Raw genomic sequence first — 131,599 nt, forward strand, 5'->3', positions numbered from 1 at the left:
CCTCGGACCTCAGGAGTCCGATATATTACAGTTTCTCTCAGGCTCATGGCCGAGGAACTTACTACCTCAAACCTCAAGAGTCTGATACATTACAATTTCTCTCAGGCTCATGGCCGAGGAACTTACTACCTCGGACCTCAGGATCCGATACGTTACAGTTTCTCTCAGGCTCATGGCTGAGGAACTTACTACCTCGAACCTCAAGAGTCTGATACATTACAATTTCTCTCAGGCTCATGGCCGAGGAACTTACTACCTCGAACCTCAAGAGTCTGATACATTACAGTTCCTCTCAGGCTCATGGCTGAGGAACTTATTACCTCGGACCTCGAGAGTCCGGTACATTACAGTTCCTCTCGGGCTCATGGCCGAGGAACTACGTGCCTCAGACCTCCAGAGTCCGGTACATTACAGTTCCTCTTAGACTTATGGCCGAGGAACAACATGCCTCGGACCTCAAACGTCCGGTACAATACAGTTTTTCTCAGGCTCATGGGAGAGGAATAAACATTTGCCTTCAGACCTCAAGAGTCCAAATACGTCAAAGTTTCTTTAAGGCACAAAAGTGCCACGGAACAAAATGACATGAAAATTACCTCGAACTCAAAGAAATCGACGGTTAAAATTTTCATATCAAATCCTCTGAAGCACAAAGCAGTGCTGAGGGTAAAAATAAATTACCTCAAAATGCTAATCAGGAAAGTTGAAGCTAATTGCTCAAGAAAAACACTATATTGATCTCCAGGATGATCATTAAAAATGATCACCATCATTATTCATTAAGGTTAGTCACCCAAGCTAATCGCCAAGAGTGATCGCCGTCAATCTGAAAAAATGAAAGCACCAATAGCTTGAACAAAAGAAGGCTCAACATAAGACATCACCTTTGAGCATGGGGGCACCTCAACTACAACCTCCTCAGAAGCCTTGATTTTGGGTCTTCATACTTTCCAAGAAGACAAATATAAGTCACTGCCTTCAAGGCATACTTCTCAATTTTTCAATTCCCTCTAGTTATGACTGCCACGTCAAATTAAAGGGAATTGGGGGCAAACTGTGGAGGGAAAAAATCCCCTCCAATAAGCATTGAACACGTCATCACTATATAAATCTACATTTGGTAGATTTCAGAAGCCCATCCGGATCAAACCCAAATTGAGTTTGATATTAGTCCAAGTTCACTGTTCACAAGCCCAATACTATTGTTATTTGACCTTCAGCCTTGTTGAAGCCCGGATCAAGAGATTATCAGCCCAACATGTTAATATTAAACATCCGGCCCGTTATTCAAGCCCAACTGATTCAAGGTATATTCAGCCCAGTTTTCCAAGATTGAACAAGTCCTATCGGTAGAAGGATTTGTCATAAAAGGAGAATTCTTTGATAGGAAGTTCTATACAAGGCAAGTTCTGCGTAGGAAATATTATATAATAGAAAGAACTCTATTTGTAAAGAAAGTCATGTATAGGAAGGATTGGAGGACAAGTAACGCGAGTCCCACCTTAATTCTACCAATTTTTGTGTATAAATAGAGGCCCAGACCTCCAATAAAAGGATCCAAGCAATTCTACGCTTCTCTATACACTGTTCTTATTTCTTATTTATTTTTATTACTTTCTGAGTGAGTTGTTTTATTTTTCTCAATTATTATTGGTTGAGCGAAATTTTGCAGACTACTTCGTCAATACTCAACTAAAAATTTTGCAGATTCATTGCACCTAATTTCTAAATCTGAGGTTTAAAAAAAGAATAATGATACTTACACCGATTTGTTATCGTGAATTACCTAATCGTATATAAGTGGAGGGCTCACTCCTTTATTTATCTCATTTGTTGTAATGAATTGTCAGACCTATTTCTTTTAATTAGTCCATTTATGCCTAAGTAAAGAAGTGGGCCCCTCCACTTATGCATAAATAACAAATATTCGGTTATGAAATTCATTAAAACAAATCGGTGTAACTATCATTACTTTTAGAAAAATTGTATAATAACCTGGGCTATATTCATAAGCAAGATGAAAGGTAAAACAAGTAAGTGCACTTGGTGCGGGCGTCTTGATGTGCCTAACACCTTTTCCAATCGTAACCAAACTCCTGAACATTTTGACTCGGTTTCCAAACCCTTTGATTCGATTCAGGACAACTAGTAGGGAGTCACACTAGAGTGAACTCATTATAGACTTTTAGTACCCTTGGCGTGGCCAAGGGGACTTACAGGACCTAAGGGTACTTACATGTGGTACGTGTAAGGACCTCGCTCATAGAACGATTTCTTTTCATTTCGCTCAGCAAAAGGGTGCTTACACGACCTAAGGGTACTTAAGTACCTTGCCCAATGCATTGTGAATTTGTGATAAAAACTCTTAATTTAATTGCTATATGATGAAAGAAATGGATAGATTTTAATAAAAAAACAAGGCTGATTCGGAATTAGTAGTTTTTGTGATCCCTCTTCCATTTTCATTCTAATAACAAAGCAATATTATATAGAAAGATCATCAAAAATCACTAATCAACACAATAGTAACTCATGTGCATCCACAAGATAAAACATCATTAATCTTTGATAATAAAAGCAAAATACACGAAAATATTATAACCCCACTGTTGGTGCAAAATTTCGCTCAACCAATAATGATTGAGAAAAATAAAACAACTCACTCAAAAAGTAATAAAAATAAATAAGAAATAAGAACAGTGTATAGAGAAGTGTAGAATTGCTTAGATCCTTTTATTGGAGGTCTGGGCCTCTATTTATACACAAAAATTGGTAGAATTAAGGTGGGACTCGCGTTGTTTGTCCTCCAATCCTTCCCATACATTGACTTTCTTTACAAATAGAGTTCTTTCTATTATATAATATTTCCTACGCAGAACTTGCCTTGTATAGAACTTCCTATCAAAGAATTCTCCTTTTATGACAAATCCTTCTACCGATAGGACTTGTTCAATCTTGAAAAACTGGGCTGAATATACCTTGAATCAGTTGGGCTTGAATAACGGGCCGGATGTTTAATATTAACATGTTGGGCTGATAATCTCTTGATCCGGGCTTCAACAAGGCTGAAGGTCAAATAACAATAGTATTCGGCTTGTGAACAGTGAACTTGGACTAGTATCAAACTCAATTTGGGTTTAATCCGGATGGGCTTCTGAAATCTACCAAATGTAGATTTATATACTGATAACGTGTTCAATGCTCATTGGAGGGGATTTTTTCCCTCCACAATCGTGATAATAATAAATTCGATCATTCACAAATTACAACAGAATGAAATCAACATTTATATATATTGTCTGTGTGTGTAGAATCGAATATAAGTTTCTTGATATATTAGATTATCGACAATTATTGTACCAGTATGTACAACCTGGTTGGTTGTTGGTTTTATTCAACATTTAGATATGATTAATATATAAAGGGTTGGTTGGTTTATTGGTTGGGTACAAAACAAGTATGAACCTAGCTTCTCTTTTTGTTGGCCACACACAGACAATATATGAATTATTTTCTTAAATTAATTTTCTTTTTTATTATATTGTTTAACGATATATAAGACATTTATTAGAGACAGGAAAATGAACACATCGTGATAATGGTGAATTCTATATTGTCTGTGTGTGTAGAATCAAATATAAAAAATATAAGGTGTTGGTTTCTTGGTATACTAGATTATCGACAATTATTGCACCAGTTTGGACAACCTGGCTGGTTTTATTCAACGTTTAGATATGATTAATATATTAATGATTGGTTTATTGGTTCTAATGGGTTCAAAAGGTGTATGAAGTATGAACCTAGCTTCTCTTTTTGCTGGCACCTTAACGAAATGAATACACGTTGCTAAAACATTTTATATATGCATGTCAATGTACGAATATTCGAATACCAAAGACAAATGAATCCGCGTATATTTGTTTTGGATAAAGTTTATTTATGTGCAGTCTATTATTTGATATTCATAAATAATCCATACATAGAATAAGCCAATGTTTAGGTTGGATTATGTGCTTGGTTTTTCTAAATATAGGGGATATGAGAGATATATGTAAGTTTTGTCTTTCATTAAAACAAATTGTTATATATATATATATATATTTGTTTTGGATAAAGTTTATTTATATGCAGTTTATTATTTGATATTTATAATCCATACATAGAATAGGCCAATGTTTAGGTTGGATTATGTGCTTGGTTTTTCTACAGATTGGGGGATATGAGAGGCAGTTTACATTCGTATTGAACACACGGACTTACACGTCGCATGGATTTTCTTTATTTACACTCACACCGTTTGTCATATTCACATTCATATATAAGTTGGACATTTGGCGGGACAATAACATACCCTGTAAAAAAATAATCCAAATGGCCCCTAAAAAAATGTGAAAATTTGAGATTACCCTTTAATATTATATTAATTGTAATGGTAAAGTATCAAAACTTTTAAAAAAACATTTTGGCAAAAAAACATAAAATTCCCCTCAAGTATCAAAAATTAACATTTTACTCCCCTGAACTACAAAATCGAGCAAGTCCGTCCTTCAATTATCAGAAATGATCAGTTTTACCCTTGGCAGTCCTTTCTGGCTCATTTCCAGTCACCGTCATTGTACATTTACAAAAATGCCCATTATAATTAACATTTTAAAAAAACAAATAAAATTAAAATTAAAAAATACCATCAATACCCTCATGCTAATACATCTCCTCACTCTTCACAGTTCACTTGAAAAATTTAGAGAGAGAGAGAGTGCAGAGAGAAAATGGGTAAGGGATCCGAGGGATGTCTCATGGTGGTGGTGGTGGTGGTGAACAAGAGAACTTGGCAGCTTGGCTTGTTAGTATCAATACCCTCAAAATTCAGCCTTTCAAGCTCTCTCTGGGTATTAATCTTCTCCTCTTTGTATCATTCTTTCTTTTCATGTTTATTATAATTAATTTATATTGTTTTGTTCTTTTCTTAACTCATTGATTATTGCACTTTTTAGTTTAATTTGTTGCTTTATATGTTTCAAAGTTCATCTATTTCTGTTAATTCTACCTATTTTATAGCCCCCTGGGTTACCTGCATTCTTGAATTTCTTCAATTCCTGTAGCGTCTTTAAATAGATTTTCCTCTTCCCATCCGACCCTTGTCTCTTTTCTTTCTTGAATTGCTGTAAAGCGGCTCCAATCATCAAAGTCTGAAAACTGTTGAATTGGCTGTCTCGGGCACGTTTGAGGCACTTCTCGAGAGCTTTACAAAACTTCAAAGTCTGAAAACTGTTGTCGAAGTAGTCCTTTGCAACATCACACAGGTCATCATTCTTCATTGTGTCAATTTTGCATTGGAGAATGTGTTCCCCGCTTGTTGATTCATTTTGAAGAAGCTGTCTGAGAACTTTCAATGAGTCCAGAGAGAGTGGCTGGCCCTTGACGCATATATATATATATATATATATATATATACACGTATAGATTATATATGATAAGGTATATATATATAAAGTACAAAAATACATATATACTTATATATATGTATAGATTATATATGATAATATATATATATATAAACACACACACACACATATATACACAGCCATCTGACCTTAACTTCTTCAACTTTTATAGTCTCTTTTTTTCTGCACTTGAAGAGGGGAGCAGTTGCAGATGGAGGAAGAAGAAAGGAATTTTGGACTCAATTTATAGACAGGGCTACAACGGTCATATTACAAGGGTAGTTATGGAATTATATCAAAAAGTAACTTCACGCACTCCATTTGTGCCTGAAATGAGCCGGAAAGGACTGCTAGGAGGTGAAACTAATCAATTCTAATAGTTGAGGGACTGACTTGCTTGATTTTGTAATTCAAAAAGGTAAAATGCTGATTTTTAATACTTGAGGGGAGTTTTATACTTTTTTTGCTGAACATTTTTGCCCTTTGGGTGAGAACCAATACCTCGTCTCCTCCACTACCCCTTCTCATTCCCGCACTAGTACAGTGGTACTCTCTCTCTCTCTCTCTCTCTCTGTAGATATACACAAAAAATATTATTCTCTCCTGAATACCTCATTTTTATTTTTATTTAATTCTCATCTTATTGGGTTATAAATCGTTAATTTATTACTGAATTTTTAAGGTTTTGGTTTGAAGTTTTACTGGGTTCTGTTATTTGAGATTACCCACACAAAACTTATAAATAGTTAACAGATTTTTGGGTAAAGTCCACGTCCTTGGAAGTTTGGCAAAATGACACTTACCTATTTTTTCGACAAAGATACCCCCTAAAGGTTCAAAAATGGACAAAGACATCTCTTTACATGAGAAATTGACCAAGTTACCATTTGACCATTTAGGAGGTTTTTTTAACTTTATAATTTAATAAATTGGATCAATAGACCCTCATAAACAATTTATGCATAAAAAAAAGTTAAAAAAAAAAAAACTTTATATTCCTCACTTTTTTTTTCTTTTTTTTTTTATTATTTACTTTATAAATGTCACAATTTCTTAAAAATATAGATGTTTAAAATGATTTTTTGATTCAATACATATATTTCAAATAAATTATATTTTGTTTTTACTTTTTTTTTTTTTTTTTTTTCATTTTTAAATTTAGATACTTAATTCTTTCATCTAAAAAAATTAAACCAATCTCTTTTCCTTAACAATAAAAAATATGGCACCTGTATAATTTTATGCATCTTAAATTATATATCAAATATTATATATTTTCTAACATAAAAGGGGAAAAAATAATAATAATAAACAAAGGAAAAAATAATAATAAAAAAACAAAGGAAAAAAAAAAACAAAAAAACAAAGGCATGCATAAAGTTAAGATGCATAAAGTTATATTGGTACCTATTTTCTTTTATGTTGGAAAATGCATAATATTTGACATATAATTTAAGATGCATAAAGTTATACTGGTACCATATTTTTTATTTTCAAGGAAAAAAGATTGGTTTAATTTTTTTAGATGAAAGAATTAAGCATCTTAATTTAAAAATAAAAAAGAAAAAGAAAAGAAGTAATAACAAAATATAATTTATTTAAAATATATGTATTGGATCAAAAAATCATTTTAAACGTTCACATTTTTAAGAAGTTGAGAAATTTATAAAGCAATGACAAATATATATATATATATATATATATATATATATGAAGTTTTTTTTTTACTTTTTTTTTTTTAATGCATAAATTGTTCATGAGGGTAGATTGGTCTAATTTATTAAATTATAAAGCTAAAAAAGTCTCATAAATGGTCAAAGGGTAATTTGGTCAATTTTTCATGTAAAGGGATGTCTTTGTCCATTTTTGAACCTTCAGGCGGTGTCTTTGTCTAAAAAAACAAGTAAGTTTCCTTTGAGTATTATTTTGCCAAACCTTGAGGGGTGTGACTGTACTTTACCCTAAATTTTTTTTTGCCATGAAGTGGTGGTGGTGGGTGTGGTGAGGCTGTGAAGTGGCGGCCGGCAAGGCTGTGAAGTGGTGGTGGTGGGTGCGGCAAGTCTGTGATGTGGTATGGTGCTTGGTTTATTAATCTGAGTGTATAGAGTGAAAGTGGTGCCATATATTAGAGGAATTGATGGATACTCTGTTTGCTGGATTCCAGGTCAAAAAGGTAATTTCCTTGTTTAATATGGTCAAGTCACAAGTCAAAGGACAATATTATCAATTCATCATGTGTCAGGTAATTATTAGGATATCTTTGTCTTGTTCAAAAACATACTGAACTTGTATGTGGATTACCCCGAGTGTACTTTACCTTAAAGAAAATTTGGAAGGGATTAAATCAAATTAATTTCTAAGGAAGATTAGTCTCCATATTTTTGCTTTATATTATCCGAATGGAATTATTTCAAGAAGACTCGCTGTTCCAAAGCCAAGAATATTGTTGTTCTACAGTATTTGTAGTTTAAAACTTGTTTTTAACAATTTCAATTTTCTCAAATTTCAAAGAACTATTATTCAATATAGTGATCGATCAGCCTGTGGCAGTGGCATGCCAGTTATAGACGGGTGATCTCATGAAACCTAATATCCCAAGTCTCAAAATATCAAAGAAGTACTCATGAAATTTAAAATCTGTTGGTAACATAAATGTCTCAAAATATCAATGAAGTATTTTATTCAAGTAGGGCTGCTCCAACAATGAGAGGCCGTATCCGGCCTTGGGCAGGACAGTATTAAACTTGCACCATATTATATATATATATATATATATCGACAGAGAGCAAACTGATCAAACTGGCCAAGCAAGTATTCTTGAAGCTCACACCTCATACATACATCTGCAATAATATTTCAATCCCAAAAACTTGACATACCATGTAAAACTTGTGATTTTACAACACTGTTTTAAGTAATAAACAAAGAACTAAAGGAACAAAACCTGCAAAGAGCACACTTATTTTGAGAATCACAAATAAAAACTTTGATTTCCAACAGTAGAATGACTGAAAGGTGTCTCAAAAATGGTTCATCCAGATAATATTGCAAATTAAAGGGTTCATTCAGATCACCATGCAGATTGAAGAATTTAGACCCCGTATTATCTTGCACCCTACCCCTTTTGTTCCTTCAATATGAGATAGATATACAAAAAACAAAGCCCAATTTCACCTACCATTTTGTATAATTCAATGATCATATCTTCAAATCTAGCATTATAAAAACTTATGGAAGCATTACAAATGTTATAGTAGCCATAACATCTAGACATCTCTAAAATTACGCAGCAGCAGCTTACAAGAAAAAACCAATAAATCGCATAAATCTACGAAGTCAATACAAACAAATGCACAATTGATCCTCCATCACCATCTAACTTTTCTCCCAAAATAAACATGTGAACATTTTGAGGAACTTCTGTATAAATCCACAGAATCTATAAAATTATGGGAACCTATAAACTCTCCTCATTTCATCACAACACAATTCCAACATTTTCCCATGTATCTTTCAAACCCTTTTGACAAATTTCAGAAAAAAGGGCAAAAATATGCAAAGCACGGTATAATAGAGAGGACCTCATAAATAGACTCTCTCATGCTACCTCTGGGAGAAACTTCTTTTGACCATCCAAATTTCTCTCCTCTCCCACTTTTCAAGTCTTGCGTGTTTTCTCTCTATCTCAAGCCCCCTCCTTCCTACTAACCAATCCCAACTTTTCAAACTCCTACCCTTGCTGATACAGAAAAAGAATCAGGTAGTTACCTGTTCACTTTGTCTGCAGCAATTAAAACTGTGAGTCATTGGCAACCAATAATCAAATAGAGAAAGAATTTCTATGGCAGGATTCTTTCTCTTATTAGTGTTTATCTTTGTTAAAAACCAACCAAGTAGTATTCAAAGATATTTTCCTCGCCAATTAAGATACCAAGCGTCGGACCTTGTCCAAATGGTTGAAGTACAATAGACTACAAACCCAATAGGCTTGCAAGGAATGGTAGTATTAAAAAATGTGTGTGAAATTCAACGAAAATTGGCTTCAAGGTTCACTACTCAGCAACTAGGTTATTGGATACCATTGCAACATGCCCAACAATGATAGAAAAGAGGATCAGATTAATCTTAAAACATACTTAAAATTTTACCTTTTAATTCTTCATATAAATGGGTTGTTAGATACCTCGTAATATGTCCTTAAATAATAAATAGAGGATCATGGTCAACATACTAGTCCTATTCAAAATTATTAAATTGGTGATTTTAGCATTTAATTTTAATCTACTAATTTACAGTTGCAAAATAAAAAATAATAATAATATAATCTGAAACATTTGGAAAAATATACCCAACTAAAATGGTCAAAGCTCATAGAATTGATGTGCTTTTTCATAACCATATATGAATATGTAATGTAACTAGAGTGAAAAGTGCCCAAGAGTTAAACTGAGTTTGAGCATGAGGGTCTTCCATCTTCTTTGCCCTGATCACCTATGTGACCGGGTGTTCCATACAGAAACATTTCCTCTCTAAAAATTATTAGGTATGACAAATCACTGAGGGTAAGTGCATAAACATGCGTGCTTTGTAAATTTATTACCTAAACATGTCCTATAGAGAACTGTAACGCTCATCGATTCAAAAAAACAGCAGCAAAACCAAAAGTCCAACAGCAGAACTTTGTTAACAATTGATACTATTGATGCTGAAAATTACAGTAACAATGAAGTACCAAAAACCATTTAAGTGTATCAGTAACAAAATGAAGTACTACTTCAAAATCTCACCCGATTTAGAACTTTGTTTAAAAAATTGATACTATTGATGCTGAAAATTACAGTAACAATGAAGCGCCAAAAACCATTTAAGTATATCAGTAATAAAATGAAGTACTACTTCAAAATCTCACCCGATTGCGCATATTGAAATTATAATTCCAGAATATCCACCTTCCCTTGATAGACAGACAATAGCTCAGGTAATTCCTCCTCATATTTTGTCACAAACCTATCCAAGAAACTCTTCTCCACTGGCAACAACACAGTACTCAAGCTCAAATCTTTCTTCATCAAGCCCTTAGATGACAAGACTTGGATAACCGAACACCTAGGGATAATCCTCTTCTCCAAGCTGAAAAAAAGAACTACTGGACATCTTGCAATCATAGTGGACTGCCACCCCATATTGTTCACAAAGAAGTCCATTGCTGCCGTTATCTTCTTCTCCGACAAAATCATACAATGCGGGTGCTTTCTAAACGCTGAGAGAATATCATCCTTAGACCAACCCCACTTCTTATAGGCTTCATAACATCGATTCCATCTCAACTCACTACCCTTCCCTGAAATGGCATGTAATGCTAGCACAAATGTCGACTTCAATGGGTCAAATCCCATTTTCTTGACCTCAGTAACAATTTCACTGAACTGTTCATGTTTTTGCAGTATAGCCTCAGGGTAATGAGCTAGTAACAGTATAATACACGACTCTGGTACTCCAAGTTCCCTCAGAACTGCAATATTTGGAACAAGATTCTTGGTATGATCCTGCAAAAATAACCAAGATGTGCGCCTCATAGCAGCAACAACCTTCTGATTGGATTGAAGCACACTCTTGAGGAAATTATAGTTGGGTACAATCTGATTCTCTAAGCTTCTTGTCAAGAGGGTTGGGTCCAAAGAAAGGGTTCTTGCGAGGTCAGTTCTTGAAACCCCAATAGACTGAAAAAACTCAAGTTTGGGCAGAATGGTTTTCTCAGGATGGGCTAAAAGCAGCACTGGACGTTTTCTGACAAGAATCGCTATCTGGGTTTTGGAGAATCCATGGTTTCTGAGTAGCCTAATGACCGAGTCTGGTTTTTCTGGGGTTTCGAAGTGTAGTTTCTCAGAAGCAGAAATAGCAGTTTCTGGAGACAACCCACATGAATTTATGAGGTAGGAGACTGTGTATGAGTCTTGATTTGACGAACTCTTTGACGAAATGGGTGTGATAACTGATGCAGAGGTAGCAGTTTCTGTGTACAACCCAGATGAGTTTATGAGACAAGAGACCGTGAGAGAGTGTTGACTTGTAGGAGAGCTTTTTGAAGAAATGCATCTAAGAAACAATGGATTCTTGCGAAGAAAAACTAGCGGTGGCGTTGAATCTATTGCAATCTTCCGAATTGGAAACAATCTGTCACAAAGAAACACAGAATGCATTTTTACAAAAGATTGAAGTGTAATAGAGTACTCACTCTGAATGACATAGGAGGTTAAGAGGCATCTCAAATCTGCAACCCTAGAGATCTTGAATATTGAAGCAGTGTGGAAAATGGCTCAAGAACACCATCATTGGATCAGTGTTGACATAGGGTTAACAAGGTATGGATAATTGGATTGATCTTTCTTGTACCAGTTACTTTTCTTGCCTAAATTTGGAAAAGTTGTCTGGCCCAGAAATATCGGAAACAATAGTGGCCCAATCCAAAAGAAGGATACCTTATTTAGTGGACCAACCAACTGTCAGCCCATCGAGATAACTCGGCCAGATTTATCAATTTTATTTGGGAATTATTAGGAGTAATATAATAGGGTTTAACTGTGTTAAGAGTAATATAATAGGGTTTAACTGTGTTTTGGATACATGGAATTGATGTTTGAAATTGAAAAAAAAATAGTTACCATGTAGTTTGGGAGATTAAATAATATACTCGTATATTGAAAGCAACGGCATCTCCAAAGTGTTTTTATTTGAATATAGATAATTTATCCATCTGATATATTACCATATTAATTGATAATATATTATTCATTATAGAAATAATAATATATTATTCATTATAGAAATAATAATTGATTATATATTATGTAACTAAGTAGAGAAACAAAAAGATTTTAATAAAATTTGCAAAAAAATCACAAAAAGCAGCTGTGACTCCAAACAAGCGCAAGCTTATCACCAAATGTCTACGAAGACCGCCCGATCGCGAAGCTTATCCAGAAGATGTTTTTTATTTGCATTCACGCCTATTGGAAAGAGCCGCTAACCCTCCTTTTACATATATTAATTTTACCGATCAGTAATAATAATAAGGCTAGTCATTTTAATCTGATACACACATAATCTAAATTTCTTTATGGACTCCAATTTTATCAAGTAAAATGAATCAATAATTTTGAAAGTCTGCGTAATTTTTCCTGGGGCTGTTTACATGATTTGTTTTTGGTTAAAATACGAAGGTATTAAAGCACCAAGGCGTAATCTCTATCGTTCACTCTTCACTTTCAGGACCAACTCTTCGTCTACAAAGCCTTGGAAGCATGAAATTTTGGTGTTTGAAATTGAACAAAATTTAGTTTATATTTAATTCCAATTACAAAGGTGCTAATTTCATGCTTCCAAACCAAATATTTGATTATTAGATAAGGACCAGCAAATACATATATTGCCTCAAAAACCAGAAACACAATACTGCAGTACCGGTGTACCACCAGCCAATAGCACATACTGCCTCTCCCAGAAAGTTCCTGCAAAACTTTCAAACCAGAAGACAGAAAGACACCAGAAACAGCCAGTAACATGAACCACAGTATGCTTCAAAAATTGACTCAGGTAACCCCACCCCCTGCCGTGCCGTGCCGACCTGACCCGACCCATCCGTTGGTCATAGTATCCTTCACCTTCTCTAGGGAAAAGACTTTCGTAGATTCTTCCCTATATTCCTCAGCATACAATCTTTTATACAGTATATTCTTGGTTTGTACTTCTTCCTACCGGCTTCACTTTTCGGCTGCATTAGTTTCAGAAGTGAGAAAAGGCGGAATCAATCTGCAGGGTGTAAGCAAGAAACTATCCAAAACCAACCCCGTGGCAAAGGCATACCAGTTAGCTACATAGCATCTTCAGTCATAAACACTTCTTCAATATCTTTCTCACCTCCAACTACTGTGAACCCATTCACTGTAGCCCAATGATATCTAAAGAAGAAGAGAAAAAAAAAAAAAAAAAAGTAATAAGACCACTGTATTTCACAGCCATCGAAGTATTCCAGATAAATCATAAACAATATCAAACCACATCACCATAAAATAAAAGAGAGTAATTTGATCAGGGCCGGCCCTGAGATTCCAAATATTTTGAGAGGCCTTAGGCAAACTTTCAAATGTGAGGCCCTTTAGTTTCACACGTGCAAAAAAAATTATAGGAGTCCGGAATTTTCACACGATGTTTTCAAATTGTATAGCTAATATAATTGTATGCATATGCATTGTGCATAAGACAACTAACTAATAACTATAATCTACATTCATTAAATCTTTATGTTCATTGACTAACTTCCTATGATCTTCATTCATTAAATCTTCATGTTTATTGAGGTTTTCTTCATTTGCTTTCGCATTCATATGTTCTTCATTCACCAAATCTTCAACTACACTCTCCATTTGTGTATTGCTCCTAAAAAACTTAAGAATATCTCCTTTTTGAGATTGAATCCCCCCCCCCCCCCCCCCCCCTCTTTTTTCATGCCCAGATTCAAATTTTCTTGTATGCATAATGATATCTCTTGAAATCTAAATAATAGGAACCATAATCAACATAAAACTAGACTTCAAAATAATAATAATAATAATTTGCTTTGTTTAAAGAAAATATATATTACCTCAATATGCAATTATTTAATTCTAAGAAGGGTGTCCTGCTAGCATGTGAAAGAAGATCACAATTAACATAAAACGGATGGAGAATCAAACAGAAACAATAACAACTAAGCATTGCCGATCATACAATAAATATAATTAAAAAAAAAAAAATCTAAAATCAAGCAGTTTGGTTGAATGATCTCCTGGCTGGAGTTTTCACTGGAATCTGGAGGAGAGGAGGAGAGGAGAGAAGACAAAACAGAGTATCCAAAATACAGTCCAAAAGTGGAAATGAGGAACAGAAAATTGCAGCTTCTTTTTTACATTCATTGTTTGTATAGCTGCTAAAATTTGATGATTACAGATGACAAAAATATGTGGAGTTGATTGAAAATTGAATCACAATTATGCTCTTGTTTAGATAAATCAGAGTACCTTTTTATGGTGTTGGAGTTGATTAACAATTGATTTAGAATGTTGGAGAAGTATCGGAAAGTTTAGAAACCTTTTCGGACTTGAAAATGCGCATTTTATCAACTTTGAACCTCCTATATTATTGGGTGGCACCTACTTGGTTTTTCTTGATTGATTGCTTTTTCGATTGAGATATTCTGGAGTAACTTCAGTCGATCGACATCAGGTTCAATTGATCAATCTTTTCTATTGGACTTGACTGCATATAACCTGACTTCGGGGGCTTTGTTGAGGGTAATATTAGGCATATAATATATCGTTGAAAAGCTTATCCAGTCTAGTTGTGCTTTTTTTTTTTTTTTTTGGTAAAGCTTATAACAAAATTTAAATTATTGGAACAAAGGTAAAGGCCCGAATCAAACAAACCAAAGTTAGAACAAATCAAATGACGAGATGAAAGAAAGAAAGAAACATATATAAAAGATCGATTCATGCAAAAGGAGAGAGAAGAGAGAAAGAGGATGTCGAGGATGAATATACCTTGTCACCTGAGGCGATAGCGGAGGCTGCGCCCTGCGGAGTGTCGAAGCAGATTGTGTCGTCTGAAACTTGCCCTAACTTTATTTTTTTATTTTATTTTTTTTCCATCCCCTATAGGCCTCACAATTTGAGGCCCAAGGCGACCAATTTTTTTCCATCCTCTATGGGCCTCATGAGGCCCTCTAAAATATGAGGCCAGGCCCAAGGCGACCGCCGGCCCTGGAACTAACATCACTTGGAGAAAGTATGCAATATTAGTGTGACATATTGAATTTTCTCCATCTATCTTGAATTTTTTTTATTTTTTTTTGGGGATGATTCAGTATCCGAGATTTCACCCAATTAATTTTCGAAGACTCAGAAAGGGCGATCTCCCACCCCAAACCGCATGTATCTAGATTTTTCTCTAGGATCAAATGTGGTTTTAAGTTCGATCGGTCAACTATATAGACACACACACAGAAGAGGTAATCAAGAATGCGAATATGAAAGACTATATAAAAAATAATAATAAAAAGGGTTGGATTTGACATACGCACCATCTCCGTTATCATTTGCCCGTAAGACGATGAAGACATACTTGAGAAGAGGAATGACAGTGAGGGTTTAGAAGATCAAAGAGAGAACACCCAATATGTCATCGTTGTGTTTTATATCTCCGTCGCTGAAAGTGCTGGCATACACGTAAAGAGGAGAGGTTCCGATGTCCCCATAAACTACCCCGAGGCTCTGGAATGGTAGATGCAATATCACCGACCACTCCACAGTACCCTTATTAATTCCATATATATAACCCACAATCAATCAGAATCATCCTTCATTTAATTAATTTATATGGAATTTTAAGAACATCCTTTGCAATAAGGCCACTGTGGGGTGGTCGGTGATATTGCATCTAGCATTCCAGAGCCTCAGGGTAGTTTATGGGGACATCGGAACCTCTCCTCTTTACATGTATGCCAGCACTTTCAGCGACGGAGATATTAAACACAACGATGACATATTGGGTGTTCTCTCTTTGATCTTCTACACCCTCACTCTCATTCCTCTTCTCAAGTATGTCTTCATCGTCTTACGGGTAAATGATAACGGAGATGGTACATACTCAAATCCAACCCTTTTTTATTTTTTATTTTTTATTTATATAAAAATAACCACAAATTAATTTAGATGAAATTCATCAAATAGCCACAAATTAATCTGTACTTATTTGATCTCAACTACATCCTTTGCAACTTGTTACATATATCTATTGTATAAATATATGCGCACGCACATAGGTACACACACATATGTAAATATGTACACATGGGTACCTGCTGAAGGAGACCGGAAAGGAGCCTAAGGAGCTGAACATCGGGTGCTGCTGAGTTTCCTTCTTTGGCCATCAGATTCTTTGTTTCTTCGGGTGTTGTTGGGAATGGGTTCTCTCTCCCCTTTTTTACCTGTCTGTTTTCTGTTTGGTTTGCGGGTTAACTGAGGTTAGAGAGAGAGGGGAAAGGAATTGTTCATGAGGAGAGAGAGGAAGTGGTATATTATTTTATTTGTAAAAAGTAAAAATATTAGATTGGAGGTAGAATTTTGAGCAATATGAATGTGTTTGTGGGTGAAAATTGTAGAAATTAGTTTCTTTGGTTAGGTGGAAACAGTTAGAAAAGAGAGAAACATATATAAAAGATCGATTCATGCAAAAGGAGAGAGAAGAGAGAAAGAGGATGTCGAGGATGAACATACCTTGTCACCTGAGGCGATAGCGGAGGCTGCGCCCTGCGGAGTGTCGAAGCAGATTGTGTCGTCTGAAACTTGCCCTAACTTTATTTATTTATTTATTTTTCCATCCCCTATAGGCCTCAAAATTTAGGCCTCAAAATTTGAGGCCCAAGGCGACCAAATTTTTTCCATCCTCTATGGGCCTCATGAGGCCCTCTAAAATATGAGGCGGCCAGGGCCGGCCCTGAATTTGATATTCAATATGGTAGTAAAGCCACCTCAGAGTACATGAATTCAACACAATTTCAGATAAATGAAGCATGACTAATCCAATTAAGACTGTCTAAATTCAGTCTGGTGCTCCAAAAAGCCCCTCATAATTTAATCCTACAACTTTTGCAAAAGGTAAAAGACAGAAGTAGAGAATTTTATGCATACCATAATTTTAGGACAACATTTGAGCTTGGATCATGATGACTTGCACATAAAAACCCAAACTCTGTGTGTAACAAAAATGTCCCAAAAAATCTACATAAATATGGAATTTAAAGACATTATTTTTTATCCAAGTAGGGCTACTCCAACAGTGAAATCCCTTGTAAGCGCTACATCCAGTGCGCATGATAATATGATACTTGCACCATATCTCGACAGAGTAAACTGAAATACTGGACAAGTATTCTTGAAGCTGACACCCCAGATATCTACAATACTTCAATGCCAAAAGAAGCAATTTACAAAGGAAATCTAACACTGTTAAAGTAATAAACAAAGAACTAAAGTAACTAAAACTGCAAAGAACCGACATATTTTGTGGAGCACAAATAAAAACTTTGACATGCTTTGTATAACATGGATTCCAAACACTGGTAGTGTGAAAGAAAGGTGGCTCAAAAATGGTTCATCCAGATAATACTGCAAATTAAATGGTTCATTCAGATAACCATGCAGATCGAAGTATTTAGCCCCCAAAATCATGCAGTTTCCATGTTTTAAACGATTAAAAAAGGGATGCACCATTTTGTTCCTTCAATATTAGAAATACAAAAACAAAGTCCAGTTTCAACCTCTGTTACATGGACTCTTCAAAACTATTGAAGTACTCGTGTCGGACACATATCCCTCGGATATGGGTATGAGATATGTGTCCGACACTTTTAATTGGACATGTACTTAAAAAACATATGCAATCATTCAATTACATTATATTATTACTTTAAAATGAGTTAAATACCTATATTGAACATTATATTAGATAAAAATATTATTTTACTCTAGAAAATAAAATAAAATAATTAATAAAATGAATATTTAGCAGTGTTCGTGTGTCCTTCTATTTGGAGATTTGACACGTCCGACGAATGGATACATACCCATATCTGACACCAGTATCCGAGTCCATGTAACATAGGTTTCAACTACCATTTAATATAATATAACGAACATAAAGCTATAGCCCCTTTTCGTCTCATCACAACACAATTTAAAACACCTTAATGAAAAATTTAGAAAAGGCTAAATTACGCAAAACACAAAGTTGAAAGGATGAATTTAATATAGAAGCCCTCCCATTTACTCTTCCATGCTACCTTTGCGAGAAACTTCGCCATCCCAATTTCTCTCCTCTCCCACTATTCAACTCATGCATGTTCCCTCTCTCTCTCAAGCCCCTTCTTCCAACTTAGCAATCCCACCTCTACAAACTACTATCCTTACTGCCACAGATAAAAAATCAGGTACTTTAGTTACATGTTCACTTTGTCTGCAGCAATTACAACTCTGGTTCGTTGCCAACCAATAATCAATAGAGTAAGAATTTCCATGCCAGGATTCTTTCTCTTAGTGTGAAATTCAAGAAAATTGATTGTGAAACCAAACAATCAAAAATATTTGATTAAAAAACCAAACAAGTAGCATTCAAAAATATTTGATTGTGAAATTCAATAAATTGGCTTCAAGGTTCACTACGGGACTTGTCTTTAGCAAGTAGGTTATTGGCTACCATCGCAACATAACCAACAATCATAGAAAAGAGGATCAGGGTCAAATATAAGAGTCAAATTAAATTAATCTATCATCCTTAAAACATATTTGCTCATTTTAGCATTTAATTCATATAAATGGGTTATTAGATACCCTTTGTAATATGTCCTAGTATAATAAATAGAGGATCAAGGTCAAACATACTAGTTGTCACAGGGGTAAATTCTTAACACGAATCTAGTGGCCTGTGATGGCACTAAGCTAGAAATATGAACAACTTTTCTCTGAATTTCTAACTTAGCTCAACCAACTCACACTTGCTGCCTAGAACACACAACAAGTAAAACACTCTTACACACAAGTATAGTTGCAAGAATGTAAAGACAATAACACACACGATTTTACAGAAGCACAAGGCTTCCAACCTTTTACTATTATTCACAAAACAGTACAAGGAAAAGCCTCAACCTGCAGAAGCATACAAGAGTCTCTCACAACACAACTCTGTGTCTCACTCTCAATCTGCTGTCACAACAGAACCCACATTAGCAATATATAGGCAAACTCTCAAAACCGCCCACAACTGTCCACTAAAGTGGTGGATGACACCCCCATCCATCCACAACTACCCACTAAAGTGATGGATGACACCCCCATCCACCTAGGGTCATGTTGGCACCCACTAAGTGTGCCAACACTACATATGTAGTTGACAAGCCTAACTACTAGCTTGTTGGCATACTCTGTTCATGCCACGTGTCCACAGGAAGTTGCACTCAGCATAGTGGAAGAAACCACCTCCAACCGCCTGTGTGTTGTCCTCTCAAATCTGTGCCACATGGATGGGAAGTTATTCAGCACACCCCCACTCCCCACATGAGTGGGAAGTGCTAGTAACTTCCCCCCAACTAACTAAGCCCACTTAGTGGGAAGTGTAACTTCCCCCAACCACCTCAGCCCACTTAGCCATCTTCTGTAACCATAAGCCATGTCTGAGTCCCCTGAGGCAACCTTGCACGCTGAGCCTTGCCTACGCCCACTGCCTTGTGCCCATGTCCCTGACTTGACTATGCTACACGTCCATGACTTGTGTGGTCCATGCTTTAAGCAACATCTAAGCCAACCATGTGAACTTATCCCGTGCCAAGCCCACTAATCTGCACCCACATATAAATGTCTCAGAGTGCACGACATCCAAATCGAGTGCTGTCTGCGCCAACCATCTTCTATGGACTCAAGGTACCTCCCATAAAGATCCCGAGCCAAAACTCCAAGCTTCACTTTTCGCCATATTTACGAAAATGCCACTGGGCACCCCCAGTGCACGCTGACAGCATCCCATGGCTGTCAGGGGGCTTGTCAAGGTCCAAATCCCGTAACAAACCTCCCCCACTTAAGAATTTCAACGTCCTCGTTGAAGCAATCACAAAGTGTCATAAGTCTCTGCCTGCAACTTAGCATGTTGGCCCCGACCAACCCGAATGCTGAAAATTAACACTATAACAACTCCATTGTTGCACTTGAATAATGCCATAAACCCCAACCTCCGCATCGATTCATGACATGAATTCTAAACACCTTTGGATTCTGTCCTCATAACCAGCAACCCAAATCAGAAAAACAAATAAAGAGAAAATTCACCATTACCAACCTTAGCAATAACTCCGTGAGCATCTCTACATAGCCTTCCCCCAAAGCCACGCGCCCACCTGCACCTATCATGACTGCATGACAAGAGGATTGACCCGAACATTACCCTTATCCGAGTCTGAATCTCTTCCATTGGCTTCTTCAGCAACCATAGCATTCACCTTCTCCTTTTTAGGACAGTCCCTCGCCCTGTGTGGACCTTTGCAAATGAAGCAACCACTGTCCAGCTTTGGCCTCTGCTGGATGAACGTCGCCTCTGGCTTCCTTTTGTCTTTCTCTTCCTCAGCAACACTATACCTCTTGGGCTTGTCACCGAACTTGCCCTTCTTCTTCAGTTTGCTGGCGATAGTAGAGTCAGACTTTTCAATCTGCAAGTCCACCAGGTTGTCTACTGCAACTATAGCAGAAGAGAGGTCGATCACACTACTCCTCCTTAACTCGATTTGTGCCCATGATTGCAAGCCTGCCATGAAATTAAACAATTTGTCCCCCTTGGACATATCTTTGATATCCAGCATCAAAGATGTGAACTCTTTCACATATTCACGTACTGTACCCATATGCTTGAGTCTCCTCAATGACTCCCAAGCCACCCAGCCAGAATTTGCTGGAAGAAACTGCTCCTTAGGTTCTTTCCTCAGCTCTGCAAATGCAGTAATTTTTGGGCGTAACTCATCCTCCACTCGAGTTCGCCACCACAATTTAGCATCACCAGACAAATACATACTGGTAATAATTACCTTGTCATTATCTGGAATATGGGCTGCTCGAAAATATTGCTCCATATTCCACAAGAAATTCTCCAGATCTTTGGCACTCCTCTTGCCCCCGAATGACTTTGGTTCTGGAATTTTGATTTTGGAAGATGATGGCTTCTCTCCCATAACAGTCCGATTGTGTATGGCCCTCTTCAACAGAGCCACCTCGCCCTCCAAATCCTACACATGATCTTTGAAGAGGTCTGTCATGAATATCACATCATCCGTCATAATCTGCATCTTTGAGTTTGTCTCCCCCACAAACTCTTCGAGCATTTATCGTATTGTCTGCAACTCAACTACAAACAATTCCATCTGCTCCGTCAAGGCAGCAACATCGTCAGATTGTGGAGCACCCACCAAGGCCTCCAAACAAGTCACACGATCTTTAAGAGCTTCTGCAGCATTACCACCAGCCATGATGAACCCAACTCTAGGCTCTGATACCAATTGTCACAGGGGTAAATTCTTAACACGAATCTAGTGGCCTGTGATGGCACTAAGCTAAAAATATGAACAACTTTTCTCTGAATTTTTAACTTAGCTCAGCCAACTCACACTTGCTGCCTAGAACACACAGCAAGTAAAACACTCTCACACACAAGTATAATTGCAAGAATGTAAAGACAATAACACTCACGATTTTACAGAAGCACAAGGCTTCCAACCTTTTACTATTATTCACAAAACAGTACAAGGAAAGGCCTCAACCTGCAGAAGCATACAAGAGTCTCTCACAACACAACTCTGTGTCTCACTCTCAATCTGCTGTCACAACGGAACCCACATGAGCAATATATAAGCAAACTCTCAAAACTGCCCACTAAAGTGGTAGATGACACCCCCATCCACCCACAACTACCCACTAAAGTGATGGATGACACCCCCATCCACCTAGGGTCATGTTGGCACCCACTCAGTGTGCCAACACTACATATGTAGTTGACAAGCCCAACTACTAGCTTGTTGGCATGCTCTGCTCATGCCACGTGTCCACAGGAAGTTGCACTCAGCATAGTGGAAGAAACCACCTCTAACTGCCTGTGTGTTGTCCTCTCAAATCTGTGCCACATGGATGGGAAGTTATTCAGCACACCCCCACTCCCCACATAAGTGGGAAGTGCTAGTAACTTCCCCCAACCAACTGAGCCCACTTAGTGGGAAGTGTAACTTCCCCCAACCAACTGAGCCCACTTAGTGGGAAGTATTAGTAACTTCCCCCCAACCAACTGAGCCCACTTAGTGGGAAGTGTAACTTCCCCCAACCACCTGAGCCCACTTAACCATCTTCTGTAACCATAAGCCATGTCTGAGTCCCCTGAGCCAACCTTGCACGCTGAGCCTTGCCTACGCCCACTGCCTTGTGCCCATGTCCCTAACTTGACTATGCCACACGTCCATGACTCGTGTGGTCCATGCTCTAAGCAACATCTGAGCCAACCTTGTGAACTTAGCCCGTGCCAAGCCCACTAATCTGCACCCACATATAAATGTCTCAGAGTGCACGACATCCAAATCGAGTGCTGTCTGCGCCAACCATCTTCTATGAATTCAAGGAACCTCCCATAAAGATCCCGAGCCAAAACTCCAAGCTTCACTTTTTCGCCATATTTACGAAAATGCCACTGGGCACCCCCAGTGCACGCTGATAGCATCCCATGGCTGTCAGGGAGCTTGTCAAGGTTCAAATCCCGTAACACTAGTCCTCTTCAAATTATCGATCATATATATATACACACACACTGAAAGAATCTTTTGCTCACCGGTGAGCAAGAAATTCATCCGCACCATGCATGATGATCGTTGAATGTCATTGCTATCTTATTTTGGTAACTACTTTTTTAACATATAATGGTTAGTATGTATGGTGCGGAAAAATTTCTTGCTCACCGGTGAGTAAGAGATTATTACATATATATATATATATATATATATATATAAAGAATAATAGAATCTTGAATATTTGAAAAATAATAGCCAACTCAATGGTCAAGGATCATTGAATTGATGTGTTTTTTCATAATTATATATGAATGAATATGTAATATAACTTGAGTGAAAAGTGCCAAAGAGATCAACATAGTTTTAGCACGAGGGTCTACCATCTTCTTTACCTGCGTCACCTATGTGGGTCCCTTAGAGTGAGATATAGGTTCTCGATAAAATTAGTACCACACTACCAGTACATGGTTCCATACAGAAAGTCAGAAACATGTCCTCTCTATAAATTATCAGGTATGATAGATCATTGAGGTTGAGTATATAAAACAAGACTGCTTTGCAATCCCTTAAATTGTCCTATCACTGATCTTACTCATACTCTTCCTGAAATAATCATCTTCAAAACATGCATGTCCTATATGAGAACTGGAAAGCTCATCCTTAGTGGATTCAAAAAGAAGTAGCAAAACCGAAAGTCCAACAGCACAACTGTGTTAACAATTCGTACGATAGAATTTGTGATGATGAAAATTACAGTAATAGTTAAGTGTCAAAAACCAGCAGTTATATCAGTAATAAAATAAAGTACTACTTCGAAATCTCACCTGAATTCGCAATTATAATTCCAGAGCATCCACCTTCCCTTGATAGACAGACAATAGCTCAGGTAATTCCTCTTCATTTTTGGTCACAAACCTCTCCAAGAAACACTTCTCCCCTGGCATCAAAAAAGTACTCGCACTCAAATCTTTCTTTATCAAGCCCTTTGATGTCAAGACTCGGATAACCAAACACCTAGGGATAATCCTCTTCTCCAAGCTGAAAAAGAGAACTGATGGGTATCTTTCAATCGCTGTGGACTGCCACCCCATCTGTTTCACAAAGAAGTCCATTGTTTTCGTTATCTTCTTCTCTGACAAACACATACAAAGCGGGCGGTTTCTGAACGCTAAGAGAAAATCATCCTTGGACGAACCCCACTTCTTATATGCCTCATAACATCGATTCCATCTCAACTTAGTACTCGTCCCTGAAATGGCATGCAATGCTAGCACAAATGTCGACTTCAATGGGTCAAATCCCATTTCCTTGACTTCAGTAACAATTTCACTGAACTGTCCATGTCTTTGCATTATAGACACAGTGAAATTAGACAGTAACAGTACAATACAAGACACTGGTACCCCAAGTTCCCTCAGAAGCGCGATATTTGGAAGAAGATTCTTCGCATGATCCGCCAGAAATATTGAATCTGTGTGCTTAATTGCAGCAAAAACCTTTTGATTGGATTGAAGCACACTGTTGAGGAAATTATACTTGGGTACAATCTGATTCTCTAAGCTTATTGCCAAGAGGTTTGGGGTTGCACAAATAAGTTTTGCGAGGTCAGATCTTAAAACCCCAATAGACTGAAAAAACTCAAGTTTGGGCAAAAGGGTTTTAACAGGATTGGTTAAAAGCAGCAGTGGACGTTTCCTCACAAGAAGGGCTATCTGGGTATTGGAGAATCCATGGTTTCTGAGTAGCCTAATGACTGAGTCTGGTTTTTCTGGGGTTTCAAAGTGTATTTTCTCAGAAGCAGAAATAGCAGTTTCTGGAGACAACCCACATGAATTTATGAGGTAAGAGACCGTATATGAATCTTGATTTGAGGAACTCTTTGACGAAATGGGTGTGAAAGTTGATGCAGAGGTAGCAGTTTCAGATGAGTTTATGAGACTAGTAGAGACCGTGAAAGAGTGTTGATTTGTAGAGCATTTTCACGCAATGCATCTAAGAAGTAATAGATTGAGCGGCGGTGATGAATCTATTGCACTCTTTCTAAGTTTCTAATTGGCAACAATCTAACACATCGAAACACACAAAACATTGTTACGAGTGGTTGAATTGTAATAAAAACTCACCCGTAAAGAATATAGGTCAGATGGCATCTCAAATCCGCCTAAACCCCAATTGGATTGATCGTTATATTAGGGGGTATTCAATGTGACTGATTCTTAGACAATCACCGATTGATCCAGCACATAATTTTTGGACACCTCAGCATCTGCAAAATGTTAATTTTTTTTTTTTTTGGTCAAAGTTATATTTTGACATGAATTACAATGCCAAAATCTTATATTTAATAATTTTGTTTTAATGATGTATTTTATCTAAAATGCTATTTAAAGTGTATTATTTTTATTCACCTATTATATTTTAATAAATATGAAAAAAAAATATACCGCTTAAATTTTTTTAAAAACTGTTATACATATAACAATACTTTTGACAATCTTAAAATATAAAAAATATTTTGAGAGCTCATTAAAATGTATTATTTTCATTCTAAATTTTAATTTTGAGAGGCTCTTTGAGAGGGAATGAATACTGGTTTTCTATATTATCTATACTTGATAAATATACTGGAGAGAAAAAATAAAACAACACAAAACAAAACTTAAAAACAAAAACAAAAAACAAAACTGTATTTAATATACAAATCATTAAAAGTATTCAGTTTCAATTTTTAGCCCCAAGTAGGTTTCTCATATAACCCCTAGTCTCTGATGTGATGCTAAGTAGTAGTGTGTAAGCCCGAAATGTTTCTTTGCCATAATAATTAAACAATCTAAGGCCTCAACACATCTCTGATTGTGAAACGGAGAAAAAAAAAAAAAAAAAAGTGAATGGAAGTGTCACATTTACGAACAACTTTACTGCCCATGACACTACTGTACAGTCTGTACTTCCATTGTTTGTTCAAGTAGAAAGCATCCATGGGCATTCCGCGTTCAACTGTCATTGTCCAAGACATTGTTACAAGATTGTGAATATCAGCCAACTGATGCGCCTACTGATTCAGAGAGTTCTTCCAGTAGTTCCTTCTGCTCCATAGCAACACAAGACTGAAAGAGGAAAAAAGCATTTAGGTGGTAGGAATGTTTATATTCCAAAAAAAATCTGGTCATATCATGTACCTGTACCGCTGTCTCAATATCACCATCAAGAAATGATGTAAGCTCAAAATTCATCTTCAATCGGTGGTCAGTAACTCTATTGTCCTGGTGCGAACCAAAAAAAAAAGTGTTATGACTTCCCATATTAACTACCAAATTTCAGTTTGAAACAGAATTCAAATCAACATTATCCTTAACAACAAATGTCACCGTCTTGATATTATAGTGAGAAGCCAACCTGACAAACATTCAAATACGTATTAAGGTAATAGTTTCTGATTAGCAGTAAAATGGGGACATGAGTACGGTGAAATTTATACCTATCATGCTATAAACAAGGGGGGAAAAATACAGAGACAAACAAAATAGAAACATGCTATATTAAGCTCAAGTCGATAAAATATAATTTAAGACCTTGTAATTGTATGTCCGGATCTTTTCTGCACGAGCTCCTGTACCAACCTGCCATTTTAGAAATAAATTAGACGAGCACTCTAACTTAGGGCCTAAAAACACGACATGAGAATGCTTAAGGCTCTATCCCTGCGGCAACTTTTTGATACCCTCTCCAGGATTTGCTGTTCACCAAAAAAATAAAAAAAGAGTATGCAATAACAGACTGCATATTCCACACCGCCCACCCCCATCCATAAGGAATTACACCCAATGTGTGTGTGTGTGTGTGACGTAGGACAGATATTTTGATCGCATTTACAAAAAATAAAATAAATAAAATACGCAATTGATATGAGTAGTTCACACCGTAGTTAGAGACCAATAATATTCTGATGATTTTTTTTTTTTTTTTATTAGCACCATCCATTCAAATAGCCAGCCCCAAGTAGTTGGAAAAGGCTTTGTTAAGTTGAGTACCATCCATTTGCATACATGAAGAACGTGATTTATGAGCAAACTATGAAATATCACAGAATTTCCTAATAATTTGAAGTAATTTATTTTTTTCCATAAAAGTTCAGTACGTTAAAAAGTAAACAATTTATGCATGTAGATTATGAAGCAAGGGGAAAAAAGAAAAAAAAAAAAAATTCTTACCAAGGCTTTAGCTCAAGTGATATCTCCTTTATCTTCCCATATGGGAGGTTGGGGGCAAGTCTACATAGGGACGATAGTGGATGCGTGTGTGAGAGTCGTGAAGTAGCATGTTAAGTCAAGCCATGACATGTCAATAGAGCCTGATTGCTTCTCTGATATGCAACTTCATCATTCATATGCTATAAATTCTTTGAGCAAAGACATCAAACCTGTATTTTTCTTTGATTCCTTATCATCACTTGCTGCTCCCTTAATTTGATCTCGTACCTGGAACAATGTCATAATCATTAGACATTCTTGCATATAAAATGATCATTATTATATGAACAAACAAGTAATTTTGGATAAGAATTTGAAACTAAAGCATGTGGGTACATATACTAACCCCCAAAAAAAATACATTTATATGTAGCTAGGAAAAGACTGCATGGTTGGACAGTGCATCCATAAACTATAAGCAATTTTGTTAGAGAATATCATAGCCTTTGATAGAATATTGATTGGAGTGATTCATGGGATTGATTTAGGAATATTTTGATCAAACATGTTTTCCATATTTATCACTTGTTTGTATTCTTTCACCATAAATAGATGTGATCATTGTAAACAAAATTAAGAGGAAACATGATAATAATAATAATAATAATAATAACAACAACTAAAAAAAAAAGGACGTAGCCCTTTGGGCTTTGTGTGCCGTGGATGTAGGTTGACCCGTGTTATATTCTTGTGTTCTTCATGCTTAGTATCTCTCTCCAATTTTTTGTTTATTCAACATGGAATCAGAGCAGGTTTAATATACCCTACTCTGCACTTGTTCCGCTCTCCTCATCTCGGATATCATGGGTGACAAATCGAAACCAATGACTCTTGACAACTTTGTATTTATTTTTAAGTTGGTAAAATTAGTTACAATCTCTGTGTACCTTGAGGGAGGGAGAGTGTTACAGAATATAATTATAGGGGTGATTAAAGCCTTTGATAGAATATTGATTGTAGTGATTCATGGGATTGATTTTAGGAATCTTTCCATCACTATATTTTTCATATTTATCACATATTTGTATTCTTTTACCTATAAATAGAGGTGACCAATGTAAACAAAATTATAAGAGAATACAATAAAAAAGAGATGTAGCCCTTTGGGCTTTGTGTGCTGTGGATGTAGGCCGAAGTGACCGAACCACGTTATATTCTTGTGTTCTTCATGCTTAACTTCTCTCTTCAATTTTTTGTTTTTTCAACAAGTTTGAATTAGGAATAAGATCTGGTGTCTCTTGAAGCGAAAAGATCTCTCAAGTGAACGCAGGTTATAAGGCATTAGAAGATTAGTGCATTAATTATATTGATCAAAACTTGAGAAAATAATGGAATGGGTATTGAACATGGCAGAGTCCATAGGACCCCCACATAACCAACCATGAACCATAGAGCACTAAAATGAAAAGGATAAAAGGGAGGATGAATGGAAGAAAGGAAAATGAGACTGTCCTTCATTTTGGTAGGATGGAGAAGAGAAGGGAAAGGAAAAGAGGAGAAAGCCCCCTCCACTGGGGCACACTATTTTATTCTTATAAAAGGATGTGGGGAAAGAAGTTCCCTGCTATTTTACATTACTTCCCTTTAAGAAACCATTTCTAATATAAAAGAGTATAGTGGCAAAATCATACAGTAGCCCTATGCTTCATTCCTCTTATCTCTCTTCTCATGCTCAATCAAACAAATGAGGGAATTTCCCCTTCCTAACGCTACAGATGCCTCTTCTTTCCCTCCTACCTTCACTCCTCATTTTCCATCATTATACCAAATGGAGCATAACTGACAAGCTCCCTCACATGTGTGGAACCCTAACATGCATAGGTTACAAACATGTGTTGTGTGTGTAGGAAAAGATGCACAACAATAAGAAACGGTTACATACTCCAAAATTTTGGACTTACATAGCATATGTATTTTCGTCAAAATGTATTAAAATATTGTGTTGAATCTTGATATTAAATATAATTCATCAAAGTACTATCAAATTGTATTAGTTCACAAGTTGGTGGGTTTCAATGTTAGTCCTATGTAATCAAATTCATCAAAAATTCAAAAAAGTTAGTTAAGTTCTTACCTTGTAATATTTCTTTCTAAATCCCAAGTAAATCTAACCAGTTGAATGTATTGCATATTGGAGATGGATAGAACTAATTTTCAATTGGGATAAAAGATAGAACCTTAATTCCTATTATAGAATTTAAAGGTAGGCCTTAAAAATATATGAGCATTTCGGGCCCAAAAGGGAGTTTTATGCAATTTGCATGGATCGATATATGGTTTATCCTAGACATTTAACAATTTTTACGTAGAAATTCGAGCACCGATTTAATTAACTTCTATGAAACACAGCATAAAAGTGATAAGCTAATTTGAGATAATATTTCTCACAGTTTTGCTCTCAACAATTGAAGAGCACGAATCCTGTTTTGAAGCTGGGATCTTTCTTCTGTGCAGAATATTCGAATTCCCGTTGGTTTATGGAAAAGATCAACAGCTGTCTCCACCTTGTTGACATTCTGCCCTGCATGAGATATGACGCAAATAAATAAATTGCTTTTGTTTATGGGAAACATAAACATAGCGTACACAAGTATGGGGAAATAAAGAAGTTCTGAAGCCTCTCATTCCTTATAAAAGAAAATGATTCAATTGATACAGGGATTATGACAATGACTTATACTTACCTCCAGCACCACCAGACCTTGCTGTTGTAAGTTCTATCTCTTTTGGATCAATTACCACCTCAACTTCATCAGCCTGAAATTGGACGTGACATAAGGACAGAGAATTGAGGGGAAGCAAAGGAAATGATACCTCGACTTAGGACTTAGGAGAGCGAATAAAGAAGCAAACAAAACAAGAAATTTTGATCATTAAGTGAATGTGAGGTTCCAAACTACATCTCATCATTACATTGCATACCTGGTTTCCTAGGCACACTTTAATAAACATCAGTAATTGTAAATCTGGAATCAGAACCCCACGTATTGGAGCACCAAGGACTAATCAGGACAATCATTTGGTGGGGGGTTTCCAGTTTTAACATTAAGTCTAAAAGACATATTCCCAGGAAAATTCCCATCTCCAAGAGAATTTTTCGCACAGAAAGCAACCCTACTAGACAATGTCAAGGAAACTTAAATACCTGACATTGTTCCATAATATGACATTTACTAGGTAACACCATTAAGATGCACAGGTATTACAGAAAATTACAGTGAAAAATGTAGACTAAATTAGTCAATGTCACTTGGGTTAACCTAAGAACCAAACCGACAGATAATATATTTCAGAGCTTAATCATAATGCAGACATATACAACTCATGTGCGAGACAAACTCTACCTCTGGCATGATCGCTACAGTTGCTGTAGATGTGTGCACACGGCCCTGGGCTTCTGTCTGAGGAACACGTTGAACCCGATGGACGCCAGACTCATATTTTAATTTGCTATAGACACGACTTCCTTTGACTTCCATCACATATGTCTTGAATCCTCCTTTTTCAGTCTCAAAAAGAGAAGAAGATTTAGCCACCGGCAACAAAATTTTAATATGCGTATTCTTAATAAGTTTGAGTTACATGTCTACCTCGGAGCTGGAAAGTGGGGAATATTTCCATGAATTCCTCTCACTGTACTTCTGATACATACGGACCTAAAGCACTTAAAAATAATTTAGCTTGGACAGCAGATATTGAACACATGGAGTGCTTTAGGAAGCAAATTTAAAGAAGACTGATTAATATCCATTTCTAGAGATAAAATGAAGATCAAGATTTAGGGAAAGAATCTATTTCAATCTCGACAATAACTTTTTTCCTGAAACTCTGTTAACAATATTATTCCTTGAAACTCCGTTAACAAGGTTATCTGTGCAGATTTTAAGCCATAATTAACAGCCATTCAACCCTCCAACAAATAATCACTGTGCAAGGATTCAGTCTTTCATAAAAATTGGAAGGTGAAACACAAGAACCGTCCAGCTATGGCTACATACACTGTTGTTTTCTTAAGTAGGGGGATGGAAACTAATCACAAGAAGTTCAAATTTTGATAAGCTAAATACTATTGTTCCAGCCACTGTTATTTTGTATGATTGGTTCTCTGATGTCAAAGAATGAAACATCAATTTCAAGGCCAGCATGTGTGGATACTAAAATGCAACAGTGAATTTCTATAATAGAACCATGTACTATTAGATTTGGATATGAAGAAGCAACAAGATCATCTTTGCATGCCCCTATTATGGAAGTAATTGTACTTACAAGATCACCAGCCCAAAGCCCTGCCTCATCACCACCGGTACCAGCCCTCACTGAAAACAAGGATATCAATTATAAATCTATAGATTCGCAGTAAAATGGAAAAAGAAAATGAAGAAAAGAGCATGATCTCCCAAACACAAGAAAACAATTAACGAGGTGGCACTTAGTGAAACTCAAGCATCTCCTGCACATTTAGAATCTTAGATACTATTTGATAAACCAATTCAGCATCAATTCTTAATGGATCAAGTGTTTATCTAGTTAAGTGTGTTTGATAACACAATTTGATCATCACTAAGAAAGCTAAGCCCCACTTAAATTGGGATAAAATTATAAGCAACAGGGACTTCACTTATCTCTAAAAGATATCAAAAAAAATCTTTATTTTTAGTTTTCACTTAAAAACTTGAGCACTTAAAATTCAGCTCTTTTTTTTTTTTTTTTTTTTTTCAGTTTTATCAAACAGCACCTTAGTGCCAAATTAACATGACCAAGAAAAGTTATTGCATAAAATCCACATATATTGTTACAATATCATCTCCAATGCATTTTCAACTAATGCTTCGTTCGGCAAGAAGGACAAAAAATGGATGGAAGGAAGAGAAGAAGGGATGGATGAGACATCGCTACGAGAGAAATTGTGCATTTCCCTCTTTGTTCGGTTGGATGGAAGAGGAGAAGCAACTGAAAACTTACTATGTTCGTTAGGAGAGTAGGGAAGAGAGAATTTTAAATTGTTTTTTACATTATACCCATCACTATCTATACTTTTAATATTAATGAAGGATAGAATTGTAATTTAAAACTTTTATAATAGCTCCACTTGTCTTCCCTCCTCTCTTCCATCCATATTTGGAGGGATTAAAATTTGTAAAGGAGGAAAGATGACTCATCCATCCCATTATCATTTCCCTCCTTATCTCCTCTCTACCGAACGAATAAAGTTTGTTCCTTCCTTCCTATCTTTCCTCCAACCCTCTTCCTTCCTACCTACCAAACAAAGCATAAGTATATGCACACTGGGCAATAAAAGAATAAAACTTAAGTTACAATTTGGTTATTCCATAATGTATAGTAATACGAAATTTGACTGCTCTAAGTGCATAACTGACAAAAATAAATGAAAAGGTTAAACAGTCAAGATGGCTTTTGTTTATCAAAACCATTTGCAAAGCAAATTGTCTGTTGCCAACAAAAATTAATTGATAATTGGTATTAAGACATGTAAAGCGGTTAATAGAAATGATGAATTAGAAAATCCAGCTACTTGGTATTCAACATTCAAAAAGCAGTTCCTTATGTGGGAAGCAGACTATTCTGAAAATGACAGCCCCTACAGTAACTCATGAGTAGCACAACAACATGCGTAACAGAGGCTCATCAAGAAGTTCAACTGAATAGAACAATGTTGGGCACCTTAACTACCAACAAAAAGAGTTAGAGGTGATCAAATCTTGTTGATGCAATGCTATAAACATAGGGTAAAGAGCACTAAACCCCCCTGAACTATGACCCGATTGCAAGAAAACCCCCTAAAGTAAGTAAAACCCCTTGAACTATCATTTTGTTGCAAACTGTTAATTTGCCGCTAATAGAAAAAGTAAATTACCATTTAGCCCTAAAGTTGAACCACGTCGTTTTGAGTTTTATCCAAGTTCAGCTGCTGATGTGGCAAATACAATTTCAATGTCCAATAGAAAAGTGACAGCACACCAGCCTTGTCACGATTGTTTTGTTTTATGTTTTTTTCTATGCCAAACAGTCCCTTCCCTTCATCAATTTTAGTGATGTTTTACAAACCTAGATTGCCTCAATCACGCATACTGATCTTTCTTAGCACTAAGTTGCCTCCATCACACACCAAATCAATAAACCCAAAATCACTGTTCTATGCTGAGACTCAATACCCTTCAATTTTCTGCACATATACCACAAACATATATATATCCATTGCGACCAACAAACTATCTGCATTTTATGCACCGTCTTCTAATTCTCTTGCATTTTGTGTTTTTCATCAGTATATGTATGCATATTGTATATGTATTGCTTGTGCTTTTCATGTTTATGCATGTATATGGATCATTGATGATATATTTCCTCTTTAATTGGACCAACATGGTCTTCCATCCCTTCGCAAAACAAACTAGAACCATAAACCCATTTATTTGTCTCTCGCATCAAAAGCCTTCCTTTGTGAAGCCGCACACTTCCGTCGCCATTGGCAAATCTTGTTGTGGCGGTACCAAAACCATTTCCATGATTTTTTCGGTGAACTCAATTGCTAACAAGTTTTATAGTCTCCAGCTTAGCTTCGACGAATCTCCCATTTTTTTGATGCTCATTTTGGGTCTGATTCTCCCCGAATTTCAACAAAAATAGAAGAAAAAATCAACCTTTCAAATATTGAGTTCCAAGAAAATATGGAGATCCAAGAAACCAAGCAATTCATTTGCCTAGGCCATGAAGCATGAACCCTGGAAAGCCAACCTTTCAATGACAAGTTTAAATAAAAAATAAAAAAGACAAATCCATTACCCATTAGTGGTCCCGCCTATACAAGGTATTAATATGGGAAGATCGCAAAAATAACTCACTTTCAGAATCATTTTCACACAAAGTGACTGTTCTTAGACTCGAACACATGTTTTCACACTTGTAAGCACAAACTTTTACAATTGCAACACGCAACCGGCCCCTTCCTGTGACAAATAAAAAAGTAGAATATTTGTATCCGAAAAATTAAGCATAATATGTTGATTTGATATGTATGACTTTTGATAGCTGAAAGTCTTGAACATTCACATTCATGATTGAAATAAAATTGGTCCTGATTACTAAAACTCGAGCATCACTTTCATAAACCAACTTTAGACTATTTCAATCTAACAAGATATAAATTGCGTAGTGTGACATCCTACATTGCTTGGGGGGAGAGGTTGTTGGCACTTATGTGTGGACATCTCCCAACTGTGTAGCTGCATTTTGAAAACCATAAGCACGAAGAGTGTGCAAAGCGAACAATATCTATGCAGTGAGGTGGTCATGACCTTAGTCACACAACTCATTGAAACTACCAGCGCTCTATCTCTCTGTACGTGAATTTGCGTTTTGGACTTGAGACCAAATGAGAGAACATAAGGCTTCTATCCATCAAGAAATCAAACATTTTTTGTAGATTATTCATCATGTATTTATTTATTTATTCACTTATGGTAACCCAACATGATATTGTACGGTTGGTGCATGTGCATATCAGAATCATGCAAAAATGTAGCTGCTACTTGTTGAACTTGAGACCAAATTAGAGAACATAAGGCTTCTATCCATCAAGAAATCAAACATTTTTTGTAAATTATTCATCATTTATTTATTTATTCACTTATAGTAAGCCAACATGATATTGTATATATTTTGTATACATAATGTAAAAATAATTAGTCAATCAATTATACAATTACTAAAAAATCGTATATAATATGGCACTTTAAAGACGCTCCCGCTCTCAATGAAATTCAGATTTCGGAGCTCTCGCGCTCCCGCTCTGTGTGACTTAAAAAATGACAGACATAGAATTAGAGCCAATCCCTAGCTGAAAAATGGAAGTAGCGTGCACAAGCCCATGAGGGTTAAGCCAGCTAGGATACTAGGTCCCTAGAGGGGGTGATTGTGACGTCTCACATCACCTAGGGAAAGAGGTATATGTATGGACATTTTCTAACTGTGTAGAGGAGTTTTGAAAATCGTGAGCACGGAGAGCGTGCAAAGTGAACAATATCTACAGTTCTGACACATAGGATTTTCTGAATTATAATGATTCAACACCAGCTTTATGAAGCATTTGACAAATGTTTTGAGGTGAACACATTATGTGCTCGATGTTCCATATGGAATGTACATCTTTTAAAGCATGAAACAAACACCCAATCATATGTCTCGCACATTTTAATAATGACTCACCAAAGTGCCACTTGAAGTTTATGCCTCAAACACCTCCAAAGGTCAGGGCAAGTGTTGAACTCAAGTGTCCACCATTGTTTATTCAAATACAAAAATTTAGTAATTTGTTGACTGTAGAACACTAGATATATGAGGGATAATGTAAAGCAATGCTAAACAATGTTTAAAAGCTGATATTGCTTCTTTTTAAATGACATGGTGAAGTAACAAGTTATTAGTTGCAAACTTCCTTATCCTTTTTTACCCAGTATAAGCAACATTGGCGGGCAAAGAAGAAGAAAAAGGAAAGAAAGAGATCTGCAAAATTCTATATGGAGTGCTTTAGTTAAGTTATTTATAAAATTAAAAAAAATATATGTTAAGAGAGTGATCCACAATAATACATAACCATCTACTAACAGAAGAAAAAGGAAACTTACCTTCAAGCAGTATATTTCTCGAGTCAAGAGGATCACTAGGAAGCAACAATACCTAGTTATGTAGGATGAAATATCACAATTTGAGAAAGAAAAAAAAAAGGAGGGGGGGGGGGGGGGGGGGGGGGTGGGTGGGGGGAGGGGGGAAGCAAAATAACATTTAACTTTGAAAGAATAAAAATATAAAAATAAAATGTAGATAATACCTTAAGCTTTTCCTCAAGCTTTCCGAGTTGATTGGACAAGGTTTCAATTTCTGAAGTTATCATCTCTACCATATCTTCATCATTGCCTTCCTCTTTTGCTAAAGCTGGCATGAAGAAGATTGCTCTAAGAAAATATTTCTCTATTTTTCAAAAGTGGGAGAATAGAAGTAAAGATAACCTTTTGTTTCCTCTAATTGTTTCTCGCAATCCTTGAATATCTTGAACGTTGACACAACCTACTAGTTCAACAACACAGAACTGACAACAGAGAAAAAAGTGTCTCGTGAAAGCATGATGACAATCTAAAACTACAGTACCTGATCAAGCTCTGACACAGATTGTGCCAATTTTTGGTATTCACTGGGATTTGAGACTACGTCCGGATCAGCCAACTTGACCTACAATTGATATTATAATATTTCAAATCTTTAGTGTACAATTATACCTACTATCAAAGTAGCACCATCACAATAGATTGTAGTGGACATGGATTTTGTTTATGTAGATATATTTTTTTATTGTATAGAAGAATGTGTGTGTATCCTTTATTCACTTAAATATGGTTTTCATTAGTAAAATGTGCAAAAAGTCCATCTGAATTAGGTTTCTGCGTTGGCTAATGTCTGTATGCTGTAAAGGTACACAAACACCGAGACAAAAGCTTGATGTACAGGAACAAAATTGCTTAGAATGAAGCCTATCAAGAGAGTATGATTTCAGAAGTCAAGTTTGAATTGAACCACAATTTTATTTAAATTTTAAAGTGGATGTAATAACATTAATCTCTTCCATTTATTATCACTTCTTTCGAAAATGCTAGAAGTTGAGATCATACTTTACTGTACAATGCTAATCTACTCACCCTAAAATTTATTGTTTAAGATTACGTTTATCCACTTCATTTGTATCCACTTGGGACTGTGCACGGTCTGATATTTGCCTTTGTAAAAGACTATTTCACTCCAAACATAGTTTTAAAAGTTAGAGGAGTAGGAAGAAAAAAAGGGTAAAGGTCCAGTTTCTTGGCCAATCTTTTTATATCAAGTGCAAATTGCAATCATTATTGAATGGGTGTATAAGGGTTTTGACAAACAAAATGATAATGTAAACATTAATGCGGATGAGGACAAAGATTTGCATCAACGATCAATATTAAAATTTGGAAGCGTACCGACAATTCTTTCCACGTTTTCTCAGCGGATTCCAATTTTGATATTAGATAAGGCTCCTGCAATTGAATTTTTTACAAACCAACTTAAAAAACAGAATCACATAATGCTGAAAGACCATCAATCTGTTTAGTTTCAATTTTAAACCCTAAGAAACCCTTTTCCTTTCTTTTCCTTGGTAACCAAATGGAGGAGCACAACAACAGCAACAAAAACCCAAAAAAAAAATTCGACGATTCTGGGTTCCAAAACCCAACGAATGATACGGTAAACTGAAATTTCAATTTTAAACCCTAAGAAACCTCATTTCTTTTCTTTTTCATGGTAACCAAACGGGAAAGTATAAGTAAAGACTGCAAAAAAAACTACTATTCTGGGTTCCAAAAACAAAAGAATATTTTTGAAATTGTACAAACCGCCATGCAAACGATTCTTCTTGGAACATTGGGGCTTGGAGAGGGTCGAAAGATCACTGATCTTCTCGATAGATAGCAGGAACGGCGTCGTAACGGAAATGGCTTCGAACATGGACAGAGTCGAGCAGTGAAGCTCGTCGATAAGCTATTCATGTGTGGATTCTATCAGTAAAGCTTGTCGCTGTCGCCTCTCTAACGGAGTATGAGATAAGAGAATGCCAATGTTCTCTATTTATAGCTATCAGTATTGCTTCTTGAAAATAAGGAATTTTTTCCCTTTTTTTATTTTTTTGGTAATTTGCACCACCGTTTGCAATAAAGACGAGTAGAGAGTCCCACTCCATTCAATTGCCTCCCAAGTTTACAAATTTAAACAAAATACCCCAATTATGTAAGAATAATATAAAATTAAAGTTTTAGAATAATATAAAATCATTGTAAGAGATTGTTTTTTTTATACTTAAACAAAATTCTAATACAAAATTATGACTTTTCATCTCAAAAAGTAAATACAATGGAAAAACAAATAATGTAAAATTAAAATTTTAAAATAATATAAATTCGTTGTATGAAATTTTTCTCTACATGTTTAATGCCCTCCTAAAATAGGTAGATTAGTTATATTATCTAATATTTAAACAAAATTATAATACAAAACTCTAACTTTCCATCTAAAAAAGTAAAAAGTATGATTTCTAAATATATATATATTTATTATTCCATAATAATATATTAAATATTAAAAGACCATTTTTAATATTCATATACTAAATATCATCTTTAAGTAATCACACACAAACTAATTTTTTATTTTTTATTATGTATTGAAACATTACTTACACAACATGTCACATTTTTTTTTTCACAAAAATAAAGAAAAAAAAAATGTCACAAAAATAATGTTAGGTGTTACTTTTCATTATTTTACAAAAATAACCTTCTTAACAAAATAATATGTAAAATGTTCAATGTGGGAAATTTAGACATATAATGGTAGGTATTACTTATTTGCAACAAATTAATATTTGGGAGTATTTTGTGCACATGTCATGTTAGGTGAGATAAGAATGCCAACGTCGCATGGTATGCTTCTTGAAAATCCAAAAAAAATTATATATTTATTTTCTCTTGTTTAGGCATTGTCATTTTCAATAATTTATCTCTTTAAAATTTCAAAGCAATATTTAACGGTTATAACAACACCACATTAACATCTTATTGGAATGCTTCAAAGGTATAATGGTATTGGTAGGGATTCGAAAGGTAAGTTATTGAGGTATCGCTTTTGAACTGCACTCCTAACTTAAATGATACATGTGTTATGAAATTGATACACGTGTTCTAAGAAGAAAAAAAATTTAAAAAAAAAAAATTTAAAATAAAACTGATTATGAAGTCAAAACATAACATGCACTTATAAAAATGATTGGAGAGATCCAAATCCCTGCCCAGCTCAATTCCAAAACCAAACTTCAACCCAATCTAAATACTGCATACTTTGCTTTTCTTTTCTTTTTTTTTTCAAAATAAAAAAATAGTAAATACACATTGACCTTTAGATGAATTTTTTAATTTTTTTTCTGTGACTTTCAAAAGTATTTTAAAAAGTACTTTTAAACATAACTATTGAAGAGCTATTATGTTTTTTTTTTTTTTTTTTTTTTTCCCCAATAAAAAGAATCAAGGTGCGAATGTCATATTTATAATTAATATTAGAAAATAAATAGTTTATAAAATATTACGGAGTGTTCTTTTGTTTCAATGGTATAATTATAATGAAACAATTTCTGAGATGCCACCGTCTTCACCGCCTTCATTAGACGACACCGTCTGGGGGTTTATACACGAAAACGCACCGTTTTAGTTCTTCTCTTCCACTTCAAAGGTCATAAATAATCTGTACAAGCAAAATGGAACCTTGTCAAATCCTCTCTCTCTTCCTCTCTGTTTTGGGCAGAAATATTCAATTTCGTTCATCAACAAACCAATGTCTTTTGCGAGAATCGGCAACTCTTTACCGTTTTCCAGAGTCTTCAGGTACCTCTCTCTCTGTATGTATACACACACATATGTACATATAAGGATCTGTATATATTATTCCCTCATCGATATGGTCCGTATGAATATTAATCGTCTAAGCCTGAAACTTATTAATTATTGTACTCCTTCAGTTACATCCTCCCCTTTCAAACCAAATTATCAGCATTGTGATTATTTTGGGTTTTTCCGGGGAAACGCCAGTACGCCACCCAACTGTTTGTAACTTTGTGTATTGATGTTGAGAGAGGTTAAATCTGTATGTTTCTGTGACATTCTTTGTTTTAACACATATATATATATATATACATACATATCTGTATGTATTTATATTACTTCAAAATTTTTTATTGATTAAGCATTCATAATCTGTAATTTAGTCCACTTAGGAGCATTTACTTTCTACATTGCTATCTAATATAACTAGAAATTTTAATTGATAAAGATTGCATAATTTGTTGGAATGTCCTCTTGAATTGAATGGTCCCGTAACGTAGAAATTCATCAGCTTGAATGGATCTTTTGGGTGAAATTGGCAGCCTTCTCAAAACTGATATTCAAAATCATAGACCACATAGGAAGAAATACAGGGAAGTTGCCTATTCTAGATGGGTCCATTCAAGATGATAGCCCCATATAATATTATATTTTAGTTGAACAAAGGAAAAAGAAAAAAGAATCTACATAAATTAGTCTAAGAAAAGTTGCTTGATTGAAAAAAGAATCTACATAAATTAGTCTAAGAAAAGTTTCTTGATTAACTTTTTCATTTGTTTCACTACTTACTGTATCTTAAATACAATTGAGAAGAAAAAAAAAACATGCCACCACCCGAGATGTGTAAATATTGCAAGCAAGATCTCTATGAGCACTTGCTAGATCGTTTTATGATTAATTGCTATCCAACAGATTTCCTAATGTAAATAAGAATTTTTTTGCATCTTAAAGATAATGATGTACTGTTCTTCTGCATAGTTTCAGAAGTGAACCCCACACACATTCAGGCATATTCTATCAAATTTAAAATTTTGAGTAACCTAATCTGCAACTCCCTGTCATAATATGATTGAAACTAATTCATGCCATCCTCCCTTGTAATGAAGAATGACACACACTAGTATGTTCACAGATCAATATTGTTCTTGTATGAATGGTTAAAAACAACTTATCAGGAGTACTAAGTGCCGAGATCTTCCTACCCAAGTTGTTGATTATGTGCATTTGAATGTGGTTTCTATGTTCGTTGAATTTGGGCTGTTATTTTCTTTTCCCTTCTTTTGGATCTGTCGGTGTTTGCTTGTCTCTTTTCCTCTGTATAGTTTAGCATAAAAAGGGGAAAATAATTTCCTTGTCTTTTTATACGATGGACAAATTATACTTCGATAACACTTGTGGTTTTTATTGTTAACAACAAATTACCTGTTGTTTCTTCTTTTCCAGGCAGCTGGAGCAGGAGATGAAAACTGTGATCAATGTACTACAACCTGGCCCTTTGGGAATTATAGAACACAAGTTCTCTGCCGAAGAGACACGTGAGGCAAATGCTACTGTTAAAAGAGCATTAGAAAATTGGCAAAGGAATGCAAACATGGAGCAGAGTAGCCCCATCTTGAAAGATCAAATCGATAAATGAGAGAATACTGTGGCTTCAGTATTTTACGATTGAAGTGATCAAAGAAAAATGATTCTGTATGTAAGCTCTTCACAGTCTTCATTATGATGTTAGAGCATTGATTCCTAGCAAATCATTTATGAGAACCATAATGATTTTGTTTTAATATCTTTATCTTCTTGTGATGGAAGAAATGACTTTTGATTTAGTTTTAGTGTCTGCTAAAGACTCCCATAAGCATAAGTTTATGGTGATCTTAAACAGTTCGTGGTGCAAATCTCTATTCTATTACACACACACACACACACACATCTTATATGTGTATGTATTTTACATTATGACAGGCCATTCTACAAGATTGAACAACACAGTGAGCACAATATCTATTCTTCTATATGATTTGCATATTTGAGAACAGTTGTCAAGGGGGATAAGTTTGTGCATCATTAATGTGATACTTCTAGGCAAGTGCATTATGTTTCTTTGCTTAAAAGGTTTTTCTTGCCATGTTATAAGTCTTCCAGTTTCAACAATGTCATTTTTTTCCCCTTTGTCTATACTTCCAATCTTCAGATGAGCTTAGTACACAAATAATGAACCTTAGTAAACAAATAATGAACAAGTATGGTTACACGCTGCTTTTGTTCACTTTAGTGATCTGTTATTTTTTATTTTTTGACATTGAACTAAAAAGAGTCTCCTACATTAAACCAATAGAACTAATGACAACGCCTAGAAAATTATGAGAAAATTTAGTTGCACCCTGTTGCTGGTAGAGTATAAGTTTCTATATCTACCAGGCAATACCACAATGTGGTTTGAGAAATTTTGGACAGAGTTACTGGATGTCTGAAATTTTAGTTCTTGATCAAAGTTAGTGAATGATTTATTCTATGGATGTGTTTGCTTTTGAGTTCCTTGAGTGGTAGGAGGTAACTAGAGTAAAGGAAAATGGTAAGACCATAGCGCTTGAAAGACTGGGAATTGGAATAACTTGGAAGAAATGAGGGGATTGAAATTGAGCAACATGGAATAATGTACGAGATAGAAAAGAGCACTTGAAGCATGCTAGAGTAGTGGCAGGGCCTGACAAGATGTATATTACACCATGATTTATCGCGATCACTTCACACTTGGTTTAGTTGGCTTCTCTCAGATCGAACTTTGTAAAAAATACAAGAGAAGTGATATTGTGTATAGGATAAAATTCACTTTAAACTAGAAGGATAAAAGAATATAAGAAAAGTCACTTAAAAAATTAGAAGACAGATTGCGAAGAATTCTTAGCATTTATGCTCTCTGAAATTCATTGCAATGTGCAGAATGAGTTGAAAGAAACCCTCAATATACAACTTCACAGTCTCTTGATTGCACCCTTACTGAAGGTTATTTTCCGTTTGTAATGGATTTCATTCTTGTTTGGCCAAATTGCACTAAACCCCCTTTACTATCAAAAAGTTGCAAAATAACCCCTCTACTATTTTTTTTTGGCAACAAACACTCTCAATTTTCCAAAAGTTGCAAATTACCTCCGTTGAAGATGAAAGTTGGAATTTTGGTTTTAAAGTGGTCACGTGCAACACACCCTTACACATGGGCTGATTTTTTTTTGACGAAATGGGCATGCGTAAGGGTATTTTCGTCAAAACAATAGGCCATTGTGTAAGGATGCGATGCTTTAAATCCAGAATTGCAACTTTTGTGCTTCAGGGGTAATTTGTAACTTTTGGTAAAATTGAGGGTGTTTTCTGTAAAAAAAAAAAAAAAAAAAAAAAAAAAAAAAAAAAAAATCAATAGTAAAGGGGGGTATTTTGCAACTTTTTTATAGTGCAGTGGGGTTTAGTGCAATTTGGCCTTCTTGTTTGAGGGCATATAATTTCACTTTCTTTGAAAGAGACCAAATTGGTAGTGTTATTGATTTTCTTTAAATATATATATATATAACAGCCCTTGTAGGTTGGTTATAAATAAAGTATTTATGTAGAGGCATATTGAAATTTTAAATTGCAAAATTGATGCCAACTAGCATAATTCATATTAATAGAAGATATTAAGGATGGGTTGGGTGCAAACCTAACCGTTGGAAAGTGATTGTGTCACGCTAGGATATGCATTTTCATATATCACAATATGAACTTTTACCATTACACAATAAATCTAACCAATTTTAACCCCATAAAATTATAGTTATTAAGAAAAACTATTTTGCCTCAGTATGGTATAGTGTGAAGGATGTTGTTCCCACACCTACCTCACTTGTTATAATCAAGTGTAGCAACTTGTATGCCATGTTTCTTTTAAAATTATATAATGTTAAATTTTATTTAATTAAATAATAATTCTGTCCATAATAGCGTATAAATTTGCCAAAGGTGCAGTTCACTGTGCCATAACCATTGCCTGCAGATTGGTGTGTTTCTTAAAATTCTATATCTTCTACATTTTTTTGACATGCATGCATGTGCATATGTAAGAAACAACTACGAAATTAATGTTAAAAAACATAAAGTAATTAGCTAAGTATCACATTATTTAGTAGAACCGAAAGGAAAATACATATAGAAGTTAAACATAAGCTGTGATGGTGCTTTGTACAACAAAACGAAGCGTCCTGCTTATTTATATAGGGTGTCTTTTGTGTGCTCATTTATTACTAAAGCAAAGGCCGCTAGCTACTTACAGTCACAATAACATTGTACCAGAGTTTTGGTTTTGTTATTTATTCACGTTTCCAAAAAAATATAGCACCAGCCTTGATGAGCATTGGGCCTAGCTCGTTCTGGACATGGAGAGCCATCACCTCATTAGCACCACCGATCAACTTCTGTCCTACGAACACAGCTGGTACGCTCGGGTTACGCCCTAAAGCCAGCAGTTCCCTCTCAATTTGCTTCCCCTTTGGAAGTTGATCGAGCTCATAAACTGTCAGGTTTGCCCCGAAACCACGTATCAGTTGCACAATTGTGTGGCACATGCAACAAGAACTCTTGCTGAAGATCACAGCAGGATTTTCACCAACCAAGCTCATCACTGAATCCATTGCTACAACTGAATAGTATACAAATGCTGATATATAGAAGAGTGAGTCTACACGTTAGAGAGAGAGAGAGAGAGAGAAGAATAGGTAATATGACTATATATGAAGATTGTGAGGAGATCTAAGATTTAGTTGAGTTAGTTGAGGTGCCGTGGAGGTTATTTATATATAGAGGCCAAAGGAATGTGGGTTGAACTATTTAGCAGACACAAAAACAACTAGGGAGAGAAAAGGACCGAAAGACATTTTTTCAGTGGATTCCCAAATTATCCTTGATCGTTGCTTGATAAGGACGCGATAATATCAGTGGATTAATATGCCGAACGTAATCACAGTGGGATTGCACATCCTTAAATTGACATCAGTAACCTTAATGTAGCCTGTGTGTGTGTGGCTAGATATATTGCTATCAAAAAAGAAAATGGCACTCGTGAGAAATTAAATTCGGCAGTATGAGACAGAACAACGAAAAGAATCCTGTAATTAATTAAGATATAACCTTGCTCCTTGCAAATGCAATCAACATAAACACTAGGTTTACTATCAATTACATGCTTAAGGCCAGTATGGTAATATCATATATAGATATAGATATATTAATATGATTTTTTGTTATATATGACATACAGAACCTTGTAATATATCCAAATCGGAGAATCTGATGAGGTGGAGAGAGATATTGGGTTTATCCAATTGGGTAGCCTTTTTTTCTCTCCATAACAAGATTCGCATCGAGTTCAAATTCAATATAACGAAAACCAATTGAATAAAAGGAAATTTGTGAAGGAGAAAAAGATGCTTATCAGTGGTGACTGGTGATTTGCCCTTACGAGCATGCTAAGAAAAAAAAAAAATCACATGCATACAGTGACATTGTACAGAAGGAGAAGAACATACCTTCCAGTCTTGCACACTGTCAATTTATACGTATTATTCTCCACATAAAAACACATGACTAATGTAATATTTAAACAATGTGGGAATTAAGTTACTGTTCATTGTCCTTGTCACAACCTGATTCTTTGTGAAAAGGTGCACATTTAGGTTTGAAAGGTCATTTATTATGCTTTGTCAATCCCGGTGTAGAAAGCTTGCACTGGTAGAAAATTTTGAGATGTTGCTGGAAGCTGCTTTTTGCTAATAGAAAGATTAAGATCCTTTGCCCCTTAAAGAAGTAAAGTTCTATATATACCAGTGTGTATTAGGACTTCCTTTTTCTGCATGCAGTAGATGTTTGTTGGACTTATGTCACCAAAGGAACTAATGAGGATTATCTGAAGACATTTATTTATTTATTTTTTCCCGAAAGTTAAAGATTATCTGGAGATATTGTGCAAGAACTTTGTTGCATATAAAGAAATTTAGCTCATTGATATTCTTTTGATGATTAGTCTAATAATAAATGATTAGAGAATTTGAATATTTTGATATCAACTTCATTATTTTATGTGTGAGATAGGATCACGAGGGCTTTGAAAAGAACTACTTTTTGCAAAGTGATGCTGACTTCTTTCATTGCCAAAAGTTGATCCTCATTTTGCTAATTTTCAAGCAATTTACATTCATCATTATGGTCCTTACTTTAATCCCTATGAATGGGGTGGGCCACATGAATTCTCTCTCTCCAATTTACATTGATTCATCAATTTCATCTCATAAATAGTACTTACCATTTCATTTTAGAACTCAACTCATGTATACCATCACTCTGTAATATCTTTGCATACTTGGAACCCTTTCATTTCGAAAGAGATGAAATTAATATTCTTGAGAATTCAACATCTGATATTCTTATCTTAAGAATATATATATGTGTGTGTGTATATATTCACGCACATTTTGATGTTATCACCAAAACAAAACAAGAAAAGATAGGGATCCATACCCATAATATGAAAGGAAAAGTGTTTTTTGGCTGGTGATAATGTCAAAATTTTGTGTGAATATGTGTGTGTATACGATGTAACTTTCAGGGACCAGATTTCACTAGGTAAGAAGAAAGGTACAGGAACATTAAAACTTAGGCTCAAGATAAATTGAAAGGCCAGATATGTAGCGTCGTATGACTGTGGCACCTTATGGTAGGAGTGCTTATCAAATAACCCAGATATGAGACAGATTGCAATGCGTGTATTTTCTTGCCCATATTTTATTTTTATAGTTTCCAATTAATTTTCTGCCCCATTTGAGTTGAGATTTTACATTTCTCTCAGTTTATATCTACTCAACTTGGTAGCTTCTCTCTCGTACTAGACAATTAATTCTACTCCATTGTCTAGAATTTGCAAATAAACCGAGTGCAGTTTAGATTGTTTAGATTTTACTTGTTTCAGTTTTAGTGGTTTAAGTTGTTTTTGAATATGTTCTGTCCAACTCATGAGATGATAGTGTATATATATATATATATTTATATTTTAATTTAATTTTTATGATATCTTTAATTTTTATAGTTTCTTTACGATATATGTATGAGACTCTGTTAAAAAATCACAGGTCAAGGCTATATGAGTCGATCACTTGCGAGAACCCATTCAAGTTCTAAACTAGATCGATGACTTGTTTGCTTAGTAGAGGAACATGACCCAAAAGTTGGTTCATTTGCAGTTTTTTTTTGGGTAATTCAGTTGTTATTATAGAAAAATGGATTATTTTACTTGAAGGTGCCCCAGTGTTCCCCAATATATATAGTATGTCATGAGCACTTACGGAACGCCCTTTATTCTTCATTGCGAGTACAATATAGTATTGTTGCATATAATATTTTTGTTAGTTATACTGTATTTGATTGTAATAAACTTATGTTATGTGTATATATTTAGGCGAGTATTTACTGCATTTATGATTTGAGAGATGGTAAAAAGTTTGTTATGAGAATGTCGTCAACTTTTGATAGGACATTCTTTCTGTAACCGGAATATATATAAAGCAGGACTCAAAACCGAGTACTGGCATCACAGACAGACATAAATTAGATAAGAGCTTCTCAGGTGCAGGTGCAGTTCTGTTATTCTGTTATTCCATCTCTCTCACAAAGGAATGCTTTCAACCATTGGTTTGATTCATCTTTAATGCTTATCTAGATGCCAAATGGAGAAGATTCTCCGAAAACCAAACAATTTTCAAGAATGAAAATGATATGATGAGGGCGTGCTAAATCAAACGGACGAGGGTGAAGCTTGCTGTATAAGGTGCCTTTTGTCGTAGTTTTACTTTGAAAATTTCTTACACATGTCAATTCTTTGCAGTGGACGGAAGTCAGGATCATTCACAAGTGCCACGAGCTTCAGTATGACTAGTCTTTCTCAAATTTTTATTCTGGTAACATTACTCTCGTCATTTCTCTTCAAAATCTTTTAGTTATTCTGGAAATCTGTGATTAAGATTGAACAAAATCTCAAATGCAAATATGATTTTCAGCTTAAAGGGGATTCTTGGGGTGGATGTGGGCATCTTCGTATATGTGGATGACTGGATGTGGTGTTGTTTTCTACTTTAAATCAATCACGTGCTTCATTATTCCCATGACGTTTCTTCTTCTTCTTTTCATATAAAGTTTTTGTAACATGTGTTGCTGCACGTGAACGCTGGCGACATATAATCTCACGAATCTTATGAATTGAAAGGAGAACTACCGATTTATAATTACGATTTTAAATTGTTCAATTATGCATGTAATTTCATTTTTAGTGATAGAATGAATTGTTAAATGAAACTGAAGTAAACATATGAAAGTGTTACAGGTGTTCTCAATTTATGAAATCATATAAAATTTTCTCTAATATTCATAGTTAGTTTCAATCTATAAACACACGCATCGAGCTAATGTCCTTCCTCTGTATCTATATATTGTATGTATACCTACACTGCTACACGCGCATATTGCATTTGTTCTTTTTCATGTTACATTTATTTATTTATTAAAATAATATCTCCCTATAACTGTCGATCTCAGATAGTGTCTGGTCATCTTCAAAAGAAGCACCCATCTCAGTTTATGCATGCATGCATGTGTGTATACACATGTTCCTTCGAACATGATCCTACTAGCATGGTGCACTCATGTACCACAGATCTGGGGAGGTGGGATTCACTCCGGTATATCGGATGGTACTATAATTCACTACCGAACCGGCTGATCTTATTTTTCCCAAACAATATATTTCGTCTAAAATATGGGATTTTAGAATGCAATACGAATTAGGGGTGGCAAAATAGGTCTATGACCCATCAATCCGGTCATATTCGCCCGTTTTAAAATAAATATGGGTGAATTATTTTAAAATATGGATAAAAATGGGTGACTCATATGCAATATCTTTTTATAGAGGGTTAAATGGGTTGAATATGGGTCACTCATTTTGACCTATATTTTATTCATTATATAAGAGACACAGTTTCACAATCTCTATTTGACTCAAATTCACCTCTTCCTTTTTAAAATTCTCATACGATCCCAAATTCTCTCTCTCTCAAATTCTCTATGCATTATGAACTCCTCGTGTATGTAATACTATGACTCAAAAGAAATTTATGTTTATATTTGTATTTCAAAGTAAAACAACCTGATTTATTCATTTAATTAGTTATTCTATAAAAAGCATAACAAATTATTTCATATATATATATATATATATATATATATATATATATATATAGTATCTTATCTTCGTGCATGTCTAGTCACAAAATAAAATAATATAAATTTAAAGAATTTTCAAAATAAATTAGAAGATTTACACTTATCCATACATATTTTTACAAATTTTTATCCATTTAAAATTAAAAAAAACTATAATAATGAGATTATTCAAAATAATAAAATGAAATGCATATGTAATCCATTACAAAGTGGTTTGGATGTGGATCAATTCATATTTGACCCGCCTATATGTGACCCTACCCAAACTCGATCTTACCCGCCCGTTTACCACCTTATAAGTATATAACTATATTTTTACTTTTAACATTTCTGAACCATTCTTCTAAAATGTGTTGTGGGTTGTTTTGGACCAAAACAAAATAAAAAAGGTTCAATTTTATATTTTACAATAAAACAAGTGAATCACCAGCCATATTTTCCAAAAGTAAATCTGTAAGATTTCCTGCTCAAGTCCAATTGAGAATTCTAAGGGATTTGATCAAGAAACTACTGACCCAGTAGCTGCAAAGGGAAGGTATCAATCACCTAATCATCGGTTTAGCTTCAGCCTAAGTAGGATGAGCAGAAGTTTCAGTTTTAAGGAGGGGTCAGCTGTTGTTCAGTTGAGCTCTTCGTATGCTACTATCAAGTCTGGTCCAGTGACATTTGAAATTTCTGGTTGTCTGGATGATTCAAATGGAAAAAAAACCTAATTTTCAATCTCAAATTGATGTGATTTAGGGGATTTAATAGTTTTTTATCATCTCATATTTTTATAATTATTATAAACACACTTACGGTATACATATAGCCTTGAACTAAACTTGTATTACGGAGTATTTTGTAATCATTGTAATGGCGACGGAGATTTACTCTTTTGGATTTGTATTTATTAACTCTAAATATTATTTTGTAATCTAAAGTGAGGCGTTGAATATGGGGGGTTCGGGAATCTATGAAAGAGAGAAAAAAGAAAAATGATTTTTACCCAATTAAAATGGGTTAATCCGATTTTTTATTTATTCATTATTTTGCTGACTTTGTTTTTAAAATTGATGTGTTATTTTTTTATTAGAACACATAGGAAGTGAAAAGGATAAAACTACTCACAATGAATTGTTAAGTATTGCCCATAAAACAAAGCATTTCCAAACAAGCACAAAAAGAGCTTGGCTTGAAGGATATAAACTTCAAAAGCGAGCTTGATTTGAAGACAAATAAATAAATTTAAAGAGTGGTAGGAGAGGAGCTTTGTGTTAGGGCCGTGGGCTTTTCTGGGCTGAAATTTCGATGAGCTTGTGCTACATCATAACAAAATACTAACATAAAACAACTTAGGGCATGTTTGGTACGTGTTTTGTTCTTGATGTTTTTGTTTTTGTCGAGTACTGCAGTGAATGGTGAAAAAACATGTATGATAAAAAATGTTTTGTTTTGCACAGTATTAAAACGTTTCGTGAATAGTAGCCAAAAATTAAAATGCCAATTTAGTATTGTTATATGTTTGAGCAATGTAACAATAGTGATGAACAGTAAATAAATAATAATATATATTTTTTAAATGACATTTTCAAAATAAACATTATATTTTTCAAACTTGCAACATTTTTTTTATCAAAAATATTTTTATATTTTTGCTTTTAAAAACCTTACAACAAATGAACGTTACTAAACATGTTTTCGATTATCATTTAAATCACTTTACAACAAAATATTTATTTTGTTTTAGATTAAAATAAAATGCCAAAAACGAAACCTGAACCATGGCCTATATCATTAAATCTAAGCCAGCATTTTCTGAATTCGATTTTCTAGTTGGTCCACTAACTGGTGCAATGTCTAAAATATCCTTGCAATTTTATTATTATTATTATATTTTATAAAAAAAAAAATAGTAAAGTAAATACACACTTTTACCTTTTTTTTTTGTTTCTAATTGGTGGGGAGTTTTTTATCTTAGAACTGGCGCAATGTCTAAAATATCCTTGTAATTTTATTATTATTTTAAAAAACAGTAAAGTTACACGCATTTACCTTCTTTATTATTATTATTATTTTGTTTCTAATTGGTGGAGAGTTTGTGGCTTTTTATTCTTACTAGTACCTTTTCTAACACAACTATTCAAATTCGGACTCGAACTCATCACCTCCTCTTTAAAAATTTTAAAAAAATTTTATACCACTGAATTAAAAACCTGTAATAAAAGGAAAATCCTCCAATTCAATATCTAGTTAAAAAGGTGACTTTGTGAAGTTATATCAAAAGAATGAATAAGGATGAGGATAATCTGCTTCCTATTTGCTAATGTAAGAAAAATGGAGCAGCATATGGGGTTTGGAGGACCCAAATGTTCATTCCATCTTTCCACGTACGATGAATGAACCAAAAACCTTTTCCATCATATGAATCATCAAAAATGCTTATAATTTGTCCTTTGAAACAAACTCAGTACACGAATGGGTGGATACGAAACATGGTAATATGGTATACAAAAATGAAAAATATTGTAAGAAACTACAAACAGAAAATTGTATAAAATTTACTCGAATTTCAGTATTGAAAATTGTATTAAAACAAATTATATGAGCCTACATAACACCAAAATTAATCCCCAAAACAAACTATTTGAAACGAAATCAACCAAGAGCAACTCTCTGACCCCAAAAATCCTCTACTAAATTTGATTTTCCAAACCATACATGTGTGTGTATGTAGGGATTATTGTTTGTTGCAATTGTAAATTCGAGACTGATAAGCATGGAGATGCACATTTGAGTTTCAAAATAGCTGTTTTATGTAAAATAATGCCAAAATTTTTAGTGTGCAAACTAATTCTAAAAGTTTTGCCCAAAAAAAAATATATATATATATTCCAAAAGTTGGACGTATAAAGATCACTATCTCATATTCGGGATAGTAGTATCAAAAGTTAGATCCTTATCTCATCCGAGATGTGAATACACATTGGATTGTGAACATTTGAAGATTTTCTCAAAGATAAATGAGTCTTTCACTTCATAGATCATCCAGAACAAAGAAGAATATGCATTTATACCTGAGATTCGATGATGACAACGTGAGCCATATATATATATATATTAGTTATATCCCTTTTCTATCTTCGCGATGAAGTCAATCTACTCATAATCAGTACAATAAGGTTTAATCCCACTGCAAATGAAAATTTCCTACACATTGTAAATAAAATCTCAGTAATCAATTGAAAAGAAAAAAGATTAGATAAATATAACATGAACATGAATTTCATTGAGATATCATCAATGTCCCAATTTAGAATCATTTGATTAAAGGTATAAAGATGGCAATTTGATATGAATACTTAGTGTTATATTTTGTTAATTATTGTTTGCTCAGGGTACTCATTCCTTGATTCTCATATTATTTTTTGCATGAATATTTTACTTTGTTAGGGGGCCAATATCAAAAAGTGAGATTGAATTGGATAAACTCCTATCTTTTTCCGATCTACTATGATAACAATCAAACATAAAAAGAAAAAGAAGAAGAAGAAAAGAAGCAGCAAAATAATCAGGATATATATAAATGGTATATGTATAGTCCTGCAATGTCAAAATGCAAATGCATCACATAAATGTATTGTAATGATAACAAATCAAACCCCTCACTACTACTTTCTAAACTAATTTCTTTTTGACACATTAAATTAACATAAGCTATGTCTGAAAAAAGAAACCAAAAATCCTGAAGATATAATGTTGTAATCAGCCTAGGTGTGACTTGAACAGGCAGTTGACTTTGCAAACAAATTACTATTAAAAAAAAAAAAAAAAAAAAAGGTTCCTTCCCTGTTTTTCAGAGGATAATGCAATTTATCACTCAGCTCTACAACAAACCCAACAGAAGAGTGAGTGAGTCTAGAACATATTTCTCCTAAATCATGCCTTTATAGATCCCTCTATGTAATTATGCATATAGTCTTTCCGAAAGTTGGATCATCAACAAAATAATTTGATACAAGATAAAGAATATATCCCCCGGCCACCATCCGAGCTTTCCCTACCTGCTAACACATAGTTTAATACAAGTAGTTTAATTAATCTTGCTATGACTCCTAACAGTACTGTTACAGATATCGTACGGACACTCAAGGAGATCTGAATGATCACATTGGATGATGATGATACTAGGTGTCAACTTGTTTATAGCACAAAGGGTCATTATCAAGCAAATCATCAAGGGCATTTTTCTTATCCAAACAAATATCTGAAGGAACTTTCTCCTTTCATATTTTCAATGGTTATTTTACTGTTTTTCGTTTTCCTTTTTCGGATAAAACAATGTTATACACCACTTTCATCAGCCTATAAATAGGGGTGATGAAAGCTCAGAGTCCAACACAGATAAGCCTCACTACATACAAGCGTATAAAGCTCACCTTGCTCACTTGCCTTCTTGTCTCAACTTTCTTCAAGCAGCCATTACCACCCACCTGCATCACGAGCAATATTTTTAGCAGAACTTCTGAAAATGAATAGGGTAAGAGCTTTGGCAGCAGAGAAGGCTGCAGTGATCTTCACCAAGAGCACATGTTGTATGTGCTACAGCATCAAGGAATTGTTTAGAGGCCTTGGTGCAAGTCCCGCGATTCATGAGCTTGATAAAGATGCAAGCGGGAGAGAAATGGAGAAGGCACTCCGAGACCTAGGCTGTAATCCCTCTGTGCCAGCAGTGTTCATAGGTGGAAGATTTGTGGGCTCAGCCAAAGACGTCATTTCCTTCCATGTCGATGGGTCTCTGAAACAAATGCTCATTCAAGCTGGAGCCATCTGGTTCTAGTAATCTTAAAGCGTGGCTATATAATGTTCATGTTATAGTAATAGTTAACAAGCCCTTGTACAATTTTAAAGGTAACATTGTATCAAGGGCTTCACTTTTTGCCAAATGCAGTGACTATATTGTATAAAAGGTTATGCTATATGAAAATGGCTTATCCAGTCGCTAAAATTCTTTCTGGCAGTTAATAGTCGTTTTTTTTTTTTTTCTTTTCTTCTTTTCCTAACAAATATTGGAACTCAAATAGAGCAGGTCCTGTAGAGTTTATGTTATCTCTATCTTTCCTCTAGACTTGTTATTATTTATTTATTTTTATCATGCCAAATTGGAGATAAAATATGCACTTTTATCCTTAGTTCATCATGATCGCTCCCACATGCTACACTACTGCAGAATAAAGTTTCCAGCAGGCATTACCACCGATCAGACATGTTTTGACAGCAAAGTTATCCTACGCAAAAGGGATCACAAGTGAATTGCATTAGTCAGTAAAACATCTCGCAATATCGCCACGTAATAGATACAGAAATTTGATGCAAATCACGGTGTTTATATGCTCTCTTTTTAAAAAGAAATGCAACTTCACTATAAGTGATCACTATGCCATTAGTTTAAATTTTAACAGGAAGTGAAAATTAATTTTTTTCTTCTTCTTAATTTATTCGGTCTTTTTGGCAGCTACCAAGTGCCAAGCTAGTCATCTCCATGATACCATGGATAAGGCAGGACAATGAAGTGATGCTAGAAAGCTCTTATGCCTCTTTGAATTTCTCCATTTTAAAAAACCCAAGTAAATTTTTTAAGCCAGTGGTATCACCAAAAGAGCCCTTATATGGCCATGTATAGAAAGTGATGGAATAAATTCCCAAATGCATACAAACATAAATGAATACATACATATATAAATGTAAATACATAAACACAATATATATAAATTCTCCCTATGGTCATGAATCTATGACACACACACAAATATATAGCTAGCTACACACCCCCAATCACTGTCATTGGTGCTACAAGTCATACTACTGCTAATGACTTCACAAATTTTGTGCTTAACTCATTCAAAGTAGGATGACTGTCCATTTTGATAAGAGAAGCGTGCCTAACATCGTCATTATGGATAAGTGCAAGTCTTTGCTTGCTCATCCACACATGTACAACCACTAGCTATATGCTCAATTCTGTGGCAACAATTTATATGAACAGAGATTCAGAAGCACACTCGTAAGAAGGAATCATGCAAGTTGGTGGGCACAACAAAACCACCGAAAGCTATGCTATATCATTTGTAATCTTCTTACCGGAGAATATTGAGAAGATCAATGGGAGAATCTAGTGAAAATTGACCACCCTTTATGAACTTTCAACTTTTGTTGTGTTTCCATGTTAAAGCATTTATGTCCATGATATCTGTAGAAGTTGAACACATGGTCATTAGGCTGCACACATGGGTCACAAACCAGTTCAATAGAAGAATAATAAATAGTCCACATATCTGATGGGTATGGTCACCCCATCAGTAAAACTCATGAAATGTATACAGAAATAATATCTTCCAACTTGTTCGGTGTGTATCAAACAGTATCTGTTATTGTAAAGTAACTTTAGTTTTTGGGAATCTTAGTAAAGCACATCAACTTTAGAGAGTACACCCCTGACTGTTTCTATAAATTGAGTAGCATAAGAACTCAAGTTCAAGCAACATTCAGCTTCAAAGTTCAAACTAAATTTTCTCTTGCCCATTTCTCCTCCTTTTCCCTCATAAAATCAAAACCCCTACCATCAGATCGTAATTCAAATTGATTTTGGTCTGATGGATTGTGACATTTTATTTTAAGTAGATTTGATATATTGTCTAATTTTAAACTGTAGTCCTTTGGTTTCCTTTTTCCATCTCAAAAGCAATTCTATTCAACCTATTGAGTTCAGAATATCAAGATGGATAAGGTAACCAAAATGGTCTCAGAGAATGGGTTAGTGATCTTCAGCAAGAGCACATGTTGCTTGTGCTATGCCGTCAACATTCTATTTCATGAACTTGGGGTGACTCCCTTGGTTCATGAGATCGATCAGGACCCTGAAGGAAGGGAAATGGAGAAGGCTCTCATGAGGATGGGGTGTAGTGCACCAGTACCTGCAGTCTTCATAGCTGGAAAGCTGGTGGGATCCACCAACGAAGTCATGTCCCTCCACCTAAGTGGCTCTCTTATTCCATTGCTGACGCCATATCAGAATCTATCCTAAAATTCTACTGCACTGTCACATATTAGCTAGAACTTAGAAGAATAAAGCTCAACAGCAGTGAGCTCAAATTAAGTAGTGTATGCAGCTGTGTTTCTGTATTAAATACTCAACAGCAGTGAGCTCAAATTAAGTAGTGTATGCAGCTGTGTTTGTGTATTGAATCTATTGTAGCTTTCGATTAGCTTTGGCATGTAGCCTATGTACCCAGCAAAAATTTGTAGCCTATCTGCTTTCCTTAATGAAGTTAGCTTTATTTACTCTCTGCCTCCATATGTTAGATACAAAAGAATTAATGAGGTGAATGCAATATAAAGCGCTTCAGCAATTTCAGCCATCTGTTACTAATCAAGGAGAAACAAGTTCAATGAGATTACCAGTAAGACTGGAAACTGCAGCATTGATTAATTAGACAACCCTCTCTCACCTATAACCAGCATTCAAGTGGAAAATCTATAAATCAGTTTTATTTACATAGCAGGGAGCAATTTTCTTATGTATTATCTTTATTACTATTATGGAATTAAAATAAACTTTTACATGTCATATAGATGATCTAAACATCACATTTATCTGCAGCAGAAATGATCTTTTGATCACTGGTAAGCAAGAAACTTTCTCCACACCAACTCCCGTGACCGTTAGATATGATGAAAGTGTAAAAATGGTAGTTACCAAAAAAAACATAGCAATCTTATCAATGGTCAGAAAAGTAACTTGATAAAATTGGCATACTCAATTTGAGAGCCTGACTATCATTATATACAAGAGGAAAATTACAAATATGGAAAAAAGAATAAAATCAAATCAGAATAAAGAAAATAAAATCAAATCAGAATAAAAATAAAATCCCTAAACATTAACCTATAATGAAAACCCAATAAATCTGTTACAATCATTGAGTCAACTTATAGATATGATTTCCAACACTCCCCTTCAAGCTGGAGCAATTATGTTGACCAAACCCAGCTTGACTATGGAAGACTGGAGAAGATAAGGCCCAACAGACTTTGTGAACACATCTGCAGTCTGTTTTGAAGAGGGAACAAAAATAGGATTAATGATACCTAATCCAATCTTCTCTCGAATAACGTGGATGTCTACCTCAATATGTTTCGACCTTTAATGTAAAACAGAATCGAAAGTAAGCATAATTGCTGATTTATTATCACAAAACAGCCTTGAAGAATCTTTTTCTACAAAACCCAACTCTCCCAAAATTGATTGAAGCCAAAGGAGCTCACAAGTACCTTGAACCATAGCTTGGTATTCAGCTTCAACAAAGGATCTGGAGACAACAGCTTGCTTCTTACTCTTCCATGATATGAGATGATTACCATAGAAAGTACAGAAGCTAGAGGTAGAACGTCTATCTATCTTACATCCAGCATAGTCTCCATTAACAGTGCAGCAGAATTTGTCTGTAGCTAAATTAAACGGTGCCTGTGTGCTTCACCATCAACAGTAGCAAAGGCTTTCAATAGGGATGGCATTGGTGATGCATTCAAGATTTGAAACTTTAGTAGTTCAAATTCTGGGCATAATCCCATCAAAAACTGATAAGTATGCTGACGATCAAGACGTTTGACAAGAAGAGAGGCTGCTTCGGAAAGAAATTCACTGAGAGGCTCATATTGAACTAGCTCCTCCCAACGAGATCTCAAATACCTAAAGTAATCAGCTACAGACAAATTCAGGCCTTCCTGCGAGGCCTTAGCAATATCTTGGTATAATTCAAAAGTACGAGCATCATTCCTAGAATGAGCATACATTTGATTCAAAGTAGTCCACAAGTCATTAACAGAGTTATAAAACATGAATATATTATAAATGCGTTCCTCCATAGAATTAAACATCCATCCTAAAATGGTGCAATTGTCCATATCCCACTGAGCATACTTAGGATTTTTAATATCTGGCATCTTTTCAGTACCCAAAATCCACCCTTATTTGCCTTTTCCACCAACATAGAGGTGGAGGGAACGAGCCCAGGATGCAAAATTACGGTCATTCAAAAGCACACAAGTAACTCGTTAAGCCACTGTGTGTTGCGCTGAAAAAAGAGTTTCTTTATTATTACTTGATTCAGCCATAATATTAAATAGAACAATTCAACAGATCACCAATAATTTCAAATAAAGGAGGAATAAACTTGATTTTGATCAAACCAAGAAGCCGGAGACACGGCGGTCTGATTTGAAAATGCTGCCGAATATCCCTGCAGCCCCAAAAAATTACAAACACATCTTCTGACCCTTAGTGCATGAAAAAGACTAAGGGAATACCCCTACAGGGGTTGAACCTAGAGGAGATTGGCTCCTCCTAGGACTGTCGCAACAGCGGCCTGAAGAAGAGAGAGGGTCTGTGAAAAAAAGGGAAAAAGAAATAGGGAAGGGGCTATGACAAAATAGAGAGAGAGATCAAAAGAGGCGATGAAAGAGAGGGGGGAGACGTAGGTTTGAGGCTCTGATACCAAAAAATAACTTAGTAAAATTGGCGTACTCAATTTAAGAGCCTGACTATCATTATATACAAGAGGAAAATTACAAATATGGAAAAGAGAATAAAATCAAATCAGAATAAATCAAATCAATATAAAAATAAAATTCCTAAACATTAGTCTATAATGAAGACCCAATAAATTTGCCACAATCATTGAGTCAAATTATACACATGATTTCCAACGGTCAGTATAAATGGTGTGGAAAAAATTTCTTGCTTACCAGTGAGCAAGAAATCATTTCTACATCTACAGCATCTTTTTATATAATGTCTAAACACAATCACATGCATGAAAAGCAAATCAATATATTTTACTTCATAAATGTGCTGACAAAACATATCTAACTATGTTTTCGCAATGTCGGAGTCCCTTAGACCCAAAATACTCAAGAAGTGTTTATTACTTTAATCAAAGTGCATGTCACGATAAAGTGCCTTATTTATCTTTACATGTAACAAAGACGATAAAGTTAAATAAGAATGATTCCAAACATGTAAATGATGCCAAGCAAAGATAGAATTGAAGTGTGCACTTTTGGCATTCCTGTTGTTTTCATTTACATAAAGTGGAAAGAGGTAAATTCTCCACTTTCTAGTCTGAGGTGCCATTGATTCTTCAACTTTACTTCAGATAAAGAACCGTATAAAATCCCTCACCTTTTTTCATTTTATTTATACTATTCTCAGTAGTGTTTAAAACACTTTTCAAGGTCCGCCACAAGCTTGAATCCGTATCTGTTTTAATACATTTAGCGCCTGATAACATCAGTGCTGAGTTTGCCAGCTTCTTCATCAAGTATTCTCCAGTGCCACATACCTCCCTTTGTAAATTATAGATGAAAGATACATGCATGTAGCTGTCCCTCTTACCAATATGTCAAATATTGAGTTAAAAGAGTAGCCCATACTACCATGATTAGCAAACATAATAACTATTCATGCAACTTATCCCCCAACAACATAGACATAGAACAGTTCCTTACATAATTGTATGCAGTTCAAAATATAACAATCAAATTTAAACTCAAACAATGGTTGTGGGGTTGAATGTTATTGAAGTGCTATTGGGTGAAACTATAACTTATTTTACCTTTGAAAGTTGTTTTAGCAGTGCACATATAATCTGCAGCCTAGCCTGTCACGACTCACAAAATTTGCAGTATGTCTATAAGAAGTGTAACAAAATGTATCCATAAGAAAGAAAACAGAATTTCATGGCTGTCCTCCATTTAAACATAAAATGAGTATGATAAAAGAAGACGGTGGTCAAGAGTAAGAACCAAAACTAAGCTAAACTTGGTTGAGGCTGATTGTTTACTAGTATATTCTGGAGATTTACCAGCCCGCTAATTACTGTAATTTTCAATTAATTGAAGCTTGGGTGTTTGTTACTTAAGGACCTTTAGTTGTGGAAAATATGTGGATTATCTGCAGAAGATGGCAAAGTAATCTTAAAGAATATGATAAATATGAGGCTGGGATGACAGGAATTAAAGAGATACTAAAAGTTTGGTCCCCTCCATTTTATTTGATGCATGGAAGAGTTCTCATAGTATCCCATTTGAACTGATTCGCATGGTCTTTACTATCAGAGCTATCACAGTCAGTTGTAGATGCCATCTGACAAAGTTGAAAAAAAAGAACACACAATCCAACATGATGAGCAGATTCCTTGATTGTAAATGGAGACAGGCATATAATGTTATTGAGAAAGGAAGCGAGAACAAACATAGTCATACTACTGATGACGTAGAATAGCATTGTAGCGGATACCACTGATTTGGCAAATCAGTCTCCATCAATTTTAATTTTCGGGAAGAAACAGATATGGGACTTGCTTTATAGAGTTGCAAATTAATTTTTATCATGGTGTGCCTGTTGTGAGATTCTCCAGTTCTTGCTTGCATTATTTTATATCTCATATGATATATACAGACAGCTATAGTAATGTCAAGTTGGCATGTCTTCTCCAACTAGCAATTATCATCAGATAATTGTCATGATGCAAATTCTTCTCTCTTATATGAACATTCTGATGTATTCTTCACAAATAAATAAAATAAAATTGTAACAACATGGACATGCATGTTTATGATGGCATGAAACAAAAAACTGTTAAGAGTTACTCTGCATAATCAACCGGATTTGATATCAGTTGTTATGGCGGAAACGTAAAAATAAACAATACTGTTCAAGGAATAAACAAGCAATCACGAACAAAAAAAAAAAAATCATACACAACAACACAAGATATACATGGTTCACCCAAATCTTAGGGCTACATCCATGGAGTACACCGAACAAATTCACTATGAAGAAGATGAAGAATTACAATTGAGAATTTTCTCTCAATCTCTCTCACATGCTCTCTCTTGTATTGGCACAAATTTAAAATCTGATTAGAGTTATATAAAGTCCCAAACTTGTCCTACAAGAACTTGCTTTTTGTAGAATGCAAAACCAAAAAGGAAGTTAAATCAGATCAGGAAACTGAATTTTTCCTAAACCAATAAGAAAGTTAAAGCAGATCAGGAAACTGAATTTTTCCTAAACTAATAAGAAAATTAAACCAGATCAAGAAACGAATTTTCTCTAAAATTCAGTACTTTTGAAGTTTCCATATAAGTAAGTCTTCCTAAAAAACAATTACCTAATCAGACTCCACAAAAAACCACAACAAAAACAGCAGATCCAAATACTATGCATAGCAGATGCATACATGATGATACTTTTGGTACATAACAAACATTTAGGGCCTGTTTGGAGTTTGTAGTGTGGTGTAGTGTAGTGTTCTAGCCTAGAACAGAACAAGTGTTGTGTGGTGTAGTGTTTTGAGAGGAGAACAAAACATGTTTGGCGACAAAAATTTGCTCTGAGAATTTTGGAATAGAAATTATTATAATTTTTTTTAGTGATTAAAATAAATTAATTACTTCACTTAGTTTGCAAAACAAGAATTACAGAGCTTGATTAGTTGATTTAGAAAAAAAATTAAAACAAAAACCATACACCACACAGAATTGCAGTTGCAGAGACAGAGAGACTAGGGCAATTGGGAGGCTGAAATGATTTGCCCTAAAAAAAAAGGGGAAGTCCAGCGTTGATCATTAATTAGTCACAGGAACCCTAGAGTTGGCTTCATCTTCAAAAAAATTTCGTATCAGAGAACAAAAATGGCAACCGTCTCCTCTGCCTCTCCTTGCTCCTTCCTCCACCAATCGCAACCATCTTGTCCTAGGTCGAAAAGCCAAACGTGACGGTTTCTTTTCTCTCACCAAAACCACCATCTACCTCCTCCAACCGCCCAATCAACAAAACCCCAAACCAAACACTCCAATTTTCATTCCCTGGTTGGTTAGGGTTGAAGAGATCGAAAATGGCAAAAATCGTGCCCTACATCCCGTCTCTCAAAGGAAAATACCCAAAAAGGTTTCCGAAACAACTCAATTTGCTACATATGGTGTTGGGTATCAAAAGTTTGCAGTTGCAGAGAGAGATCGAAAGAGAGATTAGGGCAAGTTCATCGTTGAGAATCCAAATCCGGCCACGAGCTGTGAGGATCCGGTGGAGACGACTGGTTTGGCGCCGGCGAAGAGGGAGAGAGAGAATTGAGATGGAGGCGTTTGGGAGGCTGAATGATTTGCCCTAAAAAAAATTAAAACAAAACCCCTACAGGTTTGCAGTTGGAGAGAGAGAGAGAGAGAGAGTGGCAAGTTCAGAGTTGAGACGAGAATAGAGATGGAGGTGGAACACTTGGAACAAGTTTTTTTTGTTCCAACATTTGGCCCAAACAGCGCAAAGTGTTCTGATACTGTTCAAACCAGCACAACCTACGCCAAACATGTTTTGTTCCTCAATAATGCTCAATAGTGCTACTGTAGCACTGTTGGGAACAATACACCACACCACAGAACAAAACTAAAACAGGCCCTTAGGTTCAGTCAAACTACAAGATATGAATAAGTTCTTCCTTCCACAATATTGCCATGTAAATTTCACAATTAAAATTACAACTATTATATCTCTTTCCTTTTACTCTTCTGAAACCATACTTAATTTCTTCAGACAAACTTCTGTTGGGATTTATATGCCCTGGCATAGCAAATTCCTATCTGGATTATAGTGACATATGTTCCTGACATATCTGAAATATTTATGATTTATATAATTGGTGAATTCAATGTATTATGTTTCGATTCACTATGAAATTGATAGTGTCTAAGTAATTACAAGAAATATTTATATATATGTATGTGATGGCAATCAATGCATGATATATAAATAGTAATTATAAATTGTTCACAGTCGGTAATTATGGATGGACTCATAATTAATTAAGACTTAAACTGGATCCGCATTAGGTTGAGATATATTGCGAGAGCCGTCGTATGCAATTACTCCCTATCACCGTCATGGCATTTGACTCTTAAGCATGAGAAAATTATAGACTCTTTTATTAATTAATAATTACTTTGATTTGTTCGGCGGATTCTTCGAGATCCTTAGACCGACACTTTGGGTAGTTATGTAATTAATAGTTAGAGGGTTATATTTTCAATATTTGCATCATTGCTACTTGTATTTATTTTGTATTGACTATGGTTGATCACAAAGTAAATTCGAAGGCCTTCGTGTGTTTTTAGACAAAATGATTTATTATATATTTATTTATTTAAATTATTATTTTTGTCAAACAAATGTTTTATTGTGATCGAGCCAGAAATAATCAGAGGTACCAAAATAGATATATTAATTAAGTAGTCGGATTGATGGCTTTATTTATCCGATAACTAATTATGCATAGAGGGGTCAAAGTGCAATATTGACTTAGGGGTTATTTATTATTTAATTGGAGTTCAATTAATTTCTTTTAGTGGAGTAGAAATTAATTTATGAATTAATTGAATTGGGTCCATGGACCGGGCCAATTATTAATTCATTGTAGCCAATAAAATAATAGGCCCAATGGATTCTCACTCATAACCCAACTTGATATTGGAATCATACTAGATTTGGGACATATGAATTAGAGATGGAGAAGGATTTGTTGTTTCCTTTTCTTTATTTTTATGTTGCCTATAAATATACATGGTCTATGTATATTTTAGGGTGTGATTTTTAATGAGAATGAAAAAGGAATTTATTTTCTCTCTCTAGAAAATTAGGGTTTATGTTCTCATCTAATGGAGGCTCCCACAAGCCTAGTTTTCGAAGGTCATTCATGGAGGCTTATGAGTGATTCCTAAAGGCAAAATAATTACCAAGAAGATGGAGATCCAAGAAGAAGGCATCTTGCTAAGGGATCTACAATAAGTGAGAACATTCACTTTAGAGGAAAATTTTAAAGGTTTACTCAGACCTTTGATGTAAGTATTCAATCTGTTAATTGAATGATACATCATATTTTTATTTTTGCGTAAAACTTATCTCTATGTGATGAATCAAGATCTATGAATCAAAATCCCTCGAAAAGTTTTTAAAATAATTTTGCGTTTCCCAACAGTGGTATCAGAACATGGTTTGATTCATTACTAGAGATCATGTTTTTATCAAAATTCATCATTCATGGATCCAATTTTGATATGCATATATATTTATTTATTGATGTATGTTGATGTATGATTTAATATGTTGATATATATTGATACATGATGATGTATGAATAATTGTGAATGAATGATGATGTATGGTTGGGCCATGGATGAAGCTTATAGGTTAAATTTATGTAATTTTATCTTTGGATGAATGTAATTAAGGCTTTGATTTAGCCGTTTGAAAGTTCAATGATGTAATTTATTTTTCCCATTGTATTTCAAGTTGTAAATATTTTTAAAGCCATGTAATATTCATCAAAGGATGCTATGAAGCTTCAAGAAGGTCCAAAAGGGTTAAATTATGCTTCAGTAATTTTTTGGAATTTTTTCGAATTTTTTGGAATTTTTTTGGAATTTTTTGAGGCTTAATTTAATTTTCTGGGAATTTTTCTGATTTTTCTGGAATTTTTCGGCGTTTTTCCGGTGGCTGGAGCATCGCCGGCGGCGAGAAGAGGCATCGGAGGAGGCTGGAATCAGATATGGTGCATAAAGGGTGAGCCTGGCGCGTGAGGAACACGCGCCAGGAGGTGACATATGCTGGCGCGTGCATTGCACGCGCCTGCCAAGGTTGTATGACCTCCACGCGCGTGCCAGCGCGTGAGGGCGTGTCCCACGCGCTCCAGGCGCGTGCTAGCGCGTGGGGGCGCGTGCCTTCACCTGCAGCATGCCCCAAGCGCGTGTGAGCGCGTGCCTTCACCTGCAGCATGCCCCAAGGGCGTGTGAGCGCGTGTGGGGCCCTCCAGGCGCGTTCCAATCGGTGTTTTGCTTCTCCCGGTGCGTTCCAGCCTTATGTGGGTGTTTGCAAGCCGATCGATGATCTTCCCGCAATACTTAGAGTAGTTAAATGTTAAAAGCTGATTCCATTGGCCATTTTATTTGCTTTATTTGTCATTTATTTATTTATGCGATGTATGAAATGCATGGAATATATAATTGTTAATTAATTATTATTCATGCATTGGATCCATGATATTTATTTAAATGGCTTGATTTATATTAATTAAGTTATGAAAATTAATTGGATCTGATTACTAATTAATTTGAGAGCACTTATTGGGAAACGCAAAATTATTTTTTGTAAATTATTTTTAAAGTGTGCTTCAAATTAAATATTAGTGAATCGTTTAAAGTTCAAATATTTTCTAAATTTAATTGGATTAAAATCAAGACGTTTTGCATGCATTATATCATGTAAATGAATAAAATGAAAACCCTAATTATGGATGATTAAAAATTGAGTGGGAGCGGGGATTTTTATACATTGCCCCATGACCTTCGTTATTAACACCATTGTAATTAGGTCTTCAAAAATAAGGCCCCACGCATGATTTGAAGAGTCTTAATATTACAAGAATGGTTATCTCATAAAAATAATAATATTAAATGTTCATTGTAATTAGATCTTTAAAAATAAGGCCCTACGCATGATTTAAAGAGTCTAGATTATAATGACAAGATATTTAATGTTTTATTTTTCATTAGAGCTTTAATAACGTTATACACTCAATCTAAAATCAATAGTGTTAGCTCCCCAACGGAGTGGTCTACACTAGGTGATTTTAGAAAGGCTAAATATAATCGGGAATTATTTCATATAGATAGACAAGACATTGTCTTAAGAAATATGGAGATGATGGGATTTGCCCGCCAATAACAATAATGAACTTCGCCAACCGAATAAGTTATTGGTGTATTGGTTATCCGATTTTTCATGCAGTGGTTAAAGGACCCACATATTATTTTAATGGAAGTTGTCACCTAATAGCAAATGAATCTCTACAATAGTAATAATGAACTCCTCCAACAGGATAAGTTATTGATATATTGATTGGTTGATTTATTATGCTACAGAGTTTAGGGACCCACATTAATTAAAAGGGATTGTTCACCAATAATGATAATGATCTCTTGTTCGATTAAGATTTATTATATTATGTGGTAAACAAATTCATTTTAATTTTAAATAAGCATGACAGTATTAATAATTCACCTTGCATATTGTATGAATGCATTTATATTCAGACTAATTATGTCTAATCCATTTTATCTGCTTGCTAATTTCAATGTATGTGGACTTCATTTATAATGACTAGAAAAGGAATTTAGATATTTTATTCACAACGTGGTGGTACAAATGTATTTACTACTCCTAAAACCTAATCCTTTTACTTTAAGATACCCAAGAGAACATTAATGCTTTGAATAAGTGAAATAAGGCAAATGAGATGAATTGGTGCAATATTCTAGAGTTTACCTCGAATACGCTCCAAAGCTAACATTTACATTATTTTATTTTCTTCAAGCATCATGTTAAATGTCAATAAGATGTTTTGGTGAGATTAGATAGAGAGTATGCCAAAGTACTATGTCAGACTTGAATAGCATCAAGATAGCCTAAGGAACTCCAGTATGAAATCGAATTTTGAAAAATGATTGTTTATTATTTAAAAATTAGCTGGAGATCAATAAGGCTGACTTGGGTGGTAAGTTTCAAGTTGACATGATTATTGCCTTGTTACCAAACTCGTTCAACTCTGTTAGAGTGAACTAAATAAGGAATCAGTTTGAGTTTACACTCACTGATATTCTTATAGAATTGGTAACAGATGAAGGGATAATCAAGAGTATGGGTGTTCTTATCAATCTAACCAAGTCTATACCATCTTCTAGGCCCAAGTGAACGGGCAAAACAAAGAAGAATGATGATAATAGGACTAGGCTAGCACAAAACATGGGTATTCAAAAAGGTTAAAGGGAATAAGGCAGTGTATGTTGAGGGCGAAGAAAACTGTTTCTTTTGTCGCTAACTAAAACACTAAAGGACGAACTGTTTAAGCAATGACGTGGCATAGGAAAATATATATTTAATCATTGAGCCATGTTATGTGGTTGCGTCTATTAATTCCTGATGGATAGATTCTGGAGCCACTAAACATGTTTGCAATTTATTGTAAGGATTTCAGGAATCCAGAAGCCTTGATGATATGGATATATATTTTTCTTTTGACCTGATGCCAATGTTGTAGTTAAGTCAGTGGGAGTATTACATCTGAAATTAGAGAGTATGAGGATATTAGTATTAGAGAACTATCTTTATGCACAGAAGTGAAACGCAATCTCATTCTTATTTCACTTTTGGTTTATAAAAACTGTGTTGTTATTTTGTAAAACTAGTTTTATAAAATTGAATAGATATGCGATTGCTTCTGGTGCATTGAAAGATGGTTAATATACTATAATCACAAACTCTTAAGATTTGCAGGATGTAAAAACTAATGTTGCATCTTCTAGATTGAATGTTAAGAGAAAAATTGTTATTCCTGACTCATTGTATTTTTAATGTCTATTTTTGGGTTGTTATCAATCAAAATAAGATTCAAAGATTGGTCAAAGAAGGTTAATTACCTAGTGAGGCAGGGGAGCCTAAACCAAACTTGTGAACCCTGTTTTGAAGGATAGATAACTCTTAGGGCTTAATCAGCCAGATGAAATAGACATAAAGGACAATTGGAGTCGGTACACACTGACACGTGTGGTCTTATGAACATCCAAGCAAGATTACTCACGTTTTGGATAAGTTTATCTGATGCAACACAAATCTTAAACTCTTGGTATTTTCTGAGAAGGTTAAGACTGATGTGGAACACATATTAGGTAAACTTATCAAGACACTTCGATCTGATCGAGGATATGAGTATTTCTTAGGATAGTGCAAAGACTATATGGTCAATGAGGGTATTATGTACCAGTTTTCCGCAATTGACGCTAAATGTATTTAGGTGTCAAATAGGAATAACAGAATTCCACTTAACATGGTTAGATTTATGATCAGCTATGCTACATTATCTCTTTCATTTAAGAGTTTAGCGTTAATGACATCGATGCGCATTATGAACTGCATTCCATCTTAGTCTGTCTCAAGGATACCGTTGAGCTGTGTTTTTTTACTAAATATTAGTTTGAATCATATGCACATATGGGGTAGTCTTGCACATGTGCGCTTGATATGGACAAGTAAGTTGGAAGCAGATCATAGGCATGCTAGATTTGATAGCTACTCTAAATGTCACTAGGATGGATTATTTTATGATCTCAAAGATAAAAGTTGATTCCTATGAAATCAGAGTTGGAATCAGAGTTGGAATCTATGTATTCTAATAAATTCTGGGATCTTGTAGAACTTTCTAGTAGGGTGATTCCTATGGAAGGCAAGTTAATCTACAAAAGGATACCAAAAGATTTCTTAGTGAATAAATCATGAGTGTACAAGGGAATGTCATTATTTTTCTAATTTTATATATATTGATGACATCCTACTCATTTAGAATGATGTGGAAGTTTTGTCATCAATAAAGAGGTAGTTGTTCAATTACTTTTAAATGAAGGATTTTCAGGATGTAAGCTAGATTCCTAGGATCAAGCTTTTGCAAGATCAGGTTAAAAGGAAGATAGGATTATCTTAATAATCCTACATTGATAAAGTTTTGACCAGGTTTGGTATGCATAACTCAAAGAATGAGTTCTTGCTTTATTGATATGGATGGCTCTCTCTAGTAAGTAGTTTTTCAAGACTATCAAAGGAGATTGAGCAAATGAGACTGGAACAATATGTTTCGGCATATGAGAGTCTCATATATGCCATGGTCTATACCAAACAGGACATCCGCTACATAGTAGGGATAGTCAGTAGAGATCAGTCCAATACTGGACTTGACAACTGGTCTATTGTGAAAAATATCATTAAGTACCTAAGGAGAACCAATGATATCATATTCATTTATGGATGTGATGATATGGTCCTAGTCAGGTATTCTAGTTCTGATTTTCAATCAGAAGTAGATACTATGAGGTTCATGACTTAGTGTATGTTCACTTAATGGAAGGGAGATCAGTTGGTAGATTGTTAAGCAGATTTCAACTGCTGACTCAAACCTGTAGGTGGAATATATTGCAGCCTTAAAGGCGGCAAAGGAAGCCTATTAGTTTGATCTCACTGATTTAGAGGTTGTGGAGTATACTAGCCTGCCTATTGAGCTATGTTGTGACAATAGTGCAGAAGTAATCCAAACCGATGACCCAAGGTTCCATAGAGGAACAAGATACATTGAGAGGAAGTATTATGTTCTACATGATATTGTCCGGCAAGAAAATGCACTTGTAGTTAGAACATTGCATTGGAACACAACTTTGTTGATCCATTATCAAAGGTGTCATTGATCAATAATTTTGATCATCATCTGGATAACATTGGAGTTAGGTGCAATTTGAATTGGCTATGACGACAAGTGGGAGCTGTTGGGATTTATATGCCCTGGCATAGCAAATTCCTATCTGGATTATAGTGACATATGTTCCTGACATATCTGAAATATTTATGATTTATATAATTAGTGAATTCAATGTATTATGTTTCGATTCACTATGAAATTGATAGTGTCCATGTCATTACAAGAAATATTTATATATATGTATGTGATGGCAATCAATGCATGATATATAAATAGTAATTATAAATTGTTCACAGTTGGTAATTATGGATGGACTCATAATTAATTAAGACTTGAACTGGATCCGCGTTAGGTTGAGATATATTGCGAGAGCCGTCGTATGCAATTACTCCCTATCACCGTCATGGCATTTGACTCTTAAGCATGAGAAAAGTATAGACTCTTTTATTAATTAATAATTACTTTGATTTGTTCGGCGGATTATTCGGGATCCTTAGACCGACACTTTGGGTAGTTATGTAATTAACAGTTAGAGGGTTATATTTTCAATATTTGCATCATTGCTACTTGTATTTATTTTGTATTGATTATGGTTGATCACAAAGTAAATTCGAAGACCTTCGTGTGTTTTTAGACAAAATGATTTATTATATATTTATTTATTTAAATTATTATTTTTGTCAAACAAATGTTTTATTGTGATCGAGTCAGAAATAATCAGAGGTACCAAAATAAATATATTAATTAAGTAGTCGGATTGATGGCTTTATTTATCCGATAACTAATTATGCATAGAGGGGTCAAAGTGCAATATTGACTTAGAGGTTATTTATTATTTAATTGGAGTTCAATTAATTTCTTTTAGTGGAGTAGAAATTAATTTATGAATTAATTGAATTGGGTCCATGGACCGAGCCAATTATTAATTCATTGTAGCCAATAAAATAATAGGCCCAATGGATTCTCACTCATAGCCCAACTTGATATTGGAATCATATTAGATTTGAGACATATGAATTAGAGATGGAGAAGGATTTGTTGTTTCCTTTTCTTTATTTTTATGTTGCCTATAAATATACATGGTCTATGTATATTTTAGGGTGTGATTTTTAATGAGAAGGAAAAAGGAAATTATTTTCTCTCTCTAGAAAATTAAGGTTTATATATTCTCATCTAATGGAGGCTCCCACAAGCCTAGTTTTTCAAGGTCATTCATGGAGGCTTATGAGTGATTTCTAAAGGCAAAACAATTACCAAGAAGATGGAGATCCAAGAAGAAGGCATATTGCTAAGGGATCTACAATAAGTGAGAACATTCACTTTAGAGGAAAGTTTTAAAGGTTTACTCAGACCTTTGATATAAGTATTCAATCTGTTAATTGAATGATACATCATATTTTTATTTTTGCGTAAAACTTGTCTTTATGTGATGAATCAAGATTTATGAATCAAAATCCCTCAAAAAGTTTTTAAAACTTACACGTTTCTCAACAACTTCACCATTAGTTTACTAACTCATTCATTCATTCAAATTCGAAGAGACTAACATACATACCAAAAGGAAAGAACAATACTAGGATTTAAACAAAAAAGATCGTTTTACATGGAGTGACTCAAAAACCACAGTCGCACTTAACAACCGAGCTTCTACCATTGCAACAAGCCATTGATGCTCATATAAACAAGTTATGTCAATGAAGACTATGTCTTTGGTCGGCTATTTGTTTCTGCAGCCTACAATGTAGGTTGAGTTTTATCTAATCATCTAATGCAACCTAGTTTCATAGAATTGTTATCATGCAAATTTTGCTTTCATGGAACATAGTATTTGTTTTAAAAAAGGAAAAAGAACTGAAGCCAACATAAATGAAAATGCTAAGATATGTTAAAAGATGGGTGAACATTGGTAATTAGAGTGGTTAGAAGATACAGAGTGAAAATGAAAAATTAAAGATTAGGTGTGAACTAATAAGTCATATAAAACTGTAGCTTTTCACAAAATCTAAATTATATACGGTAGGAGTTGAATGAGAGGTGACCCTTTTAAAAGAATTATGAAATTTAAATTATACTACCCATCAATCAAATACAACAAAGTAATTTAAATAATTTGGACATAATTTACGGATGGACTGGTGAAAAAAAAAAAATAATGCTAGTGAAAATGATTAAACCTTACCTTAAAGAGTGATAACAAATATTTTCTATTTATTTTTCCCTTTATACCACATATAATAGAAAAAAAAAATAAAAGGAGAAAATTAGGGTAGCAAAACTCATATTCACTATTATTTTGGAATGGAAGGAGTATAATATGTATATATATATATATATATATATATATATATATAGTAAATAAGAGAAGACCGTGGCGGTAATTGTCAAATATATCAAAAACCCAAGAAAAATGAGGAGAAAAGAACTGCGAGGAGAAACTTCTCTCTTTTTCGTCTCTGTGTTCGAAAGACCGACTCTCAGACCCATAAACCCTAACCGCATTGAATCGATTCTCAAACCGTGTCCGATCTTCCATCGATGGCTTCTTGACGGGGTAAGCGCCAACCTTTCATTTTTCTCTCTCTTTTCCTTCAATTTTCAATTGTTTGGTTGATGAGAAAATTCCGAAACAAGAAAATACATAATATTTTTTTCGGAAACTGTAAAGAAATACTGTAATATTTTAGTTCTATAATATACAATTTAGTGGCGAATTCTGAGAAAGCAAACATCGATTGTCAGAAGGATTTTTACAAGATTTTGATTTCTTTCTCTTCGTACATTTTCTCGCAAACGAATGTAATGCTAGTTCTTTTTTGATTATACTGAATAATGTGATGGTTCGGGAAAGATCATTAGAGAACTGAGGTGATGGATTTAATTTGGTCGAGCTTGTTGTCTCTTTGAATCAGAAGGAATAGTATGGATCTGAACGATATTGTGATCGTTATGAATCTTATTTATGTTGATCTGTATGATGTTGCAGGAACTTCTGTCGTGATTGTTGTGCGGAGAAGTGATTGGATCATATGAAGTGGTTACTACGTGTACTGAGCGTTGATTCAAATGTCCTGTTCTTGCATTTTGTTGTTTGTGAAGAAGTTTTTGGCAGATTGACCGAGGTTAGTGACACAACTGATTGAACATGAGATTTATCATGACGTCTTTTTCAATCTGTGTGACTTCTATACCTGCAATAAAATCTTTGATTAATGGCTAACTGCCAGCTTGCTAGAAAGGTTGCGATGCTGAGGATATTTAAAAAAAAGAATGTAAATTTTTTAGAATTTCTGTTGCATAGTTTTAAGTTACAGATCAATTTTTTAAAGATATAGGATTAAAAAAAATTTGAAACTCCATTGAAGAATTTAGAAAACTCGATTGAGTCAATTATTTTGATTATTTTTTCTTTTTTTCACTAACCACTATGTAAAACCTAGGATTCTTAATTTTCTTTAACTTTTATTCCTCTCTTATCTCTCAGCAACTGGGCAAAGGTAAGTGAAAATCTTTGTTTAATTTGGAATTGCTGGGATTCTTGGGCAGGTGAATAGGAAGAAACTGAACTATTTGACTGGGATTATTGTCATTGTGCTCTCTTGGACCTGCAAATTTACTGGAGGAAAAGGGCTATTATGGCGGAAGGAGAGGATCGTATTGAACTTAAGTTCCGAATCTATGATGGAACAGATATAGGTCATAGCAACTATGAATCATCTACTACTGTTGCCAGTATTAAGCAAAGGCTTGTTGCTGAGTGGCCTCAAGGTCACCCGTCTAGTTTCCTTTTCTTTTCATAATTTCATAATATTTTTCCATGTGCCACATGTTACAATAATTTTTGTTTAAACCCTAGTCTTTTGGTATGTGTATTAATCTTAATTCAACTGAGTGGTTTAAACATTACTCATACTATAGATGTTTCTTTTGTTTATTTTTTACCTTGAGGTCCGCACTTCAATTGTCTGCTTCATTTACCTTCTGAATTTCTGAACCATGAAATATATTCTGGTGCTGTTGGTTTTGGGTTTTGTTCCATTGTCATTAAGTTCACATGCTAATGTTATCGCACCAGTGTAACTGTGAGTGATTGACAAACAAAGTCCCTATTGCTGGGCAGGAAATTTTAGATCAACAGACGTTACCTAGAGATATTTCTAGTTTCTGTTTCTCATTTTGACTTTAAACTCATTTTAGGGACATTGCTTGGTATCAAAGGGTTTCTTCATTGAAGGTTAGTCATAAATTTTATTTAAGTAATTATGAAACCTATAATAAATATAAATACAATGGCGGAAGTCAGAATGGCGCAAAGTGGTAATGAGCGATTGGGGTATAATCTTCTTGCTGACCAAAGGAATCAGCATAAAACATAAATGTGAAGCATATTGATTTTATTTCTTTCTAGGGAAAGCAATTGGTTGAATTACATTTTTATAAAGCATACTGATGTTTCTCTAATCATGTTGACATACCATGATAACTTGGCTGTAGATTAGTGTAGATAAATATATGAGTGTTGAGATAGATGTGCCAAAATGTATTGGATTTGAGAATACACGGCAGCCTCAATACATAAATATATTGAAATGCCAAGTGGGTTGGTTGGTATACTCATGTACAAGGATAGTGATTTGTTGACTTTGCAAAAGGATTAAAAAGTGTTGTCTTGAAATAACTCAACCAATCTATAGATGAGCAAACCAAAAATGAAGTATAGATTAATCTGATATGACTGTGAGGGGAACACTAGGTATGGCGCCTATAAATGATAAAATTAGAGATAGTAGGCTTAGGTGGTAATGTGGTATGGCCAAATTCAACGTAGATCTGATGATGCACCAGTTAGAAGATGTAGAGTTATTTGCCTAGAAGCTAAGTGACAAATAGGCTGACCAACTTACATGGGATGAAGTAATAAAGAACGATTCTAAAAAAATAAATTAAAGAGAATACTGGTTTACAATAGAAAAGAATGGAAAATAGAATTCATGTGGCTGACCCCAACCATATGGGATAACTGCAAGGATGATAATGATGATGGTTTTCCAGATCAGTTTATGACCCTGATATTCTTTATTGCGGTGCGTGATTGATGCAAATGAAGAGATGAAACTGTCCACGTAAACAGCACATAAGGACTGCTATTATTCTAATCACGGTCAGAGCCTTGAGAAAAATCGGGAAAAAGTCTTGCAACTGAACAATAGTCAATAGATTGATAACATACTGAAATAAATGGGGAAAAGTTTATACAGCGAATTTGTTAGAGTGTAATAAGGTGTTGGCCTTTTATATTGCCACTCTAGCGTCCGATGAACTTCCCTGAAAGACCTTTAGTGTTCTCACACAACAATATTAATATTCTTAATTCTTTCATGCAACTTTCACTTTCCTTAACTTTTGTTTAGCATTTTTATGTCTTATTTACTGCTTACATAGAGGGGAAATTTATTCTTTAACTCTTCATTGGATAAAAGGGCACTTTCTATGCACCATAAAATTGTCTGCATCATTCTCTCATATCCTTGGAGGGAACTTCTCCCAGCGTTTCAGTGATGATCTTCCCCACATGGAAAGAATACGAATTTGGAACATTGAATTGGGTGGATGCCCAAATGTTGAAGCAAGTCAAATATAAGCATTTTCTTTAATCTTGTTGATGATTTGGGGGTCCAATATTCGTTTACTGAATTTAGAATAAGAGCCAGTTTGAGATCTCTCCTTACTAGTTGAATGACCCTTTCACTTTCTTGGAAACTTTGGCATGTTTTTTTCTATCTAAATTCTCCTTATACTTTGCATTTGGTTGAGATAGTGCTTCTTATTCATCAATGTAACAAGTTTTGTCCAAATTCTAAAATTCTAAATAGTGGTTGGAGTCAGGTTATGCCGTTATGGTGGTCTGGAAGTATAACCGATTTATTGGAGTTTTTAGCCGTTACTGCTATTTCAAAAGAGCATCTTAAATGGATAAGAGGTAGGTGCAAATGAAGCTAACTTTAGAATATTGATGTTTTAGGGGGAGGGGCATGGTTGTTAAGGTTAATTGGGTTTATGTGTTCACGTTAAGTTAGCGGTTTGAAAGGGCCGAAGCCAGGAATACTGGTTGTTTTACTCTCGGAGATTGTGATTTTCTCCCATTTATCTTGTTTATACTTTATATATATGTTTCCTTCCCCCCTCCCCCCGGAAATTGTATACTTTATAAATGTTGTTGGATAATATGAATCATTTTATTTATTATTAACCCAGATATTTAGTCTCACATACATCTTGAAAAGACGTGGCTTTTGATGGTCTGTCTTGTCAAACCAAACCAAAATGGAAAAAATGATGAAAGAAAAAGGAGAGAAAAGAGGGGAAAAAAAATGGAAAAAGTTATGTTCCCTGCTTGATCTGGACTTGTGCACATTCATATGCATACATAGAAATCTTTACATATCTCTGCATAGACACCGTTTGTGCATCTGTCTGAACTCAACCATATGCATGTGCTCTATTGGTTTCTTCTAGACAATATAGTGCTATACCTTTAGTCGACTTATATTGAAGATTTCTAATTACAGATAAATCAGTCATACCTAAGTCTGTAAGCGATGTGAAACTTATTCATGCTGGACAAGTTTTGGAAAATAGCAAAACACTCGCCGAGTCCAGAGTTCATTTTGGTGACCTTCCTGGTGGGGTTATTACCATGCATGTGGTGGTGCAGCCTCCTGCAGCTAAAAAGAAGACGGGTTAGTTTCTCTTCATTTTACGTTGTGATCTAGCAATTTCTTTTGTAGTTCATGCAATATGCTTGGACTTTATAAATTTGTCTAGAATAGGGGCCACTGAATGGTGCAATTAGTTAGAGCAGCCACTTTATGCAAATAATGCCAAAGGTTACATTGTATTCGGTCTACCCTCCCAGTACCAACATTTGCAGGACAAATAATGGATAAAGGCCTTATACTTTTTTTATTTTTGCAATGGATACGTTGTCTCCTGTCTTTTGTAATCCATTCATCCATTAATTCTTGGATCTTTTTTTTTTCTTTTTATTTTTTGGTACTGCTGAGGAATAATACCCTTCCTTTTCTTTCAAAGTACTCTTAAATTTATATTTGAGAATAAGGCGATTGATGATATTAACTATCCCAAACATATACTTGATTACATTGTTCCTCTGATATATTTATATATATATATATAAATATATTCGAACTTTTGAGATGCCCTACATAACCTTGATTGAACTGCTGCAAGAATGGTATACTGATACTTACTAGAGGAAAAAAAATGGTCTACTGAGAGTTTGTTTCTGAATGTCTCCAAGATTTGCTTGGAACATACAAGATCCTTGTAGCCAAGTCTTGTGCTTTTTCGTATTTCATTCACATATTGTTATTTTTAGGGAACCAAGTTTTTGGAATTGCACTTAGTTCTGAAACCACTTGTTTATCATTCACATATTGGTTTATTTATATCCATATATATTGGCTTCTCATCCAATGATAAAAGTTTCTGCACCACCCACCCCCGCCCCGCCCCCCCCCCCCAAAAAAAAAGAAAAAAAAGAAAAACACCCTATACCCCCTTGGATAAAACTGTGGCTGTGTAGCCCCCATTTGCTTAGATGAGGTGGCACGCACTATGTTGGAGAAGATCAAATAACTACAAGATGAACACATGGGAATAATACTTACTAATAATTTTTTTTATATATATATATATATATATATATATATATATAAGGATTGAACGAAATGGAATAATAAAATTTTAACCTTTATGTCAATCAGTTTTAGCACTTGAAACAGCAATTGTAACACCAAAGAAGAGTTCCCAAGTCTCTTTCTATTTATTTATTATTATTTTGATTTTGCACAACCGACCTGAATAAATGCCTTTAAATCTTAGGAAGTGATGGTCAAGTTTTTATTTTAACACTAGCATCTTTGTAAGCCTCCATAGTGGTGAGAAGAGGTTCTAGCTTCTCCAAGTACCAAGTTAATTTGTATTCGTTGATCTAGGAGCTTGGTTAACTGTAACAATGAGTTATAGGTGCTTGCTTGTCATGCTGTCATGATACTTGTGTTTTATGTCTCTTAAAGTTTGTTTGCAGAGTTACTCTGTTGGGATATAACGTTCTGCCTTTCTTGACCTCTTTCCCCCTTTTTGGGCATGCAGATAAGAACCAAGAAGAGAAGGTGAAGCAGAATTCGTGCTTGTGCTCCATCCTTTAATCTGGGAAGCATGCTCTGTAGCTATTTTGCACAGGATCACCGATTTACAATTTTTACCTACCTCATGATGTTAGTGTAATGTAATAGCGTCTATGATTAAGCGGGTTGCCTTCATTTCATGTAATTGCTTCTATTGTTCATGTTATAATCATTTTTCCCCTAGTGAAATTAGAATATCTAGAATGAACTGTGCCCTTCCTTTTTACTGTGTTAGATTTCTGTGTGGTTGTATGCGTGTGTGTGTGTGTGTGTGATAGAGAGAGAGAGAGAGAGAGAGAGTTGTTCATGTTGTAATCATTTTACCACAAGTGAAACTAGAATATATACAATGGTCTATACCCTTCCTTTTTACTGTGTTATGGTTATCTGTGTGAGTGAGAGATTTCTTATATTGTTCATGTCGTAATCATTTTTCCATGAGTGAAATTAATATGTCTGCAATGAACTGTACCCTCCTTTTTAGTTTGTTAGGGTTGTGTGTGGGAGTTTGTGGACCTTCAAATTTCAATAAATGACGATAGAATTTGGTAGCTTGGATTTGATTACAAGTTGTTGGGCAAGTATTGTTGTCACGGAGCTCAGGTATATTTTGGGTTGACTTGAATTTGAGTTTGATTGTCAAAGCTTTAATTAAGGTAGGCTTGTGCTAGATTTCTGACAAGAGTAAGACGAAGAATTACAAACTGTCCTGCACTGCTAAAGCAAGGATTTCTCTAGGAATATGGACTAGAGCAGTGTCCTCACGAATATGCCAACGCTAAAGTTTGGCAATAGCATGGGCGATTTTATTGCCATTTCTATGAACATGGCTAAGATGGGAAAAAGAAGTTGCCTCATCGCCACTTGAATATCAACGGAAATTAGATGAATTTCAGTCGGCCATGAGCAATTCCCATCACAGCCTGTACAATGATTAATGAATCACACTCAAACCAAACCTGACCAAAAAAAGATGATAACGCCCAAAGGACTGCCTTGTGAAGACGGATGGCTTCAGCCATGGTTGCATTAGCAGCGGGGAAAATACTAAAAACCACTACTTGCACAATATTGCCCATTGAATCACGAAAGACAGCGCCACCACCCCCTATCTGAGATGAAAAAAGAAAAGACGCATCCACATTACATTTAATCACACCATCTCTTGGAGGCACCTAGCGTGAAGGAGAGGAAAATAGAAACAGAAAAGACCCAGAATCAAACACCCCCGGCCGCTGGGTAAAGGGATGGAAAGACAAGGCATCCTTATACTCCCAAAAATGAGAACAAACCATAGCAACAACCTGGTGAGAATCCCAGTGCGCTCCATCAAAAACAAACTTATTGCTAACTTTCCAAATGCCCCAGCAACAGTATGCCGCCAACACATCTGATCCCCCTTCCTGAGACGCCCACATACAAACCAAAGTCATCCATCAATTAGCAAAGGATGATGGAGAATCAAACACAAAATCAAAACGAAGCGGTGAAACTTTTCAAATCTGAATTAATTGAGGATAAAGAAAAAGCATATGTTCGATGGATTCCTCCTCCATACCACACCTGGGACAAACCACCTCCGCATCTAAACCATGAGCAATAAGAAGCTTACGGACTGGGAAAGCTCGCTGACAACACTTCCACAGGAAATGCTGAATTTTTGGTTGAATTTTACATTTCCAAATACTATCCCAAAACAACTTATTTTGGGAAGATGAAATGCATTCCGCAGAAGCTTTGCCACTACCAAGTCGCAACAGACGATTGGCTAAACGATAGGCAGACTTCACTGAAAACTCACCATTTGATTCTAAATCCCAAACCAACTTGTCTTCTGTGGAGAATAGACTGAAACAACAATGAAGGATAGCGTGGACAGTAGATGGTTGGAACAAAGAAACAAGCAGATTCATATTCCATCCACGTTCATGAAGATCCATTAACTCCGTTACAAAAGTGGGGCAAACCACCTGGGAAGGTTGTGGAAACTTACCAGAGATACCAGGGACCCACCGATCATTCCAAATATGCACAGACCTGCTATTCCCCATAACCCATTGAGAACCCGAATCAATAATATGCCGAATAGACCACATACTTCGTTAGGCCCAAGAAGGATTGGAGCCCAACTGCGCGTCTAGAAAGGAGCAATGGCGAAAATACTTAGCTTTAAAAATTTAAAACGCCAGCCCCTGACGATGAACCATAAAATTCCACCCATGTTTCGCTAACAAAGCCTCATTATAAGTCTCAAAATTACGAAATCCTAAACCTTATTTTGCTTTAGAATCACATAATAAATTCCAGTTTACCCAATTAATATTAGGAGCCTCCCCCGCCTTTCCCTACAAAAATCAACGAACATACTTCAGAATGGAATTACTAAGTATACGGGGTAACCTGAAACATGACATCACATATGTCGGTAAAGCATTCAACACTGCTTTTATTAAAATTTCCTTATGAGTTGGGGACAATAAGAGGGATTTACAAGTCGCTAAACGATTAGCAACTCGTTCTGAAATGTAAGAAAAAAACATCCCATTTGGACCGTCCAATAATCGCCGGCATACCCAAATATTTAGCCCGTAACATTTCCTCTTAAATTCCCAATAACTAACATAAGGTATTTCGGATCGCAATGCTAGTGTTTTGGAGAAAAAAATAGCAGATTTAGAAAAATTTATCTCTTGGCCAGAAGCCCACTCATACTTCTTGAGAAGGTTTTTAATAAAGGAAATTTCGAAAATAGAGGCCTAACAGAATACAATCGAATCATCCGCAAAAAATAAATGGGAAATAGTTGCGCATGAGAACAAATACGAATACCAGAGAAAACTCTATGCTGAAGAGCAACTTGTAAAGAGAAAGATAGAACTTCTGTGCACATAATAAACAAGTATGGAGATAAAGGATCCCCTTGGCGAATGCCACGCGTAAGTTTAAACAAATCCACAGGGCAACCATTAATCACCATTGAATAGGATACAGTAGAAATACAAGCATGTATAATTTTAATCCAATGACAGGCTACCACACTGGCGAGTTATGGGTGCACAATCCCACATCACCTGGTTACAGGAAAGGTGAAGTGTTTATATGAAAGTTTGTCATCTCCAATTGGTATGAGGCCTTTTGGGATAAAGCTCAAGAGCAAAATCGTGCAGGCTGAGGCCCAAAGCGGACAATATCATACCATGTGGTGGAGTGGGTCGTTACAATAATCATCCAAATTTTCCTTCACTTGTTGTAATTGCATTTCAACTTGCACAATACTCTACCTCGAATTATGATTGGAAGTCCGAACCTAACTGTGGAATTATGATTGGAAGTCCGAACCTAACTGTGGAGGGAAAAATCTTCCTCTAATAAAAGTCATCCACGTGGCTATATTTGAAGCTTTATTTTTACGGGTTGAGATGGCCCAATACTGTTCAGGACCGAATAAAGATACCCACGGCCCAAAGTTGCCAAAGTTGAATCTCCAGCCCATTAATATTGATATTCAGATTAATACATATCCGGCCCAAGTCCATTGCATTCAACCCAACTTCATTTAAAGAACAAGACCAATCGGAAATGATTCAGCAAAGAAGGCAAGTTCTCTGCCAGGGAAGTCTGGCATGAAAAGAAGTACAAAAAGGAAAGAACTCTATTTGTAAAGTAGGTTGTATATGGAAAGAACTGGAGGACAAACAAAGAGAATCCTATCATAATTCTACCATTTTTTAGTGTATAAATAGAGGCTTAGACCTCCAATAATAATATAGAGCACTATACGCTATTTCTAATTCTAAATATTATAACTGCTTGTTTTTGAACGAGTTGTATTTTTTCTTTTTATTTATTTTAATAGAGATAAATTTTGCACCTACACTAACGAAGCAAAACTTTTTTACAAGTTTTAATTTTTGCAACCCAGAGATACAAACAGTACCCATATACGGGTATCACCACACTTGGGATCAGACACCCACCGAGCATCAAAATGGAATTGATTTGGCTTCTTATGAAAAACTGGCTCAATATCAAGAAGTAAGCACAATGATCCGACCCCCGCTACAGTGAGATGCCGGAGTCTAGCATGAAGGAACAGCCAGCTCCAAGCTTTACTAGCCAATGCTCTATCTAGTCACTCCTGAATATTAGCCAAGCCACGACGATGGTTACACCATGTGTATGGATACCCATCAAATCCCAAATCCAAAAGCCCATAATCTATCATTAACTGTCGAAAATTCTTGAGCCAAGAAGGTTTAGGAGTTCCACCTCGTTCTTCAGTAGGCCTACCGACGGTAGCTTTGTCCTCCTGCCTCCTCAAGTTGTACAAGTATCATCTCACCTCCTGCCTCCTCAAGGCGTGCAAGTACCAGCCCATTCCATCTAAAAGATCCATGTCGTCGTCGTCGTCGTCATCATGTCTAAAAAGATCCATGGTACATGAATCATGTAGAATGATCATCAATCCATGATTCCCTTTCATTTGAATTGGGTAAAATGAACCACTCACTAAGAAACTCGACAGACTGATAGGCTGGAAACAAGACATATTATATTTTTCATAACCCAAATCCTCCAACATCCATAACTCTAATTCCATATTAGTGGCCGGGTTTGAGAAGTAAATCGATCCCTTCATCTCTAAAAAGTTCCAATTTATCAGTTGGTGATAAGAATCTAATTTTTTGATGAATTTTTTTTAAAGTACTGAACCTATTATGGCTTCTAATGTGGTGAAACATAAACGTTAGAGAGGTAAGGGAGATTGAAGAATAAATTGAAATTACTAATGGACCTAGCAGTATCAAACTCTTACTTTCGAAAGGGAGATAAGTGGTTCAAGTCTCAGAAGAGACAAGTATGTGTAAATACCAACTAAAAACAAAGGAATAAATTGAAATAGTGCCGCGCCAATATCAACTCCCCTTTTTAAGTTGCTATGAAAATTATCCAGATTTTGTTATAAAATCTCAACCATGATTAAAAACCACACTATAATTTTTTTCTTTCATACATTAAGAGTAATTGCATATTTTAGTTAGCGCTCTTTAAATTGACGGAGGGAGAGATGAGAGATGAGAAATGAGAGATCTGATGCAATAGGAAAATCTTAATTTATGATAGTATCACAGGTGGGTTTGGGTTGGAGACTTGGAGTTGGTAGGTGGCGACAAAGTGGAGGATTTCGATTAGTATCTGTTGAAGTAGACACGGGAAATTTTTGTTTTACAGGCAATTCTAAATGGCAATTACTGAACTCCATTGAATATGCCTGATAACAGTGCTTTCTCATAATCTTTCGCTTTATTCCTTAATAATTTTAAAATAAAATTATATATATTATTATTAGGAACTGGATTCCCCTGTGCATTCAATTCCTTATAATCAGGGATGGATCTAGAACATTTGGTGAGGGGGAAGAATGATTTATTTAATAATTTCAAGATGCAATATCAATATTCTATTGGTATATGGTAAAAAAAAGGGAAAAAAATAGCAAGGTATGTTAGTTTAAAAATCCCTAATCACCTAATTGGCAAAGCTGAATCGGCTTACCAATTTGGAATAATTTTGTTTTGCATAAAAATCCCTAATCACCTAATTGGCAAAGCTGAATGGCTTACCAATTTGGAATAATTTTGTTTTGCATTACTTGGAAGTAGAATAAATTTTTTTTTTTTTTTTTTCTTTCGGAAAGATGAGGCAATAGTGTTTATAAATGTTTAACAAAAATAGTATATATAAATGTCGAAAAAGTTACAGGGAAAAAAAGGGAAGAACTGAAGCCCAACGAAGGGCAATAGAGACTTCAAAAACAAACCCAAACAGAGGGCAATCAAATACAGTAAAAACAAGAGCCCAACCAACCCAAGAACAACAAGAGCCCATCTAGCCCAACCAAGCCAAAAAATGGGTCTCTGTATCCGGCCGAGCATTGGGGAATGTTGGAGAGTTGAGAGGGCATAACTGTCAATTTACTAGATACATGTTTTTTGTCGGCAAGTAAACTAAAAAAGGCCGCCCCAGGTACACTACTCTCTTTATCTATCGATTTTAGGTTTCCATAGTTTCAAAAGAAAGAAGCTAAAAATATGGAAGAAATTCCCATTGGTTATAAGCTTCATCCAATCGACAGGGAGTTGATACAGTATCTTGTGTGCAAGGCAAAGGAAGAAGCCCTGCCATGCGAAGATGTTGTGAAGGACTGTGACGTTTACGGCAAAGAGCCCTCAAAACTTTTCAAAGGTTCAGAAGAGAAAGTTCTTTATTTTTTCACCAAATTGAAGAAGAAGCATAGAAACGGCTCGAGGATCGATCGTGTGACGGCGACTATAGGTACATGGAAGGTGCAAGACAAGGCTAAACCCATAAAAGATGTCGATGGTACTACTGGTACCAGCGAAGAAGATGATCAAGAAACAGCGGCAGTGACAGGAAGGAAGAGAATTTTCACATATAGAATGAGATCGGATAATATATATCTCTTATATATTATAATATTGTTCTTGCTTTTACCATGTATAACTAGATATAACTAAGAAAATAATATACCACTCCTGAATCGAGATGTATTCTAATTGATTGGGGGTTGATCCATCATCCACTCGTCCTCCCCGCCGTCCACTAGATCGCTTGGATTGAGCTCTGCAAGTGAGCTCATTGATCATCACCGGACTATGTTGATACCAAATGGCAAACATGGACCTATCTCTGTTTCTTCGGCTATCTGATTCATTGACTATTTGATTCTATTTGATGCTCTATTGGGCTTGTTGGGCCTTAGGTGTCCATTGTGCACGGGCTTCCATTTTTTGGCCTCTGGCCTGTTTGGCTAGTCATAGCCCTCCTCTTTGACATTTTTCTATCTATAATATACTTGCTTGAAACTCCCAAAAAAAAAATTATATACATATATATAGTTTCCTCTTTAATTTGCCTAACTCAAAAAACAATAAAATTTTCATATACGCACGCTACATATATAGTTGTTGATTTTATAGTATTACTAGCTGTGTTCCTAACTTTCCAAATTTTATTTTATTTTTCATCTTTTTACAATTCAACAGTCTCTAAATAGTGATTTGATATGATAGTCTGGCCAAAATTATGTAATTTGCCGAATTAAAAGGCAAAAGAGGGAAGAAATTAAGGTGATGCAAGCAGAGGAGTGCAAAGTGACAGTAACTCCGGCACCTGAAGACTGCAATACGATGGAACCCAAATTACCAACGGTACTAATGCAAGTTGAAGATTGCAATACGATCACAGATGCAATGGAACCCATATTACTAACGTCACTACGTACTAATGCAAGCTGAAGACTGTAGCAACCTCATCACATAAGCAATCAAATTTGAAAGGAACAACAGTACTAACGCAACCAGAAGAAGATTGCACAGATTGGTTGAACGATTTTGCTACACAACTCCTCCAGAATGAAGAACATTTAGGAGACAGTGAAATACTGATGTTGCCCAACATTTTTTATGCAGATATATAGTTGGTCCCTCTTAGCTTGATTTAGATTGTCTACAATCAACTACTGTGCCCCTGCTTTTAACTGTGTTTGGGTTATGTGTGTAACTTTGTGCACCTTCTAAATTTTGTAAATATATGAAGATAAATTGATTGTCAACCTTTAAGTAAAATTTATCTAATATATACATGTGTGTGTGTGAGAGAGAGATGGGCTTTCACAAGGCTGATAGAGCCTTCTTCTCCCTTAATTCTTAAAGAAGATGCTACTACTACTAGCCGTTGTCTTTTGACAGTTATTTGATTCAAAATGGTTGTTTGTCTCCAAACCAGTCTCTAGCAGTGAGCAATTAGAAGGGAGGAGAGCTAATATATAGGTAATCACCAAATTTAAACAATTAATGTTAATTTTGAGAATTAATCAAATTTAAAATATCTGCCCGCCGACCAAGTTTTTAATTTTTATTTTTATTTTTAATTCGCTAGGTCTTTAACAGATTAAAAAAGCAATCAAATTGTTCCACCAAAGTTATATGGAGGCCAATATGATTTTTGTTGAAGTTAAGTTGTTTATTCATGGAAGTAATGAAATATATATATATATGGACATTTTTTCTGTGACTTTTATTTTGATTGAGTTATATCTTCTAAATACTAAAGTGGCTCCCGACAAACCGGTTACAATAAGATCTACAGAAACGCTTATGGGTTCGAGGAAATGATCCCCTTTAACCCTAAATTTTGGGTAGCTGCATGTTGTCAGAAAGGCTATTTCAATAGCGGCTGACGCCTATAGGAACTTTTCGGGATAAGAATGCAGAACCCAAAAAAAAGAAAAAATATACGGGAGAAGTCCAAAATGGAGAAGCAAGCCAAAGGCATAATACAAAGCCAGGAAGGCTGCCCAACAGAAATCGGAAGCAAGAACACCTACCTGCTGCAAGTGACCTCAGTCCTCAGTAAAATGAAGATCCCGGAGCAGCCTTGAAGGAAAAGTTGCTGCAGGTCCTCATGGCATCCCATTTCTTTAATTGACTTCATAAAGAAAAGAGTGTACTATTTTTTAAATTATGTTTTTATTTTGAAAGTAAAAAAAAAAAACATAGAACTCTAAAAGGTTAGATTGGTGCGTTCAAATTTGTTACCAATCTAAAGCAACACTGCCCAACAAAATCTGTTATAAAAGATGTTGGGCAGCATCACCACTTCACTCTCTTCTGCTACTTGATTCTGCCGGAGTTGTTCAGCAAAATCTTTTAACCAATCAATACGGTCTTCTGATTGAATCACTTCCGATCCTTCTTTTGATATTACATTTAGTTCTGGTTCAATTGATATCACCTTTTGTTCAGCTTCCACTGATATCACCTTTTGTTCAGCTTCCATTGATATCACCTTTTGCTCCGGTTCCATTGCTATCACCTTTTTCTCCGGTTCCATTGATATCACCTTTTGCTCCGGTTCCATTGATATCACCTTCCCTTTCGTTTCCATTGATATCACCTTCCCTTCTATCACCTTTCCTTCCTGTTTTTGCCGTTTGATTCGGCAAATTACATAATCTTTTACCTGAGTAAAATATCAAACAAAAAAGTGTGTGTATATCTATGAATCTTTAATTTTTTAAGTTAATGCATTGCTAGGAGTAAGGCAAAAGAGAAAAAAAACCTTAAATCGATTTAAGTTACAGGAGTGTTATTGTTTTTAAGTTAATTACAGTTTTAGAAAGAATATATATATATATATATATAGTTTTAGGGTTTTTGAATACAGGCGCAGTAGTGCATTTGGATTAATGAGGGTTAATCATCAGGAATTAATCTAGGGCTTTCCTCCTTTAGCTCTCTTATTATACCAGGGTTTTCAAAAGACCTTTTTTTTAAAACCGATTGATGACTGAAATTCATAAAAACGTTTCTGCAAGTTAGATGCCACAAACTTATATACATGCTAAAGTACTGAGACGAAGATGAAACAATTAGAGAAAGAGACAAACAAATTAAAGCCAACAACAACATATAATATATATATATATATATATATATATATATAATAAGACATCTATATACGGTACGTACTTTTGCTTGTTTGAGAATAGTGCCTTCAAGATTGTATTGAGTCATGCTCCAACCAGTACTCTTAGCCGCCTTAGCATCCGATTTCATTCTATACGTAAGACTTCTCTTCCCTCCTATAACTACTGCGGTTTCTTCTTCTTCTTCGGTACCAAAATTACTACCATCCATATCTTTTATAAGTTTAGCCTTGTCTTGCCCCTTCCATGTACCCATCGTTTCCGTCACACATTCGATTCTCGAGCCATTTTCGTGCTTCTTCTTCAACCTGGTGAAAAAATAAAGAACTTTTTCTTCCGAACCCTCAAAAAGCTCGGAGGGCTCTTTGCCGTAAACATCACAATCCTTCACAACATCTTCACATGGCAATTCTTCTTCCTTCGCCTTGCACAACAGATACTGAATCAACTCCTTGTCAGTGGGCAGAAACTTATAACCACTTGGAATATTAATTAATTCCATATCTACGGTTTGTAATGTTTTCTTTAATTTTCTTGAGCTTTCCTCATAAACAAACGATGACAAACCCTAATTCCAGAATATGTACATATGCTAATTTCTTTGATCAATATGGTAGCTTTTTTATATGTGAAAAGATGGGAGTTCTACCTGCCAAGAATGTATTGCCTGATCGGATTTGGAAATTAACAGCTTCAGGCCGGGGCAATTATAAACTGACGTCATTTACAAAAATACCCTTCGCTTAACATTACCAGTACCTGGCTTCGGTTTTATATTCAATCCTAACTACTTAGTATTTGAGTCCAACTTAAATATTGATTGAATTACTTTAATATTTCATACATGTTAGTTTTCAAGTTTACTTTCTTAGTTTGTTAATTATAACTACATGTTACTATGAATTATTACACCTGCCATTTTATCATTTATATATTACCATGAATGATTGTACTTACCATATTATCAATTATAAATTATTTATTCACCACTCACCTATTTACAACCTTAACCTATATATAAGATCATATATTACTGTTTATCATACAATTCAATACAGTATCATATTTTTTTCCCTCTCTCAATATTTCTAATTATGCAAATATTTTGAACAAGTTTTTTTTATATAATTCCCATATAATATTATGTCATACACGCTATCTGGGTTGAACAGATTGATTTAAATGAATAATTTTGATTTATAATGTATCCAATTTGATTATATATTCTCATACTCAGATTGGATTTGAGCCAACTCATTCACCTAGGCTAAAAAAATAATAATAATACTAATAATGAGTAACACTTTCGTGCAATTCCTCATGCATGAAGCAAAGAAGAAAATAGGGCTAATTTCTAAAAACCCCCCTCTTGTTTTAAAATAGTATCTACTAACCTCCTCAAGTACGGAAATTATCATAAAATCCCTCAACGTATTTTAAAATCTATCATATGACCCCCTCCCCGTTGTTGACCATCTAAAACTAACGTCTTCTAATCATGCGAGCGTCACGTGCACCAGATACCCCAATATAATGACGAAAGTACCCTTATTGTATGGAAATGATGAAAAAACCCTTCAAGTTTGTTATCTAACCCCACCCTCTCGGTGATGCATTGTTTATCTCATTCCTTCTCTGTCGTTGCATTGCACTGGTTAGTGAGGATTGCCGCCATAGAAGATCTCTTCTCTCGTTCGTTGCTATCGCTTCTCTCTTCGTTAACTTGCCGTCTTCTCTATTATCTCTTCGTTAAGTGCCTTCTTCTCTCTTCTCTATTCTCTCTTCGCTCTTGTCTTCTCTTGTTTTTGTCTGTGATTGAAGTGGTTTGAGGATTCTCCATAGCAGCAGTATCATAATCCCTAATTGATCTTTTAAATTCTCCAATTGATGATTTGAAGCCCTAATTGATGTATTGAAGTCCCCAATTGATTATTTGAAGCCCAAAATCGTAGCCACTCTGTGCCCTATTCGAAGCCCTAACCCGCGATCAAGGAACCCAAATGTCTTCTTCGAGCACGCAATCTGTTAATCGGCAAGATCTCAGGTATAACAACATAATATGTGGTTGTGGCTATCCAGCTATAGTGAGAGTTACAGGTTTAGATGAGTATAACAACAAAGGGAGGATATACTATTCTTGTGGTACAAAAAAATACTCTTTATGGGCATGGTGTGATCCGATTTATACAATGCCAGCATATACTGAAGCAGATGAAAGCAAGTTTAGTGAAATTGCAAAACTGAAGTTCCGTTTGGAAGCAATGGGAAAAAGTATGGAACAAATCCAAAAAATTCTAAAGCAATTAGTTGTAACATTTGTTATGTTCTGTGTTGTTGCATGTATAATAGCTTTAGGAAGAAAGTAGTCAGTTGGTTTAAATATGAGGCTATGTATGCAAAATATATTTTGAAGCCGTATGAAGTGTGTATGCAATGTACTTTCTGAATTGTCAAGTGCATAAGTAAAAGTATATGTTGAAGTTAAATTGTAGAATTGTAAGTGTTGAGCCTTGTGTTTCGAATTGCATGAACAAAATCAAATTGACAAGTTACAATTTGTCAAAATGCATTTAAGGTAAAGTTGCATACATATATTCAAACCAATAGCTTCACTATCCAAAATAGCCATACATTAAAAACATTAACTATCATTACATTGCCATGCATTGTCAAAAAGCCAACACATTCACAGTCCAAAATAGCCATACATTAAAAACAGCCACTGTCATTACATTGCCATGCATTGTCAAATAAACCAACACATTCACTGTCCAAAATAGCCACACATTAAAAAAATCACCACTGTCCAAAATAAACCCACCACTGTCATTACTTAGCTTTACATTAAAAATATAAGAAAATACTAATATGCAGTCAACCATTTCTTCAATTTGTCCACCAAAAAAGCTGCACAACAAAGCTGCTACCACTTTCATCAACATGCCATCATTCTTGTGTGTTAAGTGTGGAAGGAAAGTCCATATGAACCACTTCAGATTGGGTGGATGTTGATGCATATTCAATGGATGGAAAGTATGTGCTAGTTCAGTTTTGTTTAATGTAACGTAAAATAAAATAATAAGAGGTTGAATAATAATACCTCTAAATGACCAACAATAACTCTTCCACCAAGACCAAGACCAACACCATAATGTTGGGTGGATGTTAATGGCTATTAAATAAAGCAAAATATGTCAACCTACATATGTCTATAATGTATAATAAATATGAAATAAAAAAATATAATTTTTACCTCTGAATGAAGTACAACAGGTCTGTTACCAGCTCTGCCACTGCTGCTATCACCTCTAGCACCTCTGCCACCACCTCTAGCACCTCTGCCACCACTTCTAGCAGTACTACCAACACCTCTACCAGCTGTGCCACCACTCCCATCAGCTCTAGCAGCTGTGCCACCACTACCACCACCTCTAGCAGGTCTGCCACCACCACCTATGTGAACACCACCACTACCCCTAGTAACAACTCTGTTAACTCTCACACCACCTCTGTTAACTCTCACACCACCTTTACCACCACCTCTGTTAACAGACCTCCCACCTTCTGTAGTAGAATTCCTCCCACTCCTACCAGCAACAGTTTCATCTCTACCACCACCTACACCACATGTGCCTCTAACTATTCTTGGTCTTCCACCCTTACCTTTTGGTTGTCTTGTAGCTTGCTTAAGTGCTTTACAAGTCCTTACATTATGACCCAAGATAAGACATTTAGTGCATCTCATTTTTGACCTCTTCACCACTGGACCTTTTGACTTACTCTCATTTGGACCTCTTTTCCTGATCTTTTTAGGTCTTCCAGGTCTAGTCCTATGAGGTGGTGGCAGTATTGGAGCAGTACCAACTTCTCTTTTCAGATTCCTTAAAGACACTAGAGTTATGACATATCCATAAGACTTCAAATATGTCTCTCTATAGTAATAAAGATGAACAAACAGCTCTAGATCAAACCTCCTATCCAAAATTGCTGCCACTGCATATTTGTAAGGTATTCCAGTTATATCCCAATACTTACATGAACAAGTTCTTGTAGCAAGATTCACATAATCACTAACCCCAGCTTTATTCCATGTCATGTTTTCCACCTCATACTTGTCATTTCCTGCATAACTCACACGCAGTCTTATGACATATTCAAAAATTTTATCCAATTTCTCTTTAATTTTTGGACACAACAGTCCATTAACCTTATCCATCATCTCTCTATTGCTTTGATACCTTACCATCAGTTGTTTTCTAATCTTCTCAAACATGTAAATTAAAGGCTTGTCCCTTGCCTTCCCAATGTAGCTGTTGAATGACTCACACATGTTATTTACACATAGATTATTCCTACTCTTTGTAGTGTGTGCTGATCTTGCCCAAACCTTTAAGGGAATCTTCATTAACCAGTCATGTGCATCCTTGTTAACTTCCTTCATCTCTTGCATATGTAGCACAAAATCAGATTCTGTGTATGCTGTGGATGCATTCCAGAATATGTTTTTTAGTATTCTGCCTTTGTATTTCTACCTGAAATTCTCATACATGTGTTTAATACAGAACCTGATATCTGCTCCAGGATATTTATGCTTAAATACCTCAAGTAGACGCTGAAAATAAGAGAATAAAATATTATAAATATGTAAAACATTAAAGTAAGATAATAAATGACCATATATATTGAAAGATAAACATGTATACCTTCTGTCGATCTGAGATAAATTTGTACTTCTGATAATTGCCAACTAAAGCCATCAATTCATCCAAGAACCATTCCCAAGAGTCCTTACATTCTGCCTCAACACAACCAATTGCAATTGGATAAAAGCCATTGTTGCCATCCCTACCAACAGCACACAATAAGTGTCCCCCATAGGGTCCTTTCAAGAAACATCCATCTAGACCAATAAATGGCCTGCAACCCTCTAAGAATCCTTTCCACATAGCCTCTAAGGAATAGAATAACCTATAGAATGAAGTACCATCATCATTATAGGGTATTGTTCTTACATTAGCAATACTCCTGGGATTTGTTTCTAGGATTAAGGCACAGTAGTCCCTAGCTCTTGCAAATTGGTTTGAATAAACACCTTGAATCATTAGTAAAGCCAACTTCTTTGCTCTACCCACCTTTTGTTTTGTCACTTCAACATTAAATTCACTTTCAACTGTCTGCACAAAACCTTTCAATGAGCAATTTGGATCAGCCATAATTTTTTCAGTATAATGTTTTGCTAAATAACTATATGTTAGCTGACTGTTGTGTCTTATACTAGTACAATTGTGAGTATTATTGAATGTCTTTATTTGGAATGATTTATCTTCACCATTTTCAGAGGCATGAATCCTCCACCCACATTTAGCCTTGCATACCACTGTGACTCTATCTCCATCATTCTTCATAAATGATAGGTCAAACTTGTCTTTTATAGCTGCATCCCTTACTACTTCTCTAAATTCTGCTGCAGAACCAAACTTCATGCCTATTTGAAGTTTTTTTTCCCCAAGTCTGTATGAACATTGAAATTTGGACAATATGGGCCACTTGTGGCATCATCCTCACATTCTTCACCACTTGAGTATACCAAACTCATCAATTCTTCACTTGATGCATATTCAGAAGCTTGATAACTGCCATCATCCTTATCAGATTCAATCTCAGGTTCTTCATCATTGGTAACCTCATTCACCTCAGTTGCATCTTCATTATTTCTTACTTCATCAACCTCCTCATCTATCATAAAAGTTTCATCATAAAGTCCTCATCTATCACATCTTCAATATCATTACCATTCACATCATCGTCCTCAATTTCATTTCCATTTCTATCAACATCACTGTCATCTTCACTTTCAAGCAGATCAAAATCAATGTCATCTGCATTTTCAATTTCAGGCATATAAAAATCACTGTCATCTTTTCATCTTCAATTTCAGGCACATCAAAATGACTGTCATCTTCAGTTGCTATTGCAGGCACCTCTACTGATCTATCTCCATTATTCTCACCTTCTGCATTTCCTTCTTCAATAATTGACACCATATATATTTTAATTAGGGAGAACCTTTGGTTGTGTTCGAACATGTCAATGACATCCCTGTCAGTCTTCAACTCTTTTAAACTCCCATCAATGTAAAACCTGTAGAATAGTTTACTTGTTATAGTAGGACAACCAAGCAAACCTATCACGTATGTAAGTTCTATCATTGACATGAGATCACTGTCTATACCCTCATATATCTCAACTGAACCACCAACATATGGACTTAATTCTGTACTACCAAACTGACCACCATAATGCATTTCCAGCTTGTATAACTTTTGAAAAGCAGGATTAAAACCTAAAACAATAAATTTCAACAAAACAATACCAAACATAAGATAACTAAAAAAACAATTCTGACACAGTTACAGTAATTTTAAACAAGTATTGTTAAACATCACTAAGACCACCACCCTATATTACTTAATTTAATGATCACTAGGACCAACAATACTCTAAGTACTACAAAATCATTAAACCCTAATATCAATACTCCCACTCAACAATAAGGACCCACATTTAAAATGAAAGATTATAAAACCCTAAGAATTCCTCCCAAAAAAATATAGTATTTACCATTAATTTTAACAATAAATCCCTAAACCTTAAATTATGAAAAAATTGTTTGAATAATAAACAAACCCTAATTTTTTATCACTGGGACCACAGCCCTATAAACAAACCCTAATTTTTATTATAAAGCAACGACAAGGCAACGACATTGGTAAAAGTTTGTCCACCAAACATTGAATTTTACCTACCAAACATTAAGGACCTACATTGAAAAGAAAACAATATAAAACCCTAACTACAAAGCAACGACAATATGTAAAAGTTTGTCCATACCTAGCACCATTGTGTCGAACAAAAGTGATACGAACCAGTTGGAATCCACCAAAATCTTCGACCACTGAGCGATTACAGAAAAAAGACACATACAACACTCGCTTTCATAAACACTCGACACTGGCTTTTATCAACACTCAGACACTGGATTTCATTAACACTCAAGCACTCGATTTTATCAACACTCAGACACTCGATTTCATCAACACTTGCTTTCATCAACAGTCGCTTTCATCAAGACTTACACTTGCTTTCTTCAACACTCAGAGCGCGCACACAAATACAGAACATAGATGGAGGCATAAAAATCAATTTAGGGCATAAAAATCGATTTAGGGCATACAACCCAACCCGTACACGACGTCGTTTCACAAAGAGGCATAAACAACACAATACTACATTGTTTCATACGGGGGTATATTTGCCAATTCAAAATTCACATTTTCATTTTAAAATAATATTAAGGTTATTCTTGACATTTCACAGTAACTTAACAGTTCTATAACGAAATGGTGGCAATTTTATAGTTTCTGTTATATTAGGGGGTTTTTTAATACTCGAGGGGATTAGTAGATAGTTTCGATAAACAAGAGGGGGGTTTTCAGAAATTAGCCCAAGAAAATATTGTGCTCTTTTAATCGTGATCAGGGTTAGTTATAGGGTAAGGCGACCAAGGTAGTCGCCTAGGCCTTCAATTTAGAAGGACCTCAAATTTAGTACCATAATGTAATATAGTAGTATATGTATGAAATATCACTACTTCTCATAATTGAGTGTAACTAGCCTTTTAATCAATTAAAATACATTCATTTCAGGTCATAATTTTCATAATTAAAAACAATACACAATCATATATCATGTAAATTTATGGCATTAAATAACTTTCAAAAAATATTTTTTGACAACAAACACATACTTATAATATCAATTATATATGTAAAACAATAATTTATAAGGCGAATTCAATAAATCCTCCTTTACTATTACCCAGTGATCCCAAGGGATGTTTTTAACTTATGTCCGTTTAAGTAGTTGTATGAGGGAATTTTTTGGACGAAATTACCCCTTAACAGAGCATTCTTCAGACAATTTATTTTTTTTTTTCCTTCTCTCTCCGCGTCAAGCAAGCCTTCTCATTCCCTCAAACACATAGTTAATAACAAATCGAGAAATCCAATTGTTGAAAATTTATCTTTCAACACTGCTTGGAAAACATGATATAGCACATGTAAATAATAGTTAAGGCCTCAAGAATACTCGGCTATATTCATAATCTATGACATATTTCTATTGATCTACTTTATTATTGGTTCCTTTTTTTTTTGTCACGATTTCATCCATATAATTGAACAAATCATTTGCATGTAAAAAGTGTTATGTTTCCTTTGATTTCTTACCATCTTAATAAATAAACATAATAGTGAGTAAACTTCCCATAAATTACCTCCAATACTTCATCCACACGATATGTAATTTTGGAGTAATAAGTGGTGGAATCAAAACAATTTTCAAGTAGTAGGTGGTAGAATCAAAACAATATATGATGAGATAATAAATGCATTTCTCTCAAACTAAATGACTTAAATGTCCTTTATGATTAGATTCTTGTGAATTAAATAGAGGGCAACGATGTCCTTTCACTAAAAACTTCATATTTCTAGGTTTTTAACTTAACTACATCAATTACAACAATTTCGTATCAAAAAGTTATTTTGGGATATTTCGTGTTCTCGAAGTAAGAATTTTTTTTTAACAAAAATCAGATTTGAAAAAAAAATAATTTATGTTACTTTTTAATTGTCAATTTTAGTCCACTTACCTTGTAGTAGCATAATTCAATTAAGAAAAAGAAAGGAGTTGAACGAAGGAAACATAACAAATTATTAATTATTTTTCTTAAAATAATTAAGTGTTATAATGACTTCTAAAGATCTCCACTGAAAGAGTTCTTGAGTTGCTTAATTTTTTCATCTTCTATTCCAACACTATGGTGAATTTTCTCTCCTCGTTTATTTTATTAATTAGGGCGAATTGCAAAAATTCCCCCTCGACTATTAACTAGTTGCGAAAAATCTCCTTATAAATATTTTTGGCAAAAAATACCCCTCAAGTATCCCAAATGGGTGTTTTTAACTTATATCTGTTTAAGTGATTATTTGAAGGAATTTTTGGGACAAAATTACCCCTTAATAGATTATTCTTCAAACAATTTATTTATTTATTTTCTCTCTTTTCTCTCTCTCTCCATCAAGCAAAGTATGTGAAGCAGCAAAGAAAAATTTCCCAAAAAATAAAAAAAAATGGAAAGCCAATAAAATCATATTTAAGCTATGTATAATTAATAAAATAAACGGAGAGAGAAAATCCACCATGATGTTAGAATAGAAGATGAAAAAATTAAGCAATTCAAGAACTACTTTAGTGTACTTGATCTTTAGAAGCCATTATAACACTTGATTATTTTAAGGAAAATAATTAATAATTTGCAGTCCAATTTATTTCTTTTCCTTAATTGAATTATGCTACTCCGAGATAAGTGGACTAAAATTGGCAATTAATCTGATTTTTGTAAAAAAAAAAAATTCTTACTTCAAAAACACAAAATATCCCAAACTAAATTGTCTGAAGAATAATCTGTTAAGGGGTAATTTTGTCAAAAAAATTCCCTCAGACAACCACTTAAAATAGATATCAGTTAAAAATATCTCTTGGGATAGTTGATGGAAATTTTTTGCCAAAAACATTCATAAGGGGAGTTTTTCGCGATTGTGTAATGGTAAAGGGGGATTTTTTGCAATTCACCCATATATATATATCACATTGCATCTCTCTAACTAAGGTTAAGATTGCATCTCCTATATATAAATTATATAATTAGATAGGTATTTGTTCATTGCTATAATAATTAAAATTAATTATCTATGTGACTCCATAAATAAAAACAAAGAGAGGAATTTAAAGAAAAATTGCAAAGCATTGAAAAATATTGCAGTTTTTGTTCTAGATTTTGTACCAATCAAATTCTTATATTTGAGTACCATGAAAGTGGTTGTGAAAACGAAAAAGAAGATGATATTGAAAAGATCAAAAAAGAGAAATTGACGTATTTTATGAAAACAAACATGTGTAATAATGATGCTTATTTAAGTTGAAATTTTATAATAACACTTTATATTTTTATTTCGGTTGGTTTTAAGTGGGGTATCAAAGTAGTCAATAATATCATTTCCAATAATCTATTTATATTAGATAACGTTGTTGTTGTTGTTGTTGTTGTTTTATTTTTTTATTTTTATTTTTTTTTCCGGAAATAACGTTAATGATTAGAGAAAAATTATTTGTTAGACTTTTAAAAAGATAAGAATTCTGGGTAGAGATAGATATATTTATCAAATAAAAATAAAATTTATAAATTCAAAGAAATGTATAAAAAAATAATAATAATACTACCCTTGGTAAAGAAGTTTGAGTAATCAACTACTCAAAGAACCTTTAAAATAATCTAGTTTGTATATTTTAGATAGCTTATAGTGATAGAATTCTATAATGAAAAAATATATTTATAGAAACGACAAGTATATGGCCGGATTTAGATATATTTTTTTGCCATCCCTAATAAATAAATAAAACCAGAAATTTTGGCATATGAATTGTTGCTGCTATCACCTTTCTATCAAGATATGGTGTAGTACCTTTCTATCAAGATATGGTGTAGTGTGGGTCGACATCATGATGATTGTTGAAGTGATCATGTAGCGAAGTTTGTGGGTTGGATTTGTCTTTGAAATTAGGGTTTGTGAGTAGGTCTGATTAGTGGTAGTGACGGTGGGGATGGAGGTGAAGATGAGGTTGGGTCAGTGGTGGGTTGTGGTTGGTGGTGGTGTTGGAGCTGTGATGATCGATGCGGCAACGTAGTGGTGGTGATATATGTGCGTATGCGTGCGTACAGAGACACACACACACACACACACAGATGGTGGGGGCGATTGGCGGTCGACGATGGTGGGGGTGGTGTGATATACGTGTACTTTCTAGCGCCCAACAAAGCTAACTAATACTAAGATCCAATAAGAAATCAACTTTGCAAGTCTCTCGAATACATACGACCCAGTGTAGAGACCCTTCCTAATGGTGTCTATTGACTTGGACGTGGCATGACTAATGATGTTTTCATTTGCTAAAAACGTGTTCATTAGTATTTATTGTGCATTTAAGGGAGGCAATCCCAACAGTGTCCTAAGCAAGATTTCTAAAATCATTCATATCGTAATGCAAGTCGCAACAACAATAAACTATTCAGGTTACACAATTCAGCAGAAAATCAGCTAAAAAATGAATGTTACTGGGACAAAAAAGGTACAACAGCTAATTAAGGAGAATATAATGCGCATTGTAAAAAACTGAATTAAGGTTGTTGCTGATGGTCCCTTGTTGCAATCACACGGGTGTTGTATGATTTGCAGTGACAACACTTGTGCCCAAAAATGTGAAACAACGCTTTACTGGTATTGTTGCAATCGTTGCAAAGAATCGGAACCTGTAAAGGTAATGTTTGCAATTCACTAGTTATTTGGTTGTGCAATTTGCTTGCTGTAATTCAGAACCAATGCTATTAACATCAGGATGCATTTAGAAGCAATTTACTCGCAGATCACACTACTGTACTATCGGTTGATGGAACAAGTATCACCTGCCCTCTTTTTCACCCTCTTTTCAGAGGGTAAGACTAGTAAAATACAATGTTTGTTTGTTTGTTTTTTTTTTTTTTTTTTTTTTTTTTAATGTTCAATTTGACTCTCATAACTGCAAAAATATGCCAGAAGATATTTCTAATGGCTACAATTAAAAATTCTTCCATAAAATTACACCTACAGAAGCCTTGTGTCATAAGTAGTGAAAGGATGCTAGGAGATGACACTGGATGATCAACTAAACCAATACAGAAAACCAACCAAAGAAGCAACATATAGAAAAGAATATTTACCTCATACTGGTACTCTTGGGGCATGGCAGTGGCTTCAATCTATCAACAAGAAACATCACCATTAATGGAGAATACCAGAATCTCATATAAAATAATTAAAAGATACACACAAGATAACTAAAATCCAATGTAGCACTAGTAATTCCTCATTTCCTTGATGGAAGAAAAGTTTGGAATCTGGTTTCAAATCCCTGTAAAGGAGCATATTTTTCCAGGCTTTCTTTTTTAAGGGTATTGCTTGACGTGATGGTAAAAGCCTTGTGCTTCAAGGATAATAATCCGAACTTAAATATGAGGGCAGCCATTTTGTACAAATAATACTCCAAGTTTGAGTCTAACCAAGTCTGTTCCTTCCCCCAATCTGCCCCTTCCCTTCTAGGAACCTAGATTAATAGATACAACACATAGTAATGGCCTTATAGACAGAATAAGCAGAGGGAGAAGTTTGTTAGGTGGCAGGCATTTCAATTTTGACAAGTAGTCTACAAAAAACAAGGTTTTGTGCTATCATTAGGGTGTGTTTGTATGAAGAATTTTAAGGTGTCCAAGATATCTAAAATGAAAAGATTTTAAAGCACCAACTTGAAATCCTTAAATTAGAAAAATCTGTTGTTCAGACAAATTTGAGACCTGGTTATTTCTTATTTGACCAGAACATAATTATATATATACATAATTAAGGAGACATTAGAGGACTATTTCAGGTTGTTTGCAAATATACATACACATTCAATATATAAGTCAATTCAACATGTCCTGGAATCTAAAAAGAGAAGGGTAAAATTAAAAACCTTAAAGTCAAAATCTACAATAATACCTCTTGGTACTCCTATTACATTTTCTTCTGTCCGCTACAAATTTCATATTTTGACGTGTATAATATAACATCATCTTCATATTGAAGCACAAGGTCATATCGTAGTTTTTGAGGGGCAAACATTCACAAAATTGATATTGGTTCACAAGTTCAATGGCCACAAGAATGAAGCAACCATATATGGACTTTGAGTTCCAAATGGATCTCAAAAAGGAGAATGGAAGGAAAATAAAAATATAGGAAACTTCATTTTTCTTGTTTGATTGTGTTGGAAAATGCAAACAAAATATAATGTAAAGGTATAAAAAATAATAATAATAATTAAAAAAAAAGTAATAACCTTGAAGAAACCTATTTTTTTCATGTAAAACAGAGCAGAAATGTGGGGAGAATGAGAGAAACACTCTCAACCAAATACCACAAACCCACTGGTCTTCTTAACTCCCAAAGTGGAAGGTTTGAAGGGTTCAAGTCCCAATAGGGGGCAAATGGGTATGTGCGTTTGTGTTGGGTGTGTGAGTTAATTGTCTGGACACAAACACATACATACACACGGATAGGAAAAACTGGAGCACATCTTTGATAGAAAAAATCCAAGATAAGGGATGTCAAAAGTCTAGCAGTCTAGGATGCCAATTTATTCTCAGTGTGCTAATCAGGGGGAGGGATAAGGCTGTTGCCTGTCACTTTCCTTTTCATCCAAGTTTGTTCTCAGTCAGTTTTCCTCCTGTCAATGTTCAACAAGGTCTGTAGAGAACTCATTTTCAACTAGACTTGGAATATACCTACTTGCATTAATAAAAAATAAATTTTTAAAAGGAAAAGTGGAATACCAATTTCTGTTTAGTGTTGCTTTGCATAGACAGCAGCTCAAAATACGATTTTGTACTGCTGACCACCTAATATTTAGTAGAGGAATCAATCCGGCTAGAAATATGTTCTTCAAACTCAGCAAAATTAAAGATCATTTTCCAATCCACTGCCCATTAGCTAGCATTTTTAAGGTCAAATTCCTGCTCACTTTTATAATTTAATAAATTTTGCCATATAAAGACTGCAAACTTAGCAAGTAGAAGATGCGGGAATCTTTCAGATATTATATAGTCATAAAGATGACTTCATCTTGAGCGTAAACCAAACTTTTATAAGAGAGTACAAAATGAACAGAAGAATATTAGGCAACCAAAAAATTCAGCTAATGATCTGTCGGGAACAGCTTAAGCAAAAAGTGCAAAAGTGCATATAATTACTGCCTACCCAAGAATAGCATTCAAAATTCTCAAATACATAAGAACTACATATAGATAAATGAGACGGATGTACCCGATTTCAAAAAAAAAAAAAAAAAACCTATTAAATCAACATCTAGAAAACAAAAGCAAACTGGAAACAAGAAATAGTATCCAAACAAAATATAAGCTCAAATTTTCCACATATCTGATACAAGCAAAATCACCAAAAAGCCAGCAAAATTAATAAACATATACCATTAAAAGCTATAGGACCTACTGAATCAGCATGTAGAAGTTGATGGTAATAGATACTGGAAACAAAAAAAAAAAAAAAAAGCCTCCAGACAAAATATGAGCTTAAAGCTTTCCACGTGCTTAGGCAATCATAAAAATCTATTATGTGGGCATACTACTGCGTGCTTACTACTACCTCCATATTTTCTTTCACCTAACTTTATCAATAAAATATCAATCTAGAATCTACATTTTTCACTTTGCTTTCAAATTCCAAAAGTTAAAAGAAGACGGTTTCTGCACACTTGAATTTTTCTTTTGCAACCCTTTGAACTGATGCCAAACCTTCTAACCTACATATTCCAACTTGTCCACAATTATCAACAACAATAAAAAATGCACAATACTGAAGTGAAGCATCATGGTGCATCCACTATGATAATGATATTTAACAAAGCTTGTAGAAAAGAACAAGCGATTCTGAGAAAAGCTGTTAGCACAATCACATGGGGCCACACTACCCTGATTCTAAATCAAGCCAATAAACAAGATCCGACAGAAAAAAGTTATACAAAGGATGAAGATAGTACGGACAATTCGCCACCAAAGTTAAGGTATTCAGATCCATAAACACAAAATAAAAAATAAAAAGGAATATGAATGAGCCTTATGAGGCCTAGAGCACAATATAAATCCATCAAAAAGCATGCAAAATTGGAAACAGAATACCACATTCATGTTCTGTTTGAGAAAGAAAACTTTCATATCTAAGGGGGGAGGTAAAAAATACACAACACAAACTCCGTACCTCCTCATTTAATCTTTCCCATGTTCTAGACATGTCAAACACTGTCTTGGAGCAGATGGGACAACGATACCTGGATGATGAATCCATGCAATTAACAAATTATATGCAACAGTTCAACATGCTAAAAATGAGGCAATTAGAGAAGAAAATTAAGGTAAATTGGTTTTTACTGATTTTGTTTCATCATCTCAACATTGCATTCCATATGCATTGTGTGTCCACACTTCATAATTGTTGTGCCTTTGACCGAGTCAAAAAGATACTGCCAGCACAGCATAAGATTGTTTGCTGTTAGATTATGCCACACAGTTGAAAATACAAACAACAATAAAACAGTCTAGATGCAAACCTCATAACAAATAGGGCACTGATTCTTCATAGAGTTCTCCACGCATGAGTGATTTCCACGTAGACCCACCGAATAGCAGGATCCTGAGCTCTCACAAAAACATTAAAATGGGGGATAGCAATATCAAAGGACATATGCATCCTAACAGCATGAGAAGATTGGAAAAGCCAATAAAAAAGGCATTTGTATTTCCAAAAAACTTTTCAATGAACAATTGTATAATTATCAATAATTGTAATAGTTAAAAATGATAATACAAAATAAAATAAAATAAAATAAGAAACAAAGAAAAGAAAAATACTTCCAACATGTGATGAGTATCAGTAGTGAATTATCAACAGACAATATAATTGGACTTCGAGACACAACAAAATAACTTAACAATAAGAATCAACTATTGAACTAAATTTATATAGCTGAATGGAATCATAAAGCCATCCTTCTCCTCCCCACCAAACACACACATCCACCCACCACAGAGAGAGAGGAAATCAATCAAGTAAAAAGAAATGGAATGTGGCAAGATAAGCATCAACATCATTATCAGTCAGTAGAGCACCTCAAAGGAAAGAGGCTTCTAAAATATTAGTACTCTTGACATTAAAAACTCGCAATATATTGACAATGCTCCAAACTAATTTTATAGAAGAAAAGGTTAATGTTTGGTGCTCCTACACAATATGAGCACATATACTTGGATGTCAACATTCTGATTCAACTCTCTTACGGGTTTAATCAACTTCATCAAATTCGACCATGTATCCTGATGGTTTCAATAGACATATCAGGTAGAAAATTTCATCTTCCTATTCTCATCATTACAATCTCCTTCTTGCACTTGATGCATTCTTCCTTAAAAGTTCTATAGAGTTCACCAATGACCAATGACACAGTTTGAATTAGATCTTCCAATGTCCATTCACATTTATGGTTAGCCTTCTTAATGTCAAATTGTATGCCAATCCAACCTGATTTTGCCTCTATCTCCTTAAAATAATAATAATAAATCATAATTTAATACATCGCACATTAGAAACCACTGCTAATGGAACATATAAAGTTAAGTATAAAGTAAATTGGGTTAGATAATGGAGTACAAGTAATAAAACATAGAAAAAAAAAAATAAACCAAGAGAAGATAACCACAGGAAACACAAGAAGATGAGAAAGAGAAGAGAAGGGGGCAGTAAAAGGCCATTACATTTCATAAACTCTCTCTCTCTCTCTCTTTCTTTCTTTTCTTTTTTGTGTGCGCGCGAGCATACGTGTGTGGTTCAAAAGGAAGGCTAGTAGCCACAGTTACTTTATTAAATAATTAACACGGAATGCATTTTGTAACCCACCAGAGCAGTAAATTCCAGAGATGCTAAATTAAAGGAAATGACATTTCTCTTCCAATAGTTTTACTTGGGAAACCAAGAAACCCACAATATTATTTTAGATATCACAACACAGAGACACAGGGTATTAAAAACAAAAACAAACCCATCAACATTAATAATTTATATACCACTGATCAAAGACACTAAAGAATAGGACCGCTTACCACACTTCTGGCAGTGAAAGAAGTTCTCACGCCCACCTACTCTGCAAAATAATGATTCATATAGATATATAATTCAATTGGGGAAAAAAAAAATCCTAGAAGATAACTTTGTAAAATATGAAAGAGATATAGAATAGTCGTATCATCTAGCTTACAAACCTACAAATGCCACATTCGTCACAATGAAAATGCTTCTTGTCAGTCTGCAGCGAGATCAAGTAATATGTATAAACAAAATAAATAAATAAACAAACTCTAATGAAATCCAGTTCATATCAATAAGTTAATAACTAAAGAATTGAAAGTAGTTGAATTACATCATCATCATAGAATTTGCAAATTACACAAAAATATTCTCCCATCTTGACGTTGCATTTTGAACAAATCTGGGCGACCTGGCCAAAAAAATAAAGGAAAATTTCACATTAAACCAATTTTGAGATGTTAAAATAAAATCAAAACAAGTAGATATGAATTAACAAGAGTAATCCGAGATTTTCAGAAAGTTAAACCTGCTGTTCGGTATCACAAACTGAACAAATAACCTGGAGAAATTAACCACGAAACAAAAACAAACCCAAAATAAAGATTTAGAACACAATATACAAGTTACATAACAAAGAGAAATATTAAAAAGACCATTAGACGTACTTGCTTAATTTCGTGTCTAACGAGTTCATGACGATCCTTCACGTTGCTCAGAGCACTCTAATTTAAAAAAAGAAAAAAAGAAAAATTACAGAACACCATATTCAATAAAATTGCCAGAGTCAATTTCAAATAAATCATAGGACTATATATTTATGTAATTATATATGTAGAGAGAAGGAAAGAGAGAGTACGGTGGCCTCGTTGTGACAGTGACGGCAGGAAAATATCTGATCACAGCATGGGGCTCGAAGTTTGCATCGTCTCCGGTAATGTTCACATCTAATTAACAATCAAAACCAGAGATTAAACACGAAACAAGATATATATATAGAACAATAGAGTTGTGTGCGCGATATATAGAGAGAGTGTGTATAATTTACCCGTATTGCATCTTTCCGAAATCTTGCTGTCTTTGTGGAATTACAGTGGTGGTGTCCTCTTCTTCCATTAGTTGCCGTTGTTATTATTTCTGTCTTTCTTTAGGGCATCACAGGAAATGGCAATGTAAACCAGAAACCCAACCCAACACGAAGCAGGCTGTATTTGTATACAACAAAAAAGGTCATTTGTGAAACGGGAATATATATATATATATATATATATGGGAGGATGTGGGCCCATAAAGACGGTAGGCCCAGATGGTGGGTAGCAATAGGGCTTCGGAAGGGTGGACGGGTTCGAGATACTACTACTACCCAAACCTTTCAACTCTAAATACCCAATAGCCTAAAATTTTTAGATTAGAGTTTGCAACCCTTTCTATAAGAATACTCCTAAGCACAAAAAAAAATTTAAAAACTTAATGCAAATTTTTTAAAAATTAAAAAAGAAATTCTAAAAAAGTTAATTATCTAAAATGTTAACATGCAATAAATTAAAATTTAAACAAAAGAAGTTGAAAATAAATTTTAAAAAGAAAAAGATGATAATAATTCGAATATTATAGATAATATATTTTTAAAAAAAGTATATGTATAAAGATAATAATAAAAATCTAGAGAAAAAAAATGTGGTCATAATTTGAATATTATATATAAGGATAAGTTTTTTTCAATTCACTCAATTTTAATTATAAAAATACGGAGTAATTGCTAAGTCCATGAAAAAAACCATGCCCAATTGGCCCCACACAAGTTGCATGATTTGCATCCAAAATCATTTTTTTTGTAGACTACCAAAAACGAGGGATAAAAGAAAACCTTTAATAAGTCAATAACCTCTGGAAAAAAATATATATTTAAGTTTCAAAAAAATCTGTTTTTTCACTAAATTACGTAGAAGTGGATTTTTTTTAAGAATCGTTAACTTATCCTGTAGAAAGAACATATTTATTTAAGTTTCAAATCACTAGAAACTATCAAAGGATACTGCATTAGCAGTATTTCATCATCTTCCAAACTAAAATGTTAGGATTTCATGTTCAAGCAAATGTGAGTTTCCTATTAAGATGAAAAAGAAAAAGAAATCAAAAACTGTTATGTAATCTAATTTTTTTTAATTTCTTTTAAGTTTTAGTTAAATAATGAATACGATCCTTTATGTAATCTAGTATGGACAAATAAAAAGGTATGAATAATTTATATTTTGTAAAATATACTTTAAAATTAAAACCGTATCTATTTTTTTCTCCCTTGTACTCGCAGAGCTAGTACCTGTTAATGATCCTTTGTTTATTTATTAATTTTTTAGTTCCATTCAGAAGCGGTTGCTATGCCACCTGTTTAAAACCTTGGAATAATAGTCTTTTCCACCTCGGTGATTTGGCCCAAATCAACATTTGCGTTATTTTTACCTATAAATTACCGGTTTAAAATCGAAAATATATTTTTTTTTTACCGAGATAAAATTAAGTACATCCTGTTATCTTCAAATCCCTGACGAGATCTTTGTGCATCAATTTTTTATTGATTTCCTCCGGCGTCTCATAAGTTCTACCTCCAAAATTGGTGCACCCACCACAGCCACAAGTTGGTCTGTTCAATCTTATGGGTGTATAATGTACTTGTGTTTATTAATTATTGAATTAATTAAATTTATTTTAGAATTATACACACCCATGATGCGTAGTGTAGAAGCATGATTAGGAATTTCCTGAAGTACAAACCTGGACATGATTTCACATTAAGTTTATCACCTAAGTAGTGGTAGAGTACCATGGTTACAAACTTTCCCAGCTAGTTTCAGGTACATAAAAGAGTAATTTGAAAAGCAGGCCAAAATATATATATACGTAGTAGTACTTTTGGGATCTAATTACCAAACTGCCCACATCTTTTGTGGAGATTTAAAGAAGCCAACACGACCAGCCAAAGAAAGGCGAAGGAGCCAAGCATAGACATGACAATGGAAGCCCCAGACTGGACGCAGAAATTCTTGACCACATTGCACACTTTGTTCCAATGGGCGTGTGAGTTTCCGTGGAGGCCAATTTCTCCGACGGCAAGTGCTGCACCGTTGGCCGAGAAAAGCATTGCCACCATGATTAGGTCTAGGAGAAGGAGTGGCAATACAGAGCCATTTTTGTTGCTTCCATCTCTCGTCACAGAGTATGCCAAAGACACCGCTGCATATGAACTTGCTATGGCATTTGATACCACCAAGTACCTGAGGCAGAGACCAAGAGTCCGACAAATCTTTCTTAACTTTGTAACAAATTAAGAAAAAGTATTATCATTTTAGATGATGAACCTATTTTATATATATATATAAATGTTATAGATTATAATTTTTATTCACATAAATATCAAAGTTGGTTGAATTTTATTTGGCGCCAATGTTTGCGAAAAACTAACCTAGAAGTAAGGGTGGCAAAATGGGTTACACCTCGTCAATTCGTTCATATTCGTCCGTTTTTTAATGGTTTTGGGTGAACTATATTTAAGACGGATAAAAAATGGGTTGAACAATTTTTAAACACTTAATTTGAGGGTCAAGATGAGTTGAATATCGATACCCATATTTCACCCATCACATAATAGATACACAACAAACATTTATTCTACATTGCACTCAACTCATTTCTCTCTCTCTAAAATTCTTGCACTCACGATCTTCTCTCTCTAAATTTGTTTCTTATCAATCATCTCTCTCTAAGTTTCTCTCTCTAAATATTTCTTCTCTCTCCTTCACTTCTCTCTCTCTAAAACGATAAATATTGATGAGTTTGAGATTGTGTTTTTTATTTGTTATTAAATAAAATTTTAAAACCTTCCCCAAAAAAAATTTCAAAATAAAATAAAAATAAAAAAATTATAAAAATTTAAAATAATTAAAAAAATTTAAAAAGTTAAAAAAAATTATACTTACAACAAATAATTTAAAATAATAATTAAAAAAGTAGTTAAAAAATAATAATTAATAGGTCTACGTGTCATAACGGGTTGACCCTATATATTTTGACCTGTCCATTTTAACCCCGTTCTGAACGAGTTGAATATGAATTTTAACCCATATTTGACTCACCCATTTTCAACACAACTGAAACCCGGCCCAATCTGCCCATTTGCCACCCCTACCTAGGGGTGGCAAAAGTTGACACAATCCGCCAACACGACTCGAATATGACACGAATTAAATGGGTTTGGATTGACCTTAAACGGGGTCGGATTATAAACCGGTCGACACGATTAACCTATTTAATTAATTGTGTCGTATTTGGGTTGAGGGGTTCAACGTGTGTAACCTGTTTATACACGTTTAACTATATATGTCATAAATAAATTTATATTTAAATAAAATTATTATATAAACTTGTGTCTTATAATTTAATCTTCTGTAAATTATAAATTATTTAGTAATTTGGTTGATTAAAATTTATATATTTTTTAGTATTTATTATTTTATTGAGTATTGTTAATAATTTAAATAATAATATTTTTTTTATTTTTTTGTAAATAGGTCAGTTACATGTGTAACCTGTTTAATAAACAGGTCGGGTTAATATTATTAAATGGATCATATTCGGATTGAGCTATTTAATATAATAACTTTAAATTAACACAATACGACTACGATACGCAAACACGAATTGCTACCCCTACCCCTACCCCTACCCCTACCTAAAAGGCTAGAATCATTGGGTACCCGCCTGAAGTGGTCCAGCCCAATGGCATGTTCTTAAAAGCCGGTGGGCCAGATAATTGGGATGTTGGATAATGAATGAGAAGGACAAAGACTTGGAATTGACTTCCCACAAAAATAGGAAGACTTGACTTGCATATGTAATAAATGTCTCTAAATTTGAAAGGAATTAATAAATAACCAATAAACGGTCTTCTCTCCGCAAGTTGAATTTCAAGCTTGGTAGCTGGGGCATTTATTAATTTATTACTTATATTTGTAGCCTTTAACCCTTTATTTAATTGTTCCCACAGAGGAAGATGGATTAAGGAATACAAGCAACACATGTTAATGAAAATCTGATGAATGATTGTGCTAATATATGTATAACTTCCCTTTTCCATGGAAAATACTTTTTATTTGTTGCAAGATGTTTTTGAAACAAAAATATGAAAATATGTTTGATAAAAAGATGATGCAGGTTTGAAAAATATAATGGTTAATTTAAAAATGTTATTTAAAAGTTTACCTTTCTTTTTAATTTCTTTGTTTACTGTTCATTACTATAGTACCCGTTATTACAATACTAAAACATGTAAAAATATTAAACTGGTGTTTTGATTCTTGGGCACTATTCACGAAACGTTTCAGCAATGTATAAAACAAAATATTTTTTATTTTTTCGAAAAGTACTGCTACAGTATTCGACCAAAAACGAAACGCATATCAAACAAATCCTCCACTAGCTCTCTTCTCAAAGGGAAGGGATGTTCAAGTTATGTTGAAAAACAGTATTGTGAGTGTGTGCGTCTTTTCTTGAATTTTTGTATAAAAATTTATAGTTTTTTTTTTTTTTTTTGGGTTGGTAACTATTACTCATACACATATGTTTCCACCGAGATTCGAACCCTGACTTCCATGTAGAGGCACCGCTAGGTTACTAGTCCATTGATAAAATTATATATAGTTTTATTGAGAATATATAGTATTTTGGAGTCATAGCTTCAAATTTTTTTAGCAAGATGGTCATCACGTTCCAAATCAAAAGTACTTCAGGAATTAACATATATACATACTAATTAATACATGAGTAATCAATTAATACTAATGGAAAGGATATCGTATTTCACCAAGAATAAAATTTGGATCATCGAACGATGATGCAATCTTCACCCTTGACAAAGTACGCACCCTCGAGTCTAGTCTCAAGAGGATCCAGAGTGTTTAATATATAGACAAAATAGGAGATGGAAGACATGAAAAGAAAGTGACTTACACGGAAGAAGACATATAGAACCACTTGGCGGTTACGGGGACATGGATGGAAGGCAAGGTTTGGAAGATGGAAAGAGTCATCATCTTTGTCTCCTTATTCACACCACCCACTACTGCAGCTACCAAGGTGAAGACCAGACCTACGATGCGTAGTCCCATTCCATAATACCTCATTTTGTTAGGCTTCATCACCTCCATCTTCACATCTGTAGTACTCCTCATAACTACTCCATCCATGTTTGCCTTATATTGGCTCTCCATTCAAATATTGTATGTGTGTTTTTGTGTGTATGAGTGTGTCTAAGAGAGAGAGTTACTTTTCATGAGAACAGATGGATCGAGCTTATATATATATATATATTTATAACTAGTACTAAAGTCAGTGAAAAATAAATATATTTGCAGTAACCACTCACCCATCTACTTTTATTGAGTAGTAGTAAAAATGTAAGATGAGTGGGTGGCTGAGGGAGGGGGAGGTTGGGGACGCATTGAAGACCATTGAAGTACCTATTTAATGCATGCCAATATTATTACTGTATTATTTTTTAAGAAGCTAGCTATATATATATATATATATATATATATATGTGCTGCTCCAGTGTCTCCAATATATGTGGAAGGATGAAGTGTACAATTTGTTGCGTAAGCTCATGGGAAAGTCTGATGAGTGATGCGTCAAAACAAGTCAGTCGCTAGAGAAATTATTAATTTCTCCACTAGCTAACTCTGCGGGTACGCACAAATTGAACAATACCACGTTTCATGACACATCCATTCCTAATTAATACAATTCTTTTTTTAATATGGAATTAATACAATTCTTTGAATTTATTTGGTATACAATTTGAATATTGTCGTGTAAACAAGGGAATAATTATCTGACTCACACAGGCTTGTACAAAAAAAAAAAAAAAAAGTGGAATTAAGTCGGGCCAAGCCAACATAGTTCAATAGCAAAGGCCCGTCCTTAAATGAATTTTGTGATATTGGGCTTGATTAGGGGAATTGTGATCCAAAATACACTCCTCATGAACTTTACCACTAATTAGGAATGACAAATTATGATACGACACGAGAAAAACATGTTTGAGTTGTTTTTAAATGTGTTCGGATTATAAATAGTTTGACACGATTAATCCGCTTACTTAATCGTGTCGGATTAAAATTAAGGGGTTCACCCCGTTTATGATCCGTTCAACTAAATATGTTATAATCATTAATATGACCTATGTAATATGTTATCTATTTAAACTTAATTATTATGAACAGTTAAATCATTTCCACATAAACCTTTACTAAGCCTTATAATTTTTTTTTCTTATTTTGAATATTTGGGTTAATTGTAACAAATTTTTTATGGTATTTATTATTTGATTAAATATTAAAAGTCTCGTTTGGATAAACAGCCTAAACAAGTCATTAAACAGGTTAACTTATTAATCCGTTTAATAACCAGGCCGGGTCAGTGTTGAAAGTTATTGACACGATTATTAAATGGGTCGAGTTTAAGTTTACCTGTTTAATAAAATATCCTTACATCAACACGACACAATTATAACCCACGAACACAAATTGCCACCCCTACCACTAATTCCAATCTTTTTTCCAATTGTACATAGATTTCATTTATGAAGTAAAAATTTAAAATGATTTATATCATCATTTTGAATTTGAAAATTCGCGTCATCGGAGGAAATGACACTCTTCCACTACCCATCACAAGACCCCAAAAAAAAAAAAAAAAAATGGAAAAAGAGAAGTAGAAATGAATCAGACCAACTTTCGAACAAAAGAGAAAAGAAAAAAAAAAAAAAAAAAAAAAAAAAAAGGGAATCAGACTGACACAATTAACTGCAACCTAATTAACCAAAAATGGAAATTACAACAGAATTATCAGTATGGTTACCTTTTAATTTCTATAAATAATACGAGTAGTACATTTCATTTTTGCTACAAATTCTAAGCAATAGATGAAAAGCAAATCTTAAAATTAAGAATTAGTATTGTCAAAAAAATGACTACTTTATAAATTGTTTACGAAGATGAAAAGAGATTTATGTTGTATTTGGGAGTTCCAAATTGATAACTTGGATTTAAATTGGAAAAAAAAATTTAATTAAAATTTTAAACTAAATTTTCTTCAATCTTAAATTCAAAGTACGGACTCGATACTCCCAAACATAATATTTAATGTTATGTGAAATACATAAAAATATATACCAAGTTCGTTGTATCATAAATTGAAAGCTCAAATTTCGATAGTTCGGGTATTTTTCTCCCATTGCAGCCAATCGGCTAAAAAAAATCAGAACCGAATAACAGAAGAAAGGTTAAAGATTTAAAGCCTCGGAGGTCACCACCATAACTGATTGAATAAAGGAACCTCTAAATAAGACAATCATACCTTGAATGTGCCTTCCAACTAATTCAAGAAAAACAAACCCAATCTAACACCGAAAAAATAAAAGTCAGTTGTACGTTGGTACTTTTTTCTTGAGATTGTATCAATCACATTTTCTCATTCATGAACCCAAAAAAATCAGACTTCAACAAGCATTCACATATCTCTTGATATTTTTGATTCAAAAACCAGCATGCTGTCATAATAGTTATACACTTGTACCCGAAAAAAAAAAAAAAAAAACCTCATATCAAGTTAATAATTAATTGATGAGAAAGTTTAAATCCTCTTGGATGCCATTTGAAGGAATTTTTTCGATGCATATGACACAGGAGATTGTATATGTCTCGTAATGAATTATAATAATAAATTATGAGGTGCCTTAAGAAGTTCAATACAATTATTATTGAGAAATAAAGTAAAATAAAATATAATTGATTAACCATATATATATATGGCATTACGTGATAACCGAACTAGTTTCCTTATAAAGATATGTGTGTCACGCAAATAATCAAAATAAATGTGATAAATTTTGACGGTCAAAATGTTATTGTTCGGGTGGTTGGTTTGTAAACACAAATTATCTGACTCTTTTTACTCCATTAGGTTTTACCTTCAAAATTAAGGTTTAAAGACGGATTGCAATGAGTCTTTAGGACACACTCACACGATATGTACGTATTTGTTCAAAGTACGCTCACATGGTATGTTGAGATTAAAAAGTTCATGTTTGACCTTTTCATGATTGAGCAAAATTGTTAAACCACAAGATGTACTGTATATATATATATATGATGATTTAGTCCATCAGACTGACACACGACATATAATCTAAATAGAAATACAGAAATGAATTGATTTTTTTTTATTTATCATCTTTTGTTTTTTTATTTGAAGTCGTGACCTTCAAAAATGTGAGGTTGAGAGTTTTTACTTTTTAATTATCACTTTTCATGACTTTATTACTATATGTTTGTGTTGTATATATAATGTTTTTTATTAGTAAAAGTATTTAAAACTTGAATTATAAAAGAACAATTATTTGGCACATGTTCACAAATTAACACAAATCAAATCTACCCACTAAATAGCTTCTATTTGTTAATTGAATTTATAATTTAATACAAATTAAACTATTAATAAACAAACACAAACCAAATTTTAGAAGCCAAACTAAAATAAACGCACTTTAATTGAGTTGCCTCGTGAATTTTTTAAGAATTACTTTCTGTTTCTCTGTATATCTGAAAAAATAAAAATAAAAAAATTGTTCAAAATAATTTAATTGACAATATTCTGAAAATTGAATAAAAAATAAAATTTTATTTAGATCACTATGATTTATTTTATTTACTGAAAAAATTATGTTTCATTTCATTACATTTGTTATAGTTAATAGACAAAATGAAACCAAACATAATAAGTTTGGAACGAGGTGGTGGTGCAAGTATTTTTAATGTGACCAAAATGGGGTTTAGTTGAATCATGAAGAAAGCCCATTTAAAGGAAAAGCTTGGCTGAGTAGACGCGTTGTTGGATGATCAAAACTGTGTACAAGTGGAGTCATCTGATTAAAGTAACGTAACAGAAGGTGGGGTCCACAAATCTCACGTGCTAATTACAACCCCTCCATCCTCTAAAGGGTCAAAAGTGGGAAGACAACTCTTGCCGTCTATTCCTCTCTTTGGTCTTTATTACCAATCAATCATTTACTTCACGTCATTGAATGGCTCAAACGGCTTCTATTTCAAGTCCACCGCCACTATAAGCCGATATATATATATATATATTGAATGGCTTCCCGGGATGATTAATTAGTCACTAAATTTAAGTTCAAATTGGTTAACTCTTTAATTTAACAAACCATACTAAAATCTCAACTCGAGCTTATGCTGAATTTGAATGCAAGGTCGATTAGACTCCAATTAAAATATATATATTAACTCAAATTTTTACAAGTCTTGTAAATTAAACTCGATCCAATTAAAATATACTATATTAACTCCAATTTTTACAATTCTTGCAAATTAAACTCCATTCACGAGTCCCAATTAACAAATTAGCATGACCTTTTAATAAATGAATGTAAAAATTACTAAGCTAATCACTATTTGTGAATAATTCGGGTCATTTATAACTTCAAAACTGTGACATTAGCTTGCACGCAAGCAGTTTAGATTAGATGGAAATGCATTCTGTATTAACTTCAAGTTAGAAAAAACAAAAATAAAAACTTGGAACTTGAAATTAATGAGCTTTGACAACCCTAGATATGGGCTTAGAATGTCATTTTAACTCATCTAATTATTATTTAATAACAACTTTTGCTTAAATGAGGTGGAGTTCTGACAGCTCAAAGCCAAATGTGTAAAGCAAGCCATATATATATATATATATATATCTTCACCATGTAGTACTTTTGATGGGTATATAAATGTAGGCAATGCTACAGAGACTTGTCATAAGCAAGCTATTTGCCTCGAGTAGCTCTTTGCTTGCCCTCAGTGGTATAACAAAGAGCTAGCTATTTCACACCAACAATGGCAATCATAACTACTTCTCATATGGCTTTTGCCTTTGGCATTCTAGGTATTTATTTTCTACTTCCTCCTCCTAAAAAACTCTTCAAATAATTGCAGATTTTTTTTTTTTCATCATCTCATCTAATTAAATCTTGGTTTATTTTATTTCCCTTCTCTACACAGGCAACATTGTATCATTTTTGGTGTACTTGGCACCATTGTATGATCTCTCTCTCTCTCTCTATCTCTCTCTCACACACACACACACATATGGACTAATGAAGTTAATAAGGCCAACTTATATGTTTTTCTATATATTGTTTGTTTCAGGCCAACCTTCTATAGGATTTATAAGAAAAAATCAACGGAAGGATTTCAATCGATACCATATGCAGTCGCACTCTTCAGTGCCATGTTACTTCTGTATTATGGATCCTTGAAGACAAATGGGATCATGATCATTACTATCAACTGCATAGGATGCGTCATAGAAGCCACATATCTCATCATTTTCATGATATATGCAACAAAGGAGGCCAAGGTTGTTGTCGACCACTTCATTTATTTTTATTTTTTTCATTTATTTATCTTGATTTTTTTCCACATATCTCATTATTTTTATTTTTATTTTTTGTCCCTTTATATTAATTATGCAGATCTATACAACAAAGGTGCTCATCTTATTCAATGTAGGAACATACGGATTGATCTTACTTTTCACATCCCTATTCTCACATGGGAAGGGTCGAGTTACTATTGTTGGATGGATCTGTGCTGTGTTTTCTGTCAGTGTTTTTGCTGCCCCTCTCAGCATTATGGTACATCCATATATCTCTTACACTCATGTCTATTTTATCATATAGTTTATTTAATTATTAAAGAATTTTGCTTAATTAAAATCATATGATGGTTAAATCTTTATATATGTGTCTTTAATTGTTTAATAAAATTTATATTTGCAGAGGCTAGTTATAAAAACAAAGAGTGTAGAATTCATGCCATTCTCACTATCATTCTTTCTCACACTCTGCGCCATCATGTGGTTCTTCTATGGCCTTTTAATAAAGGATTTCTTTGTAGCAGTAAGTGTGAAATATCCAATTAAGTTCATTATTACCAATTTAACACTTTGTTCTAAATTAAGTAGTACCTGTACTAACTAATATATACAACATATATCATGTACTACGTTGATCAACTTTGATAATGTTGTTGTTGTTGTTGCATGATTAGACACCAAACATCCTAGGGTTCATCTTTGGAATTGCACAAATGATACTGTACATCGTCTACAAGGACAGAAAGAAACAGGTTCTACCGGTAGTGAAGCTACATGAAATAACCACATTTGACACAGATGACTTGAGCTTGAGCGCAATGGCGGTGCAGGAAAACAGTAAGGCAGATGTAGAAGCTGATCGGTCAGAAGACATCACGGTGAGTGAAGATACCGGAATTGTGCAAGGCGAATCCAACGTGTGACGTCAGCTAGCATAAACCAATAGGGAATGCAAGAAAAAGGCAGCTACTCAGCTTTAGTCATGGAGTTTGCGATTGTGACACAAAGGGAAGTAGTGCGCAGACATTTTTCATGTGGGCTTCATTTACATCTCTCTTCTGTGGAAAATGCACGCTGCCAAGAGAAAATAGAATAGACCATGTTTTTGTACTTTCTTTGGTTTAGACATCCCCCAAAAAAGATGTTACGTACAATAAATTGAGGTTAGATACCATTATTTTTCCCTCAAATAATATATATGTATTTAGTCACAATTGTTCCATGTTTTTTTCGAGATTAGCAATTGTTGAAATAAATGAAATATATATGTTTCAGATAACTCCTGTTTAAATTACAATGCGCAGTAACCTAAGGTATCCCACTATATATATATATATACACACACACACACAGACAGCCCGCTTAAAACCCTAGCTAGCTAAGCCCATTTAACACTCTTCGTAGCAATTCTCTCATTTCTTTCTAGGGATTTTAGTTTTTTTTTTTTTTTTTTTTTTTTTTTTTTCCCTTAGCTTCCATAAGAAACTATGTATCAAGAAATGATATCAAAATAGTGATTTGATTTGATTGATTGATTTATTTCTAAAAGAGAAAAAAAGAAACCAAAATTTGAGTTTGTGTGGATTAGTTGGTAAGAGTACTAGTAAATGATATAACTGATACAATTGTCGTCTACTATATAAAGTAGCAAGCGTATGAATTTCATGTCATAGGGGAAGTATTGCTGATCAACTCATACACTCTATCTATAAACAGAAAGAATACTGCAACACGATTGATTTTGAAAACTGAAAGAAAGAGATAAAAGTAGTAGTAATTGGTAATCATGAAACCAACTGTTTTAAATGTGAAGTGGCTTAAATAGGAATGAAACATGTGTCATTAGTAACCGAAACCCAGCCCCCTTCCACATTTGAAAGCCAAGGTCATCATCAATTTGATGGAGTATCATTTTTAATGGAAAAAACTAAAAATTATTATATGACTCTGTCAATAACAAAGTACTATACTACTCATTTACTTGCCTCAGAGTCTGTTATTAGTCCCCACCATGTAAGTGTGGATGGAATAATTTCTCATTGACAAGAGTTAGACACTATTTATAAAAATTACATAAAAATTTGATCCTTATTTATAGCATTACACATTTGTAAGATTACTCTCAAGAAATTTATAGCAGCACAATCTCCAGAAACATGTTTTTTTTAAATAAAAAAAAAAAATTTGAAGCAATTTGATTCTTGAGAAACTAGCAAGTGATTTTTTTAAATAATTACTTGACTTATGTGCGGTGAGACATGTAGAGGCGCGAGTAGAATAACTTTAAGAATAAATATATTAATGCCACTAATTGTGTCTTAGAGAATTCGAGGTGAATCCGACCCTGCAAGAGTCCCACAAATGATTTTCTCGAATCAAATTGGTTTGAGTAGCTCCACTCTACCCTAAATATAGGACTCCATTCTAGAAATAGAAGTTATCGCGTTATTGCTAAGTTATCGTGTTATTTAAACAATCAATCTTATTGCTAAGTTTGTTTGTTTGTTTTTTTTTTTTTTTTTTTTTTAACTGAAATACAATTTTTTTTCTATACTTTCAATATTTTGTAACTAAGAACTTTTATAAAATAAAATAAAAATTTATTTGTTACCAAATAAATAATCCTAACAAAAATTATTAAAGTGATTCAAATACAGTTTTTGTAAATACTCACATGTTAAAATATGAAGTAGAAAATTAAAAAAGAATGGAAATAATTCATTTGTTATTCATAAATGTATTTAATGAAAAAAAAAAAAAAATTCATTATATTTTAACATGAGAGTATTTACAAAAAGTGTATTTGAAATACTTTATTAATTTTTTTTAGGATTATTTATTTTGGTAACAATCTTTTTATTTTTATAAAAGTTACCAGTTACAAAATATGAAAATTAGAGAGAAAAATTGTATTTGGTAACTTAGTAATAAAGGGCAATACTTGAAAAATATTCGTTATTCATAATCTGGACTTATTTGAAAATATTTTTAAAAAATAAGTTTTTGTAGGACTTATTTATTTTTAGAGCTTAAAAGTAGGTCTTATAAGCAATTTTTCCATAGTCTCTTATTAGTCTGGACCATGTGCAAGGATGCAGTAATTTCTCATTGAATATGGTTGGACACTATTTAAAAAAAAATTACAAAAAAATTGGTAGTTATTTGTAGCATTACACATTTGTAAGATTTTATTTTTATTTTCTTTTATGAAAACAAACACACACACCCTTTTTTGAAGATAAGGAAGTTATACCGAAAGACCTTTTGATACATTTGTAAGATTTTTTTTTTTTTGTTTCAAGTCATTTCAAAGGCACAAAGGCCAAGCCAGAAAAGACATACAAATCATGAAGCAAAGCAATAAAATGAAGAATAGACTCCAGATTTGTGGAGAAAACAAAGGTTAAAACTCTGCAATGGAATCATCATGGGAGAAACGCAATAAACTGGAGTGACCCAAAGGTCAGACCATCATCAAGACAATAGCTCCAAAGTTACAGCCACAAGCCCTCTGACACCTAAAACTCCGCACAAAATCAAATCAAAGAGAAAAATATCAAACTTGTAGCATCACGTTGGGCAGCACATTCTCAAGAAACGTTTTATTTTTATTTTTAATTTGAGGCAATTTGATTCTCGAAAAACTTGTAGTCTCACTTGATTTTCTTGAATGATTACTTGATTTATGTGAGACCATAAATTGGAGTAGCACGATATATAGTGAATTATAACTGACTAAGTCCACGTAGGTGCAAGTAGAAACACTTTAAGAATAAATATACTTGCACCATTTGTGTCTTAAAAAACTCGAGATAAATCTCCTAAACGAATTCCACAAAAAATTGTCTCGAATCAAATTGGTTTGAGTAACACCAATGGACTCGAACCGAGAAATAGAGGTCATCACGTTCATAATTTATTTATTTCTTCTATATTTTTCATTCGAGTAAGAAATTTATGCAGCGACATTCCATTCTATGCAGTGCTTTGAAAAGTCAAGAATGTATCATCAACTATGATTGATTCCATTCATGTATGCATGTGCTCTTATCATATTATTTGACTCCATCTAATTCAATCAACAATAGACTAAGAACCGTATTAGGACGAGGCACCTATATCACAAATAAAAAGTTATCCCAAACCTGCCCCCACTCTGAATCGGAGTTGGGCAACCCGATATACATATTAAAAAATAATTCAAACTTAGAAATTTTTTATGATAAATTTTGTATAAAATTAAGTATAGACAAATACTTAACAATCATGAAAAAAAATGTTAAAATTTAAATTTTAAAATTATCAATTAGGAAAAAGAAAAAAGAAAAGTAAAAATTATACCTAATAAAAGAATATTTTTTGATATATTTATTATTATTATTAGTATTATTATTTTTGGGAAATTCAAGCACTTGTATAAATAGTAAAATATGTAACAAGACTATAGTCAGCCAAACAATGGACAAGGCCGACTAAGAACAAAGACAGGCCTAACAATTGGGGAAGCCCTTTAAGCAAATCAAAGCCCAAGATATTCGACCAAAGCAAGATCAAAACAGTCCCAAACTTATTAGCCCAAACTTACATTTCGGGTGGGCTAAATTGACATCCGTACCAAAACTCGTCACTAGATTTCAGTCACCAAAACGGTGTCGTCTTACACTTCCAATTTCACACTTCGAAGTACTATGATTAGGACCTTTCTCACTCCATTTTGCCCATTCGCTTTCTCCATCAAAAAAACACACTGCAAAATTAGGGTTTTGGCAGCCAAAAAAAAAAAAAGGGTTTCGGATACTCCTATAAGATTGTTTACATCAATTCCATTAGTTACCCCAATTCCGACCAATCGATTGGTCTCTGTGCTTTCCTCGATGAAGAGTCGAACCTCCAAAGATAATCGCAATGAAGAAAGAGAGAAAATCAAGAGCTCAGACTCGATCAATAAGAAGAAGATGAAGAGGAACATCAGGAGATTGGGAGGGGGTGGGCTCTCGCTCGAAGCATTCGCTAACATAAAAACAAAGAGCGAACACTACAACCCAGCCTTGATCAGTATATTCTCTCCTAAAACTCAAGATATTACTTTCTTTTATATATATAGAATCATAGATATACACAAGGATTTCGCATACATGAGATCATCGAAATCTAGGGTTTGTTGTACATTATCTTTCTCTTGATTTGCAATTTTCTTTGTGGTACAGTCTTATTTGAAAATGTCGTGCTAGTGGGTTTGATTCTATCTTAGTTGCTAGTCATCTGGTGGATTTAATGTTTCTCTTCAATTATTTGTTTGCAAAAATTTGGAATGCTTATTTAAGATATGGTTACATTAAAATAATTATTGTTTGGAGCTGTTGTTGTGTGGCGCTATTTGCACCTGGTCCTATGAATTATTCTTTTTGTTTCCCATAATACACTCCCATGAATTTTAAATGAGTCTGTAAACATGAGCAGTAGTGATTCGTATTTTGGTGGACGGGTAAGATTTATTTATTTTTGTTTATCTGTAATGAAATTCATGCCTTAATATAAATTGGATCAATTTTCTTTTTTCTTGTATAGAAAGATAAATAAATTTATGTATTATTACATTCACTTGACCATAAAAAAATGTTTCCATCCTGCTTACTTTGTCCATCTGTAAAGAAGCTTACAAACTCATGAATCTTTTTAACACTTACATTTGTAGAAATTGGTCATTAGGGGCCATGAATGGCTACTCTATCCTTGTTAAGTTATGGTCCACTATTTTTAACTTTTTCTCATGATTTAACTATGTAATATTACTTTTCCTTGTTTACCCTTTTTTAGCGACTGCTCTTTGTCATTTTTGTCAGAGAAGCAGAGGGAGTTCTATAAGAATGCTAAATACGTGAGCAAGTATAAGAAGTCACTAAAGCAGCAAAGTCAACAGAATGGTCCTCACTCATCTAAGAGACTGTTAGAGGTTTGAATCCCTTATTTATTTCATCTGATAGGTCACTGCTGTTCAGGTTTATTCTAGAAATTTATAATGGGAAAATACCATCATGTTGAAGCCTTGCCTGAATAAGGATTTTCTGCAAATGATTGTACTCATCTAGTCCCATTTTTATTGCATCTGCCTTCCTAAATTTATTCATACCATCCTAAAGTCTTGGATGTCCACTTGAACATGGTACTCAGAATCCACTTTCAGGTTATAATGGTGGAAGTCTAGTTCTCGTACCTGATAATACCCATCTAATCAGAATTTGTAACACCTGCTTCCATTAATCTTCTAATAACATCTTAAAAGTCTTGGAAGTCCACTTGAACATAGATCTCAGAATCTAGTCTCACTTTCCATTTTTGTTTGCTACTATAGGATGAGAATGGAACTGGAGAATCTGGTAGGATGAATTGGCAGAAGAAGAAAAACAATAAGAATAGTTCTCAAAGCTTGAGAGAATTGTATGAAAGGAAGCGCCAGGAGGAAGAGGAGGCAAGCCGTGAAAGGGAGGCAATTATTCAAACAAAGAAGGAAGAAAGAGAAAGATCTGAATCTCGTAGAAAAGCTTTAAGAGAGAAAATGTTCAAAAAAACGAAGAAAGGTCAACCTGTTATGAAGTACAGAATTGAGCATCTTTTGCAGACAATTCAAGATTCAACAACTTAGGTTCTGTATCTGCACTTGTTTCTTGGGTAGTGTTTTCCAACTATAGTAACCTCTGATAATGAAAAGCCCAAATTAGATTTTTTAAATGTTGTAAGTGTAATTGTTGGGAAACAAGATCGTTGAATTGCCTGACATAGTTAACTGTGATTACATTGGATGTTTAACAATTAATAAAAAGAATAACAGTTTCTATTTTGCATGTTGCATTTCTCGTCACTTTTATATTCTGAATAATTAGTTTATGCATGATGGTATTCACAAATTTCATTTCCCATTTATTACAAAAGTTGGGCACAAGGATGTATATATGTAATGGACCTCCGACATGTCTACATGATTATCTAGTGTTTGTATGCATTTAATTCTTTCCTAAATTCTTTAGCATAAGGTCTGGTCATTCTTGCTGTAATGCTTCACAGAAGTTTAGATATAGATACTGTTGAGATTATTTGGTTCCTTTGATTATATTGGAGTGCCATTGTCAATATAATTTCTCATATATTTTGTTTTTTACTGAAAAGTAGTAGGCTTCAACTCCCTACAAGGACCTCACCTAATAAGTCAATGCATGAATCTAGTCCTGGACTGCCATGCAGTGTGTGTGCAATTTCATGAAATCTTATGGTTTGGTCCAACTGTTTGTGTCTCATCTTGGGCTACTACTGTTTTAGTTATTCTGTAACTAAGGTAGTCTTTTAGTAACAGCACATAGAGCACTCTTGTGCGAACAAAATGACCCTTATGTCAAGGGAAAGATCGAGCATTTTGAAAGATATATAGCAATAGGACCACACAGTGCTCCTGCCCACAAGAATCAGGACCTGCTTAGTTTAGTTTCTTAAAACAGTTCTCAAGAACTCAGAAAATGTCTAAAGAACAGTTTTTAGGAAGCTGCAACCAAACAAGTTTCTGTAAAGTTTTCAGTTCTCAGCAAACAACAGAAAACTGAACCAAGCAGGTCCCTAGTTTCCCTCTCATCTGGTGTGGTGAATGTCATCTACGGAATCTATATAGCAGCTTATCATGGATAAATTGAGTTGGAACTCTAGCCTATCAACTACTCTGTATGAGAACTCTGTATATTTTTTTATCTCTTTGCTTCATTGCTTAATAGCTTAAGTGAGGTGAATTTGCTAGGTCTTGGATGTTGAGAGATTGAGTTCGGGTTTGTCCATTTGTGTTTGTTTCTCTTGGTGTTAATTTCAAATCTCTCTATCTTTTGTAATTATTTAGTTTTGTTAAATGTCTCTAACCACTCTTGAAATTTTAGTCAGTAACCCCCAAATAAAATTTTTAGAAAATAAACTCTGGCACCCTTTGCAGTGCCAGTCTCTTTACATCATTTATTTAAATGACCATACTACCCCTCAGGTTAATTTAATATTGTTTAAAACAAAGGTCAATAAAATTGAAGAGAACTTGAAAAAAAAAAAAAAAAAATCACTAAACCATGTTATTTTTATAAATGACTAAATTTAATACGAATTGGACGCGTATTTTCTTGATTGATCGGTGGTCAAAAAATCGGTGGAGATGATTGCCGGTGATGAGGACATTTGGGCATGAGCTGCAACAACATTCTGCGCACTCATGGTTGTTACCTGGGGTTGTTGATGCAAGGAATAATGTGCCAAAATGCTAATCTGAGGCTTCTTGACTGTTTTCTTAGTTACAAATTTATGAATATTATTTCATTGATCTCTCTTGATTTCTCGATCTTCTTTGATCATATTAGATATACTCTTCTACCATATTTATTCATTTATTTTTTCAAATTACTGATTTTAGTATGAATTGTATTTGGATTTTCATGATTGATTGGTGGAAATGATTGTCGGTGATGAGGACATTTGGGCATGAGCTGCAACAACATTCTGCGCACCCATGGTTGTTGCCTTGGGGTTGTTGATGCGAGGAATAATGTGCCAAAATGCTAATCTGAGAAGTTTAGTTTTTTTTATACAGTTCAAGAAAATTCAGTCATTTCCGTAATATTGTTATTGATTCATGATATTGTTTATGAGATTATTTAAATGTTCTTTTTCCTCTTGTTGTGAACAATTTTTTTTTCCTGGGTTTAGTTTGACTTATTTCTATTGCTTCGATGTTAGGTAATTCCTGTGTTATTAATTTGTCTCTTGGTCTTGTAATGAAAAAAGAGAGGATGATTTTAGATATATAATCCTCTTATCTATGGACTACAATTGTTCCCCTGAAAATATTCATATACTATATTTAATGGAAGTGCAGGTGATACAAAAACTACAGTTGTGAGGATTAATGGGGTTAAAGTATTAAAGGCTAGTGGTTGTAGGGATTTGCTGCAGGTCACTTTCTGTGGTGTAGAGGAAGAGTAGCAATGGTTCACTGTTGAGATCCCAAGTCAGTATGACTGACAAACTTTGCCTGGTTTTGAATATCACAGTTTTATGAATTGTTTTCCTACATATCTTAGCTAAACATGTTTGGTTTGGAGTTTTTTGGTTTCACTCTGCAGATGCTTATTTTTATTAAATTTATTGTTAATTTGGGTCAGTGTTTCCCAGCTCTGTGCCCTTTATTATTAGCTTCTGAAAAGCTTCTCTCTGGGTATGGTAACTTGTCTTGACCAACGATTTTGATTTGGCATTTAGTATTGTATCTACAATCTGATATATCATGTTCTATCTATCTTTAGTTTGCGGATTGTTTATCTGTGTTGATTGAAGCCTACGTTTCAATTATACTTTTTTTGTTGTTGAGACACAAATAATTCTAATTGTTAACAAAGTTTTTGACTGATTCCAGCTAATCCTAGACTGACGCAGTTCTTATTTTCTTACTGATTTTCACTTCAGGCTCTGATATTCTTTTTTCTAAATGTTCCCATTATTATTTTCTGAACAATGCTTCAAATTTGAAATTTTTTCAATGTTAAAATTTTCTATGTGAATTTGCTTTTTTGAACTGTCGCGTCTTTCTTTGGAGTGAATGATGATTTTAGTTGCTGATTTTTGCTATTAATATTCTGTTTTGGAGATTATTAGAATTCACGTTTTTTCATTCCTGTGTATAAATATAACCCACTAAGGTTCACTGTCAACAAAATTTTCACCATTTAGAATAGCAATGAGTTGAAAAAAGCCATGTATTGATGGGTTGAGAGTACCAATATTGACTATAACAAATTTATCATGTGAAACATCTGGACTTTTTTTTCCTTTTAGGGCAGAGTGGGGTAATGTAGCAAAATAAAGGGTGAACTGGACCCTAGTGAACCTTTTTTCCAAGGTAGCACCTAGTGAACCTGGCACACGAGCTATAGTTTGTTTTGGTGAATTCAATTTTTGGAGAAGTGTTCCTAACATGGCAATTGATTGTTTCCTTCTTGAATCGCATTGGAGAATGTAAAAATATTTTAGTTAAGCTTTCTTAAAGCAGTTCTCAAGAACTTACAAAACAGAAAACTATTTTCAGAGAACTATAAAAGGCGGTTCTCTGAAAACACAGTTTTTTCAGAAAGGGTTACCAAACAAGTTTCTGTATTGTTTTCAGAGAACTGAAAACAACATAAAACTGAACCAAGCTGGTCCTTGGTTTCCCTCTCATCTGGTGTGGTGAAAGTGGTATATGGAATCTATATATCAGCTTATCATGGTTGAGTTTAGTTGGAACTCTAGCCTATCAACTACTCTCTATGAGCACTTACTGTACATTTTTGAGCTCATTCCTTCATAGCTTAATAGCGTAAGTATGAGGTAAATTGGCAAGGACTTGGATGTCGGAATATTGAGTTCGGGGCTGTCCATTAATGTTTGTTTCTTTAGGCGTTAATTTCAAATCTCTCTTATGTAATTATTTTGTTTTCCTTTCCTAGGGTTAAATTACTCTAAACTCTCCTGAAGTTTTAGTTAATAACCCCCAAATAAAACTTTATAGAAAATAAACTCTGGCACCCTTTGTTAGTGCCTGAGTCACTTCACATTATTTATCTAAATGACAATTATATTATCAAGTTAATTTAATAATTTTAGAAATAAAAAGTCAATAAAACTGGAAAGTAATTGAAAGATAAACACTGAACCATTTTATTTTTCCTACCATACCTCCCCGGCAAAGATATTTTTCATTTATTTTTTTAAATGACTGATTTTAATATGAATCGAATACGGGTTTTCTTGATCAATTGGTGGTAAAAAAAATTGTTGGAAATGATTGCTGGTGATGAGGACATTTGGGCATGAGCTGCAACAACATTCTGCGCACCCATGGTTGTTACCTTGGGGTTGTTGATGCAAGGAATAATGTGCCAAAATGCTAATCTGAGGCATTATCTGTTTACTTAGTTACACATCCATACATATTATTTCATTGTCTTTCTTGATTTCCCATTCTTATTTGATCATATTAGATATACTCTTCTACCATATTACTTTATAAGAGAAGTTTAGTTTTTTCCATACAGTTCACGAAAATTCTTATTCATTTCTAAACATCCTTAATATTGGTAATGATTCATGATTTTGTTTATGAGATTATTGAAATGTTAATTTTCTTTTTGTTGCGAACAATTTTTCATCCTGGATTTTGTTTGAATTATTTTATTGTTTTGATGATTTTAGATCTAGAATTATCTTATATATAGACTTTAATTGTTCCCTTGGAAATATTTATATACTATAATTAATGGAGTTGCAGCTGATACAAATACTACAGTTATGAGGATTAATGGGGTTAAAGTAGTAGAGGCAGTAGGTAACTTTCTGTGGTGTAAAGGAAGAGTAGAAGCAATGGTTCATAGTTGAGATCTCCAGTCAGTATTGACCGACACTTTGGCTGGTTTTGAATGTTATGGTTTTATGAATAGTTTCCTACATTATATTAGCTTAATGTTCTTGGTTTTGAGTTTTTAGGTGCGACTCTGAAGATGCTTATTTTTATAAATTTTATTGTTAATTTTGGTCAATGTCTCCCTGCTCTATGTCCCTTAATAGCTTCAGAAAAGTTTCTCCCTAGTTATGGTAACTTATCTTGACCAATGATTTTGAGATTTTAGGTGCGACTTTGAAGATGCTTATTTTTATTAATTTTATTGTTAATTTTGGTCAATGTCTCCCTGCTCTATATCCCTTATTAGCTTTGGAAAAGTTTCTCCCTGGTTATGGTAACTTGTCTTGACCAATGACTTTGAGTTGGCATTTAGTATTGTTGTCTACAAGTTGATATATCATGTTCTATCTTTTGTTTGTGGTTTGTTTATCTGTGTTGATTGAGGCCAAAATTTATTTTGTAGGTTTCAATTATACATGTTTTTTTGGCAGTCACAAGTAATTCTAGTTGTTAGCAAAGTTATTGAATGTTTTCAAATATCCTAGAATGACACAGTTCTTATTTTCCTTACTGCTTTTGACTTCAGTATCTGATATTCTTTTTTCTAATTTTTCCCACTATTTTCTTACTGCTTTTGACTTAAAAGTTATTTGAAATTTTTTTTTTTAATGTCCCAAGTTTTCAATGTGAAGTTGCTTTTCTGAACTGTTTCATGTCTTTCTTGGAGTGAATGATGATTTTAATCTTTGATTTTTTCCTATTAATTTTCTTTTTTGGAGAATATTGGAATTTACATTTCTTTTGTTCGCATGTGTGTAAATAAGCCACTGTCAATAACATCTTCACCATCTACAGTAGTAATGTGTCGAAGAATATATAATGAATGACATGGACCCTGGTGAACCTTTTCTTTCAGGGTGACACCCAGTAAACCTTGCTTACGAGCTATATTTTGGTTTTGGTGAATTCAATATTTGAAGAATGTAACTCGTTTTCAGTGTCGTTCCTTAGTGAGCAATTGATTAGTTTTCTTTTTGAATGGCAAGCAATTGATCAGTTTCCTTCTCGATGTGTTACTACTTTTTATACATTATTGATTGGGTTCTAGGGTCAGGTTTGGGCAATGTCAAATATGGGAGGGTCGACCCATATTCAACTTGCTTGTAATGAGGTAAATATGGTTTGAGTGAAAACGAGTAGGGTCAACTTCTCATGACCTGTCAACCCATTTTAGGGAAAAAAAAAATGTTAAAGTATTATTTTGGATAATCTCATTATTGTAGATTTTAGATGGATAAAAGTTCGTAAAAATATGTAAGGATAATTGTAAATTTTTTAATTTATTTTGAAATTTTTTTAAATTTATATTATTTTATTTTGTGACTAGACATGCATTTAGGTAAGATATATAGTGTGAGAGCATTTTTAGAATAAATAATTAAAGGGCTAAATGCTCTCACACCCCTTGAAGTTTTAATTTATTGTTCTCATATTAAATCTCAACAAATTTTGCTAATACACCCCCACAAGGTTTGGTTTAATTTGCTTTCACACCCCCTTTTTAAAAAATGATAAAATAAAATACTTAAATTACCCTCTTTTATTTCAAGTACATTTTCTTCTTGGATTTTTTTACTCTCAACTCGTTTCCCCCTCTTCTTCTGCACTATTGGAAGCAATACAGTGGCTCTAGAGACCCGTTTGTGCACTGGCCGGATATACCAATTTAACCGGCTCCGTCTGAGCCGTAGCAAGTCAGCCGGGGGAGACTTCGCAAGTTAGCCGACCTCACCGTTCCGAGCACCGCAACAAGCTCATGGCCAATTCAGTTCCTCCTTGCCGGCTGATTCTGTCTCGCCGGTGCAGTGCCGCAGTTCCTTCTCGACCTTGAACCACTTCTTCTTCTCCTAGGACGTCGCCTCCTTTGGCAGCTTCCTCTCCGCCGCCGTCTTGAAACCCCTTTCACTCACCCCGAAATGGGTATTGTGGGACATGTAAAGATGGAGAATCAAATCAGAAAAAAATTATACCTGCCCTGCTCGGTATGAGATGGGTTGATGCGCTTCTATATATATATATATGTATATTACCTCAGACTAGCTTTAACAAATCTGAACAATGAATCTTTTATCTCTTTGAATTCAAATTCTCTAGACCCAATCTTATGAAATTTAAAAAACATCATGAAATCTCAGTTCCAAAGAATCAAAATTTCAAGACTAGACCTACTCACCAACTCTTCGCTGAGGAAAGTGAAGGATGGATGACAAAATAAAATGAAATTTTGCAATTCAGTATGATGCATTAGCAATTGATATTCAAGATTTTTCTTTCATAAATTTTCCTACATTTTTCTGCAACCAAATGAAAATTAAACCACAAGTAAAAATACAATCGACCAATAGAAATTTTTATGAAATGTGACAAAGAATTCATGAAAAAAAATAATAAAATAAAATAAAATAAAATTCACCTTATGATGGTGCTGAGTTGGGGTTTGTTACAGTGGATTAGGGCAGTCAATGAGCTGAGCCGAGTAATTGTGTGCTCGAGCTCGGCTCAAGTTCGAGTTGATTCTAAAAAATTTAGTTCGAACTCGGCTCAGCTTAGCTCTATTTGACGAGCTTCGAGCCGAGAGCTCGTTTGCTCTTTTATTTATTTATTTATTTTGGGTACTTCGCATCTAAAATCTGTTGTCCTAACAAATGTAGAACAAAAAATCTGTTTTTCTAAGATCTATTTTTTGGTTCAATAAATCTGTTGTTCTAAGATCTGGAACAAAAAATCTGTTGCCCTAAATTCTGTGTACTTCGCATCGAGCCAAGCAAAATCGCATCTAAGATCTGTTTTTGTTACTTCGCATCTAAGATCTGTTGTTCTAATAGATCTGGAACAAAAAATTAAAAAAAAAAAAAACGCATCTAAGATCTATTAGAACAACAAAAAATATAAAAAAGCTTGAGAGAGAAATAGATTTGCAGTAATAAATCCCAAAATTTATACTAAAAATCAGTTTGTTTATATATATATATATACATGTGCAAGTTTATATGAGAGACAAGATGGGTATTGTTGGTGTCCCAATGGTGGGTATGTGTTTGTTGTTGTTGTTGTGTTACCTTCAAAAAAAAAAAAAAAAAAAAAAAATTACATGAGAGAGAACAGATGGAGGCGAGAGGGGTGTGACTTATTCCATCAACCCTAAACCTAAAAAGGTTTACATACAAAGATAAGAAATACCTATTTGCATAATAGCCACAAATTCTATATATAATTACAATCTGACCCCGACTTTTGTATATATTATAATTGGGTATGTGTGTGTGTGTGTGTATATATATATATATTATAATCGAGTATGTTCGTGAACTCATTATCGAGCCTAGTTCGTGAACAGTTCATTAACAAACAAGTCGAGTCGACTAATGTTCAAGCTCGCCTCGTTTATAAATCGAGCCTCATAATTCGGTTCGAGCTCGGTTCACTTATTCACGAGCCGAGCTCGAACTAAGTAATTAACGAGCCGAGCCCGAGCAGTTCGCGAATGGCTCGGCTCATTTGCAGCCCGAGGATGTTGGACAACTCAAGAACTATACCTCCGATTGAAGTCCAAGGTCAAGGTGAGAGGAGGCTCCTGTTGCGGGGTAATCCTTTGAATCAGACAGTCGAGACTGAATACATGCGCAAGAAAAGAAATTACAAGAATTGGCAATTGATGTTTTGGCTTTGAAGCTGTCTCTGATGGTTGCTCGTTACCATCCTTTCTTTGGGAGCCATTTTAGAGAGTGAAAACGAGTGGAATTCTAGAGAGAGAGAGAGTGCTGGGAAAATTGAAGGAACGGTGAAGTTTCAGAACAGTAGAGGGTGGTAATAATGTCATTTCAAAGCTTGCTTAAATATATGTTAAATAAAGTCAAGGGTATAATAGTAAACTCACTTTTTTCATACTTTAGAAGGGGGTGTGAGAGCAAGATTGACTGGTTTAATATGAAAGTAATAAACTGAAACCTCATGGGGTGTGAGAGCATTTAACGTATAATTAAATGAATAAATCAAGCCGTCCTACTATGAAATACTGATGTAAACATATGCTTCTTTCGAGCTTAGGATTACATACACGAGGAGTCTATGATGCAAAGAGAATTTTAGAGAGAATTTTAGAAGGATATAGAGAGAGAGAATTTGGGATTGTGTGAGAGAATTTTAAAAAGGAAGAGATAAATTTGAGAACAGAGGTGATAAAATTGGGTCTTTTATATAATGAGTGAAATATGAGTCAAAATGAGTGACCCACATTTAACCCATCTTAACTCTTTATAAAAATAGATTGAATATGGGTTATCCATCTTAATCCATTTATTTTAAAAAGGAGAGATATGGAAGGGTTGGTGGGTTATGACCTATTTTGCCATCCCTAATTCTATCTAGAGGTTTGCTTCTTAATCCGATGCAGATGGTGCATCATGTGAAGGTAGCGAATCATAACACTGGTCTTTCATGTAGCTTTCTCTGTACGTATATATTAGTTTTAAAACAGATTGAGAAGCAAGCTGGGAACACTTGAGCCATTTTCAAAGAACATCCAGAGGTTTCTTGCGCGCGTTTGCCCCTGTTATTGGTAAATAAAATGCTATGGATGGATGGTAGGCTTCATGCTGTGTGTGAACAACTGTCCAGAGTAGTACTTCTCTCACTGCGGAATAATGGCTATTCAAATTGTCAGGTGTGCACCAGGAGATCATATTAGTAGTGATTGCAAATATAATTGTCTCAGATGAACCAAGTTAAAATATATGATGCATGCTTTAGTTATATTTTAAATATAATAATATTATTTCATAAAGGTATGTAGGTAAATTAA

At 34.3% G+C, this 131,599-nt stretch overlaps 13 protein-coding genes across 17 annotated transcripts; 7 read left to right on the forward strand and 6 right to left on the reverse strand.

The window, feature by feature from the left end:
- Positions 1-10,113: 10,113 nt before the first annotated feature.
- On the reverse strand, positions 10,114-11,826 carry LOC132268869 (transcription termination factor MTERF8, chloroplastic-like). The gene has a single exon (XM_059769758.1). It carries the CDS (start codon positions 11,642-11,644, stop codon positions 10,373-10,375), a length of 1,272 nt encoding a protein of 423 aa, XP_059625741.1. The 5' UTR covers positions 11,645-11,826; the 3' UTR covers positions 10,114-10,372.
- An 11,852-nt stretch (positions 11,827-23,678) lies between these two features.
- Positions 23,679-25,858, reverse strand: LOC132268537 (uncharacterized). The gene is made up of 2 exons (XM_059769368.1): positions 25,762-25,858; positions 23,679-24,655 (listed from the first exon to the last, which is right to left on the reverse strand). Exons 1-2 carry the CDS (start codon positions 25,856-25,858, stop codon positions 23,679-23,681), a joined length of 1,074 nt encoding a protein of 357 aa, XP_059625351.1.
- LOC132268870 (peptide chain release factor APG3, chloroplastic) lies at positions 25,709-37,738 on the reverse strand. Of its 4 annotated transcripts, XM_059769760.1 has the most exons (16): positions 37,526-37,738; positions 37,112-37,168; positions 36,258-36,338; positions 36,119-36,176; positions 35,941-36,044; positions 35,738-35,789; positions 33,956-34,060; positions 31,359-31,408; positions 30,683-30,748; positions 30,437-30,601; positions 29,777-29,849; positions 29,481-29,613; positions 27,263-27,320; positions 26,415-26,462; positions 26,022-26,105; positions 25,709-25,949 (listed from the first exon to the last, which is right to left on the reverse strand). In XM_059769760.1, the coding sequence occupies exons 1-16, from the start codon at positions 37,676-37,678 to the stop codon at positions 25,878-25,880; spliced, it is 1,359 nt and encodes a 452-aa protein (XP_059625743.1). In that variant the 5' UTR covers positions 37,679-37,738; the 3' UTR covers positions 25,709-25,877. The 4 variants fall into 4 exon arrangements, with proteins under 4 accessions (XP_059625743.1, XP_059625744.1, XP_059625745.1 ...); XM_059769761.1 differs by lacking the exon at positions 33,956-34,060; XM_059769762.1 differs by lacking the exons at positions 30,437-30,601; positions 30,683-30,748.
- A 1,591-nt stretch (positions 37,739-39,329) lies between these two features.
- On the forward strand, positions 39,330-47,874 carry LOC132268872 (uncharacterized). Of its 2 annotated transcripts, XR_009469385.1 has the most exons (4): positions 39,330-39,562; positions 41,003-41,251; positions 47,457-47,529; positions 47,629-47,874. XR_009469385.1 is itself a non-coding variant. In XM_059769765.1 (2 exons), the coding sequence occupies exons 1-2, from the start codon at positions 39,513-39,515 to the stop codon at positions 41,193-41,195; spliced, it is 243 nt and encodes an 80-aa protein (XP_059625748.1). In that variant the 5' UTR covers positions 39,332-39,512; the 3' UTR covers positions 41,196-41,340. The 2 variants fall into 2 exon arrangements, 1 of the variants encoding a protein (XP_059625748.1); XM_059769765.1 differs by lacking the exons at positions 47,457-47,529; positions 47,629-47,874 and having other exon boundaries at positions 39,332-39,562; positions 41,003-41,340.
- LOC132268871 (monothiol glutaredoxin-S6) lies at positions 43,669-44,400 on the reverse strand. Its single transcript, XM_059769764.1, has one exon. It carries the CDS (start codon positions 44,212-44,214, stop codon positions 43,894-43,896), a length of 321 nt encoding a protein of 106 aa, XP_059625747.1. The 5' UTR covers positions 44,215-44,400; the 3' UTR covers positions 43,669-43,893.
- A 5,360-nt stretch (positions 47,875-53,234) lies between the features above and the next one.
- Positions 53,235-53,938, forward strand: LOC132268333 (glutaredoxin-C11). Its single transcript, XM_059769190.1, has one exon. The coding sequence runs from the start codon at positions 53,361-53,363 to the stop codon at positions 53,667-53,669; it is 309 nt and encodes a 102-aa protein (XP_059625173.1). The 5' UTR covers positions 53,235-53,360; the 3' UTR covers positions 53,670-53,938.
- A 1,407-nt stretch (positions 53,939-55,345) lies between these two features.
- Positions 55,346-56,170, forward strand: LOC132268873 (monothiol glutaredoxin-S9-like). The gene has a single exon (XM_059769766.1). It carries the CDS (start codon positions 55,608-55,610, stop codon positions 55,911-55,913), a length of 306 nt encoding a protein of 101 aa, XP_059625749.1. The 5' UTR covers positions 55,346-55,607; the 3' UTR covers positions 55,914-56,170.
- Positions 56,171-71,617: 15,447 nt separating this feature from the next.
- Positions 71,618-77,813, forward strand: LOC132268874 (membrane-anchored ubiquitin-fold protein 3-like). The gene is made up of 5 exons (XM_059769767.1): positions 71,618-71,785; positions 72,218-72,353; positions 72,778-72,999; positions 75,801-75,971; positions 77,407-77,813. The coding sequence occupies exons 3-5, from the start codon at positions 72,867-72,869 to the stop codon at positions 77,460-77,462; spliced, it is 360 nt and encodes a 119-aa protein (XP_059625750.1). The 5' UTR covers positions 71,618-71,785; positions 72,218-72,353; positions 72,778-72,866; the 3' UTR covers positions 77,463-77,813.
- A 5,720-nt stretch (positions 77,814-83,533) lies between these two features.
- On the forward strand, positions 83,534-84,760 carry LOC132268538 (NAC domain-containing protein 26-like). The gene is made up of 2 exons (XM_059769369.1): positions 83,534-83,869; positions 84,536-84,760. Exons 1-2 carry the CDS (start codon positions 83,534-83,536, stop codon positions 84,758-84,760), a joined length of 561 nt encoding a protein of 186 aa, XP_059625352.1.
- Positions 84,761-98,077: 13,317 nt separating this feature from the next.
- LOC132268876 (E3 ubiquitin-protein ligase MIEL1-like) lies at positions 98,078-105,019 on the reverse strand. The gene is made up of 12 exons (XM_059769768.1): positions 104,845-105,019; positions 104,656-104,743; positions 104,465-104,521; positions 104,326-104,358; positions 104,131-104,208; positions 103,973-104,016; positions 103,814-103,854; positions 102,268-102,350; positions 102,089-102,180; positions 101,919-101,988; positions 98,828-98,866; positions 98,078-98,380 (listed from the first exon to the last, which is right to left on the reverse strand). Exons 1-12 carry the CDS (start codon positions 104,910-104,912, stop codon positions 98,249-98,251), a joined length of 825 nt encoding a protein of 274 aa, XP_059625751.1. The 5' UTR covers positions 104,913-105,019; the 3' UTR covers positions 98,078-98,248.
- Positions 105,020-106,558: 1,539 nt separating this feature from the next.
- LOC132268877 (CASP-like protein 1E1) lies at positions 106,559-110,186 on the reverse strand. Its single transcript, XM_059769769.1, has 2 exons — positions 109,800-110,186; positions 106,559-107,068 (listed from the first exon to the last, which is right to left on the reverse strand). The coding sequence occupies exons 1-2, from the start codon at positions 110,057-110,059 to the stop codon at positions 106,714-106,716; spliced, it is 615 nt and encodes a 204-aa protein (XP_059625752.1). The 5' UTR covers positions 110,060-110,186; the 3' UTR covers positions 106,559-106,713.
- A 4,559-nt stretch (positions 110,187-114,745) lies between these two features.
- LOC132268540 (bidirectional sugar transporter SWEET14-like) lies at positions 114,746-116,209 on the forward strand. Its single transcript, XM_059769372.1, has 6 exons — positions 114,746-114,794; positions 114,911-114,947; positions 115,058-115,268; positions 115,384-115,545; positions 115,690-115,809; positions 115,961-116,209. The coding sequence occupies exons 1-6, from the start codon at positions 114,746-114,748 to the stop codon at positions 116,207-116,209; spliced, it is 828 nt and encodes a 275-aa protein (XP_059625355.1).
- Positions 116,210-119,997: 3,788 nt separating this feature from the next.
- LOC132268878 (rRNA-processing protein FYV7) lies at positions 119,998-122,128 on the forward strand. Its single transcript, XM_059769770.1, has 3 exons — positions 119,998-120,341; positions 121,130-121,239; positions 121,639-122,128. The coding sequence occupies exons 1-3, from the start codon at positions 120,161-120,163 to the stop codon at positions 121,927-121,929; spliced, it is 582 nt and encodes a 193-aa protein (XP_059625753.1). The 5' UTR covers positions 119,998-120,160; the 3' UTR covers positions 121,930-122,128.
- Positions 122,129-131,599: the final 9,471 nt, after the last annotated feature.

This window comes from Cornus florida, unplaced genomic scaffold, assembly GCF_030987335.1.
Source record: "Cornus florida cultivar Cherokee Brave unplaced genomic scaffold, ASM3098733v1 CherokeeBrave_3.0.0_Hap2_Chr08, whole genome shotgun sequence".
Taxonomy (NCBI): Eukaryota; Viridiplantae; Streptophyta; class Magnoliopsida; order Cornales; family Cornaceae; genus Cornus; species Cornus florida.

What these genes read in the sequence shown, in the direction of transcription:
- LOC132268869 (XM_059769758.1), bottom strand. Translation starts at nt 11,644, where the DNA reads ATGCATTCTGTGTTTCTTTGTGACAGATTGTTTCCAATTCGGAAGATT.
- LOC132268537 (XM_059769368.1), bottom strand. Translation starts at nt 25,858, where the DNA reads ATGTCTTGGACAATGACAGTTGAACGCGGAATGCCCATGGATGCTTTC. An exon ending in GTACAGTAGTGTCATGGGCA is followed by an intron (nt 24,656 to 25,761) that starts GTAAAGTTGTTC and finishes GGTTGTCTCCAG; the next exon opens with AAACTGCTATTTCTGCTTCT.
- LOC132268870 (XM_059769760.1), bottom strand. Translation starts at nt 37,678, where the DNA reads ATGAATAGCTTATCGACGAGCTTCACTGCTCGACTCTGTCCATGTTCG. An exon ending in AGCTTGAGGAAAAGCTTAAG is followed by an intron (nt 35,790 to 35,940) that starts GTATTATCTACA and finishes CTACATAACTAG; the next exon opens with GTATTGTTGCTTCCTAGTGA. An exon ending in GGAATCAAAGAAAAATACAG is followed by an intron (nt 26,463 to 27,262) that starts GTTTGATGTCTT and finishes CTAAAATGGCAG; the next exon opens with GTTGGTACAGGAGCTCGTGC.
- LOC132268872 (XM_059769765.1), top strand. Translation starts at nt 39,513, where the DNA reads ATGTCTTTTGCGAGAATCGGCAACTCTTTACCGTTTTCCAGAGTCTTC. An exon ending in CCGTTTTCCAGAGTCTTCAG is followed by an intron (nt 39,563 to 41,002) that starts GTACCTCTCTCT and finishes CTTCTTTTCCAG; the next exon opens with GCAGCTGGAGCAGGAGATGA.
- LOC132268871 (XM_059769764.1), bottom strand. Translation starts at nt 44,214, where the DNA reads ATGGATTCAGTGATGAGCTTGGTTGGTGAAAATCCTGCTGTGATCTTC.
- LOC132268333 (XM_059769190.1), top strand. Translation starts at nt 53,361, where the DNA reads ATGAATAGGGTAAGAGCTTTGGCAGCAGAGAAGGCTGCAGTGATCTTC.
- LOC132268873 (XM_059769766.1), top strand. Translation starts at nt 55,608, where the DNA reads ATGGATAAGGTAACCAAAATGGTCTCAGAGAATGGGTTAGTGATCTTC.
- LOC132268874 (XM_059769767.1), top strand. Translation starts at nt 72,867, where the DNA reads ATGGCGGAAGGAGAGGATCGTATTGAACTTAAGTTCCGAATCTATGAT. An exon ending in TGTTGCTGAGTGGCCTCAAG is followed by an intron (nt 73,000 to 75,800) that starts GTCACCCGTCTA and finishes TTCTAATTACAG; the next exon opens with ATAAATCAGTCATACCTAAG. An exon ending in TGCAGCTAAAAAGAAGACGG is followed by an intron (nt 75,972 to 77,406) that starts GTTAGTTTCTCT and finishes TTGGGCATGCAG; the next exon opens with ATAAGAACCAAGAAGAGAAG.
- LOC132268538 (XM_059769369.1), top strand. Translation starts at nt 83,534, where the DNA reads ATGGAAGAAATTCCCATTGGTTATAAGCTTCATCCAATCGACAGGGAG. An exon ending in ATGATCAAGAAACAGCGGCA is followed by an intron (nt 83,870 to 84,535) that starts GTGACAGGAAGG and finishes TTGATATGATAG; the next exon opens with TCTGGCCAAAATTATGTAAT.
- LOC132268876 (XM_059769768.1), bottom strand. Translation starts at nt 104,912, where the DNA reads ATGGAAGAAGAGGACACCACCACTGTAATTCCACAAAGACAGCAAGAT. An exon ending in TTTGTGATACCGAACAGCAG is followed by an intron (nt 104,209 to 104,325) that starts GTTTAACTTTCT and finishes TTTTTTGGCCAG; the next exon opens with GTCGCCCAGATTTGTTCAAA. An exon ending in GACGAATGTGGCATTTGTAG is followed by an intron (nt 103,855 to 103,972) that starts GTTTGTAAGCTA and finishes ATTATTTTGCAG; the next exon opens with AGTAGGTGGGCGTGAGAACT.
- LOC132268877 (XM_059769769.1), bottom strand. Translation starts at nt 110,059, where the DNA reads ATGGAGAGCCAATATAAGGCAAACATGGATGGAGTAGTTATGAGGAGT. An exon ending in TTCTATATGTCTTCTTCCGT is followed by an intron (nt 107,069 to 109,799) that starts GTAAGTCACTTT and finishes TCTCTGCCTCAG; the next exon opens with GTACTTGGTGGTATCAAATG.
- LOC132268540 (XM_059769372.1), top strand. Translation starts at nt 114,746, where the DNA reads ATGGCAATCATAACTACTTCTCATATGGCTTTTGCCTTTGGCATTCTA. An exon ending in TTTTGCCTTTGGCATTCTAG is followed by an intron (nt 114,795 to 114,910) that starts GTATTTATTTTC and finishes TTCTCTACACAG; the next exon opens with GCAACATTGTATCATTTTTG. An exon ending in TTGGTGTACTTGGCACCATT is followed by an intron (nt 114,948 to 115,057) that starts GTATGATCTCTC and finishes TGTTTGTTTCAG; the next exon opens with GCCAACCTTCTATAGGATTT.
- LOC132268878 (XM_059769770.1), top strand. Translation starts at nt 120,161, where the DNA reads ATGAAGAGTCGAACCTCCAAAGATAATCGCAATGAAGAAAGAGAGAAA. An exon ending in CTACAACCCAGCCTTGATCA is followed by an intron (nt 120,342 to 121,129) that starts GTATATTCTCTC and finishes CATTTTTGTCAG; the next exon opens with AGAAGCAGAGGGAGTTCTAT. An exon ending in CATCTAAGAGACTGTTAGAG is followed by an intron (nt 121,240 to 121,638) that starts GTTTGAATCCCT and finishes TTGCTACTATAG; the next exon opens with GATGAGAATGGAACTGGAGA.